We start from the raw sequence: 144179 nt of genomic DNA, 5'->3' as shown, positions 1-144179 counted from the left end.
CCATCAGCAAATGGAGACCCTCTACCAGATAGAGGGCCCAGTGGTTAAACCACAAGAGCAGGTGGACTGGGAGCAAAGGACTGCAATAACAGAACTGACCACCAGGCGGACACAACAGAGCCAGGATACCAGGGGTTAACCTGAGAGCACAGAGTTCAGGGCACCCTACAGCAGCAAGTAACTTGAAGTACTGGCAACATAGCTAAGCATCAACCCCTCTTTATAAGGGAAGCCTGTACCGGATTGGCTGGACGCGAACTGGGACACCTATTGACTTGGATTGGTCTCCAACATGGTGGCTCCCTGCACAGAGGACACATGTGGAACCAGCACACAGCCACTACCTCTGGCCTCAGCCTCCCAGACGCCGCACTCCAGCAACAGGACACTTGGAAACAGACACCTCCGGCTGCCATGCTCCCCTCCCCAGGACACGGACCCCGGCCTCCAGACACCTGGCAGCCGCACCAGAGGACCTCGCTGCTGTAGCTCCTATCCATCGCAGCGACACCAGTCAGCTAAGAGGAAGCTAAGAGTTAGGCCGCAGGGACCAGAACCGGTGGTAAGACTCCGGATGCTGACAGTACCCCCCTTTTTAGGGTGGTCTCCGAACACCTACGCTGCTTAGTGGGATTCTTGGCATGAAAGGCACAACATAGTCTTGGAGCATGAACATCCTCTGCAGCCACCCAAGATCTTTCCTCCGGACCATATCCCCTCCAATCTATGAGATACTGGAGATGACCATACCTCTTGTGGAAGTCAAGAAACATGAACCTCGAATTCCTCATTTTGAGCAGCTTAAACCTTGGGAGGTTAAGGGAAAGCTGCCCAAAAATTATTTAGTACAAGAGGCTTCAGCAGAGAAATGTGAAAGGCATTGGGAATTTTCAAATAGGGAGGCAGTTTCACCTTGTAAGAAACAGGATTCAACACTCTTTTCATAGGATACAGACCGATGAATTTTACTTTCTGGTAGGAACTTTGAGTCTGAGGTTTCTGGTGGATATCCAAACACAATCTCCCACTTTGAGACTAGGAACAGCCCTATGTTTCCGATCAGCGTAGGTCTTTTATTTCTGGGAAGTCTTAAGTAGCGCCTTTTGAATTTGTCTCCAAATCTTAGTGAACTGACGAAAAGCGGATTCAGCAGCAGGAACCTCAAGAGGTGGGAGAGGAAGGAACTCGTGGATGAAAACTATAGTTAATTAAGAAAGGAGTGGAATTGGTAGCAGAATGATATAGGTTATTGTATGCAAACTCAGTGTCACGATCCGGGTATCTGGACGCCATTACTTACCCTTCAGATGCCTCCTAAGGCTGGCTCAGCGTTCCAGGACCGGATCCCATCTGTTATACTGATGTCCACATTCCTGCCTCCTCTCCTGTCACTCTGAGACGCGGTCACCGCAACGCCTGTTACATCCGGAATGGCGTCTCCCGCGGCCTCCGCCGCTGTTCCTGAGTTTCTACATGCAGAATGTCAGAGTGGTGATTACGTCAGCCGCGGCCTCCGCTGTGCCCGCGTGGTTAAATGTGCACTTATCAGTCTGGCGTCTCCTGTCTCCTGTGGCCGGCGCCGCCATTACTGTTTTAATTCCCACATGGATTACAAACCAAACTTCCATCCAAGTGTCTGCATGGGCGCAGCCATCTTGGATTCTGTCATCTGTTCATTTCCACCAATCTGTTGTTTGCAATGTTAATCTGCATAATTGGCTAGCCAATCCCTTCCTTGCTGCAGGTATAAGTAATCTGTGCCTGAGCAAGGAAGGCGTCAGTGCTTTGGTTGTCAAACCTAGTTCCAGTTTGTCTCTCTCCTGTGGTTGTTTTCCAGGTTCCAGCTCCTATCTCCACACTTCCACTAAAGAGACCCGCACCAGCATTCCACCTGCGGTGTAGCCTGACTCTCCTATCCTTTTAGATTCATCTGCTTCCAGCTACAGATCCACCTGCTTACAGCATCCAGCTTCCAGCAGAGGTCAGCTCTTCTTAAAGTGCCGGTACCCTTTTCTGCAGATTATCATTTATCACCGGCATTATAATTTCACTGCTCTCAAGCTCCAAACATCACTTCATATTTCATCGCTCTCAAGCTACATTTATTATTTAACTGGTTCCAGCCGGTATCCACTCCGTGCCAACATCAGTCTGGTTCCAGCCAGTACCCACAGCAACCGTTTTACCTACAGCAGCCCAGCTTTTCCTGGAACACCAGCTGGTACGATCCTGGGCTATCTCCATTGCTACAGTCGGGCCTGGTAAGGACTTTCCAACTAGAAGATTATAAGAACTATCTCACACTACCAGAGCCCTGTGGCCCTTGCCACCCTGTAGTACCCAGGAACTGTATTTATCCTCTGCTGATTTTTATGTTTTTTTTTTACTGCTGCTGTGTTACGGAGTTTGTCATAAATAAACATCATTGACTTTTACCCTGGTTGTCGTGGTCACGCCTTCGGGAAGTTCTTCTACATGTTACTTACTAGGGGTCTGATACAACCTCCCAGGTTCCGTTACATCTCAGCCCCTACAACTGAGGCTGCCTCCCGTCAGCTCAGGCCCTCAGTTGTGACACTCAGCAAATGGGAGGTAATCCATCCAGTCTTCCTGAGCAGGGGACATGAACATCCGTAAGAAAGTTTCCAGATCTTGGTCGACTCTTTCAGTCTGTCCGTCAGTCTGGGGATGGTAGGCTGAAGAGAAGTTCAACTTGATTCCTAGGACAGAGCTGAGAGCTTTCCAGAACTTGGCGACGAATTGAGGACCCTGATCAGAAACTAGTTCCTGTGGAAGGCCATGCAAATGAAAATTGTATAAGAAAAACAATTTGGATAGCTGAGGAGCAAAGGGAAGACCAGTGAGGGGTATGAAGTGAGCCATCTTCGAAAATCATTCCACAATGACCCAAATGGTGTTGTGCCCTCTGGAGACTGGCAAATTGGTTATGAAATCCATAGAGATGTGAGTCCAAGGCTTTTGAGGTGTTGGAAGTGGATGAATAGGACCCGAGGGAGATGTTCGTGGACTTTTATGTTGAACACACTTGGAACAGGCAGCTACAAATTCAAAGACATCCGTTGTAAGATGAGGCCACCAGTAGAATCGCTGAATGAACCTGAGAGTCTTAAGACCACCAGCATGACCCAAGAAAGATGATGGGTGAGCCCACGTAAGCAATTTCATGCAAAATTTTGGTGCTACAAAAGTTCTCCTCGGAGGAGGGAGAGGAACAGTACGAGTTGAAGCAAATGAAGCCGGATTCAGAATAAATTGTTTCTCAGAGGAGAGTGAATCATCCGTTTGAAAAGAACGAGAAAGTGCATCTGTTCTTCGATTCAAGGTTCCTAGGTGGTTAAAGACTTTGAAGGAGAACCGAGAGAAGAAGAGAGCCCACCTGGCTTGCCATGGGTTTAAACAATAGGTTTAAGCCATCATAGAAGGACTTGGAGACGGGATGGGAGAAGATTCTGAATGATCAGGACTGGGGCTCAATGTTAGTTGATTAGGAAGAAGAAAAGGTCTCAAATCAGTTTGAGAGGTTTCCTGTTGAGGACGAGGTTTAGCTTTCTTATGAGTTTATATTCCAGTTCTGCCCATTCTTCAGCATAACATTATGAAGATCAGAGAACAAGGTCAGGAGGCCAGAAGCGACATAGCAGAAGTATTGAAGTGTGGAAATAGGGAGACATCAGTGAGCATAGACCCCCAGTGGCAATCGGTTACAGAAACATTGTGAGGGCAGTTGTTTATGGGTAATAGCAAGAAGATGACATCCTTGAGCGGTAAAGTAATTTATATGAGCCAGCAACTGGAGCCTGCTACTGTCCTGGACACATGGACTGTTACTGTCACGATCCGGGTATCTGGATGCCATTACCTGCCGTTCAGGTGTCTTCTGAGACTGGCCCAGCGTTCCAAGTCCGGATCTCATCTGTGTCAACACTCGGCACATCCCTCCTGTCATTCTGAGAGACTACCACAGCGGCGCCATGTTTGAATCCAACATGGTGTCTCCCGTCCTCCGCCGCCGTTGCTGCAGGTTCTCAGAGTGGTGTATCATGCCTGCCGCGGCCTTTGCTGCCCTCCACGTGTCTCAGCATATAACTGTCATCTGGCGTCTCCTGTCCTCCGCGGCCGGCGCTGCCATTATCACTATATCTGCACATTTCATTTCAAACCAGTTTTCCCTCCAGGTTCCAGCATGGGCGCAGCCATGTTGGATTTGATCACATGCTCCAATTCCTCCAATCCACCGTCTCTGGAATCTGCATAATTGCCCAGCCAATGCCTGCATTGCAGCAGGTATAAGTATCCTGTGTCTGGGCCAGATAGATGTCAGTGCTTTGAATGTCATACCTTGTTCCAGTCTCTCTCTCCTGTGGCTTGTTTCTCCAGGTTCCAGTTCCTGTCTCCAGCATCCACAAAGAGACCCGCACCTGCTCTCCATCCTGCGGTGCAGCCTGACTCTACAGTCCTCCGTGGCTGTCCAGTTTCCAGCTATCTACTATCTGCTTCCAGCAGCCAGCTTTCAACCGATTCCAGTTTCTACAAAACACCAGTGCTGATCCAGCGGATCCTATCTTACCAGCAGTATCCACTACCACCGGTAATCATCTATCAGCTATTCTGTTTCTACGCTCCTTAGCATCTCACATCATCCACTCTGTCTTTCATCACCTGGCTGGTTCCATCCAGCATCCACTCCGTGTCTTACCACCTGGCTGGTTCCATCCAGCTGATACAGCAGCTTACTCAAGTTACAGATTCACCTGTTACAACTACTGGCATGTTCCTCGGCTATCTCCACTACTACAACAAGGCCTGGTAAGGTTTTTCCATCAAAAGACTTTAACATCTGTTCTAACCTACCAGTGCTCTGAGATACCTCCTATGGTTACGTGTTCCAGGAACTGTGTTATTTGCCTCTGTCAATTGCTAAACCTTGAATGCTGTTTGTTGCTTCACGGAGTCTGTTAATAAACTTTTATTTTGAATTTTAACTTGGTTGTCATGGTCACACCTTCGGGTAATCATTCTGCACTTACATGTCCAGGGGTCTGATTAAACCTCCCAAGTTTAATTTCATCTCAGCCCCTACAACTGAGGCTTCCTCCCGTCAGCCTAAACCCTCAGTTGTGACAGTTACGCCATAGCAATACTGATGCCCCAAGAGCTCTTATTGGATCTTGCGGGGATTGAGGGGAGCAGGAGGGAAAAAAACAGCAGCAGTCATACAGTATGGAGGATATAGTCAGCACAGTCTGCCACTAGAAGGAGTTGACAGAGCAGGAGTGGGGAGGCCAGGCAATAATAATAATAATAATAATAATAATAATAAAAGCAGTTCAGGCGACCACTTACTACCAGGGAGGGCCGCAGTGGCAGAAGTCCTTGCAGGAAATCACTGAGGCTGTAGTGAAGGGCACCGATCATGGGCTGGCAGTGTCTGTAGCTCCCAGAGAAGCGGCTGGTTTCAGGAGGGCATGTGGCTATATTGCCAGTTTTCAAGATGGCACTTCTGGCAGGGAAGCCCAGATCAGAAGAAACTGGCCGGCTATGGCGGGTGAACCAGGTCAGTAATAAGGCAGGAGAGGAGAGGGTACTAGGATGCAGTGGCACAGGGTAGCGTATCTGGCTGCACAGGAACCCCACGTGTATGTCCTCTATAATTCACAGCTCTGCCAGATTCCCCCGGAGCACCATGGGTTACGAGGAGAGGGGAGATGCCCGGACACTGCTGGAGTGATGACAGGCAAGTGCTCCATGTTTCCCCGCTGCCACGACTCAGGGCTTCAACGGCTGGACAGTAGGAGAAGGCAGGCTGCGGGCGAGTGAGCTGACTAACCTGACGCGTCCCTGCTGAGACAACCAATCCCCGTAGTATGCGCCCCATCAGATGCCGGGATAGCAACTCCACTCCATGTCTCCAGCAGTGGTCACCGCTGATCCCCAGTCAGACTCTCCACACGACTCCAACAGCACGGCTAGGCACAAGAGTGGACAGGGCGCACAGCCCTTGGTGAGTAGCAGTGTTACCTTGCTGAGGTCCGGTCCGCGGTGGGATCACTGCACAACTTCAGTCCGCGGCTTCAGATCCGGGTGTAGGCCGCAACCTGCAAAAGCCAAATGAATGGATCCCCGGCTCCGCAACCTTCACACCAGGGTGTCAAAACACACACAGGGGCAAGAAAGGGCACGAAAGAGCCTGTAGGACAGCTGTAAAAGGCAGAAAGGACCTATATAAGCAGGAATTCCTTTATCCTGCTTCCTGCTGCCTTTCCAGTCAGGCCACACACCCCGTGACATCATTTATTGATGTTAAAAACAAAAGTAATGTAGATTTTCGCTCCAATCTAAGACCTAAGAATCTACTTTGGGAGTCACCTCCCTTTTTTTTTAAACAGTCCCCAGCTGGACGAGGATAATTGGAATTTCATTTCTTCCTACTGGGCGTAACCCAAAATTTCCATCAGCTGTTTTGGGATGTTTAAACACAGTTGCCTTAGTTTTTAACACAGGCTCTGCTGCCTCTTCTAAGGATAGAATGGCTTACATAGCACTAATTAGCTCAGATGATATGTCCACTGAGCTGAGACCTTCTGAAGTGCAATGAGTCCTCATCCTCCAACGAATCCTCATCTAAAACATGTGTAGACTGTGAAGATGTTGTATCATGTCTATGTGATTTACTTACCACCAACCTTTCAGCCTGCTTTTTTGAGAGGCTGACAACTCCCTAGGTGTATAAACCTCAGAATGAATGTTGCATGTAAAGGTTAATAGGGAAACATATCACTGGTATAGGAGCTGGTATAAACTGCTCAGCTATATTGGATAATGTCTGTGCAAAGTAGCCCAAGAAGGTTCACCAGAACCTGTGCCTGCCTCATTGTACATGTGGGTAAGCGTTGTCGCGACCCGGCGGGGAGTTGTTGGAGCGACTCTAAGGTGCGTATAAGATGCTTTATAGAAAGATCACTCAAAAAAAAAAAATAGTAATACAATAAAATAAAATAAGAAAACTTATGGCTGTTAAAAAAACAGCAGCCCTCTGACCATGGTCCGGCTCCTGCCGCACCAAAGAACTGATTTGCCTGAGTCAGGAGGCGGGGATATATGGACAGGCCCATTGCATGCTGGGAGGCCGAATGCTTTGACCGTTTTTTGCAAATCTGCTGTCACGTCATCATATCCCAATGTTATCCTGTGGATAACCTGTGGACCCTGGCAGAGAAAGATATATATATTTAAGAGGATAGAATTTGATCGGTGTTGTTACACTGTTTTGTTGGCAGGTTACTTGATACTTTTGTCCTCATTGGTTACTATAGGTCACGTGGACGGGGTTCTCACCATGTCCCCGGACGTAGCGTGTGTTAGATGACGTCACTTTGATGCGCTGGAGTGCGCGACGGATGGCGACATGGACGATTCCACCGGATATATTAGGAGAGTGGTTGTATGTCTCTTTTGTTCTGCACCCTGATGAAAATGCCGCGAATAGAGCATTGAAACGTTGGTACACTAAACCTGCCTGGTCTATTTATTCTGAGTGCCGCCTTGTATGGATTCTACATTACGTTGCACCAACTGATGCAGCCTAGTTTGGAGGGCACCAGCTATTGATTCTTTAATATGTTCTTTAGGTTTCTTTTTCAGGTGGAACCATGGGTCCTGCACGTGATGCAACTGCCAAAAGGGAGCCATTGGTTTTGTCCGAGACCGGCATTTGTTTGTTGGTGATCCCTTGTAGACAGTGAGTAGTATCCATCTACAGTGGAAGAAGCATGGACACCAAGAATCTCAGCGGCGGAACAGTGGGTGAAGTAGATCATGACAAATCGGGACCACAGGCATTTAGGTCGCCTAGCAACCACCAATAGTTCCAAACGCATCAGGAACTGCACCAGCAGTACAATGCCAGACCCAGCCAAACAGTCCCACAGTCCCAGATCTGGTGAATTGGAGGGCCACGTGAGATGTGGTGGCAGGTCAGACTGGTGCTCTGAAAACCAATCCAAGCCTTTCAGCCACTGTTCCGCCGCTGAGAGCAAACCTAAAGTTTAACACTAATGCGATAGCTGTTTGTATGGTAATTATTTTGGGCAATAGAATAGGACCTGCAGTATAGTGGGGTCCCTTGTCGGGGGCTGCAGGCTTAAATGCACTGAGCAATACATGAACTAAAACTCCACTGTTTATTATTGTTAGTTAAAATAGTAATGCAAGACACATTTATGTAGTAAGGCTACTGGGAGACCTTAGATTGAGCAATATTGGATCTGACCATTACATTCCCTAAAGTCATAACCTCAGATCTGCACAGAGCAGGAACTATTATTCACAAGTAATTAGGAATGTGTTCATCATGAACAAGTCCAAAATTACAGTCTAAAGGTTACATAATTATTTCAAGTCTACACAATTGATATTTGAGGATAAAGCCTTTAACAGAAAGCACCCCTGAAGAACTCACTATTGATGAAACGCGTTGGTGACATGTAATTTGGATTTAGAGTGAATTGGAGTGGATAAGAACAAGCCCGCCCATGCAAGGGTGACAACAAGTGCAAAACGCTTGTCTTATGATTATACAGATATGTACTTGTGATAAGCTTTTACTTTGTTTTACTTGAAGTTCTAGATTCAAATTTCATTTTATACAAATTGTATTTGGTGAGCTCAGGCCTACTGTATAGCAGGAAATATTTCATACTCCACAAAAACAATACTAATTATATTATATACATACATATATACACATTTATATATAATCACTAATAATAAACTTCTGCTTGTTATTTTTAATAACATTATACTGTTGTGTGTAATAACTCTCTACATGTGATATTTGTCATTGATAGCCTTGTGTTAGAAACACCCAACTGAGAACAGGGCTGATGGCGGAGGAGGGTGTAGGATAAGAGATTGCTGTAGTGACTGAGCAAGGAGAATATGTGACTTCTGTAATAAGTGTTTATTACTCACCTGTGCTGATATCTGTAGGGATCTCCTCCTCCTTACACTGCTGATCACCCCTCACATAAGTCTCTTCTTCTCCCTCTATATCTTCTGCCTTTATATCAGTCACATACGTCTCTTCTTCTCCCTCTGTATCTTCTGCCTTTATATCAGTCACATACGTCTCTTCTTCTCCCTCTATATCTTCTGCCTTTATATCAGTCACATACGTCTCTTCTTCTCCCTCTATATCTTCTGTTTTAATATCAGTCACATACGTCTCTTCTTCTCCCTCTGTATCTTCTGCCTTTATATCAGTCACATACGTCTCTTCTTCTCCCTCTATATCTTCTGTTTTAATATCAGACAGACGTTCTACCTAAAAACAAAAAACACTATAATGACATTTGCATACAGTCAGATTAAACGGAGGTGAAACAGTATAATATAAGTGTATAATACACACAGCTCCTCTTCAGATCATATAGTGACAGTCTCTTTGGTATATTGGGGAGACACTAAATCCCACCTACCTGATCCTCCTGTGGGATCCTGTGATTCTCCTCTGTACAATCCTGGGAATACAGAGGACGGGGACATCTCTCTGGTGTATCTCTGTTACTGGGCCCATCTGTAGGAGACACACAGTGACTGAGTATAGTGTATATATGTGATTATCAGATGATGTGTGTATATAGGGGCCCCCATACCTGCTCTCCCCTGTACAATACATGACAGTCTCCTCTTACCCAGTGATGTGAGGGGCCGGTGATTCTCCATCATCACGTCCTTGTACAGACCCCTGTGTTCCTCTATATACTCCCCTTCCTGCATGGAGACATAGACAGCGACATCCTGACACCTTATAGGAACCTGACACACACAGTGATACAGTCATCACCCAGACACATCCCTCGGTGATACTGAATAATGCCCCATTCCCAGCAGTCACCTCTCCAGTCACCACCCAGACACGTCCCCTGATGTTACTGTATAATGCCCCATTCCCAGCAGTCACCTCTCCAGTAATAACCCAGACACGTCCCCTGGTGTTACTGTATAATGTCCCATTCCCAGCAGTCATCTCTCCAGTCATCACCCAGACACATCCCCTGGTGTTACAGTATAATGCCCCATTCCCAGCAGTCACCTCTCCAGTAATAACCCAGACACGTCCCCTGGTGTTACTGTATAATGTCCCATTCCCAGCAGTCACCTCCCCAGGCATCACCCAGACACATCCCCTGGTGTTACTGTATAATTTCCCATTCCCAGAAGTCCCCGTTCCAGTCATCACCCAGACACGTACCCTGGTGTTACTGTATAATGTCCAATACCCAGCAGTCACCTCTCCAGTCATCACCCAGACACGTCCCCCAGAGTTACTGTATAATGTCTCATTCCCAGCAGTCACCTCTCCAGTCATCACCCAAACACATCCAGTGGGGCTATGTATAATGTCCCATTCCCAGCAGTCACCTCTCCAGTCATCCCCCAAACACATCCCCCGGTGTTACTGAATAATGCCCCATTCCCAGCAGTCACCTCCCCAGTCATCACCCAGATACATCCCCTGGTGTTACTGTATAATGTCCAAATCCCAGCAGTCACCTCTCCAGTCATCAGCCAGACACATCCCTTGGTGTTACTGTATAATGCCCCATTCCCAGCAGTCACCTCTCCAGTCATCACCCAGACACATCCCCTGGCGTTACTGTATAATGTCCCATTCCCGGCAGTCACCTCTCCAGTCATCACCCAGACACGTCTCCTGGTGTTACTGCATAATGTCCCATTCCCGGCAGTCACCTCTCCAGTCATCACCCAGACACATCCCCTGGTGTTACTGTATAATGTCCCATTCCCAGCAGTCACCTCTCCAGTCATCACCCAGACACATCCCCTGGTGTTACTGTATAATGCCCCATTCCCAGCAGTCACCTCTCCAGTCATCACCCAGACACATACTCTGGTGTTACTGTATAATGACCCATTCCCAGCAGTCACCTCTCCAATCATCACACAGACACATCCCCTGGTGTTACTGTATAATGCCCCATTCCCAGCAGTCACCTCTCCAGTCATCACCCAGACACATCCCCTGGTGTTACTGTACAATGTTCCATTCCCAGCAGTCACCTCTCCAGTCAGCAGCTGAATGATCTTGTTGGTGAGTTCCTGGATCTTCTGGTCACTGTGTCTCTCATGTATCAGTGAGTGAGGTGGAGGCACCGTGATGGGGCTCTGGGACCTGCTCAGTCCTCCTGACACACGAGGATGGCTGCTGGGTGTCTCACGCTCACCAGATGTCTTCTTCACACCTCTGTGAAATGGGGGAGACATAAATATCACTGTAAATACGCCCAGATCCCCTCACCTCCAGTGATGTCCCTGTATTATTACTATAGATAATACGATTTTGGTACTTAACAGATAAATCCTTTTCTTTGAATCCACAGGGGGCACTAGCGTACTCTTGGGATATGGACGGTGCGATAGCAGGGATAGGCACATTTAAAAATTTAAATGTGTAACCATCCTTCCTCCTCCATACACCCAAGATGCCTTAGTGCTTTTTTGCTGAGCCAAATAGGAGCGACAAAGAGGATGAACAACGGAGAATTACATATAACATTATAACATAACGGACAACTATAAAGTTGACACATAACATAATGGACAATTAGAAAGGTGACACAACAATAGATAACAATCACCTTAACATTTGAACAAGTCAGTGAAAATGTGTTACCATAAGAACTATTGAACTTACCACCAGCCAGGTGAAACTGCTCTGGGTGGGTGTCCAGTGCCCCCTGTGGGTGCAACGAAAAGGATTTATCTGGTATCAAAATCCTGTTTTCTTTCTAATCCACTAGGGGTCACTGGAGTACTCTTGGGACGTACCAAAGTTTCCCCCTTGGGCGGAAGAGCTGTTTAGCACCAGTAACACTAGACGGCCAAAGCTAGAAGCTGGTGCCGCAGAATTATCAAACTTGTAAAAGCGCACAAACGTGTGCACTGATGGCCATGTAGCTGCACGGCAAGGTTGCGTCATAGAAGCTCTAAGGCCTGCTGCCCATGACGTTCCCATCGACTAGCATGAAAGTGTACCTGAAGAATGGTCAGGTTAATCTATCTGGCCAAGGTCTGTTTGGAAGCTGGCCAACCTATCTTGACTGCATCATACAAAGAACAAAGTATCCGTTATACGTACTGTTGATGTTCGGGCTACATAAACGCGGAGTGCGCGTACCACATCCAATGTAGCTGGAGTACCTGAATCTTCTGAAAAACAGGAACTGTGATTGGTTGATTGATGTGAAAGAAGATACTACCTGTTTTAGAAAAGCGTGATTTGTCCAAAGTTCCGCTCTGTCAGTATGAAATACCAGATAGTGGCTTGCATGACAAGGCACCCAATTGTGCAACACGCCCTGCCGAAGCTAAGGCTAAGAGAAATACTGTTTTCCAAGTTATACTACAGCAGGGGTCGTTCTTTTACCCTGATTTAGCGTGACTGCGGTTTACGGGGTGGCTGTTGAGACCACTTTCAAGACGAGAGGGCATTCCACAGTTGGTTATACCATCCATGTTACGTGTTAGGAAGCCAGTTTCAGCAGCTCATTATCACAGGATTACTGGCAATCAGTGTCCTGGAACTCAGGGCAATTTACAACACTCTGCGTCAGGCAGTTCACTTGCTCGTGTCTCAGTAATAATTGTAGGGATGTAGTCTCTCAATAACTGTATACAATACAGATATAAAATGATAGACTGGTGCTACCCACTGATCCTAAAACATGTACAGGAAGGGTGAAGAAAGGGGATCAGTTTCTCTGGGTGCACTCTCTCCCAGGACCAACAAGAATTCCTGATATTAGGTCTGTGTCTTTATACTTTTTTTATATATATGTATTGACACTTAATTCATAGTACATACCAATACCCATATGGAATGTATCAACTTTATTAGTATCCCATATGAAGTATTAAGACCCTTAAATAGGCCGTAAACAGTGAAATATAAAAACAAGGGCCCTCATTCCGAGTCGTTCGCTCGTTCTTTTTCATCGCATCGCAATGAAAATCCGCTTAGTACGCATGCGCAATATTCGCACTGCGACTGCGCCAAGTAATTTTACAATGGAGATAGTATTTTTACTCATGGCTTTTTCTTCGCTACGGCGATCGTAGTGTGATTGACAGGAAATGGGTGTTACTGGGCGGAAACACAGCGTTTTAGGGGCGTGTGGATGAAAACGCTACCGTTTCCGGAAAAAAACGCAGGAGTGGCCGGAGAAACGGGGGAGTGTCTGTGCGAACGCTGGGAGTGTTTATGACGTCAAACCAGGAACGACAGGCACTGAACTGATCGCACAGGCAGAGTAAGTGTGGAGCTACTCTAAAACTGCTAAGTAGTTTGTGATCGCAATATTGCGAATACTTCGGTCGCAATTTTAAGATGCTAAGATACACTCCCAGTAGGCGTAGGCTTAGCGTGTGTAACTCTGCTAAATTCGCCTTGCGACCGATCAACTCGGAATGAGGGCCAATAGAAGATAATTAGACGTGAATCAGAAAAATGGACAAAAAAAAAGAAAGAATTTATTTTGTCCTGGTACCAAATAATAAAGAAAATTAAAAACAAAGCCGTGTGCCGCCTGTCATTTATTTATATTTTATGTACAGATCGTATTCCACTGCTGTATTCCTCAGAGGAATAAGATTGGGATATATATGTATATTCTTTATGATTGGTATAGCAATCCCTAATTAGTAATATAATTCTTTATGAACCTGTAACAACCTTATTCTGTTAATATTAACAATACTCGCTCCTGATTATATTTGAGCCTTATATTGTTTAGTGGGGACCAAAATTCCCAATATAGACATTACCTCTGTTTCTATCCTGCCAAAAGTCAGTTACTTCTAGGTGATACATTTAATATCATTTGATACACAGCAGAATGTTGTAACCGATACAATTGTTACTTTCTTAAAACAGAGTATCTTGCTGTGTTATAATTGTACCACCATATCAATGGAGGTCTGCAGTAACTCCTTCCAGATGGGATACAGTTGTGAAAGTTTCTTATCATAGGCAGAAAAACACAGTGGAAGTCTTTCCTCTATACAGTCCTTCATATGTATATATACATGCATGTAACGTTATTAATTGTAGTATGCAACCTTTTAAACTAATAGCAAAATTGCATGTTGATCATACATAAACCATTCAGAAAGGGATCAGATCTATTTATTATGTGTTTATGTATTATATGCCCCTCAAAAGAGGTAATGCGTCCGTACTCAGCGGATATCAAATTATATCTGTATTATGCTCATACCAATATTACGTTCCACATCCCTCATGTCTATATAGATTATAGGGCAATTCCAGAGCTATTACATAAGTGTAGTGATAGCATAGGACAATTATATGCTCCTCTGTACTGACAGTACTGGCATTTAGGGTCCTGTAATACACAGCAGGCATGATCCTAGTCTCTGTTACCAGACGCCGCGGACATATGTCAGAAAGCTAGTGCTGTCTGTATTGCGTGCTGCCGCATATCACAGCACCGCACTGCACTGACTGATATCTGTCTCACACTGTTCAGGTTCAGCTGGACAACGCAACAGAAGTCGCATACATCAACAAAAAGGGGATGGACTCAAAGTCGCATGGCCATGCGAGAGGTTGCTCGAATCCTCAATTGGGCCGAACATCACCACATGATATTGTCCTGGAGACAAGCGAACCATCTGATGAATTTGTAGATGAGAGCCGGGTCACTATGCGAGAAGATCCAGTTGAACGGGACGTGAGTGAAATCTTCCGAACTGGAGTGTTTTGAAAGTCGCCCCCATCTGTCTTACCAGTCGAATGCACAAATGCACCGAGACTGTCCGTGGTTTGAGCACTAGCAGTACTAGATGATGAATAGCATGTACTTTCTGTTGTGGCAGGTAAATGCGTTGTTCCACCGTAATCAGAATCATTCCTAAAATTTAATTCTTTGACACGAGACACGACTTGATTTTTTTTTAAAGTTGACAATCCAATTGTACTGAACTAGTACACTGTACAATAGTAAGGCAAGTTTAAGAAGTAGTTGTTGAGACGAAGCCTTGATGAGAAGGTCATCTAAGTACGGAACGATTATCACTCCCAGGGATCTGAGATGAACTATCATCACAGACATCACCTTTGTGAATACCCGAGGCGCTTGTATTATTGCAAACTTAAGTACGCCTGATGTGGTGTCAAATTGGAATGTGTAAGTACGCATCCTTGAGATCCCGCAAAATCATGAATTGCTGCGGTTCCAAACCTGCAATCACTGACTGTAGGGATTCCATCTTGAATGTGTAGTAAGTGACGTACCGATTGAACCCCTTTAGGTTCCATATCTGTGTGACTGAGCCATCCGGATTTGGTACTACAAAAAGATTGGAATAAAACCCTTGACCTTGTTGGTGTACTGGAACCTGAACCAAAACTGCTGAATATACGAGAGACTGAATAGCGGTCTGCAGACCTGCCCACTTGTCTGCTGACACAGTCAGACCTGTCTTGAAAAAACCACATCGGTGGTAGACAGTCAAACTCATTGAAACCTTTTAAAACAAAACTGCGGATCCACCCATCTGTGATGTCTGAAACTACGCGAAGGGAAACTTCTGAAGGTGTGCTCCCACAACTGAAGAGCCGAGATGGGCTGGAAGCCCGTCATGCCATTGGCTTGAGTCCTGACGACGGTTAGTGGTTTGCTGAAAACCACGTCCCTCTGCATGGTTGGCAGGTAAACAGATCCCACCCCCCCTCATTTACTGAGAATTCCATTTCTCCAATTCAGGACCAGATAACATTAGTAGAAGGCAACGCCTCTATTCCTCGTTTTGATTCTGCCTCGGCCTGTCAAGAACACAACCACAGCAGCTGTTGGGCTGCAAGCCGAGAACAAACTTGTCCAACGTCCAACGAAGCCGTACCTAAATACTCAACCAATTCACAAATGTGATCGGTAAGACATATAAGCTGGTCTGAGGAAAAACCCTGTTGTAGGCCTAACCTGAGCTGTTTCACCCATGCAACTACAGCCTTGTTAACCCAAACTCCAACTCAAACAGGTGTAAGCATCACCCCTGTTGCTGTATACATGGACTTTAGCATGGCCTCCAGCTTACTCTCCGAGGGGTCTTTAAGCGTAGCTGCACCTGGGACTGGAATAGTCAATTTTAGTGAAAGTTTAGAAACTGAAGACTCCACCGATGGCGATTTAGTTGTCATAGCCGGTGGAAAAAGATATTTAGACAGAAATCGTGTTGTCCCAGAAAAGTGTTTAACTGGATTTACCCATGCTTCTATTAACTGCTTATTAAGAGATATGAATAAGAAAAACACACAGTCGCCCATAGTCTGCTAGCAATAAAACCTCATATGTTTCAGTACAACCTAGCAGCTGGCATACCACTCTAATGAGATCATCATAGCTCGGGCTATTAGTGACCTCACTATCTGACTTCTGACCCAATGCTGAGATATCAGATGTGGCACTGAATCATCAGAATGTGATTATGAGACAAATGATGACCATTCTTAGAAATTGAACAATACATGGACTTTGTAACCCAGCAAAGTTCTAGAAACATCCTGAGCCCACATTGGCTGCTCACTCGGTATTATCCGTGAATCAGACTTAGCCGCCTCATGGTCTTTTCGTGCAGCGGACAACTCTGACTGCAAATCAGGCATTCTCACAGTTATCACAGACAAGCTGCTGTTTCTCATATTGTCATGCAGACAGACAGACAATAATACAGTGAGACAACATCCACACAACTCAGTGAAAATAACTGTAGTGTCTATAATACCACGTACACCGCATTGTGTTATAGAGGAAATCTATGATGGTCACTGTGCCACCTACTAAGCACCCCTGCCCCCTCCAGTGGCCGTGTGTTGTAGGACGGACATATTGCTGTAGGAAGAAGCAGGAAGTAGGTGTGTCACCTTTGTGTGAAAACGGCGTCCCAGCATGTGTTTTTTTTTTAAACAGATAGACATCTGACTATACCCTAGATGTAAAACCTATGTACCCCAAAAGCACTAATAACCTAGTCTTAATAGCCTGTTCTGTCCCTTATAGCCCTGGCCACCATCCCTTATATTTAGAGGAACCGCTGAACTAGGGACCGCCATGACCTCCCCCAATGATTAAAGCAGTGAGCCGCGCCTAGCTTCTTCCACCCACACCCTCCCGCATTATATACCAAGAACCAGCTCTGAGTGAAGGTGCCCTGCAGCAGCAGCAGATACCCACCGTGGTCTTTGCGCTGGTGGAAGCCGGAGAGCAGGGTAGATGTGTGAAGTGACGGGCGCCCAGCGGCGGCAGTGTGATCTGTCCGCTGCTGGGAGCCGTGCTGCCGGGAGCCGCTTCTCTGGAGCAGCGAGGTGTAGCCTGACAGGTGCCCAATGGCAGCATTATTTGACTGCTGCTGGGAGCCGCTTCCCAGTTGTCTAGAGGGGCAGATTGTAGAGGGCAGCGCTGTTTGGAGCTGTGCTGCCTGGTGCCAGGGAGCAGGCGGGTGTGGAGCGACACAGGCGCCCAGTGGCAGTATGTGTCTGACCGCTGGTAGGAGCCGGGAAGCGGGGGAGTTTGATCCAGTAAAGCTATACCTTAGTAAGCAGCTTGTGGAAAACACGTTCCCCACACATGGAGGGGCGGCAGCAGTTGCTGACTACCCCACTATCACAGCAACAAACAGGCCCAACGGAGCGGCGGCAGCATAAGCTGACTGCCCGCTCCTTACCTCAGTGTAATGGGGAGGCTCTGATGGGGCTTCTCTCTAAGCTCCGTCCAGCTCCTGCAGCCATGGCTGAATCAGCTAACGCTGATGAAGGTCTATGGGAGGCTTCTGTGTCTAAGCACCAACAAGCCTTCGCTGCACAACAGCAGCACACACTCACGGACCCACGCTTCTTAATAAGCTGGGAAGGGAGTGTGATTGATACAAGAAAAAATATTTAGAAAAAGTAAAAGTAAACCCTGGAATGACTCCCGGTTGTGACCTTCCCTGGTGAAGGCAAAAAAAAAACCACTGAGGCATCTTGGAAGTATGGAGGGGGGAAGAGGGTTACACATTTAAATATTTAAATGTGCCTATACCTGCTAACACACCGTCCATATCCCAAGAGTACTACAGTGCCCCCTAGTGGATGAAAAATAAATAAGTGATGTCACTGTGACGCTCCCAGATCCCCTAACCTCCCCAGTCATGTCCCTGTATTACTATAGATATAAGTAATGTCACTGTGACGCTCCCAGATCCTCTCACCTCCCCAGTCATGTCCCTTTATTATTACTATAGATATAAGTGACGTCACTGTGACACTCCCAGATCCCACTCACCCCCCAGTCATGTCCCTGTATTATTACTATAGATATTAGTGATTTCACTGTGACACTACCAGATCCCCTCACTTTCCCAGTCATGTCCCTGTATTATTAATATAGATATGTAATGTAACTGTAACACTCCCAGACCCCCTCACCCCTCAGTCATGTCCCATTATTATTATAGATATAAGTGGTGTCACTGTGACGCTACCAGATCCCCTCTCCTCTCCAGTCACGTCCCTGTATTATTAGTAGAGATATAAGTGATGTCCCTGTGACGCTCCCAGATCCCCCTCACCCCCCAGTTATGTCCCTGTATTATTACTAGAGATATAAGTGATGTCACTGTGACGCTCCCAGATCCCCTCACCTCTCCAGTCACGTCCCTGTATTATTAGTAGAGTTATAAGTGATGTCCCTGTGATGCTCCCAGATCCCCCTCACCCCCAGTTATGTCCCTGTATTATTACTATAGATATGTGTTGTCACTGTGACATTCTCAGATGCCCTCACCTTCCCAGTCATGTCCCTGTATTATTACTATATCTGTAACTGATGTCACTGTCACATTCCCAAACCCCCCTCACCTCCCCAGTCATGTCCCTGTATAAGGTATGTCACTATGATGCTCCCAGATCCCCTAAACTCCCCAGTCAAATCCATATATTATTACTAGAGATATAAATTATGCTACTGTGACACTCTGAGATCCCCTCACCTCCCCAGTCATGTCCCTTAGTGTTCAAGATAGGCTGTTTTAGCTGGGCGCCACGCCCTGCCCAATTTTTTAAGGGCAAAATCCGTCCTGCCCTTTCTGCGGCATCCTGATAAAACAGCTGTCCGCTTCCTGCCTTCTCAGCATGTAAAGATGCCTTGCGCGAGCGCATGGCATCCATTCATGCTAGTGGAGAGAGCTTGGGGAAAGCCCAGCACATCGTAGGTGCTGGGAACGTCTCCAACAGTGACGCTGCCGGCCGCCCACATCCCCTGCAGTAACGTCTGTGGGCTGCACCACCCACTTAAATTATGTTTTATGGCCACGAACCCTATTTTACATGCCAACGAACCTTTTCGGATGCGCGTGTGACTTTGCTGTGCGCGCACACATATGCCACCGCAGTCCAGGGCCCTGCCTAACAATATTTCTGGAGTGAACACTATCCCTGTATTATTACTACAGATAAGTTATGTAACTGTGACTCTCCCAGATCCCCTCACCTCCCCAGTCATGTCCATGTATTACTAATAAAGATATAAGTGATGTCACTGTGACTGTCCCAGATCCTCTCAACTCCCCAGTCATGTCCCTGTATTATTACTATAGATATAAGTGATGCCACTGTGATGCTCCCAGATCCCCTCACCTCCCCTGTCATGTCCCTATATTATTACTATAGATATAAGTGATGCCACTGTGATGCTCCCAGATCCCCTCACCTCTCCTGTCATGTCCCTGTATTATTACTGTAGATATAAGTGAAATCACTGTGTCATTCCAACGTCCCCTCACCTCCCCAGTCATGTCCCTGTATTATTACTATACATATAAGTAATTTCACTGTGACACTCCCAGATTCCCTCACATCCCCAGTCATGTCCCTGTATTATTACTATAGATATAAGTGATGTAAATGTGATGCTCCCAGGCCCCATCATCTCCCCAGTCATGTCCCTGTATTATTACTATAGATATAAGTGATGTCACTGTGATATCACCACCACTCCCAATGTATAATAATAATAATAATAATAATAATAATAATACCAGGACACCACAAGCTGCTTTCCCTGTATAATAATAACCATACACAAAAACCTGCTCCCCCTGTATTATACTAATAACAACAACAGGAAACCCCATTCTACTCTTCCTTTAAAATAATAATAAAATGACACCACAGGCTGCTCCATCTGCAAAAAAATAATAATAATAGGACACAACAGGCCGCTCTCTTCTGTATAATAATAATAATGATGACAAAACACCACAGGCTGCTGCCTCTGTATAATAATAAGTGAACACGACTAGCTACTCCTTCTTTATAATATTAATAATAGGACAACAAAGGCTGCTCCTCCTGTATTATTATTATAATAATAATAATAATAATAACAACAATAACTGCACACCACAGGCTACTCCCCCTGTATAATAATAATAATAATAATAATAATAATAATGCTTCCCCTGTATAATAACAACAGGACACCACAGGCTGCTCCTCCTGTATAATAACAGGACACCACATGCTGCTCTCCCTGTATAATAATAATAGGACACCACAGGCTGCTTCCCCTGTATAATAATAATAATAACTGCACACCACAGGCCGCTCCCTCTGTATAATAATAACAGGATACCACAGGCTGCTCCTCCTGTATAATAATAATAATAACAACAACAGTACACCATAGGCTCCTCCTCCTGTAGAGTAGGATGTCTCACAGGCTGCTCCTCCTGTCTATTATGACAACACAGAATGCTACCCCTGTATATTATTTCAACACAGGCTGCTCCTCCTGTATACTATGACAAGACAAAATGTTATCCCTGTATATTATGACAACACAGGCCGCTACCCCTGTATACTATGACAGCACAGGGGTGGCATTCTGTATGCCGGCGGTCGGGCTCCCGGCGCTCAGTATACCGGCGCCGGGAGCCCGACCGCCGGCATACCGACACTTATTTTCCCTCGTGGGGGTCCACGACCCCCATAGAGGGAGAATAAAATAGTGTGGCGCGCGTAGCGCCACCGTGCCCGTAGCGTGGCGAGCGCAGCGAGCCCGCAAGGGGCTCATTTGCGCTCGCCACACTGTCGGTCAGCCGGCGGTCGGGCTCCCGGCGCCGGTATGCTGGGCGCCGGGAGCCCGACCGCCGGCCAGCCGTAGTGAACCCCAGCACAGGATGCTACCTCTGTATATTATGACAATACAGGCCGCTCCCCCTGTACAGCACAATGCCACAGGACACAACACCTGTAATGTCCCGTATATAGAATTACGGTAACGGTGGGGTCTGTACCACCTGTATTACGGTAATGGCGGGGTCTGAGACAAATATATTACTGAAACGGCGGGGTCTGCGCCACCTGTATTACGGTAACGGCGGGGTCTGCGCCACCTGTGTTACGGTAACAGTGTGGTCTTGTACCACTTGTATTACGGTAGCGACGGGATCTGCGCCACCTGTATTACGGTAACGACGGGGTCTGAGACAAATATATTACTGAAACGGCGGGGTCTGCGCCACCTGTATTACGGTAACGGCGGGGTCTGCGCCACCTGTGTTACGGTAACAGTGTGGTCTTGTACCACTTGTATTACGGTAGCGACGGGATCTGCGCCACCTGTATTACGGTAACGACGGGGTCTGCGCCACTTGTATTACGGTAACGGCTGGGTCTTGCGCCACCTGTATTACGGTAACGACAGGGTCTGCGCCTCCTGTATTACGGTAACGACGGGGTCTGCGCCACCTGTATTACGGAAACGGCGGATTCTGCACCACCTGTATTACGGTACCGGCGGGGTCTGCGCCACCTGTATCACGGTAACGGCACAGTCTGCGCCACCTGTATTACGGCAATGGCACGGTCTGCGCCACCTTCATTACGGGAACGGCGTGGTCTGCGCCACCTGTATTACGGCAGCGGCGGGGTCTGCGCCACCTGTATTACTGTAACGGCGAGCTCTCCGCCACCTGTATTACGGTAACGGCGGGGTCTGCGCCACCTGTATTACAGTAATAGGACACTAGAGTGACAGCCACCTGTACAGGGATAATGCAGCACCAGAGGCTGCTCCAGCTGCACTATAACAAGACACCACAGGCTGCTCCCCCTGTAGTACAGAACCTGACACCAGAGCTGCTCATCCTACACAATAATAATAATAATATCATTATCCTGCTGCCAGACACAGCAATGGCTGCTCTCTGCTCCTGCTGCCTTGTGGGAATGATAGAAGGAAGGCGGAGCTCAGACCAGGGGAAAATGGCCGCCGCTCCTGACGTCACTACACATCCAGGGAACCTATTGCTGCTGCCGGACTGGTCTACAAGAAAATGGCCGCCGGCTCCTGCACTGAGGACATGTATGGTAAGAAGGCTTACAGAGGGCTGGGCTGTGGGTGGTGTGGAGGAGGGGCGGGGCCAGTAACCAGGTAGCAGCCGTTGCCAATCATACACTACTTTCGGCCTGTGCGTTCCACCTTACTTCCGGACTGTGCGGTCCACATAGAGGAAGTGAGTTTTCATCGACTGCTGCAGCCTCCCAGTGTCCGTGGAGATCAGGTAATGGCGTCTTACTATACAGGGGGAGCAGCCTGTGGTGTCCTGTTATTATTATTATTATACAGGGGGAGCAGCCTGTGGTGCCCTGTTATTATTAATATACAGGGGGAGCAGCCTGTGGTGCCCTGTTATTATTAATATACAGGGGGAGCAGCCTGTGGTGTCCTGATATTATTATACAGGGGGTGCAGCCTGTGGTGACCTGTTATTAATATTATACAGGAGGAGCAGCCTGTGGTGTATTGATGTTATTATTATACAGGGGGAGCAGCCTGTGGTGTCATGTTGTTATTATTATTATTATTATTATTATACAGGGGGTGCAGCCTGTGGTGACCTGTTATTAATATTATACAGGAGGAGCAGCCTGTGGTGTATTGATGTTATTATTATGCAGGGTGAGCAGCCTGTGGTGTCATTTTGTTATTATTATTATTATACAGGGGGTGTAGCCTGTGGTTTCATGTTATTTATATTATACAGGAGGAGCAGCCTGTGGTGCCCTGTTATTATTATTATTATAAAGGAGGAGCAGCCTGTGGTGTCCTGTTATTATTATTATTATACAGGGGGAGCAGCCTGTGGTGCCCTGTTATTATTTTACCGGGGCAGCAGCCTGTGGTGTACAGTTGTTGTTGTTATTATACAGGGGGAGCAGCCTGTAGTGTCCAGTTGTTGTTGTTGTTATTATTATAATACAGGGGGAGCAGCCTGCGGTGTCCTGTTGTTATTGTTATACAGGGGGAGTAGCCTGTGGTGTCCTGTTATTATGAAACAACAAAGTATGGTCCTTCAAAGAGAACAAAAGACCAAAAATAAGCAACTATAAGCCTTTTCCTGGGCACACTTGAAAACGTAAATTTTTTTTGGGGAAATGATGAAATTATTAAGACATAACTTTTATTAATGTATACTTTAAGAGAAGACGAGAGCTGGCATCAATAATTAAAGAACATGGGTGTTCACGTGTACTAATGTACCTGTTATGGGCAGAATAATGATTTAAGTGATCGAAAATAAATAAAACCTCATCCACAAAGATAAATCATACAGATCCTCTATGATCGGATTTTTATATGAGTGAGGTCACTACCCTCGCGTCCGATATAATCTGATAAATGCTGTAACCTGTGACCAGGTTAATGCACTGGGCCCCAAAGTGTTTTAACTGCTGGAGAGTAAAATACCTACGGTACCTAGTATTCCCTGGTGGTTCCCCATCCAGGTACTGACCAGGCCCTGCAGTGCTTGGGTTCCAAGATCAGACGAGTTTGGGCATACTCAGTGCGGTCTGACCGTAGTTAAGTCTGTCTCCTAGGCGCACCATTGACCGATTGTATTGGGACCCAGAATGTCCACCACAGAATAAATACCAGGTTATATTTGTACAATAAGTTGATACAATAAATTGCTAGATTTTGCTGAGGGATCTAGTCAGTGGTGATTTGAGGCAGTAATAATGACTGTGGGGTCTTGGGGTTAGGATTCCCAAACTCAAACTCTATTGCAGTTATGCTCTCAAATAGCCTGAGCAATAGGAGGGCTTTGTGGTGCCCACAATAATCAAAACAATAAAAAAAAAAGTGTCTACAGTACAATTCATTCTCTGATATTGGTTTTAGTATAGTAATTACAGTTGCAGCCTCTTTCTCACCCCTTACCCAGTAATCATGCACCAAAAAAGAGATGTTATGCACAAAAAATATAAGAGTCTAAATACATTACATAACAGGAGATAATCAGCTTTCACCTGTTAGCCGGGGAAGCATATGGTGGACCTTATGGGAGAACACGGGGGAGCTGTGGTTTGGGCAAGGAGAACCCGTTTCCTTACCCAACCTGTTCAGGAGACCCTCAGACTGGTGGACAGTGCAGGAATCGAGGAGTGAGGCGGCCGCGGTCTGTGCGACCGGAAGTTCAGGCGCCGGAACCGGAAGTGACGCACGTTTCGCTCCAAGAGCTTGATCACATGATCGCCTGCTCTCGGAGTTCCCCACTGCCAGTATTTATGTAAGGGCGCAGCCTATCACTTAGTGGGAGAGGTAGGGAAAGCATCTAAGTTAGCTACATCACCTGAGGTTGAGAATAGATTTCAACAAGTTAGAACTAATTGATTAAGCAGTATATCATTAAGAGTATAATTAAATTGTTATCCAGCTAAACTGATTAAGTTTGGAGAACAGAAAATGAGGATAGTAAATTCTATATTGAAAATTAATATATATGAAATAAGAATAAAAAATACAACTTAAAAAGGAAAAAATTAATAAAACAAAAAAGGGGGAAATATGAGATAAAAATTTTTTTTTGTATAAAGTGAAAAGTATCAATTACAGGGGATTGCAGGCTATGAATACATGTCAGATTAGGTGTCATTTATTAGGAGCAAGACATGGTTATTTATATTAAATCCGGAGGAATTGTAGGTGTGATGTACCTACAGGGGGGGTTTGGGAAAAAGGGGGTGGGGGGAAAGAAAGGGAAAGGTGGGGGGGGGGGGGGAGAGGGTTGTTAGGGGGGAGAAAAGGAGGAGGGGAAAAAGGAAAAAAGATAGATAATAAAAATTAATTACCAAAATGGATAATTAGGGGATTCTGAAAATGTGTGGGGGGGAAAGAGTTAGATATGTAGGATGGGTAAGAGATAAAGACCTGGATCTACTACAGTGAGCAAACCGGAAATTACAACTTTTTGTACGGAAATTATCATTAACAAAAATTTTTACAGAGAGAACAGGAACATCTGAATCCTCCTCTGACTTGGAAAATCTATCGTCACAAGAAAGGCTAGCTCTGGCCACATTGGAGGAACTTGCTGACCCTAATGAATCAATTCCCACTACACAACAATCGAGACCCTTGCTGAAGAAAAAATCCATCTTTTTTCCCAAGGATTCCTTATGCCCAGAGGGTAAAGTTTTCCCGAACTTGGTAACTCGGGATCTGGACAGATTATATCTGAATAAGAAATACCGTCACCCTGCAGATAATCTGATACCGAATGAACGGAGGACGCTCCAGGAGATCAAAACCTGGACCGACGTAGTTCTGAAACCGTTGGATAAAGGAGGAAATGTGATCTGGCCAACAGAATTATATCTCAAACAAGCCAAGAAACACCTGGACGACCAGTCGTGCTACCAGAAGAGTATTTTTTACCCTACAGAAAGGTACACTAAACTCTATATTAATATCATAAACAGGGCATATCACGAAGGCACTATAACCAAGTCAGAGCAGGACTATCTAACTGTAAATAATCCTCGAGTACCTACATTTTACCTTTTACCAAAGGTCTCCGGGACCCCCCTGGTCGGCCCATAGTCTCAGGAAACGGCGGCCTACTAGAAAGAGCCTGCACATTTTTGGACACACATCTTAGGGACTACGTTTTGGAACTCCCATCATATACCAGTGATACAACTGATGTCCTCAGAAAGATCAGTGATATACATTTGGAAGAAACACATCTCCTCATGAGCCTTGATGTTGAGGCGTTATATACAAGCATCAAACATGACCTTGGCATCCAAGCGGTAGAATACTTTCTGAGAATGTGGGGAATGGATGATTTTCACCAATTTCTGTTACAACTTCTTCAATGTGTATTAAACAAGAACTATTTAACTATCAACAACCTCTTCTACACCCAGGTAAGAGGAACAGCGATGGGGGGAGCTTGTGCCCCGACGTACGCCAACCTCTTCCTGGGCTGGTGGGAGAGGGAGTTTGTATTTTCGTCTGATCTTAGAACCCAAGCACTGCAGGGCCTGGTCAGTACCTGGATGGGGAACCACCAGGGAATACTAGGTACCGTAGGTATTTTATTCTCCAGCAGCTAAAACACTTTGGGACCCAGTGCATTAACCTGGTCACAGGTTACAGCATTTATCAGATTACAGGTACACTACCGATTTTCCGGCATCCTCGGTTCCAGTGCCGTGCCGGATTATCGATTTTGCCGGATTAACAGTGGGAACTAATTTTGCACCTTCAGAACATTTCTAAAGCAATAAATAGTAAAATATATGCTACAGTATATTAATTAATGAATAAACACAATAGTGTATCCAAACTGTTTATAGGCAAAACAGGTATCAGGCTCAGGCTGTGTGTTCGGCCGATGTGGACGCCATAACAGCCCCACTGACACTTGCGCGTATTGCGTGTTACGCCCATGCACAGAAAATGTTCCGGATTAAAGGATGTCCCTAACCCCCTTTAATCCGGACAAATCAAAATTGTCCGGATTAAAAGAGGTTCCGGATCATCGGTTGCCAGAAAATCAGTGGTGTACCTGTATATTGGACTCGAGGTAGTGACCTCACTCATAAAAATCCGATCATAGAGGATCTGTATGATTTATCTTTGTGAATGAGTTTTTTTTTATTTTCGCTCACTTAAATCATTATTCTGGCCATAACAGGTACATTAGTACACGTGAACACCCATGTTCTTTTCTCTGACGTCCTTGTGGATGCTGGGACTCCATCAGGACCATGGGGAATAGCGGCTCCGCAGGAGACTGGGCACAAAAGTAAAAGCTTTAGGACTGCCTGGTGTGCACTGGCTCCTCCCCCTATGACCCTCCTCCAAGCCTCAGTTAAGATACTGTGCCCGGACGAGCGTACACAATAAGGAAGGATTTTTGAATCCCGGGTAAGACTCATACTAGCCACACCAATCACACCATATAACTTGTGATCTAAACCCAGTTAACAGTATGATAACATGAGGAGCCTCCAGAAAAGATGGCTCACTACAACAAAACCCGAATTTTTGGCAACAATAACTATATACAAGTATTGCAGACAATCCGCACTTGGGATGGGCGCCCAGCATCCACTACGGACTACGAGAAATAGAATTATCGGTAAGTAAATTCTTATTTTCTCTGACGTCCTTGTGGATGCTGGGACTCCGTCAGGACCATGGGGATTATACCAAAGCTCCCAAACGGGCGGGAGAGTGCGGATGACTCTGCAGCACCGAATGAGAGAACTCCAGGTCCTCCTTAGCCAGGGTATCAAATTTGTAGAATTTGACAAACGTGTTTTCCCCTGACCACGTAGCTGCTCGGCAAAGTTTTTTTATTTTCAGTGAGTCCTGCTGGCAACAGGCTCACTGCACCGAGGGACTAAGGGGAGAAGAAGCGAACTCACCTGCGTGCAAAGTGGATTGGGCTTATTGGCTACTGGACATTAGCTCCAGAGGGACCGATCACAGGCCCAGCCATGGATGGGTCCCGGAGCCGCGCCGCCGGCCCCCTTACAGAGCCAGAAGACAGAAGAGGTCCGGGAAAGCGGCGGCAGAAGACGTCCTGTCTTCAATAAGGTAGCGCACAGCACCGCAGCTGTGCGCCATTGCTCTCAGCACACTTCACACTGCGGTCACTGAGGGTGCAGGGCGCTGGGGGGGGGGGGCGCCCTAAGACGCAATAAAAATACTTTTAATGGCAAAAAATATATCACATATAGATCCTGGGCTATATGGATGCATTTAACCCCTGCCAGTTTTCCATAAAAAAGCGGGAGAAAGGCCGCCGAGAAGGGGGCGGAGCCTATCTCCTCAGCACACAAGCGCCATTTTCCCTCACAGCTCCGCTGGAAGGATGTCTCCCTGACTCTCCCCTGCAGTCCTGCACTACAGAAACAGGGTAAAACAAGAGAGGGGGGGCACTAATTTGGCAGATAAATCTATACAGCAGCTATATAAGGGAAATACACTTATATAAGGTTATCCCTGTATATATATAGCGCTCTGGTGTGTGCTGGCAAACTCTCCCTCTGTCTTCCCAAAGGTCTAGTGGGGTCCTGTCCTCTATCAGAGCATTCCCTGTATGTGTGCTGTGTGTCAGTACGTTTGTGTCGACATGTATGAGGAGGAAAATGGTATGGAGGCGGAGCAATTGCCTGTAATCGTGATGTCACCCCCTAGGGAGTCGACATCTGACTGGATGGTCTTATGGAAGAAATTACGTGATAGTGTCAGCACTTTACAAAAGACTGTTGACGACATGAGACAGCCGGCAAATCAGCTAGTGCCTGTCCAGGCGTCTCAGACACCGTCAGGGGCTCTAAAGCTCCCGTTACCTCAGGTCGACACAGACCCAGACACGGACACTGACTCTAGTGTCGACGGTGAGGAAACAAACGTGATTTCCAGTAGGGCCACACGTTACATGATCACGGCAATGAAGGAGGTTTTGAACATTTCTGATACTACAAGTACCACAAAAAAGGGTATTATGTGGGATGTGAAAAAACTACCCGTAGTTTTTCCTGAATCAGATGAATTAAATGAAGTGTGTGATGAAGCGTGGGTTTCCCCCGATAAAAAACTGCTAATTTCTAAAAAATTATTGGCATTATACCCTTTCCCGCCAGAGATTAGGGCACGTTGGGAAACACCCCCTAGGGTAGATAAAGCGCTCACACGCTTATCAAAACAAGTGGCGTTACCATCTCCTGAGACGGCCGCCCTCAAGGAGCCAGCTGATAGGAATCTGGAAAATATCCTAAAAAGTATATACACACATACTGGTGTTATACTGCGACCAGCAATCGCCTCAGCCTGGATGTGCAGTGCTGGGGTGGCTTGGTCGGATTCCCTGACTGAAAATATTGATACCCTGGACAGGGACAGTATATTATTGACTATAGAGCATTTAAAGGATGCATTTCTATATATGCGAGATGCACAGAGGGATATTTGCACTCTGGCATCAAGAGTAAGTGCGCTGTCCATTTCTGCCAGAAGAGGGTTATGGACGCGACAGTGGTCAGGTGATGCAGATTCCAAACGGCATATGGAAGTATTGCCGTATAAAGGGGAGGAGTTATTTGGGGTCGGTCTATCGGACCTGTTGGCCACGGCAACGGCTGGAAAATCCACATTTTTACCCCAGGTTACCTCTCAGCAGAAAAAGACACCGTCTTTTCAGGCTCAGTCCTTTCGTCCCCATAAGGGCAAGCGGGCAAAAGGCCACTCATTTCTGCCCCGGGGCAGAGGAAGGGGAAAAAGACTGCAGCAGGCAGCCTCTTCCCAGGAACAGAAGCCCTCCCCCGCTTCTGCCAAGTCCTCAGCATGACGCTGGGGCCTTACAAGCGGACTCAGGTACGGTGGGGGGCCGTCTCAAGAATTTCAGCGCGCAGTGGGCTCACTCGCAAGTGGACCCCTGGATCCTGCAGGTAGTATCTCAGGGGTACAAATTGGAATTCGAGACGTCTCCCCCTCGCCGGTTCCTGAAGTCTGCTTTACCAACGTCTCCCTCCGACAGGGAGGCGGTATTGGAAGCTATTCACAAGCTGTACTCCCAGCAGGTGATAATCAAGGTACCCCTCCTACAACAGGGAAAGGGGTATTATTCCACGCTGTTTGTGGTACCGAAGCCGGACGGCTCGGTGAGACCTATTTTAAATCTGAAATCCTTGAACACTTACATACAAAGGTTCAAATTCAAGATGGAGTCACTCAGAGCAGTGATAGCGAACCTGGAAGAAGGGGACTATATGGTGTCTCTGGACATCAAGGATGCTTACCTCCATGTCCCAATTTGCCCTTCTCACCAAGGGTACCTCAGGTTTGTTGTACAGAACTGTCATTATCAGTTTCAGACGCTGCCGTTTGGATTGTCCACGGCACCCCGGGTCTTTACCAAGGTAATGGCCGAAATGATGATTCTTCTTAGAAGAAAAGGCGTCTTAATTATCCCTTACTTGGACGATCTCCTGATAAGGGCAAGGTCCAGGGAACAGTTAGAGGTCGGAGTAGCACTATCTCAAGTAGTGCTACGACAGCACGGGTGGATTCTAAATATTCCAAAATCGCAGCTGATTCCAACGACACGTCTGCTGTTCCTAGGGATGATTCTGGACACAGTCCAGAAAAAGGTGTTTCTCCCGGAGTAGAAAGCCAGGGAGTTATCCGAGCTAGTCAGGAACCTCCTAAAACCAGGCCAAGTGTCAGTGCATCAATGCACAAGGGTCCTGGGAAAAATGGTGGCTTCTTGCGAAGCAATTCCATTCGACAGATTCCATGCAAGAACTTTTCAGTGGGATCTGCTGGACAAATGGTCCGGATCGCATCTTCAGATGCATCAGCGGATAACCCTGTCTCCGAGGACAAGGGTGTCTCTCCTGTGGTGGTTGCAGAGTGCTCATCTACTAGAGGGCCGCAGATTCGGCATTCAGGACTGGGTCCTGGTGACCACGGATGCCAGCCTGAGAGGCTGGGGAGCAGTCACACAGGGAAGAAATTTCCAGGGCTTGTGGTCAAGCATGGAAACGTCATTTCACAAAAATATCCTGGAACTAAGGGCCATTTACAATGCCCTAAGTCAAGCAAGGCCTCTGCTTCAGGGTCAGCCGGTGTTGATCCAGTCGGACAACATCACGGCACTCGCCCACGTAAACAGATAGGGCGGCACAAGAATCAGGAGAGCGATGGCAGAAGCTGCAAGGATTCTTCGCTGGGCGGAAAATCATGTGATAGCACTGTCAGCAGTGTTCATTCCCGGAGTGGACAACTGGGAAGCAGATTTTCTCAGCAGACACGATCTCCACCCGGGAGAGTGGGGACTTCATCCAGAAGTCTTCCAAGTGATTGTAAACCGTTGGGAAAAACCAAAGGTGGACATGATAGTGTCCCGCCTCAACAAAAAACTAGACAGGTATTGCGCCAGGTCAAGGGACCCTCAGGCAATAGCGGTGGACGCTCTTGTAACACCGTGGGTGTACCAGTCAGTGTATGTGTTCCCTCCTCTGCCTCTCATACCAAAGGTACTGAGGATTATAAGACGGAGAGGAGTAAGAACTATACTCGTGGCTCCGGATTGGCCAAGAAGGACTTGGTACCCGGAACTTCAAGAGATGCTCACGGAGTATCCGTGGCCTCTACCTCTAAGAAGGGACCTGCTTCTGCAAGGACCCTGTCTGTTCCAAGACTTACCGCGGCTGCGTTTGACGGCATGGCGGTTGAACGCCGGATCCTGAAGGAAAAAGGCATTCCAGATGAAGTCATCCCTACCTTGATCAAAGCCAGGAAGGATGTAACTGCACAACATTATCACCGTATTTGGAGGAAATATGTTGCGTGGTGTGAGGCCAGGAAGGCCCCGACAGAGGAATTTCAACTAGGTCGTTTCCTGCATTTCCTGCAAACAGGACTGTCCATGGGCCTAAAATTAGGATCCATTAAGGTTCAAATTTCGGCCTTGTCGATTTTTCTTCCAGAAAGAATTGGCTTCAGTTCCTGAAGTCCAGACTTTTGTAAAGGGGATACTGCATATACAGCCTCCCTTTGTGCCTCCAGTGGCACCCTGGGATCTCAATGTGGTTTTGGGATTCCTAAAATCACATTGGTTCGAACCACTTGCCACAGTGGATTTAAAATATCTCACATGGAAAGTGGTAATGCTGTTGGCCCTGGCTTCAGCCAGGCGCGTTTCAGAATTGGCGGCTTTATCCTGTAAAAGCCCTTACCTGATATTTCATTCGGCTAAGGCGGAATTGAGGACTCCCTAAGGTGGTTTCAGCGTTTCACCTAAACCAACCTATTGTGGTGCCTGCGGCTACTGGGGACTTGGAGGTTTCCAAGTTACTAGATGTAGTCAGGGCCCTGAAAATATATGTTTCCAGGACGGCTGGAGTCAGGAAATCTGACTCGCTGTTTATCCTGTATGCACCCAACAAGCTGGGTGCCCCTGCTTCTAAGCAAACGATTGCTCGTTGGATTTGTAGTACAATTCAGCTTGCACATTCTGTGGCAGGCCTGCCACAACCAAAATCTGTCAATGCCCATTCCACAAGGAAGGTGGGCTTATCTTGGGCGGCTGCCCGAGGGGTATCGGCTTTACAACTTTGCCGAGCAGCTACGTGGTCAGGGGAAAACACGTTTGTCAAATTCTACAAATTTGATACCCTGGCTAAGGAGGACCTGGAGTTCTCTCATTCGGTGCTGCAGAGTCATCCGCACTCTCCCGCCCGTTTGGGAGCTTTGGTATAATCCCCATGGTCCTGACGGAGTCCCAGCATCCACAAGGACGTCAGAGAAAATAAGAATTTACTTACCGATAATTCTATTTCTCGTAGTCCGTAGTGGATGCTGGGCGCCCATCCCAAGTGCGGATTGTCTGCAATACTTGTGTATAGTTATTGTTGCCAAAAATTCGGGTTTTGTTGTAGTGAGCCATCTTTTCTGGAGGCTCCTCATGTTATCATACTGTTAACTGGGTTTAGATCACAAGTTATATGGTGTGATTGGTGTGGCTAGTATGAGTCTTACCCGGGATTCAAAAATCCTTCCTTATTGTGTACGCTCGTCCGGGCACAGTATCTTAACTGAGGCTTGGAGGAGGGTCATAGGGGGAGGAGCCAGTACACACCAGGCAGTCCTAAAGCTTTTACTTTTGTGCCCAGTCTCCTGCGGAGCCGCTATTCCCCATGGTCCTGACGGAGTCCCAGCATCCACTACGGACTACGAGAAATAGAATTATCGGTAAGTAAATTCTTATTTAATTATTGATGCCAGCTCTCATCTTCTCTTAAAGTATACATTAATAAAAGTTATGTCTTAATAATTTCATCATTTCCCACATTTTTTTTCAAGTTTTCAAGTGTGCCCAGGAAACGGCTTATAGTTGCTTTTTTTTGGTCCTTTGTTCTCTTTAAACGACCATATTTTGTTGTTTCATAGTTGTCATAACTATCTTTCGGGAGCACCACCAACCGTTTGCTGAATGTATAATTCTAGTATGCTTTTATGTTGGTTTAACGATAATACTTCTAATTCATTGTAAAATAATTGTTATATTCTGTGCAGATTTATTTCTTTTTGTGTCCTGTTATTAAACAGGGGGAGCAGCCTGTGGTGTCCTGTTATTTTATTATTATTATTATTATTATACAGGAGGAGCAGCCTGTGGTGTCCTGTTATTTTATTATTGTTATTATTATTATTATTATTATTATTATTATAATACAGGAGGAGCATTCTGTAGTGTCCTGATATTATTATTATACAGGAGGAGCAGCCAGTGGTGTCCTGTTATTATTATTATTATTTTTATTATTATTATACAGGGGGAGCAACCTGTGGTCTCCTGTTGTTGTTATTATTATACAGGGGGAGCAGCCTGTAGTGTCCTGTTGTTGTTTTTATTATTCCGGGGGAGTAGCTTTTGGTGTCCTTTTATTATTATTATTATTATTATTATTATTATTATTATTATACAGGGAAACAGCCTATGGTGTCCTATTGTTATTATTATTATTATTATTTTACAGGGGAAGCAGCCTGTGGTGTCTTGTTGTTATTATTATTATACAGGGGAAGCAGCCTGTGGTGTCTTGTTGTTGTTATTTTTATACAGAGGGAGCAGCCTGTGGTGTCTTCTTGTTGTTGTTGTTGTTGTTGTTGTTGTTGTTATTATTATTATTATTATTATTATTATTATTATTACAGGTTGAGTCTCCCTTATCCAAAATGCTTGGGACCAGAGGTATTTTGGATATCGGATTTTTCCGTATTTTGGAATAATTGCATAACATAATGAGATATCATGGCGATGGGACCTAAATCTAAGCACAGAATGCATTTATGTTTCATATACACCTTATACACACAGCCTGAAGGTCATTTTAGCCATTATTTTTAATAACTTTGTGCATTAAACAAAGTGTGTCTACATTCACACAATTCATTAATGTTTCATATACACCTTATACACACAGACTGGAGGTCATTTAATACAATATTTTTAATAACTCGGTCTATTAAACAAAGTTTGTGTACATTGAGCCATCAGAAAACAAAGTTTCACTTTCTCACTCTCCGTCAAAAAATTCTGTATTTCGGAATATTCCATATTTCGGAATATATGGATATGGGATACTCAACCTGTATTATTATTATTATTATTATAATACAGTGGGAACAGTCTCTGGTGTTCTGTTATTATTATTATTATTCAGGGGGAGCAGCCTTTGGTGTCCTGTTATTATTATAATACATGAGTAGCAGCCTTTGGTGTCCTGTTATTATTATAATACATGAGTAGCAGCCTGTGGTGTCCTGTTATTATTATAATACAAGAGGAGCAGCCTGTGGAATCCAGTCATTATTATTATTATACAGGAGGGGCAGCCTGTGGAACCCAGTTATTATTATTATTATTATTATTATTATTATTATTAAACAGAGGGAGCAGCAGCATTTGGTGTCCTGTAATTATTATTATTATTATACAGGAGAAGCAGCTTGTGGTTTCCTGTTATTATTATACAGGGTAAGCAGCCTGTGGTGTCCTGTTATTATTATTATTATTGTACGGGAGGAGCAATCTGTGGTGTCCTGTTAATAAAGACGTTATTATTTTTATACTGGGGTGCAGCCTTTAGTGTCGTTATTATTATTATTATTATTATTATTATTATTATTATTATATGTAATTGTGGGGATTGAAAATATTGCTTCAATTCTAGGATATATTAAAGCAGAGACCATAATATCCCTGGCATGTGAAACAGATGATAATTGGAGCAGTATGAAGCAAATGTATATCACACACCTTGGAATGTCACAGTGATATCACTTATAATAGTAATAATACTGGGAAATGACTGGGGAGGTGAGAGGATCTGGGAGTGTTACAGTGACATCACTTATATCTATATTAATAATACAGGGACTTGACTGGGGAGGTGATGAGATCTGGGAGTGTCACAGTGACATCACTTATATCTATAGTAATAAAACAGGGACATGACTGGGGAGGTGAGAGGGTCTGGGATAGTCACTCTGATGTCATATATATATATATATATATATATATAATACAGGGACATGACTGGGGAGGTGAGGGTATCTGGGAGCGTCACAGTGACATCAATTATATCTATAGTAATACAGGGACATGACTGGGTAGGTGAGGGAGTCTGGTAGTGTCACTTTGATATCACTTTTATCTATAGTATTAATACAGAGACATGACTGGGGAGGCGAGGGGATCTGGGAATGTCACAGTGACATTACTTATATCAATAGTAATAATACAGGGACATGACTAGGAAGGTGAGGGGGACCAGGTAGTGTCACAGTGACATCACTTATACCTATAGAAATAATACAGGGACATGACTGGGGAGGTGAGGGGATCTGGTAGCATAACAGTGACATCACATATCTATAGTAATAATACAGGGACATGACTGGGGAGGTGAGCGGATCTATGAGTGTCACTGTGATATCACCTATATCTATAGTAATAATACAGGGACATGACTGGGGAGGTGAGAGGATCTGGGAGTGTTACAGTGACATCACTTATATCTATATTAATAATACAGGGACTTGACTGGGGAGGTGATGAGATCTGGGAGTGTCACAGTGACATCACTTATATCTATAGTAATAAGACAGGGACATGACTGGGGAGGTGAGAGGGTCTGGGATAGTCACTCTGACGTCATATATATATATATATATATATATATATATATGTAATACAGGGACATGACTGGGGAGGTGAGGGTATCTGGGAGCGTCACAGTGACATCAATTATCTATAGTAATACAGGGACATGACTGGGTAGGTGAGGAAGTCGGTTAGTGTCACTTTGACATCACTTATATCTATAGCAGGCATTCCCAACCACAGTCCTCAAGGCACACCAACCGTGCAGGTTTTAGTGATATCCAGGCTCCAGCACAGGTGACGTAATTAGTAGCTCAGTTATTTTGATTTAACCATCTGTGCGGCAGCCTGGATATCACTAAAACCTGCACTGTTGGTGTGCCTTGAGGACCGTGGTTGGGAATGCCTGATCTATAGTATTAATACAGAGACATGACTGGGGAGGTGAGGGGATCTGGGAATGTCACAGTGACATCACTTATATCAATAGTAATAATACAGGGACATGACTAGGAAGGTGAGGGGGACCAGGTAGTGTCACAGTGACATCACTTATACCTATAGAAATAATACAGGGACATGACTGGGGAGGTGAGGGGATCTGGTAGCATAACAGTGACATCACATATCTATAGTAATAATACAGGGACATGACTGGGGAGGTGAGGGGATCTATGAGTGTCACTGTGATATCACCTATATCTATAGTAATAATACATGGACATGACTGGGGAGGTGAGCTGGTCTAAGAGCATGATAGTGACATCACTTATATCTATAATAATAATATGACATGACTGGGGAGGTGCACGTATCTGGGAGTGTCACAGTGACATCACTTATACCTATAGAAATAATACAGGGACATGACTGGGGAGGTGAGGGGATCTGGTAGCATAACAGTGACATCACATATCTATAGTAATAATACAGGGACATGACTGGGGAGGTGAGGGGATCTATGAGTGTCACTGTGATATCACCTATATCTATAGTAATAATACATGGACATGACTGGGGAGGTGAGCTGGTCTAAGAGCATGATAGTGACATCACTTATATCTATAATAATAATATGACATGACTGGGGAGGTGCACGTATCTGGGAGTGTCACAGTGACGTCACTTATATCTATAGGAATAATACAGGGACATGACCGGGGAGGTGTGGGTATCTGGGAGTTTTTACAGAGATATTGATGTCTTCTCCATTTTGCAGGGTTACACAATAGTGAAGAAGACATCTGGTGAGTGTGAGACACCCAGCAGCCATCCCCGTGTGTCAGGAGGACTAAGCAGGACGTAGAGCCCCATCACAGTGCCTCCACCTCACTCACTGATACATGAGAGACACAATGACTAGAAGATCCTGGAACTCACCAACAAGATCATTCAGCTGCTGACTGGAGAGGGTGACTGCTGGGAATGGGGCATTACACATTAACACCAGGGGATGTGTCTGGGTGATGACTGGAGAGGTGACTGCTGGGAATGGGACATTATACAGTAACACCAGGGGATGTGTCTGGGTGATGACTGGAGAGGTGACTGCTGGGGAATAGGACATTATACAGTAACACCGGGGGACGTGTCTGGGCGATGACTGTATCACTGTGTGTGTCAGGTGCCTATAAGGTGTCAGGATGTCACTGTCTATGTCTCCATGCAGGAGGAGGAGTGTATAGAGGAACACAGGGGTCTGTACAAGGACGTGATGATGGAGAATCACCGGCCCCTCACATCTCTGGGTAAGAGGAGACTGTCATGTATTGTACAGGGGAGAGCAGGTATGGGGGCCCCCTATATACACACATAATATGATAATCACATATATACACTGTACTCAGTCACTGTGTGTCTCCTACAGATGGACCCATTAACAGAGATACCCCAGAGAGATGTCCCCGTCCTCTGTATTCCCAGGATTGTACAGAGGAGAATCACGGGATCCCACAGGAGGATCAGGTAGGTGGGATTTAGGGTCTCCTCAATATACCAAAGTGACCATCACTATATGATCTGTAGAGAAGCTGTGTGTCTTATACACTGATATTATACTGTTTCACCTCAGTCTAGTCTGACTGTATGCAAATGTCATTATAGTGTTTTTTGGTTTTTTTAGGTAGAACGTCTGTCTGATATTAAAATAGAAGATATAGAGGGAGAAGAAGAGACGTATGTGACTGATATAAAGGCAGAAGATATAGAGGGAGAAGAAGAGACATATGTGACTGATATAAAGGCAGAAGATATAGAGGGAAGAGAAGAGACGTATGTGACTGATATAAAGGCAGAAGATATGGAGGGAGAAGAAGAGACGTATGTGACTGATATAAAGGCAGAAGATACAGAGGGAGAAGAAGAGACGTATGTGACTGATATGAAGGCAGAAGATATAGAGGGAGAAGAAGAGACGTATGTGACTGATATAAAGGCAGAAGATATAGAGGGAGAAGAAGATACGTATGTGACTGATATGAAGGCAGAAGATATAAAGGGAGAAGAAGAGACGTATGTGACTGATATAAAGGCAGAAGATATAGAGGGAGAAGAAGAGACGTATGTGACTGATATAAAGGCAGAAGATATAGAGAGAGAAGAAGAGACGTATGTGACTGATATAAAGGCAGAAGATATAGAGGGAGAAGAAGAGACGTTTGTTACTGATATAAAGGCAGAAGATACAGAGGAAGAAGAAGAGACGTATGTGACTGATATAAAGGCAGAAGATATAAAGAGAGAAGAAGAAACGTATGTGACTGATATAAATGCAGAAGATATAGAGGGAGAAGAAGAGACGTATGTGACTGATATGAAGGCAGAAGATACAGAGGGAGAAGAAGAGACGTATGTGTCTGATATAAAGACAGAAGATACAGAGGGAGAAGAAGAGACGTATGTGACTGATATAAAGGCAGAAGATACAGAGGGAGAAGAAGAGACGTATGTGAGGGGTGATCAGCAGTGTAAGGAGGAGGAAATCCCTACAGATATCAGCACAGGTGAGTAATAAACACTAATTACAGAAAAGAGTCACATATTCTCCTTGCTCAGTCACTACAACAATCTCTTATCCTACACCCTCTGTCAGTACAAACTAATGAGGAATATGTATTTTCCCAGTGGGGAAGTCAGAAGCCATCAGCCCCTATTATACTCCTGCTCTCCCCCTCACATCATGTCACTATGTGTTACAAGCCCAGAGATCTGACCAGTCTCCTCCCCATACTCCCTTGTGTATCTCATACATCAGTAGCCATCAGCCCCTATTGTACTCCTGCTCTCCCCCTCACATCATGTCACTGTGTGTTACCAGCCATAGATCTGACCAGTCTCCGGCCCACACTCTCTGGTGTATCTTATACATCAGGAGCCATCAGACCCTATTATACTCCTCCTCTCCTCCTCACATCATGTCACTGTGTGTTACCAGCCCAGAGATCTGACCAGTCTCCTCCCCACACTCTCTGGTGTATCTCATACATCAGGAGTCATCCGCCCCTATTATACTCCTGCTCTCCTCTCACATCATGTCACTGTGTGTTACCAGCCTAGATATCTGACCAGTTTCCTCCCCACACTCTCTGGTGTATCTCATACATCAGGAGCCATCAGCCCCTATTATACTCCTGCTCTCACCCTCACATCATGTCACTGTGTGTTACCAGCCCAGAGATCTGACCAGTCTCCCCCCACACTCTCTGGTGTATCTCATACATCAGGAGACATCAGATCCTATTATACTCCTACTCTCCCCTCACATCCTGCCACTGACCAGCCCAGAGATCTGACCAGTCTCCTCCCCACACTCTCTGGTGTATCCCATACATCAGGAGACATCAACCCCTATTATACTCCTGCTCTTCCCTCACATTATGTCACTGTGTGTTACCAGCCCAAATATCTGACCAATGTCCTCCACACTCTCTGGTGTATCTCATACATCAGGAGCCACCAGCCCCTATTATACTCCTGCTCTCCTCCTCACATCATGTCACTGTGTGTTACCAGCCCAGAGATCTGACCAGTCTCCTCCTCACACTCTCTGGTGTATCTCATACATCAGGAGCCATCAGCCCCTATTATACTCCTGCTCTCCCCTCACATCATGTCACTGTGTGTTACCAGCCCAGAGATCTGACCAGTTTCCTCCCCACACTCTCTGGTGTATCTCATACTTCATAAGCCATCAGCCCCTATTATACTCCTGCTCTCCCCTCACATCATGCCAGTGACCAGCCCAGAGATCTGACCAGTCTCCTCCCCATACTCTCTGGTGTATCTCATACATCAGGAGACATCAGCCCCTATTATACTCCTGCTCTACCCCTCACATCATGTCACTGTGTGTCACCAGCCCAGAGAACTGACCAGTCTCCTCCCCACACTCTCTGGTGTATATCATACATCAGGAGCCATCAGCCCCTATTATACTCCTGCTCTCCCCCTCACATCATGTCACTGTATGTTACCAGCCCAGAGATCTGACCAGTCTCCTCCCCACACTCTCTGGTGTATCTCATACATCAGGAGACATCAGACCCTTTTATACTCCTGCTCTCCTCCTCACATCATGTCACTGTGTTACCAGCCCAGAGATCTGACCAGTCTCCTCCCCACACTCTCTGGTGTATCTCATACATCAGGACCCATCAGCCCCTATTATACTCCTGCTCTCCCCCTCACATCATGTCACTGTGTGTTACCAGCCCAGAGATTTGACCAGTCTCCTCCCATACTCTCTGGTGTATCTCATACATCAGGAGCCATCAGCCCCTATTATACTCCTGCTGTCCTCCTCACATCATGTCACTGTGTTACCAGCCCAGAGATCTGACCAGTCTCCTCCCCACACTCTCTGGTGTATCTAATACATCAGGAGACATCAGCCCCTATTATACTCCTGCTCTCCCCCTCACATCATGTCACTGTGTGTTACCAGCCCAGAGATCTGACCAGTCTCCTCCACACACTCTCTGGTGTATCTCATACATCAGGAGCCATCAGCCCCTATTATACTCCTGCTCTCCCCCTCACATCATGTCACTGTGTGTTACCAGCCCAGAGATCTGACCAGTCTCCTCCCCAAACTCTCTGGTGTATCTCATACATCAGGAGACATCAGACCCTTTTATACTCCTGCTCTCCTCCTCACATCATGTCACTGTGTTACCAGCCCAGAGATCTGACCAGTCTCCTCCCCACAGTCTCTGGTGTATCTCATACATCAGGACCCATCAGCCCCTATTATACTCCTGCTGTCCTCCTCACATCATGTCACTGTGTTACCAGCCCAGAGATCTGACCAGTCTCCTCCCCACACTCTCTGGTGTATCTCATACATCAGGAGACATCAGCCCCTATTATACTCCTGCTCTCCCCCTCACATCATGTCACTGTGTTACCAGCCCAGAGATCTGACCAGTCTCCTCCCCACACACTCTGGTGTATCTCATACATCAGGAGACATCAGCCCCTATTATACTCCTGCTGTCCTCCTCACATCATGTCACTGTGTTACCAGCCCAGAGATCTGACCAGTCTCCTCCCCACACACTCTGGTGTATCTCATACATCAGGAGACATCAGCCCCTATTATACTCCTGCTGTCCTCCTCACATCATGTCACTGTGTTACCAGCCCAGAGATCTGACCAGTCTCCTCCACACACTCTCTGGTGTACCTCATACATCAGGAGCCATCAGCCCCTATTATACTCCTGCTCTCCCCCTCACATCATGTCGCTGTGTTACCAGCCCAGAGATCTGACCAGTCTCCTCCCCACACTCTCTGGTGTATCTCATACATCAGGAGACATCAGCCTCTATTATACTCCTGCTCTCCCCCTCACATCATATCACTGTATGTTACCAGCCCAGAGATCTGACCAGTCTCCTCCCCACACTCTCTGGTGTATCTCATACATCAGGAGACATCAGCCCCTATTATACTCCTGCTCTCCCCCTCACATCATGTCACTGTGTGTTACCAGCCCAGAGATCTGACCAGTCTCCTCCCCACACTCTCTGGTGTATCTCATACATCAGGAGACATCAGACCCTTTTATACTCCTGCTCTCCTCCTCACATCATGTCACTGTGTTACCAGCCCAGAGATCTGACCAGTCTCCTCCCCACACTCTCTGGTGTATCTCATACATCAGGACCCATCAGCCCCTATTATACTCCTGCTCTCCCCCTCACATCATGTCACTGTGTGTTACCAGCCCAGAGATTTGACCAGTCTCCTCCCATACTCTCTGGTGTATCTCATACATCAGGAGCCATCAGCCCCTATTATACTCCTGCTGTCCTCCTCACATCATGTCACTGTGTTACCAGCCCAGAGATCTGACCAGTCTCCTCCCCACACTCTCTGGTGTATCTAATACATCAGGAGACATCAGCCCCTATTATACTCCTGCTCTCCCCCTCACATCATGTCACTGTGTGTTACCAGCCCAGAGATCTGACCAGTCTCCTCCACACACTCTCTGGTGTATCTCATACATCAGGAGCCATCAGCCCCTATTATACTCCTGCTCTCCCCCTCACATCATGTCACTGTGTGTTACCAGCCCAGAGATCTGACCAGTCTCCTCCCCACACTCTCTGGTGTATCTCATACATCAGGAGACATCAGACCCTTTTATACTCCTGCTCTCCTCCTCACATCATGTCACTGTGTTACCAGCCCAGAGATCTGACCAGTCTCCTCCCCACAGTCTCTGGTGTATCTCATACATCAGGACCCATCAGCCCCTATTATACTCCTGCTGTCCTCCTCACATCATGTCACTGTGTTACCAGCCCAGAGATCTGACCAGTCTCCTCCCCACACTCTCTGGTGTATCTCATACATCAGGAGCCATCAGCCCCTATTATACTCCTGCTCTCCCCCTCACATCATGTCACTGTGTTACCAGCCCAGAGATCTGACCAGTCTCCTCCCCACACACTCTGGTGTATCTCATACATCAGGAGACATCAGCCCCTATTATACTCCTGCTGTCCTCCTCACATCATGTCACTGTGTTACCAGCCCAGAGATCTGACCAGTCTCCTCCCCACACACTCTGGTGTATCTCATACATCAGGAGACAGCAGCCCCTATTATACTCCTGCTGTCCTCCTCACATCATGTCACTGTGTTACCAGCCCAGAGATCTGACCAGTCTCCTCCACACACTCTCTGGTGTACCTCATACATCAGGAGCCATCAGCCCCTATTATACTCCTGCTCTCCCCCTCACATCATGTCGCTGTGTTACCAGCCCAGAGATCTGACCAGTCTCCTCCCCACACTCTCTGGTGTATCTCATACATCAGGAGACATCAGCCTCTATTATACTCCTGCTCTCCCCCTCACATCATATCACTGTATGTTACCAGCCCAGAGATCTGACCAGTCTCCTCCCCACACTCTCTGGTGTATCTCATACATCAGGAGCCATCAGCCCCTATTATGCTCCTGCTCTCCCCCTCACATCATGTCACTATGTGCTAGCAGTACCTCTGCCTATGGTATTACATGCCCTGAGAGTGTCACTATTAGCACACGCCGGTCTGTATATAAACTACTTTTCTCTTACGTCCTAGAGGATGCTGGGGTCCATATTAGTACCATGGGGCATAGACGGGCCCACCAGGAGCCACCGGCACCCCAGGAGTACAACAGTGTGGGCTGGCTCCTACCTCCATGACCCCTTCCTCCAGACTCAGGTTATAAAATGTGCCCGGAGGAGCCGGTCACAGCTAGGGGAGATCTACTGAGCTTCTTTAGTAAAATTTTTTTTAGAGTTTGTTTTATTACAGGGAGGCTACTGGCAACAGCCTCCCTGCATCGAGGGACTGAGGGTGGGGGGGGTCAGTGTCCGCCCTGCGGGATCTGACGCACTATCTCCACTGACTGGACACTGAGCTCCAGAGGGGATAGATCGCTCCCAGCCGCAGGGGAACGCTCGCCCCAGCAGCATGCCGCCAACCCCTTGCAGAGCTGAAGAGTCATCGGCCCCTGGCAAGCGTGGAGCCGATGTGAAGATGGCGGCAACAGGGTAGGGAGCGTAGTGGCTCCCTTCAAGATCTCCGGTTCACGACGGTACTCGGAGTACAGTGGGGAGGGGGGGGACGAGTCTTCTCACAGCAGCGCGGCTGCAAAGGGGGGGAGAGAGTATGTTTACATGGAAAGGCAAGGCTGCAGGGGTTGTGGTATAATTACATAGGCTTTTAAGCCTATATTAACGGGGTTGCTTTTTAATCCAGTTGGTTACAGGTTGTAGACTTTAAATGTGTGTTATAACCTGACCTGTGATTATTAGTGTAAGCATGGCATGGGGGCCATTTTAACCATGCTTCCTGTTCAATCCTGTTTCTCTTTCAGTTTGGAAGATCCTGTCCTACAACACTTCTCCACCGGAGGCGCAGGGGTGTTAGTGGGAATTTGGGATCAGATTTCATATAGTACTGGCCACGTGCACTGCACTTGCCCAGATATATATATATATATATATATATATATATAGACACACCTTAGTACTATTTTACTGAGTCGTGCAAGTTGTCTGTCTTTGTATATTGTATTGTCTGCATAATGAGTAAGGCACCAGCAAAAACTAAAAAGTAGTTTCACTGCAATGTCTGTAAGAGTGTGTTACCGGATAGGTCTACCACATGTACTGTATGTTTTGTGATTTCAGCTACGAATACGATTTCCGCTCTGGTTTCAAAGCCGGTTTCATTTCCGAACCCTCCATGGGCTATGCTAACAGATGTCATGGCTGGGTTGCAATCAGAATTGCCCGCCGCTCGACAAGAGCGGGAAGCGGCAAGATCTGAGTCTAGGGTGAGACCGCCAGAACTACCGGAGGGGTCTCAGCCTTGCCAAAGGTCCAAGTCCATTTTGGATAGAAGGGTAAAATGTAATTTGTCTTATGATCTACCAGTTTCTGCTATGTTGCATTCTGATGATTCTATGCCTGACCTCACTGCGCAAGATGACGGTGAGGAGGGCGAGGTGGACCAGCAGTCAGATACTGAAGATTTTGACAGCCCAGACATTGATAATCTCATCAGAGCGGTACGTCAGTCTCTGAAGTTTACAGAAACTGAGGAGCCTCTGACAAATGATGAAGTCGTCTTTACTAAACGACAGAGATCTCCAATGTGTTTTCCTGTTTCAGAATCTCTTAATAAGATGGTTAAACAGGGTTTTCTATACCTCGCAGATTTAAGTCCAGTTACCCGTTTCCAGAGTCTGTGACATCTACATGGGAGAATTCGCCATTGGTGGATTCGTCTGTGTCAAAAGTTACGAAGAAATTAACCATACCAGTACCAACTGCTACTACGCTTAAAGACCCTTCAGACCGGGAAATAGAAGCTATGCTAAAATCCATGTATATAGCAGCAGGAGTGTTGCTTAGACCTGGGTTGGTTGGCATTTGGGTAACTAAGGCGCTAATGGTATGGATAACAGAACTCGAGTTTGCCTTACATGACGATCACCTTATACTTCTCGCTGACCAAATCTGTGAAGCTGCTGAGTATCTATGTACAGCTTCTACTGACGTCTGTCAGCTCACTTCTCGCCTTTCATCGTAGCTAGTTACAGCACGACGAGCACTCTGGCTGCGTTCTTGGCAAGCAGAGGCAGAGGTCAAAAGAAGTATAGTGGTGTTACCTTATGGTGGTGAGAAGTTGTTTGGTCCTGAATTGGACAAATGGATTTCTGAGGCCACTGGAGGAAAGTCTGTTTTCCTACCATTGCCTCCAACGGTACCTAGACGGAAATACTCTGGCCCGGCGTTCAAATCCTTTAGACCTCAGCCCTTTCGAGGCAGAGGTAAAGGAACAGCCACGCCTGGTAGAAGAGCATGTGGTTTCCAACAAACCAACACCAGTCGTCAGGATGCTAAGGTCACCGACAAGCCAGTGCTATGACGGGATCCCAGCCCATCTCAGATCTCCAACTGTGGGAGCACGCCTTCAGACGTTCCATTTGGTGTGGTTCCAGACATCCACAGATGGGTGGATCCGCAATTTAGTGTTAAAGGTTACAAAATAGAGTTCGACTGTCTCCCGCCACTGCGGTTTTTCAAGACAGGACTGCCTCTGTTGGACGACAAGAGGGCGGTTCTGCAAATTGCCATTCAGTCCCTGCTGGATTCAGCAATTTTGATTCCGGTCCCTGTACAACAACAAGGCCAGGGTTATTATTCCAGTCTGTTTGTGGTACCAAAGCCGGATGGCTCCGTCAGGCCAATATTGAACTTAAAGGGTCTCAATCAGTACGTCACTCACTACAGATTCAAGATGGAATCTCTGCGGTCAGTAATTGCAGGTTTAGAGCCACAGGAATTCATGGTTACGCTAGATCTCAAGGATGCGTACTTAAACATTCCGATTTGGCCACCTCATCAGAGGTTCTTGCGTTTCGCAATACGGCAGAACCATAACCAGTTTCAGGCTCTACCGTTTGGCTTCTCGTCAGCTCTTCGGGTATTCACCAAAGTGATGTCTGTGATGATAGCTCATCTCAGATCCCTGGGAGTAATAATAGTTCCGTACTTGGACGATCTGCTCATCAAAGCTCCGTCTTAACAGATGCTCCTCCAACATGTGTTGCTAACGTACAATGTACTAGTTCAGCACGGTTGTATTGTCAACTTCGAGAAATCACATCTAATTCCGTCTCAACGACTCCAATTACTAGGTATGATTCTCGATACGGTAAATCTAAGAATTTACCTACCAGAACAGAAAGTACAGATTATTCGTCATCTGGTACAATTAGTGCTCAAGCCACTCACAGTCTTGGTACATTTGTGCATTCACCTCTTAGGCACAATGGTGGCGCTTCAGTTCGGAAGATTTCACTCACATCCTTTTCAACTGGATGTGCTCGCACAGTGGACATGATCTCTCAGTGTTACCTAAATGTATGCACAGGTGATGTTATATTACTGCACAGCCCATGTCACCTCTAGTAATACCACATGATCTCATTGTTACCTAAATGTATGCACAGGTGATGTTATATTACTGCACAGCCCATGTCACCTCTAGTAATCCCACATGATCTCTCAGTGTTACCTAAATGTATGCACAGGCAATGTTATATTACTGCACAACCCATGTCACCTCTAGTAATCCCACATGATCTCAGTGTTACCTAAATGTATGCACAGGCGATGTTATATTACTGCACAGCCCATGTCACCTCTGGTAATCCCACATGATCTCAGTGTTACCTAAATGTATGCACAGGTGATGTTATATTACTGCACAGCCCATGTCACCTCTAGTAATCCCACATGATCTCAGTGTTACCTAAATGTATGCACAGGTGATGTTATATTACTGCACAGCCCATGTCACCTCTAGTAATCCCACATGATCTCAGTGTTACCTAAATGTATGCACAGGCGATGTTATATTACTGCACAGCCCATGTCACCTCTAGTAATCCCACATGATCTCAGTGTTACCTAAATGTATGCACAGGTGATGTTATATTACTGCACAGCCCATGTCGCCTCTAGTAATCCCACATTATCTCTCAGTGTTACCTAAATGTATGCACAGGTGATGTTATATTACTGCACAGCCCATGTCATCTCTAGTAATCCCACATGATCTCTCAGTGTTACCTAAATGTATGCACAGGTGATGTTATATTACTGCACAGCACATGTCACCTCTAGTAATCCCACATGATCTCAGTGTTACCTAAATGTATGCACAGGTGATGTTATATTACTGCACAGCCCATGTCATCTCTAGTAATCCCACATGATCTTTCAGTGTTACCTAAATGTATGCACAGGAGATGTTATATTACTGCACAGCCCATGTCACCTCTAGTAATCCCACATGATCTCAGTGTTACCTAAATGTATGCACAGGCGATGTTATATTACTGCACAGCCCATGTCACCTCTAGTGATCCCACATGGTCTCAGTGTTATCTAAATGTATGCACAGGCAATGTTATATTACTGCACAGCCCATGTCACCTCTAGTAATCCCACATGATCTCTCAGTGTTACCTAAATGTATGCACAGGCGATGTTATATTACTGCACAGCCCATGTCATCTCTAGTAATCCCACATGATCTCTCAGTGTTACCTAAATGTATGCACAGGTGATGTTATATTACTGCACAGCACATGTCACCTCTAGTAATCCCACATGATCTCAGTGTTACCTAAATGTATGCACAGGTGATGTTATATTACTGCACAGCCCATGTCATCTCTAGTAATCCCACATGATCTTTCAGTGTTACCTAAATGTATGCACAGGAGATGTTATATTACTGCACAGCCCATGTCACCTCTAGTAATCCCACATGATCTCAGTGTTACCTAAATGTATGCACAGGCGATGTTATATTACTGCACAGCCCATGTCACCTCTAGTGATCCCACATGGTCTCAGTGTTATCTAAATGTATGCACAGGCAATGTTATATTACTGCACAGCCCATGTCACCTCTAGTAATCCCACATGATCTCTCAGTGTTACCTAAATGTATGCACAGGCGATGTTATATTACTGCACAGCCCATGTCACCTCTAGTAATCCCACATGATCTCAGTGTTACCTAAATGTATGCACATGTGATGTTATATTACTGCACAGCCCATGTCACCTCTAGTAATCCCACATGATCTCTCAGTGTTACCTAAATGTATGCACAGGCGATGTTATATTACTGCACAGCCCATGTCACCTCTAGTAATCCCACATGATCTCAGTGTTACCTAAATGTATGCACAGGCAATGTTATATTACTGTACAGCCCATGTCACCTCTAGTAATCCCACATGATCTCTCAGTGTTACCTAAATGTATGCACAGGTAATGTTATATTACTGCACAGCCCATGTCATCTCTAGTAATCCCACATGATCTCAGTGTTACCTAAATGTATGCACAGGATATGTTATATTACTGCACAGCCCATGTCACCTCTAGTAATCCCACATGTTCTCTCAGTGTTACCTAAATGTATGCACTGGCGATGTTATATTACTGCACAGCCCATGTCACCTCTAGTAATCCCACATGATCTCTCAGTGTTACCTAAATGTATGCACAGGCGATGTTATATTACTGCACAGCCCATGTCACCTCAAGTAATCCCACATGATCTCTCAGTGTTACCTAAATGTATGCACAGGTGATGTAATATTACTGCACAGCCCATGTCACCTCTAGTAATACCACATGATCTCTCAGTGTTACCTAAATGTATGCACAGGTAATGTTATATTACTGCACAGCCCATGTCATCTCTAGTAATCCCACATGATCTCAGTGTTACCTAAATGTATGCACAGGAGATGTTATATTACTGCACAGCCCATGTCACCTCTAGTAATCCCACATGTTCTCTCAGTGTTACCTAAATGTATGCACAGGCGATGTTATATTACTGCACAGCCCATGTCACCTCTAGTAATCCCACATGATCTCTCAGTTTTACCTAAATGTATGCACAGGTAATGTTATATTACTGCACAGCCCATGTCATCTCTAGTAATCCCACATGATCTCAGTGTTACCTAAATGTATGCAGAGGTGATGTTATATTACTGCACAGCCCATGTCACCTCTAGTAATCCCACATGATCTCTCAGTGTTACCTAAATGTATGCACAGGAGATGTTATATTACTGCACAGCCCATGTCACCTCTAGCAATCCCACATGATCTCAGTGTTACCTAAATGTATGCACAGGAGATGTTATATTACTGCACAGCCCATGTCACCTCTAGTAATCCCACATGTTCTCTCAGTGTTACCTAAATGTATGCACAGGCGATGTTATATTACTGCACAGCCCATGTCACCTCTAGTAATCCCACATGATCTCTCAGTGTTACCTAAATGTATGCACAGGCGATGTTATATTACTGCACAGCCCATGTCGCCTCTAGTAATCCCACATGATCTCAGTGTTACCTAAATGTATGCACAGGTGATGTTATATTACTGCACAGCCCATGTCACCTCTAGTAATCCCATATGATCTCAGTGTTACCTAAATGTATTCACAGGCGATGTTATATTACTGCACACCCCGTGTCACCTCTAGTAATCCCACATGATCTCTCAGTGTTACCTAAATGTATGCACAGGCGATGTTATATTACTGCACAGCCCATGTCACCTCTAGTAATCCCATATGATCTCAGTGTTACCTAAATGTATTCACAGGCGATGTTATATTACTGCACACCCCGTGTCACCTCTAGTAATCCCACATGATCTCTCAGTGTTACCTAAATGTATGCACAGGCGATGTTATATTACTGCACAGCCCATGTCACCTCTAGTAATCCCACATGATCTCAGTGTTACCTAAATGTATGCACAGGCGATGTTATATTACTGCACAGCCCATGTCATCTCTAGTAATCCCACATGATCTCTCAGTGTTACCTAAACGTATGCACAGGCGGTGTTATATTACTGCACAGCCCATGTCACCTCTAGTAATCCTACATGATCTCAGTGTAACCTAAATGTATGCACAGGTGATGTTATATTACTGCACAGCCCATGTCATCTCTAGTAATCCCACATGATCTTTCAGTGTTACCTAAATGTATGCACAGGAGATGTTATATTACTGCACAGCCCATGTCACCTCTAGTAATCCCACATGATCTCAGTGTTACCTAAATGTATGCACAGGTGATGTTATATTACTGCACAGCCCATGTCATCTCTAGTAATCCCACATGATCTCTCAGTGTTACCTAAACGTATGCACAGGCGATGTTATATTACTGCACAGCCCATGTCACCTCTAGTAATCCCACATGATCTCTCAGTGTTACCTAAATGTATGCACAGGCGATGTTATATTACTGCACAGCCCATGTCACCTCTAGTGATCCCACATGGTCTCAGTGTTATCTAAATGTATGCACAGGCAATGTTATATTACTGCACAGCCCATGTCACCTCTAGTAATCCCACATGATCTCTCAGTGTTACCTAAATGTATGCACAGGCGATGTTATATTACTGCACAGCCCATGTCACCTCTAGTAATCCCACATGATCTCAGTGTTACCTAAATGTATGCACATGTGATGTTATATTACTGTACAGCCCATGTCACCTCTAGTAATCCCACATGATCTCTCAGTGTTACCTAAATGTATGCACAGGTAATGTTATATTACTGCACAGCCCATGTCATCTCTAGTAATCCCACATGATCTCAGTGTTACCTAAATGTATGCACAGGAGATGTTATATTACTGCACAGCCCATGTCACCTCTAGTAATCCCACATGTTCTCTCAGTGTTACCTAAATGTATGCACAGGCGATGTTATATTACTGCACAGCCCATGTCACCTCTAGTAATCCCACATGATCTCTCAGTGTTACCTAAATGTATGCACAGGCGATGTTATATTACTGCACAACCCATGTCATCTCTTGTAATCCCACATGATCTCTCAGTGTTACCTAAATGTATGCACAGGTGATGTAATATTACTGCACAGCCCATGTCACCTCTAGTAATCCTACATGATCTCTCAGCGTTACCTAAATGTATGCACAGGCAATGTTATATTACTGCACAGCCCATGTCACCTCTAGTAATCCCACATGATCTCAGTGTTACCTAAATGTATGCACAGGCGATGTTATATTACTGCACAGCCCATGTCACCTCTAGTAATCCCACATGTTCTCTCTGCGTTACCTAAATGTATGCACAGGAGATGTTATATTACTGCACAGCCCATGTCACCTCTAGTAATCCCACATGATCTCAGTGTTACCTAAATGTATGCACAGGCGATGTTATATTACTGCACAGCCCATGTCACCTCTAGTAATACCACATGATCTCTCAGTGTTACCTAAATGTATGCACAGGCGATGTTATATTACTGCACAGCCCATGTCATCTCTAGTAATCCCACATGATCTCTCAGTGTTACCTAAATGTATGCACAGGAGATGTTATATTACTGCACAGCCCATGTCACCTCTAGTAATCCCACATGTTCTCTCAGTGTTACCTAAATGTATGCACAGGCGATGTTATATTACTGCACAGCCCATGTCATCTCTAGTAATCCCACATGATCTCAGTGTTACCTAAATGTATGCACAGGAGATGTTATATTACTGCACAGCCCATGTCACCTCTAGTAATCCCACATGTTCTCTCAGTGTTACCTAAATGTATGCACAGGCGATGTTATATTACTGCACAGCCAATGTCACCTCTAGTAATCCCACATGATCTCTCAGTGTTACCTAAATGTATGCACAGGCGATGTTATATTACTGCACAGCCCATGTCATCTCTTGTAATCCCACATGATCTCTCAGTGTTACCTAAATGTATGCACAGGTGATGTAATATTACTGCACAGCCCATGTCACCTCTAGTAATCCTACATGATCTCTCAGCGTTACCTAAATGTATGCACAGGCAATGTTATATTACTGCACAGCCCATGTCACCTCTAGTAATCCCACATGATCTCAGTGTTACCTAAATGTATGCACAGGCGATGTTATATTACTGCACAGCCCATGTCACCTCTAGTAATCCCACATGTTCTCTCTGCGTTACCTAAATGTATGCACAGGAGATGTTATATTACTGCACAGCCCATGTCACCTCTAGTAATCCCACATGATCTCAGTGTTACCTAAATGTATGCACAGGCGATGTTATATTACTGCACAGCCCATGTCACCTCTAGTAATACCACATGATCTCTCAGTGTTACCTAAATGTATGCACAGGCGATGTTATATTACTGCACAGCCCATGTCATCTCTAGTAATCCCACATGGTCTCTCAGTGTTACCTAAATGTATGCACAGGAGATGTTATATTACTGCACAGCCCATGTCACCTCTAGTAATCCCACATGTTCTCTCAGTGTTACCTAAATGTATGCACAGGCGATGTTATATTACTGCACAGCCCATGTCACCTCTAGTAATCCCACATGATCTCTCAGTGTTACCTAAATGTATGCACAGGTAATGTTATATTACTGCACAGCCCATGTCATCTCTAGTAATCCCACATGATCTCAGTGTTACCTAAATGTATGCACAGGAGATGTTATATTACTGCACAGCCCATGTCACCTCTAGTAATCCCACATGTTCTCTCAGTGTTACCTAAATGTATGCACAGGCGATGTTATATTACTGCACAGCCCATGTCACCTCTAGTAATCTCACATGATCTCTCAGTGTTACCTAAATGTATGCACAGGCGATGTTATATTACTGCACAGCCCATGTCACCTCAAGTAATCCCACATGATCTCTCAGTGTTACCTAAATGTATGCACAGGCGATGTTATATTACTGCACAGCCCATATCACCTCTAGTAATCCCACATGTTCTCTCAGTGTTACCTAAATGTATGCACAGGCGATGTTATATTACTGCACAGCCCATGTCACCTCTAGTAATCCCACATGATCTCTCAGTGTTACCTAAATGTATGCACAGGCAATGGTATATTACTGCACAGCGCATGTCACCTCTAGTAATCCCACATGATCTCTCAGTGTTACCTAAATGTATGCACAGGTGATGTTATATTACTACACAGCCCATGTCACCTCTAGTAATCCCACATGATCTCAGTGTTACCTAAATGTATGCACAGGAAATGTTATATTACTGCACAGCCCATGTCACCTCTAGTAATCCCACATGATCTCTCAGTGTTACCTAAATGTATGCACAGGCGATGTTATATTACTGCACAGCCCATGTCACCTCTAATAATCCCACATGGTCTCAGTGTTACCTAAATGTATGCACAGGTGATGTTATATTACTGCACAGCCCATGTCACCTCTAGTAATCCCACATGTTCTCTCAGTGTTACCTAAATGTATGCACAGGCGATGTTATATTACTGCACAGCCCATGTCACCTCTAGTAATCCCACATGATCTCTCAGTGTTACCTAAATGTATGCACAGGCGGTGTTATATTACTGCACAGCCCATGTCACCTCTAGCAATCCCACATGATCTCAGTGTTACCTAAATGTATGCACAGGTGATGTTATATTACTGCACAGCCCATATCACCTCTAGTAATCCCATATGATCTCTCAGTGTTACCTAAATGTATGCACAGGCGATGTTATATTACTGCACAGCCCGTGTCACCTCTAGTAATCCCATATGATCTCTCAGTGTTACCTAAATGTATGCACAGGCGATGTTATATTACTGCACAGTCCATGTCACCTCTAGTAATCCCACATGATCTCAGTGTTACCAAAATGTATGCACAGGCGATGTTATATTACTACACAGCCCATATCACCTCTAGTAATCCCACATGATCTCTCAGTGTTACCTAAATGTATGCACAGGCAATGTTATATTACTGCACAGCCCATGTCACCTCTAGTAATCCCACATGATCTCTCAGTGTTACCTAAATGTATGCACAGGCAATGTTATATTACTGCACAGCCCATGTCACATCTAGTAATCCCACATGATCTCTCAGTGTTACCTAAATGTATGCACAGGCGATGTTATATTACTGCACAGCCCATGTCACCTCTAATAATCCCACATGGTCTCAGTGTTACCTAAATGTATGCACATGTGATGTTATATTACTGCACAGCCCATGTCACCTCTAGTAATCCCACATGTTCTCTCAGTGTTACCTAAATGTATGCACAGGTGATGTTATATTACTGCACAGCCCATGTCACCTCTAGTAATCCCACATGATCTCTCAGTGTTACCTAAACGTATGCACAGGCGATGTTATATTACTGCACAGCCCATGTCACCTCTAGTAATCCCACATGATCTCTCAGTGTTACCTAAATGTATGCACAGGCGATGTTATATTACTACACAGCCCATGTCACCTCTATTAATCCCACATGATCTCTCAGTGTTACCTAAATGTATGCACAGGCGATGTTATAATACTGCACAGCCCATGTCACCTCTAGTAATCCCACATGTTCTCTCAGTGTTACCTAAATGTATGCACAGGCGATGTTATATTACTGCACAGCCCATGTCACCTCTAGTAATCCCACATGATCTCTCAGTGTTACCTAAATGTATGCACAGGTGATGTTATATTACTGCACAGCCCATGTCACCTCTAGTAATCCCATATGATCTCTCAGTGTTACGTAAATGTATGCACAGGCGATGTTATATTACTGCACAGCCCATGTCACCTCTAGTAATCCCACATGATCTCAGTGTTACCTAAATGTATGCACAGGCGATGTTATATTACTACACAGCCCATATCACCTCTAGTAATCCCACATGATCTCTCAGTATTACCTAAATGTATGCACAGGAGATGTAATATTACTACACAGCCCATGTCACCTCTAGTAATCCCACATGATGTCTCAGTGTTACCTAAATGTATGCACAGGTGATGTTATATTACTGCACAGCCCATGTCACCTCTAGTAATCCCACATTATCTCAGTGTTACCTAAATGTATGCACAGGCGATGTTATATTACTGCACAGCTCATGTCACCTCTAGTTATCCCACATGTTCTCTCAGTGTTACCTAAATGTATGCACAGGCGATGTTATATTACTGCACAGCCCATGTCACCTCTAGTAATCCCACATGATCTCTCAGTGTTACCTAAATGTATGCACAGGCGATGTTATATTACTGCACAGCCCATGTCGCCTCTAGTAATCCCACATGATCTCAGTGTTACCTAAATGTATGCACAGGTGATGTTATATTACTGCACAGCCCATGTCACCTCTAGTAATCCCATATGATCTCAGTGTTACCTAAATGTATTCACAGGCGATGTTATATTACTGCACACCCAGTGTCACCTCTAGTAATCCCACATGATCTCTCAGTGTTACCTAAATGTATGCACAGGCGATGTTATATTACTGCACAGCCCATGTCACCTCTAGTAATCCCACATGATCTCAGTGTTACCTAAATGTATGCACAGGTGATGTTATATTACTGCACAGCCCATGTCACCTCTAGTAATCCCACATGATCTCAGTGTTACCTAAATGTATGCACAGGCGATGTTATATTACTGCACAGCCCATGTCATCTCTAGTAATCCCACATGATCTCTCCGTGTTACCTAAACGTATGCACAGGCGGTGTTATATTACTGCACAGCCCATGTCACCTCTAGTAATCCTACATGATCTCAGTGTAACCTAAATGTATGCACAGGTGATGTTATATTACTGCACAGCCCATGTCATCTCTAGTAATCCCACATGATCTTTCAGTGTTACCTAAATGTATGCACAGGTAATGTTATATTACTGCACAGCCCATGTCACCTCTAGTAATCCCACATGATCTCAGTGTTACCTAAATGTATGCACATGTGATGTTATATTACTGTACAGCCCATGTCACCTCTAGTAATCCCACATGATCTCTCAGTGTTACCTAAATGTATGCACAGGTAATGTTATATTACTGCACAGCCCATGTCATCTCTAGTAATCCCACATGATCTCAGTGTTACCTAAATGTATGCACAGGAGATGTTATATTACTGCACAGCCCATGTCACCTCTAGTAATCCCACATGTTCTCTCAGTGTTACCTAAATGTATGCACAGGCGATGTTATATTACTGCACAGCCCATGTCACCTCTAGTAATCCCACATGATCTCTCAGTGTTACCTAAATGTATGCACAGGCGATGTTATATTACTGCACAACCCATGTCATCTCTTGTAATCCCACATGATCTCTCAGTGTTACCTAAATGTATGCACAGGTGATGTAATATTACTGCACAGCCCATGTCACCTCTAGTAATCCTACATGATCTCTCAGCGTTACCTAAATGTATGCACAGGCAATGTTATATTACTGCACAGCCCATGTCACCTCTAGTAATCCCACATGATCTCAGTGTTACCTAAATGTATGCACAGGCGATGTTATATTACTGCACAGCCCATGTCACCTCTAGTAATCCCACATGTTCTCTCTGCGTTACCTAAATGTATGCACAGGAGATGTTATATTACTGCACAGCCCATGTCACCTCTAGTAATCCCACATGATCTCAGTGTTACCTAAATGTATGCACAGGCGATGTTATATTACTGCACAGCCCATGTCACCTCTAGTAATACCACATGATCTCTCAGTGTTACCTAAATGTATGCACAGGCGATGTTATATTACTGCACAGCCCATGTCATCTCTAGTAATCCCACATGATCTCTCAGTGTTACCTAAATGTATGCACAGGAGATGTTATATTACTGCACAGCCCATGTCACCTCTAGTAATCCCACATGTTCTCTCAGTGTTACCTAAATGTATGCACAGGCGATGTTATATTACTGCACAGCCCATGTCATCTCTAGTAATCCCACATGATCTCAGTGTTACCTAAATGTATGCACAGGAGATGTTATATTACTGCACAGCCCATGTCACCTCTAGTAATCCCACATGTTCTCTCAGTGTTACCTAAATGTATGCACAGGCGATGTTATATTACTGCACAGCCCATGTCACCTCTAGTAATCCCACATGATCTCTCAGTGTTACCTAAATGTATGCACAGGCGATGTTATATTACTGCACAGCCCATGTCATCTCTTGTAATCCCACATGATCTCTCAGTGTTACCTAAATGTATGCACAGGTGATGTAATATTACTGCACAGCCCATGTCACCTCTAGTAATCCCACATGATCTCAGTGTTACCTAAATGTATGCACAGGCGATGTTATATTACTGCACAGCCCATGTCACCTCTAGTAATCCCACATGTTCTCTCTGCGTTACCTAAATGTATGCACAGGAGATGTTATATTACTGCACAGCCCATGTCACCTCTAGTAATCCCACATGATCTCAGTGTTACCTAAATGTATGCACAGGCGATGTTATATTACTGCACAGCCCATGTCACCTCTAGTAATACCACATGATCTCTCAGTGTTACCTAAACGTATGCACAGGCGATGTTATATTACTGCACAACCCATGTCATCTCTAGTAATCCCACATGGTCTCTCAGTGTTACCTAAATGTATGCACAGGAGATGTTATATTACTGCACAGCCCATGTCACCTCTAGTAATCCCACATGTTCTCTCAGTGTTACCTAAATGTATGCACAGGCGATGTTATATTACTGCACAGCCCATGTCACCTCTAGTAATCCCACATGATCTCTCAGTGTTACCTAAATGTATGCACAGGTAATGTTATATTACTGCACAGCCCATGTCATCTCTAGTAATCCCACATGATCTCAGTGTTACCTAAATGTATGCACAGGAGATGTTATATTACTGCACAGCCCATGTCACCTCTAGTAATCCCACATGTTCTCTCAGTGTTACCTAAATGTATGCACAGGCGATGTTATGTTACTGCACAGCCCATGTCACCTCTAGTAATCCCACATGATCTCTCAGTGTTACCTAAATGTATGCACAGGCGATGTTATATTACTGCACAGCCCATGTCACCTCAAGTAATCCCACATGATCTCTCAGTGTTACCTAAATGTATGCACAGGCGATGTTATATTACTGCACAGCCCATATCACCTCTAGTAATCCCACATGTTCTCTCAGTGTTACCTAAATGTATGCACAGGCAATGTTATATTACTGCACAGCGCATGTCACCTCTAGTAATCCCACATGATCTCTCAGTGTTACCTAAATGTATGCACAGGTGATGTTATATTACTACACAGCCCATGTCACCTCTAGTAATCCCACATGATCTCAGTGTTACCTAAATGTATGCACAGGAAATGTTATATTACTGCACAGCCCATGTCACCTCTAGTAATCCCACATGATCTCTCAGTGTTACCTAAATGTATGCACAGGCGATGTTATATTACTGCACAGCCCATGTCATCTCTTGTAATCCCACATGATCTCTCAGTGTTACCTAAATGTATGCACAGGTGATGTAATATTACTGCACAGCCCATGTCACCTCTAGTAATCCTACATGATCTCTCAGCGTTACCTAAATGTATGCACAGGCAATGTTATATTACTGCACAGCCCATGTCACCTCTAGTAATCCCACATGATCTCAGTGTTACCTAAATGTATGCACAGGCGATGTTATATTACTGCACAGCCCATGTCACCTCTAGTAATCCCACATGTTCTCTCTGCGTTACCTAAATGTATGCACAGGAGATGTTATATTACTGCACAGCCCATGTCACCTCTAGTAATCCCACATGATCTCAGTGTTACCTAAATGTATGCACAGGCGATGTTATATTACTGCACAGCCCATGTCACCTCTAGTAATACCACATGATCTCTCAGTGTTACCTAAATGTATGCACAGGCGATGTTATATTACTGCACAGCCCATGTCATCTCTAGTAATCCCACATGGTCTCTCAGTGTTACCTAAATGTATGCACAGGAGATGTTATATTACTGCACAGCCCATGTCACCTCTAGTAATCCCACATGTTCTCTCAGTGTTACCTAAATGTATGCACAGGCGATGTTATATTACTGCACAGCCCATGTCACCTCTAGTAATCCCACATGATCTCTCAGTGTTACCTAAATGTATGCACAGGTAATGTTATATTACTGCACAGCCCATGTCATCTCTAGTAATCCCACATGATCTCAGTGTTACCTAAATGTATGCACAGGAGATGTTATATTACTGCACAGCCCATGTCACCTCTAGTAATCCCACATGTTCTCTCAGTGTTACCTAAATGTATGCACAGGCGATGTTATATTACTGCACAGCCCATGTCACCTCTAGTAATCTCACATGATCTCTCAGTGTTACCTAAATGTATGCACAGGCGATGTTATATTACTGCACAGCCCATGTCACCTCAAGTAATCCCACATGATCTCTCAGTGTTACCTAAATGTATGCACAGGCGATGTTATATTACTGCACAGCCCATATCACCTCTAGTAATCCCACATGTTCTCTCAGTGTTACCTAAATGTATGCACAGGCGATGTTATATTACTGCACAGCCCATGTCACCTCTAGTAATCCCACATGATCTCTCAGTGTTACCTAAATGTATGCACAGGCAATGTTATATTACTGCACAGCGCATGTCACCTCTAGTAATCCCACATGATCTCTCAGTGTTACCTAAATGTATGCACAGGTGATGTTATATTACTACACAGCCCATGTCACCTCTAGTAATCCCACATGATCTCAGTGTTACCTAAATGTATGCACAGGAAATGTTATATTACTGCACAGCCCATGTCACCTCTAGTAATCCCACATGATCTCTCAGTGTTACCTAAATGTATGCACAGGCGATGTTATATTACTGCACAGCCCATGTCACCTCTAATAATCCCACATGGTCTCAGTGTTACCTAAATGTATGCACAGGTGATGTTATATTACTGCACAGCCCATGTCACCTCTAGTAATCCCACATGTTCTCTCAGTGTTACCTAAATGTATGCACAGGCGATGTTATATTACTGCACAGCCCATGTCACCTCTAGTAATCCCACATGATCTCTCAGTGTTACCTAAATGTATGCACAGGCGGTGTTATATTACTGCACAGCCCATGTCACCTCTAGCAATCCCACATGATCTCAGTGTTACCTAAATGTATGCACAGGTGATGTTATATTACTGCACAGCCCATATCACCTCTAGTAATCCCATATGATCTCTCAGTGTTACCTAAATGTATGCACAGGCGATGTTATATTACTGCACAGCCCGTGTCACCTCTAGTAATCCCATATGATCTCTCAGTGTTACCTAAATGTATGCACAGGCGATGTTATATTACTGCACAGTCCATGTCACCTCTAGTAATCCCACATGATCTCAGTGTTACCAAAATGTATGCACAGGCGATGTTATATTACTACACAGCCCATATCACCTCTAGTAATCCCACATGATCTCTCAGTGTTACCTAAATGTATGCACAGGCAATGTTATATTACTGCACAGCCCATGTCACCTCTAGTAATCCCACATGATCTCTCAGTGTTACCTAAATGTATGCACAGGCAATGTTATATTACTGCACAGCCCATGTCACATCTAGTAATCCCACATGATCTCTCAGTGTTACCTAAATGTATGCACAGGCGATGTTATATTACTGCACAGCCCATGTCACCTCTAATAATCCCACATGGTCTCAGTGTTACCTAAATGTATGCACATGTGATGTTATATTACTGCACAGCCCATGTCACCTCTAGTAATCCCACATGTTCTCTCAGTGTTACCTAAATGTATGCACAGGTGATGTTATATTACTGCACAGCCCATGTCACCTCTAGTAATCCCACATGATCTCTCAGTGTTACCTAAACGTATGCACAGGCGATGTTATATTACTGCACAGCCCATGTCACCTCTAGTAATCCCACATGATCTCTCAGTGTTACCTAAATGTATGCACAGGCGATGTTATATTACTACACAGCCCATGTCACCTCTATTAATCCCACATGATCTCTCAGTGTTACCTAAATGTATGCACAGGCGATGTTATAATACTGCACAGCCCATGTCACCTCTAGTAATCCCACATGTTCTCTCAGTGTTACCTAAATGTATGCACAGGCGATGTTATATTACTGCACAGCCCATGTCACCTCTAGTAATCCCACATGATCTCTCAGTGTTACCTAAATGTATGCACAGGTGATGTTATATTACTGCACAGCCCATGTCACCTCTAGTAATCCCATATGATCTCTCAGTGTTACGTAAATGTATGCACAGGCGATGTTATATTACTGCACAGCCCATGTCACCTCTAGTAATCCCACATGATCTCAGTGTTACCTAAATGTATGCACATGTGATGTTATATTACTACACAGCCCATATCACCTCTAGTAATCCCACATGATCTCTCAGTATTACCTAAATGTATGCACAGGAGATGTAATATTACTACACAGCCCATGTCACCTCTAGTAATCCCACATGATGTCTCAGTGTTACCTAAATGTATGCACAGGTGATGTTATATTACTGCACAGCCCATGTCACCTCTAGTAATCCCACATTATCTCAGTGTTACCTAAATGTATGCACAGGCGATGTTATATTACTGCACAGCTCATGTCACCTCTAGTAATCCCACATGTTCTCTCAGTGTTACCTAAATGTATGCACAGGCGATGTTATATTACTGCACAGCCCATGTCACCTCTAGTAATCCCACATGATCTCTCAGTGTTACCTAAATGTATGCACAGGCGATGTTATATTACTGCACAGCCCATGTCGCCTCTAGTAATCCCACATGATCTCAGTGTTACCTAAATGTATGCACAGGTGATGTTATATTACTGCACAGCCCATGTCACCTCTAGTAATCCCATATGATCTCAGTGTTACCTAAATGTATTCACAGGCGATGTTATATTACTGCACACCCCGTGTCACCTCTAGTAATCCCACATGATCTCTCAGTGTTACCTAAATGTATGCACAGGCGATGTTATATTACTGCACAGCCCATGTCACCTCTAGTAATCCCACATGATCTCAGTGTTACCTAAATGTATGCACAGGTGATGTTATATTACTGCACAGCCCATGTCACCTCTAGTAATCCCACATGATCTCAGTGTTACCTAAATGTATGCACAGGCGATGTTATATTACTGCACAGCCCATGTCATCTCTAGTAATCCCACATGATCTCTCCGTGTTACCTAAACGTATGCACAGGCGGTGTTATATTACTGCACAGCCCATGTCACCTCTAGTAATCCTACATGATCTCAGTGTAACCTAAATGTATGCACAGGTGATGTTATATTACTGCACAGCCCATGTCATCTCTAGTAATCCCACATGATCTTTCAGTGTTACCTAAATGTATGCACAGGAGATGTTATATTACTGCACAGCCCATGTCACCTCTAGTAATCCCACATGATCTCAGTGTTATGTAAATGTATGCACAGGCGATGTTATATTACTGCACAGCCCATGTCACCTCTAGTGATCCCACATGGTCTCATTGTTATCTAAATGTATGCACAGGCAATGTTATATTACTGCACAGCCCATGTCACCTCTAGTAATCCCACATGATCTCTCAGTGTTACCTAAATGTATGCACAGGCGATGTTATATTACTGCACAGCCCATGTCACCTCTAGTAATCCCACATGATCTCAGTGTTACCTAAATGTATGCACATGTGATGTTATATTACTGTACAGCCCATGTCACCTCTAGTAATCCCACATGATCTCTCAGTGTTACCTAAATGTATGCACAGGTAATGTTATATTACTGCACAGCCCATGTCATCTCTAGTAATCCCACATGATCTCAGTGTTACCTAAATGTATGCACAGGAGATGTTATATTACTGCACAGCCCATGTCACCTCTAGTAATCCCACATGTTCTCTCAGTGTTACCTAAATGTATGCACAGGCGATGTTATATTACTGCACAGCCCATGTCACCTCTAGTAATCCCACATGATCTCTCAGTGTTACCTAAATGTATGCACAGGCGATGTTATATTACTGCACAACCCATGTCATCTCTTGTAATCCCACATGATCTCTCAGTGTTACCTAAATGTATGCACAGGTGATGTAATATTACTGCACAGCCCATGTCACCTCTAGTAATCCTACATGATCTCTCAGCGTTACCTAAATGTATGCACAGGCGATGTTATATTACTGCACAGCCCATGTCATCTCTTGTAATCCCACATGATCTCTCAGTGTTACCTAAATGTATGCACAGGTGATGTAATATTACTGCACAGCCCATGTCACCTCTAGTAATCCCACATGTTCTCTCTGCGTTACCTAAATGTATGCACAGGAGATGTTATATTACTGCACAGCCCATGTCACCTCTAGTAATCCCACATGATCTCAGTGTTACCTAAATGTATGCACAGGCGATGTTATATTACTGCACAGCCCATGTCACCTCTAGTAATCCCACATGTTCTCTCTGCGTTACCTAAATGTATGCACAGGAGATGTTATATTACTGCACAGCCCATGTCACCTCTAGTAATCCCACATGATCTCAGTGTTACCTAAATGTATGCACAGGCGATGTTATATTACTGCACAGCCCATGTCACCTCTAGTAATACCACATGATCTCTCAGTGTTACCTAAATGTATGCACAGGCGATGTTATATTACTGCACAGCCCATGTCATCTCTAGTAATCCCACATGATCTCTCAGTGTTACCTAAATGTATGCACAGGAGATGTTATATTACTGCACAGCCCATGTCACCTCTAGTAATCCCACATGTTCTCTCAGTGTTACCTAAATGTATGCACAGGCGATGTTATATTACTGCACAGCCCATGTCATCTCTAGTAATCCCACATGATCTCAGTGTTACCTAAATGTATGCACAGGAGATGTTATATTACTGCACAGCCCATGTCACCTCTAGTAATCCCACATGTTCTCTCAGTGTTACCTAAATGTATGCACAGGCGATGTTATATTACTGCACAGCCCATGTCACCTCTAGTAATCCCACATGATCTCTCAGTGTTACCTAAATGTATGCACAGGCGATGTTATATTACTGCACAGCCCATGTCATCTCTTGTAATCCCACATGATCTCTCAGTGTTACCTAAATGTATGCACAGGTGATGTAATATTACTGCACAGCCCATGTCACCTCTAGTAATCCCACATGATCTCAGTGTTACCTAAATGTATGCACAGGCGATGTTATATTACTGCACAGCCCATGTCACCTCTAGTAATCCCACATGTTCTCTCTGCGTTACCTAAATGTATGCACAGGAGATGTTATATTACTGCACAGCCCATGTCACCTCTAGTAATCCCACATGATCTCAGTGTTACCTAAATGTATGCACAGGCGATGTTATATTACTGCACAGCCCATGTCACCTCTAGTAATACCACATGATCTCTCAGTGTTACCTAAATGTATGCACAGGCGATGTTATATTACTGCACAACCCATGTCATCTCTAGTAATCCCACATGGTCTCTCAGTGTTACCTAAATGTATGCACAGGAGATGTTATATTACTGCACAGCCCATGTCACCTCTAGTAATCCCACATGTTCTCTCAGTGTTACCTAAATGTATGCACAGGCGATGTTATATTACTGCACAGCCCATGTCACCTCTAGTAATCCCACATGATCTCTCAGTGTTACCTAAATGTATGCACAGGTAATGTTATATTACTGCACAGCCCATGTCATCTCTAGTAATCCCACATGATCTCAGTGTTACCTAAATGTATGCACAGGAGATGTTATATTACTGCACAGCCCATGTCACCTCTAGTAATCCCACATGTTCTCTCAGTGTTACCTAAATGTATGCACAGGCGATGTTATGTTACTGCACAGCCCATGTCACCTCTAGTAATCCCACATGATCTCTCAGTGTTACCTAAATGTATGCACAGGCGATGTTATATTACTGCACAGCCCATGTCACCTCAAGTAATCCCACATGATCTCTCAGTGTTACCTAAATGTATGCACAGGCGATGTTATATTACTGCACAGCCCATATCACCTCTAGTAATCCCACATGTTCTCTCAGTGTTACCTAAATGTATGCACAGGCAATGTTATATTACTGCACAGCGCATGTCACCTCTAGTAATCCCACATGATCTCTCAGTGTTACCTAAATGTATGCACAGGTGATGTTATATTACTACACAGCCCATGTCACCTCTAGTAATCCCACATGATCTCAGTGTTACCTAAATGTATGCACAGGAAATGTTATATTACTGCACAGCCCATGTCACCTCTAGTAATCCCACATGATCTCTCAGTGTTACCTAAATGTATGCACAGGCGATGTTATATTACTGCACAGCCCATGTCACCTCTAATAATCCCACATGGTCTCAGTGTTACCTAAATGTATGCACAGGTGATGTTATATTACTGCACAGCCCATGTCACCTCTAGTAATCCCACATGTTCTCTCAGTGTTACCTAAATGTATGCACAGGCGATGTTATATTACTGCACAGCCCATGTCACCTCTAGTAATCCCACATGATCTCTCAGTGTTACCTAAATGTATGCACAGGCGGTGTTATATTACTGCACAGCCCATGTCACCTCTAGCAATCCCACATGATCTCAGTGTTACCTAAATGTATGCACAGGTGATGTTATATTACTGCACAGCCCATATCACCTCTAGTAATCCCATATGATCTCTCAGTGTTACGTAAATGTATGCACAGGCGATGTTATATTACTGCACAGCCCGTGTCACCTCTAGTAATCCCATATGATCTCTCAGTGTTACCTAAATGTATGCACAGGCGATGTTATATTACTGCACAGTCCATGTCACCTCTAGTAATCCCACATGATCTCAGTGTTACCAAAATGTATGCACAGGCGATGTTATATTACTACACAGCCCATATCACCTCTAGTAATCCCACATGATCTCTCAGTGTTACCTAAATGTATGCACAGGCAATGTTATATTACTGCACAGCCCATGTCACCTCTAGTAATCCCACATGATCTCTCAGTGTTACCTAAATGTATGCACAGGCAATGTTATATTACTGCACAGCCCATGTCACATCTAGTAATCCCACATGATCTCTCAGTGTTACCTAAATGTATGCACAGGCGATGTTATATTACTGCACAGCCCATGTCACCTCTAATAATCCCACATGGTCTCAGTGTTACCTAAATGTATGCACATGTGATGTTATATTACTGCACAGCCCATGTCACCTCTAGTAATCCCACATGTTCTCTCAGTGTTACCTAAATGTATGCACAGGTGATGTTATATTACTGCACAGCCCATGTCACCTCTAGTAATCCCACATGATCTCTCAGTGTTACCTAAACGTATGCACAGGCGATGTTATATTACTGCACAGCCCATGTCACCTCTAGTAATCCCACATGATCTCTCAGTGTTACCTAAATGTATGCACAGGCGATGTTATATTACTACACAGCCCATGTCACCTCTATTAATCCCACATGATCTCTCAGTGTTACCTAAATGTATGCACAGGCGATGTTATAATACTGCACAGCCCATGTCACCTCTAGTAATCCCACATGTTCTCTCAGTGTTACCTAAATGTATGCACAGGCGATGTTATATTACTGCACAGCCCATGTCACCTCTAGTAATCCCACATGATCTCTCAGTGTTACCTAAATGTATGCACAGGTGATGTTATATTACTGCACAGCCCATGTCACCTCTAGTAATCCCATATGATCTCTCAGTGTTACGTAAATGTATGCACAGGCGATGTTATATTACTGCACAGCCCATGTCACCTCTAGTAATCCCACATGATCTCAGTGTTACCTAAATGTATGCACAGGCGATGTTATATTACTACACAGCCCATATCACCTCTAGTAATCCCACATGATCTCTCAGTATTACCTAAATGTATGCACAGGAGATGTAATATTACTACACAGCCCATGTCACCTCTAGTAATCCCACATGATGTCTCAGTGTTACCTAAATGTATGCACAGGTGATGTTATATTACTGCACAGCCCATGTCACCTCTAGTAATCCCACATTATCTCAGTGTTACCTAAATGTATGCACAGGCGATGTTATATTACTGCACAGCTCATGTCACCTCTAGTAATCCCACATGATCTCTCAGTGTTACCTAAATGTATGCACAGGCGATGTTATATTACTGCACAGCCCATGTCATCTCTAGTAATCCCACATGATCTTTCAGTGTTACCTAAATGTATGCACAGGCGATGTTATATTACTGCACGGCCCATGTCACCTCTAGTAATCCCACATGATCTCAGTGTTACCTAAATGTATGCACAGGCGATGTTATATTACTGCACAGCCCATGTCACCTCTAGTAATCCCACATGATCTCTCAGTGTTACCTAAATATATGCACAGGCGATGTTATATTACTGCACAGCCCATGTCACCTCTAGTAATCCCACATGATCTCTCAGTGTTACCTAAATGTATGCACAGGCGATGTTATATTACTGCACAGCCCATGTCACCTCTAGTAATCCCACATGATCTCTCAGTGTTACCTAAATGTATGCACAGGTGATGTTATATTACTGCACAGCCCATGTCACCTCTAGTAATCCCACATGATCTCAGTGTTACCTAAATGTATGCACAGGTGATGTTATATTACTGCACAGCCCATGTCACCTCTAGTAATCCCACATGATCTCAGTGTTACCTAAATGTATGCACAGGTGATGTTATATTACTGCACAGCCCATGTCATCTCTAGTAATCCCACATGATCTCAGTGTTACCTAAATGTATGCACAGGTGATGTTATATTACTGCACAGCCCATGTCACCTCTAGTAATCCCACATGATCTCTCAGTGTTACCTAAATATATGCACAGGAGATGTTATATTACTGCACAGCCCATGTCACCTATAGTAATCCCACATGATCTCAGTGTTACCTAAATGTATGCACAGGCGATGTTATATTACTGCACAGCCCATGTCACCTCTAGTAATACCACATGATCTCTCAGTGTTACCTAAATGTATGCACAGGCGATGTTATATTACTGCACAGCCCATGTCATCTCTAGTAATCCCACATGATCTCTCAGTGTTACCTAAATGTATGCACAGGAGATGTTATATTACTGCACAGCCCATGTCACCTCTAGTAATACCACATGTTCTCTCAGTGTTACCTAAATGTATGCACAGGCGATGTTATATTACTGCACAGCCCATGTCATCTCTAGTAATCCCACATGATCTCTCAGTGTTACCTAAATGTATGCACAGGAGATGTTATATTACTGCACAGCCCATGTCACCTCTAGTAATCCCACATGTTCTCTCAGTGTTACCTAAATGTATGCACAGGCGATGTTATATTACTGCACAGCCCATGTCATCTCTAGTAATCCCACATGATCTCAGTGTTACCTAAATGTATGCACAGGAGATGTTATATTACTGCACAGCCCATGTCACCTCTAGTAATCCCACATGATCTCAGTGTTACCTAAATGTATGCACAGGAGATGTTATATTACTGCACAGCCCATGTCACCTCTAGTAATCCCACATGTTCTCTCAGTGTTACCTAAATGTATGCACAGGCGATGTTATATTACTGCACAGCCCATGTCACCTCTAGTAATCCCACATGATCTCAGTGTTACCTAAATGTATGCACAGGAGATGTTATATTACTGCACAGCCCATGTCACCTCTAGTAATCCCACATGTTCTCTCAGTGTTACCTAAATGTATGCACAGGCGATGTTATATTACTGCACAGCCCATGTCACCTCTAGTAATCCCACATGATCTCTCAGTGTTACCTAAATGTATGCACAGGCGATGTTATATTACTGCACAGCCCATGTCACCTCAAGTAATCCCACATGATCTCTCAGTGTTACCTAAATGTATGCACAGGCGATGTTATATTACTGCACAGCCCATATCACCTCTAGTAATCCCACATGTTCTCTCAGTGTTACCTAAATGTATGCACAGGCGATGTTATATTACTGCACAGCCCATGTCACCTCTAGTAATCCCACATGATCTCTCAGTGTTACCTAAATGTATGCACAGGCAATGTTATATTACTGCACAGCGCATGTCACCTCTAGTAATCCCACATGATCTCTCAGTGTTACCTAAATGTATGCACAGGTGATGTTATATTACTACACAGCCCATGTCACCTCTAGTAATCCCACATGATCTCTCAGTGTTACCTAAATGTATGCACAGGAAATGTTATATTACTGCACAGCCCATGTCACCTCTAGTAATCCCACATGATCTCTCAGTGTTACCTAAATGTATGCACAGGCGATGTTATATTACTGCACAGCCCATGTCACCTCTAATAATCCCACATGGTCTCAGTGTTACCTAAATGTATGCACAGGTGATGTTATATTACTGCACAGCCCATGTCACCTCTAGTAATCCCACATGTTCTCTCAGTGTTACCTAAATGTATGCACAGGCGATGTTATATTACTGCACAGCCCATGTCACCTCTAGTAATCCCACATGATCTCTCAGTGTTACCTAAATGTATGCACAGGCGGTGTTATATTACTGCACAGCCCATGTCACCTCTAGCAATCCCACATGATCTCAGTATTACCTAAATGTATGCACAGGTGATGTTATATTACTGCACAGCCCATATAACCTCTAGTAATCCCATATGATCTCTCAGTGTTACCTAAATGTATGCACAGGCGATGTTATATTACTGCACAGCCCGTGTCACCTCTTGTAATCCCATATGATCTCTCAGTGTTACCTAAATGTATGCACAGGCGATGTTATATTACTGCACAGTCCATGTCACCTCTAGTAATCCCACATGATCTTAGTGTTACCAAAATGTATGCACAGGCGATGTTATATTACTACACAGCCCATATCACCTCTAGTAATCCCACATGATCTCTCAGTGTTACCTAAATGTATGCACAGGCAATGTTATATTACTGCACAGCCCATGTCACATCTAGTAATCCCACATGATCTCTCAGTGTTACCTAAATGTATGCACAGGCGATGTTATATTACTGCACAGCCCATGTCACCTCTAATAATCCCACATGGTCTCAGTGTTACCTAAATGTATGCACATGTGATGTTATATTACTGCACAGCCCATGTCACCTCTAGTAATCCCACATGTTCTCTCAGTGTTACCTAAATGTATGCACAGGTGATGTTATATTACTGCACAGCCCATGTCACCTCTAGTAATCCCACATGATCTCTCAGTGTTACCTAAACGTATGCACAGGCGATGTTATATTACTGCACAGCCCATGTCACCTCTAGTAATCCCACATGATCTCTCAGTGTTACCTAAATGTATGCACAGGCAATGTTATATTACTACACAGCCCATGTCACCTCTATTAATCCCACATGATCTCTCAGTGTTACCTAAATGTATGCACAGGCGATGTTATAATACTGCACAGCCCATGTCACCTCTAGTAATCCCACATGTTCTCTCAGTGTTACCTAAATGTATGCACAGGCGATGTTATATTACTGCACAGCCCATGTCACCTCTAGTAATCCCACATGATCTCAGTGTTACCTAAATGTATGCACAGGAGATGTTATATTACTGCACAGCCCATGTCACCTCAAGTAATCCCACATGATCTCTCAGTGTTACCTAAATGTATGCACAGGCGATGTTATATTACTGCACAGCCCATGTCACCTCTAGTAATCCCACATGATCTCTCAGTGTTACCTAAATGTATGCACAGGTAATGTTATATTACTGCACAGCCCATGTCATCTCTAGTAATCCCACATGGTCTCTCAGTGTTACCTAAATGTATGCACAGGAGATGTTATATTACTGCACAGCCCATGTCACCTCTAGTAATCCCACATGTTCTCTCAGTGTTACCTAAATGTATGCACAGGCGATGTTATATTACTGCACAGCCCATGTCACCTCTAGTAATCCCACATGATCTCTCAGTGTTACCTAAATGTATGCACAGGTAATGTTATATTACTGCACAGCCCATGTCATCTCTAGTAATCCCACATGATCTCAGTGTTACCTAAATGTATGCACAGGAGATGTTATATTACTGCACAGCCCATGTCACCTCTAGTAATCCCACATGTTCTCTCAGTGTTACCTAAATGTATGCACAGGCGATGTTATATTACTGCACAGCCCATGTCACCTCTAGTAATCCCACATGATCTCTCAGTGTTACCTAAATGTATGCACAGGCGATGTTATATTACTGCACAGCCCATGTCACCTCAAGTAATCCCACATGATCTCTCAGTGTTACCTAAATGTATGCACAGGCGATGTTATATTACTGCACAGCCCATATCACCTCTAGTAATCCCACATGTTCTCTCAGTGTTACCTAAATGTATGCACAGGCGATGTTATATTACTGCACAGCCCATGTCACCTCTAGTAATCCCACATGATCTCTCAGTGTTACCTAAATGTATGCACAGGCAATGTTATATTACTGCACAGCGCATGTCACCTCTAGTAATCCCACATGATCTCTCAGTGTTACCTAAATGTATGCACAGGTGATGTTATATTACTACACAGCCCATGTCACCTCTAGTAATCCCACATGATCTCAGTGTTACCTAAATGTATGCACAGGAAATGTTACATTACTGCACAGCCCATGTCACCTCTAGTAATCCCACATGATCTCTCAGTGTTACCTAAATGTATGCACAGGCGATGTTTTATTACTGCACAGCCCATGTCACCTCTAATAATCCCACATGGTCTCAGTGTTACCTAAATGTATGCACAGGTGATGTTATATTACTGCACAGCCCATGTCACCTCTAGTAATCCCACATGTTCTCTCAGTGTTACCTAAATGTATGCACAGGCGATGTTATATTACTGCACAGCCCATGTCACCTCTAGTAATCCCACATGATCTCTCAGTGTTACCTAAATGTATGCACAGGCGGTGTTATATTACTGCACAGCCCATGTCACCTCTAGCAATCCCACATGATCTCAGTGTTACCTAAATGTATGCACAGGTGATGTTATATTACTGCACAGCCCATATCACCTCTAGTAATCCCATATGATCTCTCAGTGTTACCTAAATGTATGCACAGGCGATGTTATATTACTGCACAGCCCGTGTCACCTCTAGTAATCCCATATGATCTCTCAGTGTTACCTAAATGTATGCACAGGCGATGTTATATTACTGCACAGTCCATGTCACCTCTAGTAATCCCACATGATCTCAGTGTTACCAAAATGTATGCACAGGCGATGTTATATTACTACACAGCCCATATCACCTCTAGTAATCCCACATGATCTCTCAGTGTTACCTAAATGTATGCACAGGCAATGTTATATTACTGCACAGCCCATGTCACCTCTAGTAATCCCACATGATCTCTCAGTGTTACCTAAATGTATGCACAGGCAATGTTATATTACTGCACAGCCCATGTCACATCTAGTAATCCCACATGATCTCTCAGTGTTACCTAAATGTATGCACAGGCGATGTTATATTACTGCACAGCCCATGTCACCTCTAATAATCCCACATGGTCTCAGTGTTACCTAAATGTATGCACATGTGATGTTATATTACTGCACAGCCCATGTCACCTCTAGTAATCCCACATGTTCTCTCAGTGTTACCTAAATGTATGCACAGGTGATGTTATATTACTGCACAGCCCATGTCACCTCTAGTAATCCCACATGATCTCTCAGTGTTACCTAAACGTATGCACAGGCGATGTTATATTACTGCACAGCCCATGTCACCTCTAGTAATCCCACATGATCTCTCAGTGTTACCTAAATGTATGCACAGGCGATGTTATATTACTACACAGCCCATGTCACCTCTATTAATCCCACATGATCTCTCAGTGTTACCTAAATGTATGCACAGGCGATGTTATAATACTGCACAGCCCATGTCACCTCTAGTAATCCCACATGTTCTCTCAGTGTTACCTAAATGTATGCACAGGCGATGTTATATTACTGCACAGCCCATGTCACCTCTAGTAATCCCACATGATCTCTCAGTGTTACCTAAATGTATGCACAGGTGATGTTATATTACTGCACAGCCCATGTCACCTCTAGTAATCCCACATGATCTCAGTGTTACCTAAATGTATGCACAGGCGATGTTATATTACTACACAGCCCATATCACCTCTAGTAATCCCACATGATCTCTCAGTATTACCTAAATGTATGCACAGGAGATGTAATATTACTACACAGCCCATGTCACCTCTAGTAATCCCACATGATGTCTCAGTGTTACCTAAATGTATGCACAGGTGATGTTATATTACTGCACAGCCCATGTCACCTCTAGTAATCCCACATTATCTCAGTGTTACCTAAATGTATGCACAGGCGATGTTATATTACTGCACAGCTCATGTCACCTCTAGTAATCCCACATGATCTCTCAGTGTTACCTAAATGTATGCACAGGCGATGTTATATTACTGCACAGCCCATGTCACCTCTAGTAATCCCACATGATCTCAGTGTTACCTAAATGTATGCACAGGCGATGTTATATTACTGCACAGCCGATGTCACCTCTAGTAATCCCACATGATCTCTCAGTGTTACCTAAATATATGCACAGGCGATGTTATATTACTGCACAGCCCATGTCACCTCTAGTAATCCCACATGATCTCTCAGTGTTACCTAAATGTATGCACAGGCGATGTTATATTACTGCACAGCCCATGTCACCTCTAGTAATCCCACATGATCTCTCAGTGTTACCTAAATGTATGCACAGGTGATGTTATATTACTGCACAGCCCATGTCACCTCTAGTAATCCCACATGATCTCAGTGTTACCTAAATGTATGCACAGGTGATGTTATATTACTGCACAGCCCATGTCACCTCTAGTAATCCCACATGATCTCAGTGTTACCTAAATGTATGCACAGGTGATGTTATATTACTGCACAGCCCATGTCATCTCTAGTAATCCCACATGATCTCAGTGTTACCTAAATGTATGCACAGGTGATGTTATATTACTGCACAGCCCATGTCACCTCTAGTAATCCCACATGATCTCTCAGTGTTACCTAAATATATGCACAGGAGATGTTATATTACTGCACAGCCCATGTCACCTCTAGTAATCCCACATGATCTCAGTGTTACCTAAATGTATGCACAGGCGATGTTATATTACTGCACAGCCCATGTCACCTCTAGTAATACCACATGATCTCAGTGTTACCTAAATGTATGCACAGGCGATGTTATATTACTGCACAGCCCATGTCACCTCTAGTAATCCCACATGATCTCTCAGTGTTACCTAAATGTATGCACAGGAGATGTTATATTACTGCACAGCCCATGTCACCTCTAGTAATACCACATGTTCTCTCAGTGTTACCTAAATGTATGCACAGGCGATGTTATATTACTGCACAGCCCATGTCATCTCTAGTAATCCCACATGATCTCTCAGTGTTACCTAAATGTATGCACAGGAGATGTTATATTACTGCACAGCCCATGTCACCTCTAGTAATCCCACATGTTCTCTCAGTGTTACCTAAATGTATGCACAGGCGATGTTATATTACTGCACAGCCCATGTCATCTCTAGTAATCCCACATGATCTCAGTGTTACCTAAATGTATGCACAGGAGATGTTATATTACTGCACAGCCCATGTCACCTCTAGTAATCCCACATGATCTCAGTGTTACCTAAATGTATGCACAGGAGATGTTATATTACTGCACAGCCCATGTCACCTCTAGTAATCCCACATGTTCTCTCAGTGTTACCTAAATGTATGCACAGGCGATGTTATATTACTGCACAGCCCATGTCACCTCAAGTAATCCCACATGATCTCTCAGTGTTACCTAAATGTATGCACAGGCGATGTTATATTACTGCACAGCCCATATCACCTCTAGTAATCCCACATGTTCTCTCAGTGTTACCTAAATGTATGCACAGGCGATGTTATATTACTGCACAGCCCATGTCACCTCTAGTAATCCCACATGATCTCTCAGTGTTACCTAAATGTATGCACAGGCAATGTTATATTACTGCACAGCGCATGTCACCTCTAGTAATCCCACATGATCTCTCAGTGTTACCTAAATGTATGCACAGGTGATGTTATATTACTACACAGCCCATGTCACCTCTAGTAATCCCACATGATCTCTCAGTGTTACCTAAATGTATGCACAGGAAATGTTATATTACTGCACAGCCCATGTCACCTCTAGTAATCCCACATGATCTCTCAGTGTTACCTAAATGTATGCACAGGCGATGTTATATTACTGCACAGCCTATGTCACCTCTAATAATCCCACATGGTCTCAGTGTTACCTAAATGTATGCACAGGTGATGTTATATTACTGCACAGCCCATGTCACCTCTAGTAATCCCACATGTTCTCTCAGTGTTACCTAAATGTATGCACAGGCGATGTTATATTACTGCACAGCCCATGTCACCTCTAGTAATCCCACATGATCTCTCAGTGTTACCTAAATGTATGCACAGGCGGTGTTATATTACTGCACAGCCCATGTCACCTCTAGCAATCCCACATGATCTCAGTATTACCTAAATGTATGCACAGGTGATGTTATATTACTGCACAGCCCATATAACCTCTAGTAATCCCATATGATCTCTCAGTGTTACCTAAATGTATGCACAGGCGATGTTATATTACCGCACAGCCCGTGTCACCTCTAGTAATCCCATATGATCTCTCAGTGTTACCTAAATGTATGCACAGGCGATGTTATATTACTGCACAGTCCATGTCACCTCTAGTAATCCCACATGATCTCAGTGTTACCAAAATGTATGCACAGGCGATGTTATATTACTACACAGCCCATATCACCTCTAGTAATCCCACATGATCTCTCAGTGTTACCTAAATGTATGCACAGGCAATGTTATATTACTGCACAGCCCATGTCACATCTAGTAATCCCACATGATCTCTCAGTGTTACCTAAATGTATGCACAGGCGATGTTATATTACTGCACAGCCCATGTCACCTCTAATAATCCCACATGGTCTCAGTGTTACCTAAATGTATGCACATGTGATGTTATATTACTGCACAGCCCATGTCACCTCTAGTAATCCCACATGTTCTCTCAGTGTTACCTAAATGTATGCACAGGTGATGTTATATTACTGCACAGCCCATGTCACCTCTAGTAATCCCACATGATCTCTCAGTGTTACCTAAACGTATGCACAGGCGATGTTATATTACTGCACAGCCCATGTCACCTCTAGTAATCCCACATGATCTCTCAGTGTTACCTAAATGTATGCACAGGCAATGTTATATTACTACACAGCCCATGTCACCTCTAGTAATCCCACATGATCTCTCAGTGTTACCTAAATGTATGCACAGGCGATGTTATAATACTGCACAGCCCATGTCACCTCTAGTAATCCCACATGTTCTCTCAGTGTTACCTAAATGTATGCACAGGCGATGTTATATTACTGCACAGCCCATGTCACCTCTAGTAATCCCACATGATCTCTCAGTGTTACCTAAATGTATGCACAGGTGATGTTATATTACTGCACAGCCCATGTCACCTCTAGTAATCCCATATGATCTCTCAGTGTTACGTAAATGTATGCACAGGCGATGTTATATTACTGCACAGCCCATGTCACCTCTAGTAATCCCACATGATCTCAGTGTTACCTAAATGTATGCACAGGCGATGTTATATTACTACACAGCCCATATCACCTCTAGTAATCCCACATGATCTCTCAGTATTACCTAAATGTATGCACAGGAGATGTAATATTACTACACAGCCCATGTCACCTCTAGTAATCCCACATGATGTCTCAGTGTTACCTAAATGTATGCACAGGTGATGTTATATTACTGCACAGCCCATGTCACCTCTAGTAATCCCACATTATCTCAGTGTTACCTAAATGTATGCACAGGCGATGTTATATTACTGCACAGCTCATGTCACCTCTAGTAATCCCACATGATCTCTCAGTGTTACCTAAATGTATGCACAGGCGATGTTATATTACTGCACAGCCCATGTCATCTCTAGTAATCCCACATGATCTCAGTGTTACCTAAATGTATGCACAGGCGATGTTATATTACTGCACGGCCCATGTCACCTCTAGTAATCCCACATGATCTCAGTGTTACCTAAATGTATGCACAGGCGATGTTATATTACTGCACAGCCCATGTCACCTCTAGTAATCCCACATGATCTCTCAGTGTTACCTAAATATATGCACAGGCGATGTTATATTACTGCACAGCCTATGTCACCTCTAGTAATCCCACATGATCTCTCAGTGTTACCTAAATGTATGCACAGGCGATGTTATATTACTGCACAGCCCATGTCACCTCTAGTAATCCCACATGATCTCTCAGTGTTACCTAAATGTATGCACAGGTGATGTTATATTACTGCACAGCCCATGTCACCTCTAGTAATCCCACATGATCTCAGTGTTACCTAAATGTATGCACAGGTGATGTTATATTACTGCACAGCCCATGTCACCTCTAGTAATCCCACATGATCTCAGTGTTACCTAAATGTATGCACAGGTGATGTTATATTACTGCACAGCCCATGTCATCTCTAGTAATCCCACATGATCTCAGTGTTACCTAAATGTATGCACAGGTGATGTTATATTACTGCACAGCCCATGTCACCTCTAGTAATCCCACATGATCTCTCAGTGTTACCTAAATATATGCACAGGAGATGTTATATTACTGCACAGCCCATGTCACCTCTAGTAATCCCACATGATCTCAGTGTTACCTAAATGTATGCACAGGCGATGTTATATTACTGCACAGCCCATGTCACCTCTAGTAATCCCACATGATCTCTCAGTGTTACCTAAATGTATGCACAGGCAATGTTATATTACTGCACAGCCCATGTCACCTCTAGTAATCCCACATGATCTCAGTGTTACCTAAATGTATGCACAGGCGATGTTATATTACTGCACAGCCCATGTCACCTCTAGTAATCTCACATGATCTCAGTGTTACCTAAATGTATGCACAGGAGATGTTATATTACTGCACAGCCCATGTCACCTCTAGTAATCCCACATGTTCTCTCAGTGTTACCTAAATGTATGCACAGGCGATGTTATATTACTGCACAGCCCATGTCACCTCTAGTAATCCCACATGATCTCTCAGTGTTACCTAAATGTATGCACAGGAGATGTTATATTACTGCACAGCCCATGTCACCTCTAGTAATCCCATATGATCTCAGTGTTACCTAAACGTATGCACAGGCGATGTTATATTACTGCACAGCCCATGTCACCTCTAGTAATCCCACATGATCTCAGTGTTACCTAAATGTATGCACAGGAGATGTTATATTACTGCACAGCCCATGTCACCTCTAGTAATCCCACGTGTTCTCTCAGTGTTACCTAAATGTATGCACAGGCGATGTTATATTACTGCACAGCCCATGTCACCTCTAGTAATCCCACATGTTCTCTCAGTGTTACCTAAATGTATGCACAGGTGATGTTATATTACTGCACAGTCCATGTCACCTCTAGTAATACCACATGTTCTCTCAGTGTTACCTAAATGTATGCACAGGCGATGTTATATTACTGCACAGCCCATGTCATCTCTAGTAATCCCACATGATCTCTCAGTGTTACCTAAATGTATGCACAGGAGATGTTATATTACTGCACAGCCCATGTCACCTCTAGTAATCCCACATGTTCTCTCAGTGTTACCTAAATGTATGCACAGGCGATGTTATATTACTGCACAGCCCATGTCATCTCTAGTAATCCCACATGATCTCAGTGTTACCTAAATGTATGCACAGGAGATGTTATATTACTGCACAGCCCATGTCACCTCTAGTAATCCCACATGATCTCAGTGTTACCTAAATGTATGCACAGGAGATGTTATATTACTGCACAGCCCATGTCACCTCTAGTAATCCCACATGTTCTCTCAGTGTTACCTAAATGTATGCACAGGCGATGTTATATTACTGCACAGCCCATGTCACCTCTAGTAATCCCACATGATCTCAGTGTTACCTAAATGTATGCACAGGAGATGTTATATTACTGCACAGCCCATGTCACCTCTAGTAATCCCACATGTTCTCTCAGTGTTACCTAAATGTATGCACAGGCGATGTTATATTACTGCACAGCCCATGTCACCTCTAGTAATCCCACATGATCTCTCAGTGTTACCTAAATGTATGCACAGGCGATGTTATATTACTGCACAGCCCATGTCACCTCAAGTAATCCCACATGATCTCTCAGTGTTACCTAAATGTATGCACAGGCGATGTTATATTACTGCACAGCCCATATCACCTCTAGTAATCCCACATGTTCTCTCAGTGTTACCTAAATGTATGCACAGGCGATGTTATATTACTGCACAGCCCATGTCACCTCTAGTAATCCCACATGATCTCTCAGTGTTACCTAAATGTATGCACAGGCAATGTTATATTACTGCACAGCGCATGTCACCTCTAGTAATCCCACATGATCTCTCAGTGTTACCTAAATGTATGCACAGGTGATGTTATATTACTACACAGCCCATGTCACCTCTAGTAATCCCACATGATCTCTCAGTGTTACCTAAATGTATGCACAGGAAATGTTATATTACTGCACAGCCCATGTCACCTCTAGTAATCCCACATGATCTCTCAGTGTTACCTAAATGTATGCACAGGCGATGTTATATTACTGCACAGCCCATGTCATCTCTAGTAATCCCACATGATCTCAGTGTTACCTAAATGTATGCACAGGCGATGTTATATTACTGCACGGCCCATGTCACCTCTAGTAATCCCACATGATCTCAGTGTTACCTAAATGTATGCACAGGCGATGTTATATTACTGCACAGCCCATGTCACCTCTAGTAATCCCACATGATCTCTCAGTGTTACCTAAATATATGCACAGGCGATGTTATATTACTGCACAGCCTATGTCACCTCTAGTAATCCCACATGATCTCTCAGTGTTACCTAAATGTATGCACAGGCGATGTTATATTACTGCACAGCCCATGTCACCTCTAGTAATCCCACATGATCTCTCAGTGTTACCTAAATGTATGCACAGGTGATGTTATATTACTGCACAGCCCATGTCACCTCTAGTAATCCCACATGATCTCAGTGTTACCTAAATGTATGCACAGGTGATGTTATATTACTGCACAGCCCATGTCACCTCTAGTAATCCCACATGATCTCAGTGTTACCTAAATGTATGCACAGGTGATGTTATATTACTGCACAGCCCATGTCATCTCTAGTAATCCCACATGATCTCAGTGTTACCTAAATGTATGCACAGGTGATGTTATATTACTGCACAGCCCATGTCACCTCTAGTAATCCCACATGATCTCTCAGTGTTACCTAAATATATGCACAGGAGATGTTATATTACTGCACAGCCCATGTCACCTCTAGTAATCCCACATGATCTCAGTGTTACCTAAATGTATGCACAGGCGATGTTATATTACTGCACAGCCCATGTCACCTCTAGTAATCCCACATGATCTCTCAGTGTTACCTAAATGTATGCACAGGCAATGTTATATTACTGCACAGCCCATGTCACCTCTAGTAATCCCACATGATCTCAGTGTTACCTAAATGTATGCACAGGCGATGTTATATTACTGCACAGCCCATGTCACCTCTAGTAATCCCACATGTTCTCTCTGCGTTACCTAAATGTATGCACAGGAGATGTTATATTACTGCACAGCCCATGTCACCTCTAGTAATCCCACATGATCTCAGTGTTACCTAAATGTATGCACAGGCGATGTTATATTACTGCACAGCCCATGTCACCTCTAATAATCTCACATGATCTCAGTGTTACCTAAATGTATGCACAGGAGATGTTATATTACTGCACAGCCCATGTCACCTCTAGTAATCCCACATGTTCTCTCAGTGTTACCTAAATGTATGCACAGGCGATGTTATATTACTGCACAGCCCATGTCACCTCTAGTAATCCCACATGATCTCTCAGTGTTACCTAAATGTATGCACAGGAGATGTTATATTACTGCACAGCCCATGTCACCTCTAGTAATCCCATATGATCTCAGTGTTACCTAAACGTATGCACAGGCGATGTTATATTACTGCACAGCCCATGTCACCTCTAGTAATCCCACATGATCTCAGTGTTACCTAAATGTATGCACAGGCGATGTTATATTACTGCACAGCCCATGTCACCTCTAGTAATCCCACATGTTCTCTCAGTGTTACCTAAATGTATGCACAGGTGATGTTATATTACTGCACAGTCCATGTCACCTCTAGTAATACCACATGTTCTCTCAGTGTTACCTAAATGTATGCACAGGCGATGTTATATTACTGCACAGCCCATGTCATCTCTAGTAATCCCACATGATCTCTCAGTGTTACCTAAATGTATGCACAGGAGATGTTATATTACTGCACAGCCCATGTCACCTCTAGTAATCCCACATGTTCTCTCAGTGTTACCTAAATGTATGCACAGGCGATGTTATATTACTGCACAGCCCATGTCATCTCTAGTAATCCCACATGATCTCAGTGTTACCTAAATGTATGCACAGGAGATGTTATATTACTGCACAGCCCATGTCACCTCTAGTAATCCCACATGATCTCAGTGTTACCTAAATGTATGCACAGGAGATGTTATATTACTGCACAGCCCATGTCACCTCTAGTAATCCCACATGTTCTCTCAGTGTTACCTAAATGTATGCACAGGCGATGTTATATTACTGCACAGCCCATGTCACCTCTAGTAATCCCACATGATCTCAGTGTTACCTAAATGTATGCACAGGAGATGTTATATTACTGCACAGCCCATGTCACCTCTAGTAATCCCACATGTTCTCTCAGTGTTACCTAAATGTATGCACAGGCGATGTTATATTACTGCACAGCCCATGTCACCTCTAGTAATCCCACATGATCTCTCAGTGTTACCTAAATGTATGCACAGGCGATGTTATATTACTGCACAGCCCATGTCACCTCAAGTAATCCCACATGATCTCTCAGTGTTACCTAAATGTATGCACAGGCGATGTTATATTACTGCACAGCCCATATCACCTCTAGTAATCCCACATGTTCTCTCAGTGTTACCTAAATGTATGCACAGGCGATGTTATATTACTGCACAGCCCATGTCACCTCTAGTAATCCCACATGATCTCTCAGTGTTACCTAAATGTATGCACAGGCAATGTTATATTACTGCACAGCGCATGTCACCTCTAGTAATCCCACATGATCTCTCAGTGTTACCTAAATGTATGCACAGGTGATGTTATATTACTACACAGCCCATGTCACCTCTAGTAATCCCACATGATCTCTCAGTGTTACCTAAATGTATGCACAGGAAATGTTATATTACTGCACAGCCCATGTCACCTCTAGTAATCCCACATGATCTCTCAGTGTTACCTAAATGTATGCACAGGCGATGTTATATTACTGCACAGCCCATGTCACCTCTAATAATCCCACATGGTCTCAGTGTTACCTAAATGTATGCACAGGTGATGTTATATTACTGCACAGCCCATGTCACCTCTAGTAATCCCACATGTTCTCTCAGTGTTACCTAAATGTATGCACAGGCGATGTTATATTACTGCAGAGCCCATGTCACCTCTAGTAATCCCACATGATCTCTCAGTGTTACCTAAATGTATGCACAGGCGGTGTTATATTACTGCACAGCCCATGTCACCTCTAGCAATCCCACATGATCTCAGTGTTACCTAAATGTATGCACAGGTGATGTTATATTACTGCACAGCCCATATCACCTCTAGTAATCCCATATGATCTCTCAGTGTTACCTAAATGTATGCACAGGCGATGTTATATTACTGCACAGCCCGTGTCACCTCTAGTAATCCCATATGATCTCTCAGTGTTACCTAAATGTATGCACAGGCGATGTTATATTACTGCACAGTCCATGTCACCTCTAGTAATCCCACATGATCTCAGTGTTACCAAAATGTATGCACAGGCGATGTTATATTACTACACAGCCCATATCACCTCTAGTAATCCCACATGATCTCTCAGTGTTACCTAAATGTATGCACAGGAAATGTTATATTACTGCACAGCCCATGTCACCTCTAGTAATCCCACATGATCTCTCAGTGTTACCTAAATGTATGCACAGGTGATGTTATATTACTGCACAGCCCATGTCACCTCTAGTAATCCCACATGATCTCAGTGTTACCTAAATGTATGCACAGGTGATGTTATATTACTGCACAGCCCATGTCATCTCTAGTAATCCCACATGATCTCAGTGTTACCTAAATGTATGCACAGGTGATGTTATATTACTGCACAGCCCATGTCACCTCTAGTAATCCCACATGATCTCTCAGTGTTACCTAAATATATGCACAGGAGATGTTATATTACTGCACAGCCCATGTCACCTCTAGTAATCCCACATGATCTCAGTGTTACCTAAATGTATGCACAGGCGATGTTATATTACTGCACAGCCCATGTCACCTCTAGTAATCCCACATGATCTCTCAGTGTTACCTAAATGTATGCACAGGCAATGTTATATTACTGCACAGCCCATGTCACCTCTAGTAATCCCACATGATCTCAGTGTTACCTAAATGTATGCACAGGCGATGTTATATTACTGCACAGCCCATGTCACCTCTAGTAATCTCACATGATCTCAGTGTTACCTAAATGTATGCACAGGAGATGTTATATTACTGCACAGCCCATGTCACCTCTAGTAATCCCACATGTTCTCTCAGTGTTACCTAAATGTATGCACAGGCGATGTTATATTACTGCACAGCCCATGTCACCTCTAGTAATCCCACATGATCTCTCAGTGTTACCTAAATGTATGCACAGGAGATGTTATATTACTGCACAGCCCATGTCACCTCTAGTAATCCCATATGATCTCAGTGTTACCTAAACGTATGCACAGGCGATGTTATATTACTGCACAGCCCATGTCACCTCTAGTAATCCCACATGATCTCAGTGTTACCTAAATGTATGCACAGGAGATGTTATATTACTGCACAGCCCATGTCACCTCTAGTAATCCCACGTGTTCTCTCAGTGTTACCTAAATGTATGCACAGGCGATGTTATATTACTGCACAGCCCATGTCACCTCTAGTAATCCCACATGTTCTCTCAGTGTTACCTAAATGTATGCACAGGTGATGTTATATTACTGCACAGTCCATGTCACCTCTAGTAATACCACATGTTCTCTCAGTGTTACCTAAATGTATGCACAGGCGATGTTATATTACTGCACAGCCCATGTCATCTCTAGTAATCCCACATGATCTCTCAGTGTTACCTAAATGTATGCACAGGAGATGTTATATTACTGCACAGCCCATGTCACCTCTAGTAATCCCACATGTTCTCTCAGTGTTACCTAAATGTATGCACAGGCGATGTTATATTACTGCACAGCCCATGTCATCTCTAGTAATCCCACATGATCTCAGTGTTACCTAAATGTATGCACAGGAGATGTTATATTACTGCACAGCCCATGTCACCTCTAGTAATCCCACATGATCTCAGTGTTACCTAAATGTATGCACAGGAGATGTTATATTACTGCACAGCCCATGTCACCTCTAGTAATCCCACATGTTCTCTCAGTGTTACCTAAATGTATGCACAGGCGATGTTATATTACTGCACAGCCCATGTCACCTCTAGTAATCCCACATGATCTCAGTGTTACCTAAATGTATGCACAGGAGATGTTATATTACTGCACAGCCCATGTCACCTCTAGTAATCCCACATGTTCTCTCAGTGTTACCTAAATGTATGCACAGGCGATGTTATATTACTGCACAGCCCATGTCACCTCTAGTAATCCCACATGATCTCTCAGTGTTACCTAAATGTATGCACAGGCGATGTTATATTACTGCACAGCCCATGTCACCTCAAGTAATCCCACATGATCTCTCAGTGTTACCTAAATGTATGCACAGGCGATGTTATATTACTGCACAGCCCATATCACCTCTAGTAATCCCACATGTTCTCTCAGTGTTACCTAAATGTATGCACAGGCGATGTTATATTACTGCACAGCCCATGTCACCTCTAGTAATCCCACATGATCTCTCAGTGTTACCTAAATGTATGCACAGGCAATGTTATATTACTGCACAGCGCATGTCACCTCTAGTAATCCCACATGATCTCTCAGTGTTACCTAAATGTATGCACAGGTGATGTTATATTACTACACAGCCCATGTCACCTCTAGTAATCCCACATGATCTCTCAGTGTTACCTAAATGTATGCACAGGAAATGTTATATTACTGCACAGCCCATGTCACCTCTAGTAATCCCACATGATCTCTCAGTGTTACCTAAATGTATGCACAGGCGATGTTATATTACTGCACAGCCCATGTCATCTCTAGTAATCCCACATGATCTCAGTGTTACCTAAATGTATGCACAGGCGATGTTATATTACTGCACGGCCCATGTCACCTCTAGTAATCCCACATGATCTCAGTGTTACCTAAATGTATGCACAGGCGATGTTATATTACTGCACAGCCCATGTCACCTCTAGTAATCCCACATGATCTCTCAGTGTTACCTAAATATATGCACAGGCGATGTTATATTACTGCACAGCCTATGTCACCTCTAGTAATCCCACATGATCTCTCAGTGTTACCTAAATGTATGCACAGGCGATGTTATATTACTGCACAGCCCATGTCACCTCTAGTAATCCCACATGATCTCTCAGTGTTACCTAAATGTATGCACAGGTGATGTTATATTACTGCACAGCCCATGTCACCTCTAGTAATCCCACATGATCTCAGTGTTACCTAAATGTATGCACAGGTGATGTTATATTACTGCACAGCCCATGTCACCTCTAGTAATCCCACATGATCTCAGTGTTACCTAAATGTATGCACAGGTGATGTTATATTACTGCACAGCCCATGTCATCTCTAGTAATCCCACATGATCTCAGTGTTACCTAAATGTATGCACAGGTGATGTTATATTACTGCACAGCCCATGTCACCTCTAGTAATCCCACATGATCTCTCAGTGTTACCTAAATATATGCACAGGAGATGTTATATTACTGCACAGCCCATGTCACCTCTAGTAATCCCACATGATCTCAGTGTTACCTAAATGTATGCACAGGCGATGTTATATTACTGCACAGCCCATGTCACCTCTAGTAATCCCACATGATCTCTCAGTGTTACCTAAATGTATGCACAGGCAATGTTATATTACTGCACAGCCCATGTCACCTCTAGTAATCCCACATGATCTCAGTGTTACCTAAATGTATGCACAGGCGATGTTATATTACTGCACAGCCCATGTCACCTCTAGTAATCCCACATGTTCTCTCTGCGTTACCTAAATGTATGCACAGGAGATGTTATATTACTGCACAGCCCATGTCACCTCTAGTAATCCCACATGATCTCAGTGTTACCTAAATGTATGCACAGGCGATGTTATATTACTGCACAGCCCATGTCACCTCTAATAATCTCACATGATCTCAGTGTTACCTAAATGTATGCACAGGAGATGTTATATTACTGCACAGCCCATGTCACCTCTAGTAATCCCACATGTTCTCTCAGTGTTACCTAAATGTATGCACAGGCGATGTTATATTACTGCACAGCCCATGTCACCTCTAGTAATCCCACATGATCTCTCAGTGTTACCTAAATGTATGCACAGGAGATGTTATATTACTGCACAGCCCATGTCACCTCTAGTAATCCCATATGATCTCAGTGTTACCTAAACGTATGCACAGGCGATGTTATATTACTGCACAGCCCATGTCACCTCTAGTAATCCCACATGATCTCAGTGTTACCTAAATGTATGCACAGGCGATGTTATATTACTGCACAGCCCATGTCACCTCTAGTAATCCCACATGTTCTCTCAGTGTTACCTAAATGTATGCACAGGTGATGTTATATTACTGCACAGTCCATGTCACCTCTAGTAATACCACATGTTCTCTCAGTGTTACCTAAATGTATGCACAGGCGATGTTATATTACTGCACAGCCCATGTCATCTCTAGTAATCCCACATGATCTCTCAGTGTTACCTAAATGTATGCACAGGAGATGTTATATTACTGCACAGCCCATGTCACCTCTAGTAATCCCACATGTTCTCTCAGTGTTACCTAAATGTATGCACAGGCGATGTTATATTACTGCACAGCCCATGTCATCTCTAGTAATCCCACATGATCTCAGTGTTACCTAAATGTATGCACAGGAGATGTTATATTACTGCACAGCCCATGTCACCTCTAGTAATCCCACATGATCTCAGTGTTACCTAAATGTATGCACAGGAGATGTTATATTACTGCACAGCCCATGTCACCTCTAGTAATCCCACATGTTCTCTCAGTGTTACCTAAATGTATGCACAGGCGATGTTATATTACTGCACAGCCCATGTCACCTCTAGTAATCCCACATGATCTCAGTGTTACCTAAATGTATGCACAGGAGATGTTATATTACTGCACAGCCCATGTCACCTCTAGTAATCCCACATGTTCTCTCAGTGTTACCTAAATGTATGCACAGGCGATGTTATATTACTGCACAGCCCATGTCACCTCTAGTAATCCCACATGATCTCTCAGTGTTACCTAAATGTATGCACAGGCGATGTTATATTACTGCACAGCCCATGTCACCTCAAGTAATCCCACATGATCTCTCAGTGTTACCTAAATGTATGCACAGGCGATGTTATATTACTGCACAGCCCATATCACCTCTAGTAATCCCACATGTTCTCTCAGTGTTACCTAAATGTATGCACAGGCGATGTTATATTACTGCACAGCCCATGTCACCTCTAGTAATCCCACATGATCTCTCAGTGTTACCTAAATGTATGCACAGGCAATGTTATATTACTGCACAGCGCATGTCACCTCTAGTAATCCCACATGATCTCTCAGTGTTACCTAAATGTATGCACAGGTGATGTTATATTACTACACAGCCCATGTCACCTCTAGTAATCCCACATGATCTCTCAGTGTTACCTAAATGTATGCACAGGAAATGTTATATTACTGCACAGCCCATGTCACCTCTAGTAATCCCACATGATCTCTCAGTGTTACCTAAATGTATGCACAGGCGATGTTATATTACTGCACAGCCCATGTCACCTCTAATAATCCCACATGGTCTCAGTGTTACCTAAATGTATGCACAGGTGATGTTATATTACTGCACAGCCCATGTCACCTCTAGTAATCCCACATGTTCTCTCAGTGTTACCTAAATGTATGCACAGGCGATGTTATATTACTGCACAGCCCATGTCACCTCTAGTAATCCCACATGATCTCTCAGTGTTACCTAAATGTATGCACAGGCGGTGTTATATTACTGCACAGCCCATGTCACCTCTAGCAATCCCACATGATCTCAGTGTTACCTAAATGTATGCACAGGTGATGTTATATTACTGCACAGCCCATATCACCTCTAGTAATCCCATATGATCTCTCAGTGTTACCTAAATGTATGCACAGGCGATGTTATATTACTGCACAGCCCGTGTCACCTCTAGTAATCCCATATGATCTCTCAGTGTTACCTAAATGTATGCACAGGCGATGTTATATTACTGCACAGTCCATGTCACCTCTAGTAATCCCACATGATCTCAGTGTTACCAAAATGTATGCACAGGCGATGTTATATTACTACACAGCCCATATCACCTCTAGTAATCCCACATGATCTCTCAGTGTTACCTAAATGTATGCACAGGCAATGTTATATTACTGCACAGCCCATGTCACCTCTAGTAATCCCACATGATCTCTCAGTGTTACCTAAATGTATGCACAGGCAATGTTATATTACTGCACAGCCCATGTCACATCTAGTAATCCCACATGATCTCTCAGTGTTACCTAAATGTATGCACAGGCGATGTTATATTACTGCACAGCCCATGTCACCTCTAATAATCCCACATGGTCTCAGTGTTACCTAAATGTATGCACATGTGATGTTATATTACTGCACAGCCCATGTCACCTCTAGTAATCCCACATGTTCTCTCAGTGTTACCTAAATGTATGCACAGGTGATGTTATATTACTGCACAGCCCATGTCACCTCTAGTAATCCCACATGATCTCTCAGTGTTACCTAAACGTATGCACAGGCGATGTTATATTACTGCACAGCCCATGTCACCTCTAGTAATCCCACATGATCTCTCAGTGTTACCTAAATGTATGCACAGGCGATGTTATATTACTACACAGCCCATGTCACCTCTAGTAATCCCACATGATCTCTCAGTGTTACCTAAATGTATGCACAGGCGATGTTATAATACTGCACAGCCCATGTCACCTCTAGTAATCCCACATGTTCTCTCAGTGTTACCTAAATGTATGCACAGGCGATGTTATATTACTGCACAGCCCATGTCACCTCTAGTAATCCCACATGATCTCTCAGTGTTACCTAAATGTATGCACAGGTGATGTTATATTACTGCACAGCCCATGTCACCTCTAGTAATCCCATATGATCTCTCAGTGTTACGTAAATGTATGCACAGGCGATGTTATATTACTGCACAGCCCATGTCACCTCTAGTAATCCCACATGATCTCAGTGTTACCTAAATGTATGCACAGGCGATGTTATATTACTACACAGCCCATATCACCTCTAGTAATCCCACATGATCTCTCAGTATTACCTAAATGTATGCACAGGAGATGTAATATTACTACACAGCCCATGTCACCTTTAGTAATCCCACATGATGTCTCAGTGTTACCTAAATGTATGCACAGGTGATGTTATATTACTGCACAGCCCATGTCACCTCTAGTAATCCCACATTTTCTCAGTGTTACCTAAATGTATGCACAGGCGATGTTATATTACTGCACAGCTCATGTCACCTCTAGTAATCCCACATGATCTCTCAGTGTTACCTAAATGTATGCACAGGCGATGTTATATTACTGCACAGCCCATGTCATCTCTAGTAATCCCACATGATCTCAGTGTTACCTAAATGTATGCACAGGCGATGTTATATTACTGCACGGCCCATGTCACCTCTAGTAATCCCACATGATCTCAGTGTTACCTAAATGTATGCACAGGCGATGTTATATTACTGCACAGCCCATGTCACCTCTAGTAATCCCACATGATCTCTCAGTGTTACCTAAATATATGCACAGGCGATGTTATATTACTGCACAGCCCATGTCACCTCTAGTAATCCCACATGATCTCTCAGTGTTACCTAAATGTATGCACAGGCGATGTTATATTACTGCACAGCCCATGTCACCTCTAGTAAGCCCACATGATCTCTCAGTGTTACCTAAATGTATGCACAGGTGATGTTATATTACTGCACAGCCCATGTCACCTCTAGTAATCCCACATGATCTCAGTGTTACCTAAATGTATGCACAGGTGATGTTATATTACTGCACAGCCCATGTCACCTCTAGTAATCCCACATGATCTCAGTGTTACCTAAATGTATGCACAGGTGATGTTATATTACTGCACAGCCCATGTCATCTCTAGTAATCCCACATGATCTCAGTGTTACCTAAATGTATGCACAGGTGATGTTATATTACTGCACAGCCCATGTCACCTCTAGTAATCCCACATGATCTCTCAGTGTTACCTAAATATATGCACAGGCGATGTTATATTACTGCACAGCCCATGTCACCTCTAGTAATCCCACATGATCTCTCAGTGTTACCTAATTGTATGCACAGGCGATGTTATATTACTGCACAGCCCATGTCACCTCTAGTAATCCCACATGATCTCTCAGTGTTACCTAATTGTATGCACAGGAGATGTTATATTACTGCACAGCCCGTGTCACCTCTAGTAATCCCACATGATCTCAGTGTTACCTAAATGTATGCACAGGCAATGTTATATTACTGCACAGCCCATGTCACCTCTAGTAATCCCACATGATCTCAGTGTTACCTAAATGTATGTACATGTGATGTTATATTACTGCACAGCCCATGTCACCTCTAGTAATCCCACATGATCTCAGTGTTACCTAAATGTATGCACAGGTGATGTTATATTACTGCACAGCCCATGTCACCTCTAGTAATCCCACATGTTCTCTCAGTGTTACCTAAATGTATGAGCAGGCGATGTTATATTACTGCACAGCCCATGTCACCTCTAGTAATTCCACATTATCCCAGTGTTACCTAAATGTATGCACAGGCGATGTTATATTACTGCACAGCCCATGTCACCTCTAGTAATCCCACATGATCTCAGTGTTACCTAAATGTATGCACAGGTGATGTTATATTACTGCACAACCCATGTCACCTCTAGTAATACCACATGATCTCTCAGTGTTACCTAAATGTATGCACAGGCAATGTTATATTACTGCACAACCCATGTCACCTCTAGTAATCCCACATGTTCTCTCAGTGTTAGTAACACTCCTGTCCAAGCTTCCTTGTATTATTTTAAAGATAAACATAAATGCAATGCCAGAGATACAGTACTGAATACAGTGTCTGTTACAGGATTATATATTGTACCATGTAACACCCTGGGTCTTATCTACTCATTTTATAGTAATTTTCCAGTTTTGATCATAAGCTTTACCAGATATTAATTGTTTTATGAAAATTCACATTTCCATAATGTATTTTATTTCCAGCAGATGGACACACAAGCAGGAATATCTCAGAAGGACATCTAATTTTATCCCCGGATTGTGACATAAAAGATAATGACAGTAGACAGGATTCTCCAGGAGATAACCCTATTACCCCAATTGTATATCCAGCTCTATCAGCTGATCCCTCTGATCCTGGGAAATGTTCTCCTGATCACACTGATATTGGTGCATCTGTTACAGCACTGACAGTAGATACAGTGTTTCCCTGTTCTATAGATGCCAAATGTTTTACACAAAACACAAAGCCTATTACCCATCAGACAGGTAAGGCAGGTGAGAGGCCATTTCCATGTTCTAAGTGTGGGAAATGTTTTGCTCAGAAATTATCTCTTGTTATACATGAGAGAAGTCACACAGGTGAGAAGCCATTTTCATGTTCTGAGTGTGGGAAATGTTTTACATCCAAATCATATTTTGTTATACATCAGAAAACTCACATAGGTGAGAGTCCATTTACATGTTCTGAGTGTGGGAAATGTTTTACACGTAAATCACATCTTGTTCAACATGAGAGAAGTCACACCGGTGAGAAGCCATTTTCATGTTCTGAGTGTGGGAAATGTTTTACACGGAAATCACATCTTGTTCAACATGAGAGAAGTCACACCGGAGAGAAGCCATTTTCATGTTCTGAATGTGGAAAACGTTTTTCACACAAGTCTTGTCTTGTTATACATGAGAGAAATCACACCGGAGAGGGGCCAATTTCATGTTCTGAGTGTGGGAAATGTTTTGCACAGAAATCAACTCTTGTTAGACATGAGAGAAGTCACACCGGAGAGAAGCCATTTACATGTTCTGAGTGTGGGAAATGTTTTTCACTAAAATCAAATCTTGTTCAACATGAAAGAAGTCACACTGGAGAGAAGCCATTTTCTTGTTCTGAGTGTGGAAAAGGTTTTTCACACAAGTCATATCTTGTTATACATGAGAGAAGTCACACCGGAGAGAAGCCATTTTCATGTTCTGAGTGTGGAAAAGGTTTTTCACACAAGTCATATCTTGTTATACATGAGAGAAGTCACACAGGTGAGAAGCCATTTGCATGTTCTGAGTGTGGAAAAGGTTTTTCACACAAGTCCTATCTTGTTAGACATGAAAGAAGTCACACAAGTGAGAAGCCATTTTCATGTTCTGAGTGTGGCAAATGTTTTATACGGAAATCACATCTTGTTAGACATGAGAGAAGTCACACAGGTGAGAAGCCATTTTCATGTACTGAGTGTGGGAAAGGGTTTATACAGAAATCACATCTTGTTAGACATGAGAGAAGTCACACTGGAGAGAAGCCATTTTCATGTTCTGAGTGTGGGAAAGGTTTTATACGGAAATCACATCTTGTTCAACATGAGAGAACTCACACAGGTGTGAAGCCATTTGCATGCTCTGAGTGATTAATAAATCAGCTCTTGTTGGACAGAGTAGACATCACACAGGTGGTGAACCATTTTAATCTTCTGGATATACTCATCTTCACCATTTCCCTGCAATGTTCCTTCAGGTTTTATCTTATGTCCTGTGTTTTTTTTACAATATACATGCTGCTACTGGGTGAAATAATAAGACGTCATGTCCTCCTTTACCTCTGCTATGCAGATAACCTGTCTTTGCTCCGGGTACTGAAAACAATACCAATACTAAATGTCTAGCTGAGCTCCAGATGTGGGTGATGCAAGTTGGCCATGACTCAGTCCTAGTGAAACAGGTCCATATGCTAATGCATGCCGACTCGCCTGTCTTCTGATTACTTCCACTCCTATCCAAGATTTTTCACGTGCTGCTCCCTTTCTCTGGAATTCCCTACCTCTCCCCATCAGACTCTCCACCTCTCTACAAAACTTCAAACGGGCTCTTAAGACCCATTTCTTTACCAAACCCAGCCAACTGTCATCCTAACCCTCTGTTCCACGCTCTCTATGTACCCCATCTGTGTCACCCCTGTCTGTCTATCCCTCCCCTTAGAATGTAAGCTCTCACAAGCAGGGCCCTCTTCCCCCATGTGCTTATCCTTTTCTTACTTTAATAATCCTCAACTGCCCAAATCCTGCAGTTTTTTGGCCATCCTGGAACTTATCTCTATGTCATTTACTGGTGTAGTTATGCTTAGTTACCCTGTACTTGTCCTATATTGTCTTCAACTGTAAGTCACTGTTTTCCTGTTTTGATTATGTGCACATGTACTCTGTAATTGGGTGCTGCGGAACCCTTGTGATGCCATATAAATAAAGGATAATAATAATAATGTAGAAGCTCAGCAACAAATGGTAAGACTGCTGCTTTGACGACCAGACCTACACTTAGGGGTTCAGAGTTTGTATGGAACCTTTGTGTCCTGGATGGTGGAATGACACTTAGACATCCGGTATCAGCCAAAGATCCTCATCTGAGAACCATAGCCAGACTCCAGTACTTAAGTCCCTCAGAAGATCTACCTACAGTCATACATGCACTTGTATCATCACACATAGACTACTGCAATGTCCTCTACCTGGGTCTCCCAGCAATAGAATTGCACCGCTTGTAGCTTGTACAGAATGCAGCAGCCAGGCTGTTACCTAACCAGCCCGTTCCTGCCACATAACATCCATTCTCTGCTCCCTTCACCGGCTGCCTGTAAGATGGTGACTATTACATAATCTTACTGACTCTCCCAGGCCTACATGACCAGGGTCAAAGGTACCAGAAGCAGCTTCTGCCTCCTTACTGCCCTGGTTACTTCCATCTGCAGATGGACTGTTACCAGCAGCACCAAGAATCTGCCGTAATTCATTTGTGGATGATCTGTTAGCATTGTAGCCCTGACCATGGAACCTGCTGGCTCACACAGTCCAAGAGACCTCCACTCTGGAGACCACAAACAGACTGATGACTGTTACATTAATGTTCCTTCACTTCCTAAATAATACATCCCACATGCTGAGTCCTTTATTCTGTTCTACTTATTGTGTATCTTGTGCTCTGTGTAAATGTGAATGTAAAGTTCTGTGAGTGCTATTGGGAGGAAAGTGCTGTATAAGTAACATTATTACTGGTGAGAATGACAGGAGTCAGATCTAGTTACACCATACGTTACATATACAGAAGGGGAAATGTATAAGTAACATTATTACTCGTGAGAATGACAGGAGTCAGATCTAGTTAGAACATACGTTACATATACAGAAGGGGAAATGTATAAGTAACATTATTACTGGTGAGAATGACAGGAGTCAGATCTAGTTACACCACACGTTCCATATACAGAAGGGGAAATGTATAAGTAACATTAATACCGGTGAGAATGACAGGAGTCAGATCTAGTTACACCATACGTTCCATATACAGAAGGGGAAATGTATAAGTAACATTATTACTGGTGAGAGTGACAGAAGTCGGATCTAGTTACACCATACGTCACATACACAGAAGGGGAAATGTATAAGTAACATTATTACTGGTGAGAATGACAGGAGTCAGATCTAGTTACACCATACGTTACATATACAGAAGGGGAAATGTATAAGTAACATCATTACTGGTGAGAGTGACAGGAGTCAGATCTAGTTACACCATACTTTACATATACAGAAGGGGAAATGTATAAGTAACATTATTACTGGTGAGAATGACAGGAGTCAGATCTAGTTACACCATACGTTGCATATACAGAAGGGGAAATGTATAAGTAACATTATTACTGGTGAGAATGACAGGAGTCAGATCTAGTTACACCATACGTTACACATACAGAAGAGGAAATGTATAAGTAACATTATTACTGGTGAGAATGACAGGAGTCAGATCTAGTTACACCATGCGTTCCATATACAGAAGGGGAAATATATAAGTAACATTATTACCGTTGAGAATGACAGAAGTCTGATCTAGTTACACCATACGTTACATATACAGAAGGGGAAATGTATAAGTAACATTAGTACTGGTGAGAATGACAGGAGTAAGATCTAGTTACACCATACGTTACATATACAGAAGGGGAAATGTATAAGTTTCATTATTACTGGTGAGAATGACAGGAGTCAGATCTAGTTACACCATACGTTACATATACAGAAGGGGAAATGTATAAGTAACATTATTACTGGTGAGAATGACAGGAGTCAGATCTAGTTACACCATACGTTACATATACAGAAGGGGAAATGTATAAGTAACATTATTACTGGTGAGAATGACAGGAGTCAGATCTAGTTACACCATACGTTACATATACAGAAGGGGAAATGTATAAGTAACATTATTACCGGTGAGAATGACAGGAGTCAGATCTAGTTACACCATACGTTACATATACAGACAGGGAAATGTATAAGTAACATTATTACTGGTGAGAATGAGAGGAGTCAGATCTAGTTACACAATACGTTACATATACAGAAGGGGAAATGTATAAGTTTCATTATTACTGGTGAGAATGACAGGAGTCAGATCTAGTTACACCATACGTTACATATACAGAAGGGGAAATGTATAAGTAACATTATTACTGGTGAGAATGACAGGAGTCAGATCTAGTTACACCATACGTTACATATACAGAATGGGAAATATATAAGTAACATTATTACTGGTGAGAGTTACAGGAGTCAGATCTAGTTACACCATACGTTACATATACAGAAGGGGAAATGTATAAGTAACATTATTACTGGTGAGAGTTACAGGAGTCAGATCTAGTTACACCATACGTCACATATACAGAAGGGGAAATGTATAAGTAACATTATTACTGGTGAAAATGACAGGAGTCAGATCTAGTTACACCATACGTTACATATACAGAAGGGGAAATGTATAAGTAACATTATTACTGGTGAGAATGACAGGAGTCAGATCTAGTTACACCATACGTTACATATACAGACAGGGAAATGTATAAGTAACATTATTACTGGTGAGAATGAGAGGAGTCAGATCTAGTTACACAATACGTTACATATACAGAAGGGGAAATGTATAAGTAACATTATTACTGGTGAGAATGACAGGAGTCAGATCTAGTTACACCATACGTTACATATACAGAAGGGGAAATGTATAAGTAACATTATTACTGGTGAGAATGACAGGAGTCAGATCTAGTTACACCATACGTTACATATACAGAATGGGAAATATATAAGTAACATTATTACTGGTGAGAGTTACAGGAGTCAGATCTAGTTACACCATACGTTACATATACAGAAGGGGAAATGTATAAGTAACATTATTACTGGTGAGAGTTACAGGAGTCAGATCTAGTTACACCATACGTCACATATACAGAAGGGGAAATGTATAAGTAACATTATTACTGGTGAAAATGACAGGAGTCAGATCTAGTTACACCATACGTTACATATACAGAAGGGGAAATGTATAAGTAACATTATTACTGGTGAGAATGACAGGAGTCAGATCTAGTTACACCATACGTTACATATACAGAAGGGGAAATGTATAAGTAACATTATTACTGGTGAGAATGACAGGCGTCAGATCTAGTTACACCATACGTTACATATACAGAAGGGGAAATGTATAAGTAACATTATTACTGGTGAGAATGACAGGAGTCAGATCTAGTTACACCATACGTTACATATACAGAAGGGGAAATGTATAAGTAACATTATTACCGGTGAGAATGACAGAAGTCTGATCTAGTTACACCATACGTTACATATACAGAAGGGAAAATGTATAAGTAACATTATTACTGGTGAGAATGACAGAAGTCTGATCTAGTTACACCATATGTTCCATATACAGAAGGGGAAATGTTATATCACCTGACAGAGACTTTGTATCTAACAATAGAGACCCTTGTATTTAGATATCCAGAACTTAATGACATTTTATGAGGGTTTTATGTCAGGAGAAAGAGGACATGATAATGAATATCTGATGGACCTTTGCTTTGGACAAACAATATGCCATTATGAACAAGAATGACCTTTATGCTGAGAAGGCCTATTGAGAAGCCCAATTGATGTGACTAGGAGATCCAAGACTCATGGAGCCAGTCTGCCATTTTCAGGAGAAGATCGGCCGTGCAATTAGCTCAGCTGACCATATTTGGCACTTCAGGTTATTCACCATCAATCAATCCATGTTCCCCGTGATATCTAGATGTATGCCCAATTGATTAATCAGTTAGGAATTATTGTATAATCATGTACTATATATATGTAAGCCTGAAATGCCCTGAAGGCACAGGTATCATTGATGAAGTCTGTCTTGGGTCACGTTTCTCTGCACAGAATTATAGGCGTGGCCTCTTATTTGATAATAAATTCTATGTGCTGAATATCATCGCAATGAAGACTTCCCAATTCTTTTTATGATAAATCGACATTATCATTTGGGGGCAACGTTCAATTAACTTCGACCCGCTTCTACGGCAGACCACCTTTCCCAGGTGTAACAGACAAAGGGGACATCAGCCGGCTGCTCCCAGAGCTACCTATACCTTTTATATATATATAATACCTGTACCCTTGCTCTGCTGCCTCTGGTCAAAGTATTCTGTGGCTGCTGGGACGCTGGTTATGCTGAACTCGGAACAGTCGGTCAGTTCTTGCGATCCATATTCATGCATAAGTAACACATTACGATACTGTTATGTCTTTTACATGATTTTATTCTCTCGTCTCTCTGCACTGTTTATCAAGGCACTGATAGTACTGCATAGTATGCGTATACCATTGAGATAAAGGGAAATTGCCTCATCCTAACTGATGCCGCTGTATTGTGTTATTTGATAGTCTAAAGTACATAGATAAGATATTGTAGGATTTATGCCGGCTTGAATAGAAAAGTGAGTTTAGTTTTGGATTTTGATGTTGTTTTAGTTCCGGAATAGTATTCCCTGTGAAGGAATAAGGGAATAGAGAAGTGAGTCACTTGTTGATATAACGTATAGTTTGGCATCACAAATTTCTGAAAGACGCTCACGCGCTGTCTATTTGAGACTCTTTGTGGCCACAGAGAGCAGTCCAGGCGACAAATTGGGAGGAATAATATACTGTGTTGTTGAAAAATGGGAAGTGACTCTTCAGACAGTAATGACAGTACTGCTGCTAATTGTATGTTCAGCCTTTATGGAGAACCGTGTGTCCAGTATGTTTCTAAGTGGAATGACATCACACAGGATGAGACTGTACCATTTCCTAACACGGGCAGTTTTGACCCCGTAGTACTTCAATGCCTTGAGAAACGGGTAAAGTCAGTTATAAAACCTAATGAGCGCATTAAACATTTGCAGGTTTTAGATTTATGGAAAAAGGAAATGTGTAACTGGACTGCAGATAACGTTAAGATTAACCTCTGTATTGACACATGTACTGACACCAAACCCTCACAGTAATCCTCCACCATACAACAATATCACAGCATCACCAGCATCTCTATATCCAGTAAGAGAATTAGTCACTACAAAATACACCTAATGACATATCCAGCCTAGAGGATGACGCAGCATTCATCCAGTTTCCAGCTTTTCACAGTGCAGTTCCTCCTGCTGTACAGCCTTCGTACATACCTCCACCAGCACAGGACGCCCAGGGCTCTGCCCTCCTGTAATATCCACAAGTACACAACACATAGTCCACCTACGGCACATGGCTCTGACCAAAGAAGCCCACACCAAGAACAAGATGGTGACACAGAACATGACATTGACATATTACAGGAAAATCTTACACCTTGTCTATAATCTCTGATGACTCTTCTGCTTCTTCTGTCTCCCATCCATCTGCTAACTCCCCTGATTTCTATCAGCTTCTGCTACCTAAGCTTTCCTTTGCTACTCCACCAGTGACCTCTCCCGTATATATAAGTGGTAATCAAGCATGTCTCAATGTCACCAGTATACCTGCACATATTGCACAGTCCATAAGAACACTCAGAGATGGACCCAGGTTTAATTACAGAATACTAAATAACACAGGACAGCGTGTATTCCACCGCATAGGGACAAGAGAAATCATTGAGGCAGTCAGACAAGATCAGCTTGCAGCGTACACCATACAAGTGCCTACAGACCAAGCCATCATAGATACTGACAGTGAGACCATAGCACTGAATACTATGCACACAATGAAATTACCGGGTAGGGCAGAAGTGAAAGGTGAAGGAGATACTGCTGTAAGCCCGGCTGTACCAGCTTCCTCAGTTGAGGTCAGTTACCCACTATCAAAAACTGATCTGTTAAGTGTAAAAGCTGGATTCCCAGACCCGAGGAAAAACTCTAATGCCACTTGTAGGTACCTCTCACAGGTGTATTATGTACATAAGTTTACTTGCAGAGATCTAAAACAGATATTATATACTTTACCTGAGGATTTAGCAGAATCCCTCACAACCAGTATTGATCTCTCTGCAAATGATTATGGTGACCCAACTAAAGGAAAGATAGATGCACTTAATGCTAAGCTGCGTGACCTATACCCACCAGTCCCATAATGGGACATTTTGTTCACAATCAAACTGTTATGACCCACGGCAGTGGTTATGTATTTTATCAGAAAAAGAATCCCTCCACATGGAATAGCGCACACACAAAAATACTTATTGATTTTGATGAATCTCTCAGAGTCTCATGTGACCTCAAAAAACAAAAAAGAATACATATAGTGTTATATCTTTCTGGTATTTCTAATAAGTCTTTACGGGAAAACTCGTACCCTTAATTTTGTCTATCAGATTAATGATAGATAAAAATGGCGTTTGAAACTCCAAATGATCCCACAGGGTCTTTCCTCTTGAAGGATCCTCCTTCCAAAATTTTCAACCGTACCTCCTCAGGATATTACATGTAAAGACAGAGATACGCTCCCATAGTGTAAAACCACATTTTATTTTTACAAACAAAGATAAAAATTAGCCTCCCACCATTAAAGGTGGTCTACCAATCGACAAGTAGACAAAACAGTTTTTTAAAACAGCCAAATAATGACATCTGCAAATATCGGACTCCTACCAGATGGAATGGTCTATTCTAAAAAATAGACTTTTTCGCAGGATTACTGAAGAGACCTCAGGCGTCCCTGGAAACAGTCCTTCGTCCTGGATAGTAGTCCTCCGCTTGCAGAGCCCCTCCTCACCAACGCGTTTCAATACACAAAGGTATCTTCCTCAAGATGTATGGAGGACAAACATCCCAGGGTTTTTATACCCATCACCTAAAACCTATTAATATCCCTAAAACTAGACATGGATCACCTATAATTTCCCTATCTCTATACATCTAATAGAGCAATCCCTCTCCATTCAGTCCGTTATTGGTTTTGTGAGTGTTCGATTTTCCCGCTTTCTATCCTCCGGTGATGTGTAGACGCCGCGTCACTGACCGGAAGTGACGTTCCGCAACTCCCGCAGCGTCATGTCCTTAACCGGAAGTGAATCATGCATCTCCGGAGAATGCTCCCCGTCTCTCTCTGCTCATTCTTCACAGTTCCACATTGAAGATGAGTCTTTTAACTCAGTACGGGGAACGATTTCCGTATCGGACGGAGTCCAGTGTTTTATTTCAGAACCAGAATGGTTAGGTGTTCCTTAAATGTATAAAGACACTGGTTATAAACAGGATCTTTTCGGGTTTACATTAAACACCTTTATAAACAGTACTTTAGTTTATCCACATAAATATAAATAAATAAATAAAAATGGTATACATAAACGATTGGAAGGAAAAGGAAAAGGAACAGAAGAATGGTCAAAGACACCCTTGGCTCCCTCATAGGAACCATTTCAATTCGAAATCCTTGTTGATTCCTTTTGGTACTAGGGTTTCGAATTGATGTATCATCTGCATCTCATTTTTTGCTAATTTCTTACTAATATCACTATTCCTTGGATCACAGGTGATTTTTCGTAGACCAAAAAAATTCTTTATATGATTGACATCACTATTATGTTTCTCTTTAAAATGGCTGGAAAGAGCATGGGTCTCTACTCCCTTTCTGATGTTCCGTAGGTGTTCTCCTACTCTTATCTTTAATTGCCTGCTGGTTCTACCAATGTAAAAAAGGCTACACGAACATTCTATACCATAGATTACATTGGTAGAATTACATGTTATAAATTCCCTGATGTTACATTCTTTTCCATTAATATTCACCTTCTCTATTTTATTTCCAAAAATGTTTTTTACATTTTTGCAACCTATACAGTTTGCACATCTGTAAAAACCTTTTGATAAAATTGTGGATGTTTTTGGAGAGCTAGGATGGAGACTTTTTACTAACTCTGTTTTCAAATTGGGTGCCCTCCGAAATATACACACAGGCAAATCTGGGAGGTCATTGCCTATTACCGGGTCTTTCTTCAATAGATGCCAGTGCTTTTTTAAGATCTTTTCTACCTTTTTGTGTTGTGTTGTATACCGGGTAGTAGCCACAAGTTGTTAGAAGAAGAACGTACCCTCCTAGAAAAGGGTTTGAAGTTCGCGCCCTCTACAAAAGTTGAACCTTTTGAAATTTTCATTGATACTCAAAAATTTATTAGAAAGCTGACTCTAAAAAATTTTTATAAGAACAAATCCAATGATGAGGTAAATATTGGAGACACTATAGAATCACAATTCAAACCCAAGTCTATTTTTTACCCCTCCTATCTAAAAGGGAATTTTTTGGAAACATTTAATGTATTAGTCAACGAGGATCTGGGAAAATTGCAAAATTCATATATTCCACATAATCTAACCTTTAAGGAGAGAAAGGCTTTAAAAACCTTGAGGGGGAATACCGAATTAATTATTAAACCCACAGATAAAGGGGGAGGGATAGTCTTGTTGGATAAAAAGAAATATGAAGAGGAGATCTATAGGCAACTAGGGGACGAAACTACATATAAAAAAATGAGAGGGAACCCCACAAAGAAAATTTCACTTCAAATAAAGGAACTTATAGAGAAATATAATAAAAAGGGAGTGCTTACTGAGGCTGAGGCAAAATTTCTGTTTATTGAGGATCCAGTTGTTCCAACAATATATGTATTGCCAAAAATACATAAGAGCCTAACCAACCCTCCCGGACGACCTATAGTGTCCGGGATTGGCTCAGCCACTGCCAACCTGTCCCAATGGATTGATTTCCACTTACAGGGTTTTGTATTGCTTAATCCCTCTCATCTCAAGGATACTAGGGATACTATAGAATTTTTAGAAGCTATATCTTGGAAAGAAAACTATTGGTTGGTAACTGCAGACGTCAGCTCACTTTACACCATTATTTCTCATCAGCAAGGTATCTTGGCTGTAAAAAAGGTTCTTAATAGGTCCTCCTTGGAGAAATCATTACAAAATTTGATAATAGATGGTGTTGAGTTTATTTTGAATAATAACTATTTTTTGTTTAAAGACGAATATTTCATCCAAAGAAAGGGTACCGCGATGGGCACCAGGTTCGCCCCGAGTTACGCAAATATATTTATGGGCGTATGGGAGGAAGAAAAAGTATGGTCAAACAACCCATTCGGGGCGAACCTGGTGTCATGGCGAAGGTACATAGACGATATTATCTTCGTCTGGAAAGGAGAGAGATCTCTCCTGGATGATTTCTGCACGTATCTTAATTCCAATGAACAAAATATTTCCCTTAGTTTCAATGTTAGTGCTCAGGAGGTCAATTTTCTTGATCTGAGCATTTACATCAAAAAGGGATATATAAAAACAAGAAATTATATAAAAGATACAGACTCCAGGTCATATATACACAAAAACAGCTGTCACCACCAAAATTGGTTGAATGGCATACCACCAGGACAGTTCAAAAGGCTTAGACGTAATTGTACTGATGATGATGTCTTTCTTGAACAAGCCAGTGAAATGAAAAGTAATTTTTTGAGATGTGGTTATGAAGAAGAGAAGGTTTCACATTCTCTGGAGACTGTGGTCGGATTTAGTAGAAGTACTCTACTTGAAAAAAGAGGACCAAAAGAGAGAAATGATGACAAATTTAAATGGGCATTTATTACCCGGTATACAACACAACACAAAAAGGTAGAAAAGATCTTAAAAAAGCACTGGCATCTATTGAAGAAAGACCCGGTAATAGGCAATGACCTCCCAGATTTGCCTGTGTGTATATTTCGGAGGGCACCCAATTTGAAAACAGAGTTAGTAAAAAGTCTCCATCCTAGCTCTCCAAAAACATCCACAATTTTATCAAAAGGTTTTTACAGATGTGCAAACTGTATAGGTTGCAAAAATGTAAAAAACAATTTTGGAAATAAAATAGAGAAGGTGAATATTAATGGAAAAGAATGTAACATCAGGGAATTTATAACATGTAATTCTACCAATGTAATCTATGGTATAGAATGTTCGTGTAGCCTTTTTTACATTGGTAGAACAAGCAGGCAATTAAAGATAAGAGTAGGAGAACACCTACGGAACATCAGAAAGGGAGTAGAGACCCATGCTCTTTCCAGCCATTTTAAAGAGAAACATAATAGTGATGTCAATCATATAAAGAATTTTTTTGGTCTACGAAAAATCACCTGTGATCCAAGGAATAGTGATATTAGTAAGAAATTAGCAAAAAATGAGATGCAGATGATACATCAATTCGAAACCCTAGTACCAAAAGGAATCAACAAGGATTTCGAATTGAAATGGTTCCTATGAGGGAGCCAAGGGTGTCTTTGACCATTCTTCTGTTCCTTTTCCTTTTCCTTCCAATCGTTTATGTATACCATTTTTATTTATTTATTTATATTTATGTGGATAAACTAAAGTACTGTTTATAAAGGTGTTTAATGTAAACCCGAAAAGATCCTGTTTATAACCAGTGTCTTTATACATTTAAGGAACACCTAACCATTCTGGTTCTGAAATAAAACACTGGACTCCGTCCGATACGGAAATCGTTCCCCGTACTGAGTTAAAAGACTCATCTTCAATGTGGAACTGTGAAGAATGAGCAGAGAGAGACGGGGAGCATTCTCCGGAGATGCATGATTCACTTCCGGTTAAGGACATGACGCTGTGGGAGTTGCGGAACGTCACTTCCGGTCAGTGACGCGGCGTCTACACATCACCGGAGGATAGAAAGCGGGAAAATCGAACACTCACAAAACCAATAACGGACTGAATGGAGAGGGATTGCTCTATTAGATGTATAGAGATAGGGAAATTATAGGTGATCCATGTCTAGTTTTAGGGATATTAATAGGTTTTAGGTGATGGGTATAAAAACCCTGGGATGTTTGTCCTCCATACACCTTGAGGAAGATACCTTTGTGTATTGAAACGCGTTGGTGAGGAGGGGCTCTGCAAGCGGAGGACTACTATCCAGGACGAAGGACTGTTTCCAGGGACGCCTGAGGTCTCTTCAGTAATCCTGCGAAAAAGTCTATTTTTTAGAATAGACCATTCCATCTGGTAGGAGTCCGATATTTGCAGATGTCATTATTTGGCTGTTTTAAAAAACTGTTTTGTCTACTTGTCGATTGGTAGACCACCTTTAATGGTGGGAGGCTAATTTTTATCTTTGTTTGTAAAAATAAAATGTGGTTTTACACTATGGGAGCGTATCTCTGTCTTTACATGTAATATCCTGAGGAGGTACGGTTGAAAATTTTGGAAGGAGGATCCTTCAAGAGGAAAGACCCTGTGGGATCATTTGGAGTTTCAAACGCCATTTTTGTCTATCATTAATCTGATAGACAAAATTAAGGGTACGAGTTTTCCCGTAAAGACTTATTAGAAATACCAGAAAGATATAACACTATATGTATTCTTTTTTGTTTTTTGAGGTCACATGAGACTCTGAGAGATTCATCAAAATCAATAAGTATTTTTGTGTGTGCGCTATTCCATGTGGAGGGATTCTTTTTCTGTTCATTTGTATTCTTGAAGTGTGGTGGAACTTCATTCCCTCTGTTAAGATAAGCAGCCACGTGTGCGCAATTGTGACTGTCTATCTACTTTCTGTTATGTATTTTATGTTGTACTCCTGTTTCTGTTCCCCTTGGCTTATATGGAGTGTCCGGAGTCCACCCTTCAGGAGAGGGTACTGTTATGACCCACGGCAGTGGTTGTGTATTTTATGTTGTACTCCTGTTTCTGTTCCCCTTGGCTTATATGGAGTGTCCAGAGTCCACCCTTCAGGAGAGGGTACTGTTATGACCCACGTCAGTGGTTATGTATTTTATGTTGTACTCCTGTTTCTGTTCCCCTTGGCTTATATGGAGTGCCCAGAGTCCACCCTTCAGGAGAGGGTACTGTTATGACCCACGGCAGTGGTTATGTATTTTATGTTGTACTCCTGTTTCTGTTCCCCTTGGCTTATATGGAGTGTCCGGAGTCCACTCTTCAGGAGAGGGTACTGTTATGACCCACGGCAGTGGTTATGTATTTTATGTTGTACTCCTGTTTCTGTTCCCCTTGGCTTATATGGAGAGTCCGGAGTCCACCCTTCAGGAGAGGGTACTGTTATGACCCACAGCAGTGGTTATGTATTTTATGTTGTACTCCTGTTTCTATTCCCCTTGGCATATATGGAGTGTCCGGAGTCCATCCTTCAGGAGAGGGTACTGTTATGACCCACAGCAGTGGTTATGTATTTTATGTTGTACTCCTGTTTCTATTCCCCTTGGCTTATATGGAGTGTCCAGAGTCCACCGTTCAGGAGAGGGTACTGTTATGACCCACGGCAGTGGTTATGTATTTTATGTTGTACTCCTGTTTCTATTCCCCTTGGCTTATATGGAGAGTCCGGAGTCCACCCTTCAGGAGAGGGTACTGTTATGACCCACAGCAGTGGTTATGTATTTTATGTTGTACTCCTGTTTCTATTCCCCTTGGCTTATATGGAGTGTCCGGAGTCCATCCTTCAGGAGAGGGTACTGTTATGACCCACAGCAGTGGTTATGTGTTTTATGTTGTACTCCTGTTTCTGTTCCCCTTGGCTTATATGGAGAGTCCGGAGTCCATCCTTCAGGAGAGGGTACTGTTATGACCCACAGCAGTGGTTATGTATTTTATGTTGTACTCCTGTTTCTGTTCCCCTTGGCTTATATGGAGTGCCCGGAGTCCACCCTTCAGGAGAGGGTACTGTTATGACCCACAGCAGTGGTTATGTATTTTATGTTGTACTCCTGTTTCTGTTCCCCTTGGCTTATATGGAGAGTCCGGAGTCCACCCTTCAGGAGAGGGTACTGTTATGACCCACGACAGTGGTTATGTATTTTATGTTGTACTCCTGTTTCTGTTCCCCTTGGCTTATATGGAGAGTCCGGAGTCCACCCTTCAGGAGAGGGTACTGTTATGACCCACGGCAGTGGTTATGTATTTTATGTTGTACTCCTGTTTCTGTTCCCCTTGGCTTATATGGAGAGTCCGGAGTCCACCCTTCAGGAGAGGGTACTGTTATGACCCACGGCAGTGGTTATGTATTTTATGTTGTACTCCTGTTTCTGTTCCCCTTGGCTTATATGGAGTGTCCGGAGTCCACCCTTCAGGAGAGGGTACTGTTATGACCCACGGCAGTGGTTGTGTATTTTATGTTGTACTCCTGTTTCTGTTCCCCTTGGCTTATATGGAGTGTCCAGAGTCCACCCTTCAGGAGAGGGTACTGTTATGACCCACGTCAGTGGTTATGTATTTTATGTTGTACTCCTGTTTCTGTTCCCCTTGGCTTATATGGAGTGCCCGGAGTCCACCCTTCAGGAGAGGGTACTGTTATGACCCACGGCAGTGGTTATGTATTTTATGTTGTACTCCTGTTTCTGTTCCCCTTGGCTTATATGGAGTGTCCGGAGTCCACCCTTCAGGAGAGGGTACTGTTATGACCCACGGCAGTGGTTATGTATTTTATGTTGTACTCCTGTTTCTGTTCCCCTTGGCTTATATGGAGTGTCCGGAGTCCACCCTTCAGGAGAGGGTACTGTTATGACCCACGTCAGTGGTTATGTATTTTATGTTGTACTCCTGTTTCTGTTCCCCTTGGCTTATATGGAGTGTCCAGAGTCCACCGTTCAGGAGAGGGTACTGTTATGACCCACAAGCAGTGGTTATGTATTTTATGTTGTACTCCTGTTTCTATTCCCCTTGGCTTATATGGAGTGTCCGGAGTCCATCCTTCAGGAGAGGGTACTGTTATGACCCACAAGCAGTGGTTATGTATTTTATGTTGTACTCCTGTTTCTATTCCCCTTGGCTTATATGGAGTGCCCGGAGTCCACCCTTCAGGAGAGGGTACTGTTATGAGCCACGGCAGTGGTTATGTATTTTATGTTGTACTCCTGTTTCTGTTCCCCTTGGCTTATATGGAGAGTCCGGAGTCCACCCTTCAGGAGAGGGTACTGTTATGACCCACAGCAGTGGTTATGTATTTTATGTTGTACTCCTGTTTCTATTCCCCTTGGCTTATATGGAGTGTCCGGAGTCCATCCTTCAGGAGAGGGTACTGTTATGACCCACAGCAGTGGTTATGTGTTTTATGTTGTACTCCTGTTTCTGTTCCCCTTGGCTTATATGGAGAGTCCGGAGTCCATCCTTCAGGAGAGGGTACTGTTATGACCCACAGCAGTGGTTATGTATTTTATGTTGTACTCCTGTTTCTGTTCCCCTTGGCTTATATGGAGAGTCCGGAGTCCACCCTTCAGGAGAGGGTACTGTTATGACCCACGGCAGTGGTTATGTATTTTATGTTGTACTCCTGTTTCTGTTCCCCTTGGCTTATATGGAGAGTCCGGAGTCCACCCTTCAGGAGAGGGTACTGTTATGACCCACGGTAGTGGTTATGTATTTTATGTTGTACTCATGTTTCTGTTCCCCTTGGCTTATATGGAGAGTCCGGAGTCCACCCTTCAGGAGAGGGTACTGTTATGACCCACGGCAGTGGTTATGTATTTTATGTTGTACTCCTGTTTCTGTTCCCCTTGGCTTATATGGAGTGTCCAGAGTCCACCCTTCAGGAGAGGGTACTGTTATGACCTACAAGCAGTGGTTATGTATTTTATGTTGTACTCCTGTTTCTATTCCCCTTGGCTTATATGGAGTGTCCGGAGTCCACCCTTCAGGAGAGGGTACTGTTATGAGCCACAAGCAGTGGTTATGTATTTTATGTTGTACTCCTGTTTCTGTTCCCTTGGCTTATATGGAGTGTCCGGAGTCCACCCTTCAGGAGAGGGTACTGTTATGACCCACGGCAGTGGTTATGTATTTTATGTTGTACTCCTGTTTCTGTTCCCCTTGGCTTATATGGAGAGTCCGGAGTCCACCCTTCAGGAGAGGGTACTGTTATGACCCACAAGCAGTGGTTATGTATTTTATGTTGTACTCCTGTTTCTGTTCCCCTTGGCTTATATGGAGTGTCCGGAGTCCACCCTTCAGGAGAGGGTACTGTTATGACCCACGGCAGTGGTTATGTATTTTATGTTGTACTCCTGTTTCTGTTCCCCTTGGCTTATATGGAGAGTCCGGAGTCCACCCTTCAGGAGAGGGTACTGTTATGACCCACAGCAGTGGTTATGTATTTTATGTTATATTCCTGTTTCTGTTCCCCTTGGCTTATATGGAGAGTCCGGAGTCCACCCTTCAGGAGAGGGTACTGTTATGAGCCACGGCAGTGGTTATGTATTTTATGTTGTACTCCTGTTTCTGTTCCCCTTGGCTTATATGGAGAGTCCGGAGTCCACCCTTCAGGAGAGGGTACTGTTTTGACCCACAGCAGTGGTTATGTATTGCACCAGCAGAGATAAAGGAGAGATATGGTGACTAAATCAGAGAAAAAATAAGATTTTACTCACCGGTAAATCTATTTCTCGTAGTCCGTAGTGGATGCTGGGGACTCCGTAAGGACCATGGGGAATAGACGGGCTCCGCAGGACACTGGGCACTCTAAAGAAAGATTTAGGACTATCTGGTGTTCACTGGCTCCTCCCCCTATGACCCTCCTCCAAGCCTCAGTTAGGAACTGTGCCCGGAAGAGCTGACACAATAAGGAAGGATTTTGAATCCCGAGTAAGACTCATACCAGCCACACCAATCACACCATATAACACGTGATGGGAACCCCGGTTAACAGTATGATAACAATGGAGCCTCTGAATAGATGGCTCGCAATAACAACCCGAGTTTTGTAACAATAACTATGTACAAGTATTGCAGACAATCCGCACTTGGGATGGGCGCCCAGCATCCACTACGGACTACGAGAAATAGAATTACCGGTGAGTAAATTCTTATTTTCTCTGACGTCCTAGTGGATGCTGGGGACTCCGTAAGGACCATGGGGGTTATACCAAAGCTCCCAAACGGGCGGGAGAGTGCGGATGACTCTGCAGCACCGAATGAGAGAACTCCAGGTCCTCCTCAGCCAGGGTATCAAATTTGTATAATTTTGAAAACGTGTTTGCCCCTGACCAAGTAGCTACTCTGCAAAGTTGTAAAGCCGAGACCCCTCGGGCAGCCGCCCAAGATGAGCCCACCTTCCTTGTGGAATGGGCTTTTATTGATTTAGGCTGCAGTAATCCCACCGCAGAATGCGCCAGCTGAATAGTGCTACAAATCCAGTGCGCAATAGACTGCTTAGAAGCAGGAGCACCCAGCTTGTTGGGTGCATACAGGATAAACAGCAAGTCAGTTATTCTGACTCCAGCCATCCTGGAAACATATATTTTCAGGGCCCTGACTACGTCCAGCAACTTGGAATCCTCCAAGTCCCTAGTAGCCGCAGGCACCACAATAGGTTGGTTCAAGTGAAAAACTGAGACCACCTTCGGGAGAAACTGAGGACGAGTCCTCAATTCTGCCCTATCCATATGGAAAATCAGATAAGGGCTTTTACAAGACAAAGCCGCCAATTCTGAAACCCGCCTGGCCGAAGCCAGGGCCAACAGCATGACCACTTTCCACGTGAGATATTTTAAATCCACAGTCTTAAGTGGTTCGAACCAATGTGATTTCAGGAATTCCAAAACCACATTGAGATCCCAAGGTGCCACTGGGGGCACAAAAGGAGGCTGAATATGCAGAACTCCTTTGACAAAGATCTGAACTTCAGGCAATGAAGCCAGTTCTTTCTGGAAGAAAATCGACAGAGCCGAGATCTGTACCTTAATGGACCCCAATTTGAGGCCCAACGTCACTCCTGCTTGCAGGAAGTGCAGGAATCGACCCAGTTGAAATTCCTCCGTCGGGGCCTTCATGGCCACACACCAAGCAACATATTTCCGCCAAATGCGGTGATAATGTCTTGCGGTGACATCCTTCCTGGCTTTGATCAGGGTAGGGATGACTTCCTCCGGAATACCCTTCTCCTTTAGGATCCGGTGTTCAACCGCCATGCCGTCAAACGTAGCCGCGGTAAGTCTTGGAACAGACAGGGTCCCTGCTGCAGCAGGTCTTGTCTGAGCGGCAGAGGCCAAGGGTCCTCTGCAAGCATCTCTTGAAGTTCCGGGTACCAAGCTCTTCTTGGCCAATCTGGAACTACGAGTATAGTTTTCACTCCTCGCCTTCTTCTTATTCTCAGTACCTTGGGTATGAGCGGTAGAGGAGGAAACACATAAACCGACTGGTACACCCACGGTGTCACTAGAGCATCAACAGCTATCGCCTGAGGGTCCCTTGACCTGGCGCAATATCTTTTTAGCTTTTTGTTGAGGCGGGACGCCATCATGTCCACCTTTGGTCTTTCCCAACAGTTTACCAGCATTTGGAAGACTTCTGGATGAAGTCCCCATTCTCCCGGGTGGAGGTCGTGCCTGCTGAGGAAGTCAGCTTCCCAGTTGTCCACTCCCGGAATGAACACTGCTGTCAGTGCTAACACATGATTCTCTGCCCATTGGAGAATCCTTGTGGCTTCTGCCATCGCCATCCTGCTTCTTGTGCCGCCCTGTCTGTTTACATGGGCGACCGCCGTGATGTTGTCTGATTGGATCAGTACCGGCTGGTTCTGAAGCAGGGGCCTTGCCTGGCTTAGGGCATTGTAAATGGCCCTTAGCTCCAAGATATTTATGTGAAGAGAAATCTCCTGATCTGACCACAGTCCTTGGAAATTTCTTCCCTTTGTGACTGCACCCCAGCCCCGAAGGCTGGCATCCGTGGTCACCAGGACCCAGAACTGTATTCCGAATCTGCGGCCCTCTAGTAGATGAGCCCTCTGCAGCCACCACAGCAGCGACACCCTGGTTCTTGACGATAGGGTTATCCGCTGTTGCATCTGGAGATGGGACCCGGACCATTTGTCCAACAGGTCCCACTGGAACGTCCTTGCGTGGAACCTTCCGAATGGAATTGCTTCGTATGAAGCTACCATTTTCCCCAGGACTCGTGTGCATTGATGTACCGACACTTTTCCTGGTTTTAGGATGTCTCTGACTAAAGATGACAACTCCTCTGCTTTTTCCACTGGAAGAAACACTCTTTTCTGGTCTGTGTCCAGAATCATTCCCAGGAACAGAAGACGTGTCGTCGGGACCAGCTGTGACTTTGGAATATTGAGAATCCAGCCGTGCTGTTGTAGCACTTCCCGAGAAAGTGCTACCCCCACTACCAACTGTTCTTTGTCAGGAGATCGTCCGAGTACGGGATAATTAAAACTCCCTTCTTGTGAAGGAGTATCATCATTTCGGCCATTACCTTGGTAAAGACCCTTGGTGCCGTGGATAACCCAAACGGCAGCGTCTGGAACTGATAGTGACAGTCCTGTACTAGGTACTCCTGGTGCGGAGGGTAAATGGGGACATGCAGGTACACATCCTTGATGTCCAGGGAGACCATGTAATCCCCCTCCTCCAGGCTCGCAATAACCGCCCTGAGCGATTCCATCTTGAACTTGAACCTTCTGAGATAAGTGTTCAAGGATTTTATTTAAGATGGGTCTCACCGAACCGTCCGGTTTCGGTACCACAAACATTGTGGAATAGTAACCTTGTCCTTGTTGAAGGAGGGGTACTTTGACAATCACTTGCTGTGAATATAGTTTCTGAATAGCCACCAACACCGCCTCCCTGGCAGAGGGAGTTGCCGGTAGGGGAGATTTTAGGAAACTACTTGAAGGACCCAGGAATCCACCTGTGAGAGAGCCCCCTGTGCGCTGAAATTCCTGAGACGGGCCCCCACCGTTCCCGGTTCCACCTGAGCAGCCCCAGCGTCATGCTGTGGACTTACCGGACGCAGGGGAGGACTTCTGCTCTTGGGAACTAGCTGTGTGCTGCAGCTTTTTCCCCCTTCCTCTGCCCCTCGGCAGAAAGGATGAGCCTCTAACCCTCTTATTTTTCTGGGGCCGAAAGGACTGTACCTGATAATACGGTACTTTCTTTTGCTGTAGGGTAGCCTGTGGCAAAAAGGTCGATTTCCCAGCAGTAGCTGTGGAAACGAGGTCTGAAAGGCCCTCCCCAAAAAGTTCCACCCCTTTATAGGGTAAAACTTCCATGTGCCGCTTTGAGTCTGCATCACCTGACCATTGCCTAGTCCATAACCCCCTTCTGGTCGGCAATGGACATAGCGCTTATTTTTGATGCCAGCCGGCAAATATCCCTCTGTGCATCACGCATTTATAAGACGGCGTCTTTTATATGCTCAATCGTCAGCAAAATATTGTCCCTATCCATGGTATCAATATTATCCGACAGGGAATCTGACCATGCAGCAGCAGCACTGCACATCCATGCTGATGCAATAGCTGGTCTCAATATAATGCCCGTGTGTGTGTAAATAGCTTTTAGGGTAGCTTCCTGCTTCCTATCAGCAGGTTCCTTCAGGGTGGCCGTATCCGGAGACGGTAGTGCCACCTTCTTTGATAAGCGTGTCAGCGCCTTATCTACCCTAGGGGGTGTTTTCCAACGTGACGTTTTGAAATTATACATTTCTTATCTGGGGAAGTCCACGCTTCCTCACACACCTCATTTAATTCCTCAGATGCAGGAAAAACTACAGATAGTTTTTTCTCACCAAACATAATACCCTTTTTTGTGGTACCTGGGGTATTATCAGAAATGTGCAAAACATTTTTCATTGCCTCAATCATGTAACGGGTGGACCTATTGGAGGGTACACTAGTCTCATCATCGTCGACACTGGAGTTGGTATCCGTGTCGACGTCTGTATCTGTCACCTGAGGTAGCGGGCGTTTTAAAGCCCCTGATGACATTTGAGACGCTGGAACAGGCACAAGCTGTGTAGCCGGCTGTCCTATGTCGTCAAACCTTTTGTGTAAGGAGTTGACACTTTCACGCAATTCCTTCCATAAGTCCAACCACACAGGTGTCGACCCCGCAGGGGGTGACATCACATTAACAGGCATTTGCTCCGCCTCCACATCATTTTCCTCCTCATACATGTCGACACAGCAGTACCGACACACAGCAGACACACAGGGAATGCTCTTACAGAGGACAGGACCCCACAAAGCCCTTTGGGGAGACAGAGGGAGAGTATGCCAGCACACACCATAGCGCTATATATCACAGGGATATCACCTATAAAAACGTGTTTTCCCCTTATAGCTGCATAATATATTTATACTGCGCCTAATTTGTGCCCCCCCCTCTCTTTTTTACCCTTTTCTGTAGTGCAGGACCGCAGGGGAGAGCCAGGGAGCTTCCTTGCAGCGGAGCTGTGAGTGAAAAATGGCGCCAGTGTGCTGAGGGAGATGGCTCCGCCCCTTTTTCGGCGGGCTTTCTCCAGCTATTGTAAAAGTTCTGGCAGGGGTTAATAAACACCTGTATAGCCGCTGGGGCTATATATGGTGCCATTTCGCCAGCCAAGGTGTTAATATTGTGCTCAGGGCGACCCCCCCCAGCGCCCTGCACCCATCAGTGACCGCAGTGTGTGGTGTGCATGAGGAGCAATGGCGCACAGCTGCAGTACCTTAGAGAAGACAGAAGTCTTCAGCCGCCGATTTTCCGGACCTTCTTGCTTCTGGCTCTGTAAGGGGGACGACGGCACGGCTCCGGGAACGGACGACGAGGTCGGGTCCTGTGTTCGATCCCTCTGGAGCTACTTCGCTTCTTCTCCCCTTAGTCCCTCGATGCAGTGAGCTTGTTGCCAGGTCTCACTGAAAATAAAAAACCTAACATATACTTTCTTCCTAGGAGCTCAGGAGAGCCCCTAGTGTGCATCCAGCTCGGCCGGGCACAGAAATCTAACTGAGACTTGGAGGAGGGTCATAGGGGGAGGAGCCAGTGCACACCAGGTAGTCCTAAATCTTTCTTTAGAGTGCCCAGTCTCTTGCGGAGCCTGTCTATTCCCCATGGTCCTTACGGAGTCCCCAGCATCCACTAGGATGTCAGAGAAATAAGCTTTATTAACAATGAAACAGACATACAGTGATATATATTAACTAATGTGAATCAAAAACACAAGTTAAGAAATGCCATATAACAGTGATTATGGGTCCAGAGTTATATATGTGAACTTCCCTCATATTAATGTGTCTTTTGGTAATCTATGTGTGTTAGCTAACATTGTTCTCAAAACTCCAATGTTAAATTATGGAATGAATCATATAGGGAGCTGGCTCTAAAGAAAGCATTGTAACCCTAAATTTCATTTAACCCCCTAGGGGAAATAGTTCCCAGGGTATAAATCCATCTGGATTCTTTTTGTAACAGCATCCTGTCCCTGTTACCGCCCCTGAGGGATTTAGGTACATGGTCTATTAGAATCGCCCTAATTGAGGCAACTCCATGTTTGCCCTCTAAGCAGTGCCTTGCAAATGGTTGATCACTTTGGTTCTTTTCATGGGCCTTTTTAATGGCACTGCGATGAAGGACCATCCTCTCCCTAAATTGACGAATAGTCTTGCCCACATAGGCAAGACCACAGGGACAAGTTAAAAGGTATATTACATGTGTAGTTGTGCAGGTAAGTCTGTGCCGGATTTTAATTTTTTGACCACTATGTGGGTGGTTAAATGTTGCTCCTGTAATAAGAGTATTACAGGTAGCACACCCTAGACATTTAAAACATCCCTGTTTTTGTCACAGAAAATAGGACTGACTAATCTTAGTAAGGTTAGAAACATCAAGTTTCATAACATAATCCCCTAGATGAGACGAGTTTCTGCTAATGTGGACAATACCTGATCAGTCTGTATGATTGGCCACATTTGTTTTGCTTTCTTAACCACCCGTTTACTTGCTGTCGTATATTTATTGACCCAGGTTAGTTTTTTAACCCCCGAAACCCTATTTCTAATTTTGGGTGTGAGAGCCTGCTCCCGTGGCATATTAAGAACCCTTGTCTTTGACGCCTGTAATGCTTTCATTGGATATCCACGCTCTGCAAATTTACTCAACATGTTATCCAATGCCACTATGGTTTCTGCCGGGTCTGAGGTAATTCTTCTAACCCGCAGAAATTGCGAGTAGGGGAGTCCTGTCTTGAGAGCCAAAGGATGAAACATTTGATGACTAAGTAATGTATTCCGATCAGTGGGTTTGATGTAAATGGAGGTAGATTCCCCTTTGTCACTACGGGTGATGGATACGTCTAAAAAATGTATTGTAAACTCGTCCAATGTTGTGGTGAACTTCACTACATGTTCTGTTTGATTATGTTTTTCCCATAGTTGGACCAGATCTTCCCTAGAGCCTTGCCAAAACACCAGGTCATCAATATAGCATTTGTAATAAACTACCTGCGACATAACAGTTGTGTTAAGATAAAACATTTGTTTTTCAACATAGTGCATGAAGGCGCAGGCGTTCGATGGGGCCACTGCCGACCCCATCGCACAGCATGCTATTTGTAAAAAGAATCCTCCATTAAAGACAAAGTAATTCCGACTCAAAACCAAATGTAACAACTTCAAAAAAACTCCTAGGTCGGGGCCCGTATATAAACGGTTCTCATTTAGTAGTAGACGCACCGCCTCTACACCTGCATCGTGTGGGATGCAGGTGTAGAGGCTAGTGACATCAGCACTACACATCAACATGTGCTCAGGTAAGTCACCCAATTCTTGCATTTGTATCAAGAGAGTAGTTGTGTCTTTTAAATAAGACGGTGTAGCTTGGATGCATGGATTTAAAAATGCATCCAAAAATATTGATACTGGATGATATAAAGAGCCCCTGGCCGACACTATAGGTCGGCCAGGTGGGTCTACGAGTGACTTATGTATCTTAGGCACAGTGTAAAATAAGGGGCACTTTCGGATATTCTACACACAATGCTTTCTTAACTTCAGAAGAAATAAGGCCCTGTTCACAAACATCCTGTAAATACTGGTCCAATTCTGTTTTAAACTCTCGAGTTGGGTCCCTAGTCAGTCTCCTATAAGTGGATGTGTCGTTGAGCTGACGATCACATTCACGTATATAAGACACACGGTATATATATGTATATAGGTATTGTTCCATTAAATATTAAGGACACCGTGTATGGGATGAAATTGTTCAGGGCCACATAAGTAATAATTCGGTGGTTGCGAGGATATTGTCACATATTACGGCGAACAAGTTATTAGCAATACCGGATTCATGTATATTACTGTATGATACTGTGGTCGGTTTGAACTGGTCTTTAGGTGGGAGCCCAGAAGTAACCTGTAATCACATCACAAGATTAGGTGTCGCTCAGTGTTCCAGCTGACCAATGACCCACGGTGTACTGAATATGTACCGCCCCTGGACCAATGGAAGATCTTACATTCCCCATTGTACTGTTATTGGAACATTGTATAAAAGGACGCACCTGGCCCAGGTTTCAGTCACCTTTCTCAGAGGTCATCTTGTAAGACGACTGAGGCCTGGAATCTGGTGGCGCAGCGTATGTATGAAGGTAACTGTTACTATTGTATTGGTATAGTTGTATTGCTAATTGTACTCGCATTTAATTCCCGTCTGTTGTATATTATTGTACGTATTACTGTATCCTTGAATTGTATTGTGTTGCTACAGTGCAGCATTGTTATCCCTTTGTGTCCACTAGGGACTAATATATATGGTTATTGGGTTGGACCTTTGATCCAAATTTACCCATCTGTCTCGTCTGTTATTTTGTTAATCTGGCGAAGCGTCAGGGACACTTCCGACACTCTACTAAGGTCTAAGTGTGTTATATTGCTGTAGCCATATATATTCACCAAAGTATTATGAGTGCATCAACGCTCAAAAGGTACGCTAAGTGGTGCTACGCATAGGTACGCCCGTAGCTAGGAATAAAGTGTAAACAGCGCAACACTGCGGAAACTGCGCAACTGACTTATTGTCCATCAGTTTACTTTAAAAACAGTTTATCAGAGTAAAAAAAAAAACAGAACAGTTGAACAGACATAATTTAATTAAAACCAACAAATGATAAAACTATTTAATTACAGAGTCCCCCCCCCTTTCCCCCCGTAATATCATCCCACTATTCAAATGCGCTGTCAAAATCGGACATAGCCAAAATTGCACCAGAAATATTTTGCTTTTAAACGACTTTATTTCATATCTTTAATACACATATTTTTGTCTGTATTTTAAACTTAAAAAATACTTTACTCTGCACAACAGCCTAGGGGGTCATTCAGACCCATCCGCAATAGTGGCCCGCAGCAGTTTACCCGGTGGTGGCAAAATGCACATGCACAGCGGCCGTGCAGACACAGACATTGTGGTCGCATCCCTGAGGGGTGAACGCGGGTGGGCCGGGACCATTTTCCAGAAGGGGGGGGGGGGGGGGGGCTGCGTGATGTCACATCTGCGTTCATCTCTGATTAACCCCCTATAAGCTACCAGAATGCACCTCATATCTCATCTTTTCCAAGTTACTACAAATGATATGAGATCGGTAGCAGCACTACTTTCAGGATTATTACACAGAACACACATAAAGGCTGACACAGCAAATAACAGTAACACATACAAGGGATTAATTAGAAATAAAGAAGCATAATCATCATTAAGTCTAATTATCAACTGATTCTGTGTGGAACACATACACCTCTTTACTGTCTCCAGCAGCCCCTGGTACTGCACTGTGACCACCCGCCCCATCTCCCCCCACTATTGCCATCCACCCCGTGTCTCCCCCACTACTGCCACGCACCCTGTCTCCCCTCCCCACTACTGACACCCACCCTGTCTCCCCCACTACTGCCACTGCCCTGTCTCCCCCCACTACTGCCATCTACCCGTCTCCCCTACTACTGCCACCTGCCCTGTCTCCCCTACTACTGCCGCCCGTCCCATCTCCCCCCACTATTGCCATCCACCCGTGTCTACCTTACTACTGCCACCTGCCCTGTCTCCCCGCTGACACCTCAGCCCTGCTTGCAGATGTTTACCCACATAGACATTGCCTCCAGCAGCTCCCACTACTGCCACCCACCCTGTCTCCCTCCTCAGCCCTGCTTGGGGACGTTTACCCACATACACATTGCCTCCAACAGCTCCTACTACTGCCCGCTGCCCTGTCTCCCTCCTCAGCCCTGCTTGGGGACGTTTACCCACATAGACATTGCCTCCAGCAGCTCCCACTACTGCCACCCACCCTGTCTCCCTCCTCAGCCATGCTTGGGGACGTTTAACCTCATAGACATTGCCTCCAGCAGCTTCTACTACTGCCCCCTGCCCTGTCTCCCTCCTCTGCACTGCTTGGGGACAATATTACCCACATAGACATTGCCTCCAGTAGCCCCCCGCTACTGCCACCCACCCTGTTTCCCCTGACATCTTAGCACTGCTTGGGAATTTATGGTACTGCTAACAGTCCATCAACAGATGGAAGAAACCCAGGCAGTACGGAGGCAGCAGCTGCATCTGGTATCATGGTCATGCAAGGCTGGGAGTCAGTAAGATTACTTAATAGAGGGTCTAAATTCAGTAAGGATAGCAGATGCTGCTAATTAGCAATCCTTTTCCTAGCGTGCTAGGGGCCGCCCATCGCAAGGCCACCTTGCATGCTGACCACCGCCTACCCCCTTGATGAAGCAGAAATTGCGATTGCCTCACAATTTCTGCTTTATCGTAGAAATTAGTGAAGCCTCCTGCTGCCGCTGCTTGCGCAGGAGGCCCGCTGCATTTTTCTTGATCATGGCGGCTGCATGTGAAGTCACACAGCCGTGATCATGCCCATCTCTGTCCTCCGTTCGCGCCACACTGCCCCCGCACCGATCCGTCTCCTCCCTAGAAATGGAGCATTGCCCGCCCATCCCCGTGACTGCCTCTGCCTAACAGGCAATCACATTTTCTGCGTCCTCTGCAGAAAATGCAGGTGCATGCACGGGATGGGTGCAGTGGATGCGCCCGCAACTTTTTTTCAATAATTCCGTTTGGACCACACACTGCGATCAAACCTGAATTAGGCTCCGAGTCATCATCTTACAGGCAGCCAGTGAAGGGAGCAGAGAATGGGTGTTATGTGGCAGAAACGGGCTGGTTAGGTAACAGCCTGGCTGCTGCATTCTGTACAAGCTACAAGCTCTGTAATTCTTTTGCTGGGAGACCCAGGTAGAGGACATTGCAGTAGTCTGTGCGTGATGATACAAGTACATGTATGACTGTAGGTAGATCTTCTGAGGGAAATAAGTACTGGAGTCTGGCTATGTTCCTCAGATGAGGATCTGATTGTGGCTGATACCTGATGTCTAAGTGTCACTCCACAATCCAGGACACCAAGATTCTGCACAGGATCAGCATTTTGTAACTCTGAAACCTCCAAGTGTAAGTCTGGTTGGTTTGCAAAGCTGAGCTGTAGCCCTGTCCTTTGTTGGTGAGCTTCTACCATATGGACCTGTTTCACCAGGACTGAGTCACAGCCAACTGGCATCACCCACACCTGGAGCTCATCTAGACAACCATTTCGGATTGGGACTGGGTTCTCAGTATCTGGAGCAAAAGACAGATCATCTGCATAGCAGTGGTAGATGAGGGCATGACATCTGATTATTTCACCATGCAGTAGCATGTATATTACAAAAAGCATAGGAGATACGATAAGAACCTTGAAGAACAACGCATGGCAATGATGAGTATACTCCAGAAGATTAAAATGGCTTCTCACCTGTGTGTCTTCTCTGGTGTGTAACAAATTGTGATTTGTGTGTAAAACATTTCCCACACTCAGAACATGGAAATGGCTTCTCACCTGTGTGACTTCTGTGATGTACAACAAGAGCTGATTTGAGTGCAAAACATTTCCCACACTTAGAGCATGGAAATGGATTCTCACCTGTGTGACTTTGCTGATGTGTAACAAGATGTGATTTCTGTGTAAAACATTTCCCACACTCAGAGCAAGAAAATGGCTTCTCACCTGTGTGACTTTTCTCATGTTTAAAAAGATCTCTTTTGTGTGCAAAACATTTCCCACACTCAGGACATGGAAATGGCTTCTCACCTGTGTGATTTCTCTGATGTGTAACAAGTTCTGATTTCTGAGTATAACTTTTCGTGCACTCAGAGCAAGAAAAAGGCTTCTCACCTGTGTGATTTCTCTGATGAATAACAAGATGTGATTTGTGTGCAAAACATTTTCCACAGTCAGAACATGGAAATGGCCTCGCACCTGTGTGACTTCGCTGATGTCTAACAATATCTGATTTCCGGGCAAAACATTTCCCACACTCAGAGCAAGAAAATGGCTTCTCACCTGTGTGACTTCTGTGATGTATAACAAGTTGTGATTTCCGGGCAAAACATTTCCCACACTCAGAGCAGGAAATTGGATTCTCACCTGTGTGACTTCTGTTATGACTAACAAGATCTGAATTTTGTGCAAAACATTTACCACACTCAGTACATGGAAATGGCTTCTCACCTGTGTGACTTCTCTGATGTTTAACAAGTTGTGATTTCCAGGCAAAACATTTCCCACACTCAGAGCAAGAAATTGGATTCTCGCCTGTGTGACTTCTGTTATGACTAACAAGATCTGAATTTTGTGCAAAACATTTACCACACTCAGGACATGGAAATGGCTTCTCACCTGTGTGACTTCTCTGATGTCTAGCAAGTTGTGATTTCTGTGCAAAATATTTCCCACACTCAGAACATGGAAATGGTGATGTACCTGTGTGACTTCTCTTATGTGCATCAAGAGTTGATTTGTATGTAAAACAGTTCCCACACTCAGAACAGGAATATGGTTTCTCACCTGTATGTATTCTCTTATGTATTACAAGATGTGATTTATATGTAAAACATTTCCCACACTCAGAACATGGAAATGGATTTTCACCTGTGTGACTTCGCAGATGTGTAACAAGTTGTGATTTCCAAGTAAAACATTTCCCACACTCAGAACATGAAAATGGCTTCTCACCTGTGTGACTTCTGTTATGACTAACAAGATCTGATTTCTGTGCAAAACATTTCCCACACTCAGGACATGGAAATGGCCTGTCACCTGTGTGACTTCGCTGATGTGTAATAAGTTGTGATTTCTGGGTAAAACATTTCCCACACTCAGAACAGGAATATGGTTTCTCACCTGTATGTATTCTCTCATGTGTAACAAGACCTGATTTATATGTAAAACATTTTCCACACTCAGAACAATGAAATTGCTTCTCATTTGCCTTAGCAGGCTGATGGGTAATAAGCTTTGTGTTCTGTGTAAAACATTTGGCATCTATAGAACACAGAAACACTGTATCTACTGTCAGAGCTGTAACAGATGCACCAATATCAGAGTGATCAGGAGAACATTTCCCAGGATCAGAGGGATCAGCTGATAGAGCTGGATGTATAATTGGGGTAATGGGAGTAGCTCCTGGAGAATCCTGTCTACTGTCATCTTTTATGTCACAATCCGGGGATAACATTAGATGTCCTTCTGAGATATTCCTGCTTGTGTGTCCATCTGCTGGAAATAAAACACATTATGGAAATGTGAAATTTTCTGTAACAATATTAATCTTGTAAACAATAGGAGAAGACGACTTTCTGGGACACTTAATAGTAAATGTGTGTATTAAAACATAACTTTTAATGAAGGCTTTATAATAATGTCTCCTAACATTACTCCTGGAAGCATTGGTAAGGCAGCATTCCTTTATGTGTGTGCTCATATGCTGGTAAGCCTGTACATGTGTTACTCACCCTTATATAAGGTATATTGCTACAGCAGAGTAGGTGTGGAACAAGGTATTTTACATGCAATACACCATATAATACCCTGTAATCATCATCATCTACTAGGTTATAATCCACTGTAACACCCCCATCTTCAGTGTCTTACCTCTATTCTCTCACTAGTAATAAGGATGATGTGTGTACGGTAAGTATGATACATAGAATTACATATCAGGATCTATACAGCAGCCACCATACTTCTGCATCTCATACGTGTGCTACTGGCAGCAGTGAACATCTGAGTGAGAGTGCCGGGAAGACAGCAGAGTCTGATGAGAAAGAGATTGGATCTGCCTTTGCAGGGATGTACCACACTTGTTAGTATATAAAATAATAAATAAGAGGGGCCTGAGTCCATCCAGACGTGCTTTCTGGAGTTCTCCTCACTAAGTGGCTTATCTACCCTCCTTGATAGCTCTCAGCCACCGGCTGGGACCAAGACACAATCTATTAAGTACCCCACTCCTCCTGCCCTAAAGCCGCTCACTCCGCTCAGTCCGGGCACCGTTCACTGCTGCAGCCTAGTGACACAGCTGAAGCCATGGGCTGTATTCTGGGGCTAAGTGCGCCCAGTCTTTCTTGCACGCTCCGCGCTTTTGCCTCAGGTGGGAGCACTGGCTCTTGCTACTGCAGGGGGCAGAATGGGCTGCGCACAGTCACCGGAGCCCCTTGGAAAGTGAGGTGATGATCAAGCACTCTTGCTCCATTGCCCTTTCTCCGAATTCCACTAGACGATCTGCTTAGATATCCGTGTCGCCCCCCCCCAGGGACGTTGGACCTTCGGCCCTGCTAGGTATGAAACATGGCTGCTGCTAGTAGAGAGGGTGGGGCTTGTGGGTCTCACCGGTTCTGTACAAAGGTCCACTGGTAGGCCGCCCTCTTTGATGCCAACGCCCTTAGCACTCTCTACCTCCACCAAGCTCATGAGTGCCGCCCTCATGATGCTTCTGGACATGTTGAAAAGGATATCCACACTCTTCTCCTGATACACGATCTCCAGATCATCCTTAGACATTCCGCTGAAGTCCGCCATCTTGTGCGTTCTCCTGCGCTGCAGTTACTCCTCTCCTAACTCGGCTTCTCCAATCAGGTGACTGAAAAGCCACCTAAGATTATCCCACCGCTATGCCAGCAATTTCTGTGACCGGACGGTTCTGTATGAAAGCCCTCGCATCCCGCCCCAGTCACGGAATGGATGTTTAGGTCACACGGGATCTGGCCACTTAGTGGATTCCCACTTACCGTCAGTAACCACCTATTACTGACTCCACCCACTGCGCAGTGGGTGGGTACTACGCTGCCACCAGACTCTTTGTTGCCATGGAGTCTGGAACCATGGTACTGCTCTGTATGCGTGGACACGCTGTCTTACCACACCTGCGTGGTGTTGATAAATCACCACTAGTCACTGGACTAGGCCTCCACACGGTAGCTGGTGGGAGGCGGATCTTGGAGATGCTGAGTGGACCCTGGACAGCCGTAAAACTGAACTATGTTTGGCATAGCACTGCAGGTCACAAGATGAAGCGGTTGTCTTGAGGCAGATGTTTATTCACTCAAACAGTCTTAAAAAAGACTCTTCCCTATTGCTAGGGGCAACAGCAATACAGCAAGATGTTTACAGCAGAGTGAAAATGGTAAAATACCTCTGGAGGCTCACAGGCCTCCTCTTTTTTTCTTACTCCAATACACATACCACAAGGGGTAAGTCCACCGTGCTGTTCTCAACCAATCATTGTTTACCCATGTGATGTGCATGCCTTGGCCACATGCACAGCTAACATTGTCCTCTGTGGACGGTGGGGAGTAGTCACTCTCCTTTGACCGTCCCATCCTGGAGGGTTGTTATCCGCCCTGGTGACGTTCAGTCTAGGCAGGGGGAAGCTTTCTCATGTAAACTACTTCCATGAATCTGCCCGGGTACCCAGCTCACCATCTCCAGCCTAAACTTGGGCTCCAGAGATGGGAGGCCTAGATCCCCGGTTAGGGTTTCCTGCCCACCGACGGTGATCCCTATGGAGCTCCAGAAAACCATTCAGCTTGTTTTAAAGCTGAGCTGCTCCTCTCTCTCCCCATGATACTTCCATGTGGGAGGCTAGAGAGGAAGGCATTCCATTTTTGGGGAAAAGTACTGGAGGAATCCATCTGCCGGCACAGTAATGGATTCCCCCCCTCCTGGACACACAACCAAGTAAGTTCATTTCACTTTAAATACAATTCAAGTACACTATACACATTGTTGCTTAAATATACACTGAGCCAGTGCCCTGCACAGGCTCCAAATACCCAGGCACTGCAGTGCCTCACCATACTATTATATATATATATATATATATATACATACATACACACATATATATACACATACATATATACACACATATATATACACATACATATATACACACACACAGTGTTCGCAAATGTATTTTACCCAGATCAGAGGACGGGGACTCACTTTTCTAAAACGTGTGGGTCCCCGAAGGACGCGCTGCACTGCTGCCAATTCCTGGCTCTCAATTGACTGCGCTTCCTGCCTGTAAAGGAGGAGGTGGAGCCTTACCACTACCAGTCCTCTGGTGGTACCTTCCCCTCCTGGTCACATGCAGCCGCGGATTCACACGGGGGCCGGGCAGAGAGTGAAGACGGCTCTACGGCTGCTCTACGCTGTGGGAGGTGAGCGCCGGTGACAGCGTAAGTGCTGTGGGGTAGGGTAAGTAGCCTAGGAGCGGGTGGCTGAACTTGGGTGGCTGCTTTCCTTGCATGCCTTGTGTGTCTTCTGGGAGTGTCATGGGATTGTAGCCCGACCTCAGTGGTTGTTTCAGACGTCCACTATAGTAAGTTTCCCTGATATTCCCAGCGCCATTCACAACTAGACCAAGCTAAGGATCTATGAGAATATAACATGAATCTACTGTGCAGGCACTGCTGGTACCTGTGGTGCACCCGCTACTTCTGGGATCATCCTGTCAAGCTGCCTAAAACGTCTGCTTCCGTCAAAAGCATTTATACAAGTGATCTGAGCCAGGGCTACATCATATAAGGCTAGAAATGAGAAACCACACCGGCACCCCAATCGCAGCACTGCCGACACCTAACCCTCCCACTCACAGCCTAACCCTAACCTCCCCCCAGCACTGCCGACACCTAACCCCCCCACACACAGCCTAACCTCCCCCCAGCAGTGCCTAAACCTAACCCCCTTACCCACAGCCTAACCCTAACCTCCCCCCAGCAGTGCCTAAACCTAACCCCCCTTACCCACAGCCTAACCCCCTTACCCACAGCCTAACCCTAACCTCCCCCCAGCAGTGCCTAAACCTAACCCCCCTTACCCACAGCCTAACCCTAACCTCCCCCCAGCAGTGCCAAAACCTGAACCCCCTTACCCACAGCCTAACCCTAACCTCCCCCCAGCAGTGCTTAAACCTAACCCCCCTTACCCACACATCCTAACCCTAACCTCCCCCCAGCAGTGCCTAAACCTAACCCCCCCTTACCCACAGCCTAACCCTAACCTCCGCCCAGGAGTGCCTAAACCTACCCCCCCTTACCCACAGCCTAAACCTAACCCACCCTCCTTAGTGCCTAACCCTAACCTCCCCCCAGCAGTGCCTAAACCTAACCCCCTTACCCACAGCCTAACCCTAACCTCCCCCAGCAGTGCCTAAACCTAACCTCCCCCCAGCAGTGCCTAAACCTAAACCCCCTTACCAACAGCCTAAAACTAACCTCCCCCCAGCAGTGCCTAAACCTAACCCCCCTTACCCACAGCCTAACCCTAACCTCCCCCCAGCAGTGCCTAAACCTAACCTCCCCCCAGCAGTGCCTAAACCTAAACCCCCTTACCCACAGCCTAACCCTAACCTCCCCCCAACAGTGCCTAAACCTAACCCCCCTTACCCACAGCCTAAAACTAACCTCCCCCCCAGCAGTGCCTAAACCTAACTCCCCTTACCCACAGCCTAACCCTAACCTCCCCCCAGCAGTGCCTAAACCTAACCTCCCCCCAGCAGTGCCTAAACCTAAACCCCTTACCCACAGCCTAACCCTAACCTCCCCCCAACAGTGCCTAAACCTAACCCCCCTTACCCACTGCCTAAAACTAACCTCCCCCCAGCAGTGCCTAAACCTAACCCCCCTTACCCACAGCCTAACCCTAACCTCCCCCCAACAGTGCCTAAACCTAACCCCCCTTACCCACAGCCTAAATCTAACCCGCCCCCTTAGTGCCTAAACCTATCCCCCCTCCCGCACGCTAAACCTGTGGCGGCGGGATCCTGATCTCCTCGGGATGCCGGCATCGGTATTCTGGCGGCTGTCGGGATTCCGGTGTCGGTATTACGGCTGCCGGGATCCTGAATGCATACCTCCGGTACGATAACAGCCCTGCAGCAATGTCACCCCCTCGCTTCCCCTGTAACACTTTTGTAGCGTCTAAGGCCCTCATTCCAGGTTGATCGCACGCTAGCTATTTTTTTGCAGCGCAGCGATCAGATAGTCGCCGCCTATAGGGGAGTGTATATTCGCTTTGTAAGTGTGCGATCGCTTGTGCGAGGGAGCGTTGCAAAAACATTTTGTGCAGTTTCTAAGTAGCTCTGGACTTACTCAGCCACTGCGATCATTTCTGTCTTTTTGGAGCCGGAATTGACGTCAGACACCCGCCCTGCAAATGCCGGGACACGCCTGCGTTTTTTCAAACACACCCAGAAAACGGTCAGTTGCCACCCACAAACGCCCTCTTCCTGTCAATCACCTTGAAAAAAAACCATTAGATAATAAGAATTTACTTACCAATAATTCTATTTCTCGTAGTCCGTAGTGGATGCTGGGAACTCCGTAAGGACCATGGGGAATAGCGGCTCCGCAGGAGACTGGGCACAACTAAAGAAAGCTTTAGGACTACCTGGTGTGCACTGGCTCCTCCCCCTATGACCCTCCTCCAAGCCTCAGTTAGGATACTGTGCCCGGACGAGCGTACACAATAAGGAAGGATTCATGAATCCTGGGTAAGACTCATACCAGCCACACCAATCACACCGTACAACTTGTGATCTGAACCCAGTTAACAGCATGATAACAGAGGAGCCTCTGAATAGATGGCTCACTACAACAATAACCCGTTTTACTTAACAATAACTATGTACAAGTATTGCAGACAATCCGCACTTGGGATGGGCGCCCAGCATCCACTACGGACAACGAGAAATAGAATTATCGGTAAGTAAATTCTTATTTTCTCTGACGTCCTAGTGGATGCTGGGAACTCCATAAGGACCATGGGGATTATACCAAAGCTCCCAAACGGGCGGGAGAGTGCGGATGACTCTGCAGCACCGAATGAGAGAACTCCAGGTCCTCCTCAGCCAAGGTATCAAATTTGTAGAATTTAGCAAACATGTTTGCCCCTGACCAACCAGCAGCTCGGCAAAGTTGTAAAGCCGAGACCCCTCGGGCAGCCGCCCAAGAGGAGCCCACCTTCCTCGTGGGATGGGCTTTAACAGATTTAAACTGTGGTAATCCCACCGCAGAATGCGCCAGCTGAATAGTGCTACACATCCAGCGCGCAATAGACTGCTTAGAAGCAGGAGCACCCAGCTTGTTGGGTGCATACAGGATAAACAGCGAGTCAGACTTCCTGAATCCAGCCGTCCTGGAAACGTAAATTTTCAGGGCCCTGACTACGTCCAGCAACTTGGAATCCTCCAAGTCCCTAGTAGCCGCAGGCACCACAATAGGTTGGTTCAAGTGAAAAACGGAGACCACCTTCGGGAGAAACTGAGGACGAGTCCTCAATTCTGCCCTATCCATATGGAAAATCAGATAAGGGCTTTTACAAGACAAAGCCGCCAATTCTGAAACTCGCCTGGCCGAAGCCAGGGCCAACAGCATGACCACTTTCCACGTGAGATATTTTAAATCCACAGTCTTAAGTGGTTCGAACCAATGTGATTTCAGGAATTCCAAAACCACATTGAGATCCCAAGGTGCCACTGGGGCACAAAAGGAGGCTGAATATGCAGAACTCCTTTGACAAAAGTCTGAACTACAGGCAGTGAAGCCCGTTCTTTCTGGAAGAAAATCGACAGAGCCGAAATCTGGACCTTGATGGACCCCAATTTGAGGCCCAACGTCACTCTTGCTTGCAGGAATTGTAGGAATCGACCCAGCATTCCTCCGTCAGGGCCTTCTTGGCCTCACACCACGCAACATATTTTCGCCCAATGCGGAGATAACGTTTTGCGGTGACATCCTTCCTGGCTTTGAGCAGGGTAGGGATGACTTCCTCCGGAATGCCCATTAGGATCCGGTGTTCAACCGCCATGCCGTTCAACGTAGCCACGGTAAGTCTTGGAACAGACAGGATCCCTGCTGCAGCAGGTCTTGTCTGAGCGGCAGAGGCCAAGGGTCCTCTGCAAGCATCTCTTAAAGTTCCGGGTACCAAGCTCTTCGTGGTCAATCCGGAACCACGAGTATAGTTTCCACTCCTCGCTTTCATATGATTCTCAGTACCTTTGGAATGAGAGGCAGAGGAGGAAACACATAAACCGACTGGTACACCCACGGTGTCACTAGAGCGTCCACAGCGATCGCCTGAGGGTCCCTTGACCTGGCGCAATATCTGTTCAACTTTTTGTTGAGGCGGGACGCCATCATGTCCACCCGTGGTCATACCCAACGGTTTTCCCGCATTTGGAAAACTTCTGGATGAAGACCCCATTCTCCCGGGTGTAGGTCGCCCATCGGAGAATCCTTGTGGCTTCTGCCATCGCCATCCTGCTTCTTGTGCCGCCCTGTCTGTTTACATGGGCGACCGCCGTGATGTTGTCTGATTGGATCAGTACCGGCTGGTTCTGAAGCAGGGGCCTTGCTTGACTTAGGGCATTGTAAAAGGCCCTTAGCTCCAGAATATTAATGTGAAGTGAAATTTCCTTGGAAATTTCTTCCCTGTGTGACTGCACCCCAGCCCCGAAGGCTGGCATCCGTGGTCACCAGGACCCAGTCCTGTATTCCGAATCTGCGGCCCTCTAGTAGATGAGCCCTCTGCAGCCACCACAGCAGCGACACCCTGTATCTTGCTGACAGGGTTATCCGCTGTTGTATCTGTAGATGGGACCCGGACCATTTGTCCCACAGGTCCCACTAGAACGTCCTTGCGTGGAACCTTCCGAATGGAATTATGCTTCGTACGAAGCTACCATTTTTCCCAGGACTCGTGTGCATTGATGTGCCGACACCTGTCCTGGTTTTAGGATGTCTCTGACTAGAGATGACAACTCCTCGGCTTTTTCCACTGGAAGAAACACTCTTTTCTGGTCTGTGTCCAGAATCATTCCCAGGAACAGAAGACGTGTCGTCGGGACCAGCTGTGACTTTGGAATATTGAGAATCCAGCCGTGCTGTTGTAGCACTTCCCGAGAGAGTGCTACCCCCACTACCAACTGTTCTTTGGACCTCGCCTTTATCAGGAGATCTTCCAAGTACGGGATAATAAAAACTTCCTTCTTGCGAAGGAGTATCATCATTTCGGTCATTACCTTGGTAAAGACCTTCTGTGCCGTGGACAACTCCAACGGCAGCGTCTGGAACTGATAGTGACAGTCCTGTACCACACATCTGAGGTACTCCTGGTGAGGAGGGTAATTGGGGACATGCAGGTACGCATCTTTGATGTCCAGGGAGACCCTGTAATCCCCCTCGTCCAGGCTCGTAATAACCGCCCTGAGCGATTCCATCTTGAACTTGAATCTTCTGATATAAAAAATTCAAGCATTTTAATTTTAAGATGGGTCTCACCGAACCATTCTGTTTAGGTACCCTGACCATTGTGGTATAGTAACCCCTTCCTTGCTGAAGGAGGGGCACCTTGACAATCACTTGTTGTGATTATAGTGTTGAATAGCCACCAACACCGCCTCCCTGGCAGAGGGAGGTGCCGGTAAGGCCGATTTTATGAAACGGCGGGGGGGGCGAACATCTCGAACTCCAGCCTGTACCTCTGAGAAACTACTTGAAGGACCCAGGGATCCATGTGAGAGAGCCCACTGGGCGCTGAAATTTCTGAGACGGGCCCCCACCGTACCCGGGTCCGCCTAAGCAGCCCCAGCGTCATGCTGTGGGCTTACCGGACGCAGGGAGGACTTCTGCTCTTGGGAACTAGCTGTGTGCTGTAGCTTTTTCCTCTACCTTTGCCTCACGGCAGAAAGGATGAGCCTCTAGCCCTCTTGCTTTTCTGGGGCCAAAAGGACTGTACTTGATGATACGGTGCTTTCTTTTGTTGTGGGGTAACCTGTGGCAAAAAAGTCGATTTCCCAGCAGTAGCTGTGGAAACGAGGTCTGACAGACCATCCCCAAACAGTTTTACCCCCTTATAAGGCAAACTTCCATGTGGCGATTCGAGTCGGCATCGCCTGACCATTGCAGAGTCCATAACCCCCGTCTGGCGGCAATGGACCTAGCGCTTATTTTTGATGCCAGCCGGCAAATATCCCTCTGTGCATCACGCATGTATAAGACCACGTCTTTTATATGCTCTATTGTCAGCAAAATATTGTCCCTATCCATAGTTATTTTCCGACAGGGAATCTGACCACGCAGCGGGAGCATTGCACATCCATGCCGAAGCAACGGCTGGTCGCAATATAATGCCCTAGTGTGTGACTATATCTTATAGGGTAACCTCCTGCTTTCTATCAGCAGGTTCCTTCAGGACGGCCGTATCCGGAGACGGTAGTGCCACCTTTTCTGATAAGCGTGTCAACGCTGTATCTACCCTATGGGGTGTTTCACCACGTGATCTATCCTCTGGCGGGAAAGGGTACGCTGCCAATAACCGTTTAGAAATTATCAATTTCTTACCGGGGGAAGGCCACGCTTCCTCACACACTCATTTAATTTCTCAGATGCAGGAAAAACTACTGATAGTTTTCTCTCACCAAACACAATACCCTTTTATGTGGTACCTGGGGTATAATCATAAAATAAGATTTTACTTACCGATAAATCTATTTCTCGTAGTCCGTAGTGGATGCTGGGACTCCGTAAGGACCATGGGGAATAGCGGCTCCGCAGGAGACAGGGCACAAGAATAAAAGCTTAGGATCAGGTGGTGTGCACTGGCTCCTCCCCCTATGACCCTCCTCCAAGCCTCAGTTAGGATACTGTGCCCGGACGAGCGTGCATAATAAGGAAGGATATTGAATCCCGGGTAAGACTCATACCAGCCACACCAATCACACCGTACAACTCATGATCTGAACCCAGTTAACAGTATGATAACAACGAAGGAGCCTCTGAAAAGATGGCTCACAACAAGAATAACCCGATTTTGTAACAATAACTATGTACAAGTATTGCAGACAATCCGCACTTGGGATGGGCGCCCAGCATCCACTACGGACTACGAGAAATAGATTTATTGGTAAGTAAAATCTTATTTTCTCTGACGTCCTAGTGGATGCTGGGACTCCGTAAGGACCATGGGGATTATACCAAAGCTCCCAAACGGGCGGGAGAGTGCGGATGACTCTGCAGCACCGAATGAGAGAACTCCAGGTCCTCCTCAGCCAGGGTATCAAATTTGTAGAATTTTGCAAACGTGTTTGCCCCTGACCAAGTAGCTGCTCGGCAAAGTTGTAAAGCCGAGACCCCTCGGGCAGCCGCCCAAGATGAGCCCACTTTCCTTGTGGAATGGGCTTTTACAGATTTTTGCTGTGGCAGGCCTGCCACAGAATCTGCAAGCTGAATTGTACTACAAATCCAACGAGCAATAGTCTGCTTAGAAGCAGGAGCACCCAGCTTGTTGGGTGCATACAGGATAAACAGCGAGTCAGACTTCCTGACTCCAGCCGTCCTGGAAACGTATATTTTCAGGGCCCTGACTACGTCAAGCAACTTGGAGTCCTCCAAGTCCCTAGTAGCCGCAGGTACCACAATAGGTTGGTTCATGTGAAACGCAGAAACCACCTTAGGGAGAAATTGAGGACGAGTCCTCAATTCTGCCCTGTCAGAATGAAAAATTAAGTAAGGGCTTTTATATGATAAAGCCGCCAATTCTGACACACGCCTGGCTGAAGCCAGGGCTAACAGCATCGTCACCTTCCATGTGAGATATTTTAAGTCCACAGTTGTGAGTGGTTCAAACCAATGTGACTTTAGGAAACTCAAAACAACATTGAGATCCCAAGGTGCCACTGGAGGCACAAAAGGAGGTTGTATATGCAGTACCCCTTTTACAAATGTCTGAACTTCAGGCACTGAAGCCAGTTCTTTCTGGAAGAAAATCGACAGGGCCGAAATTTGAACCTTAATGGACCCTAATTTTAGGCCCATAGACAGTCCTGTTTGCAGGAAATGGAGGAAACGACCCAGTTGAAATTCCTCTGTAGGGGCCTTTTTGGCCTCACACCACGCAACATATTTTCGCCAAATACGGTGATAATGCTTTGCGGTTACATCCTTCCTGGCGTTGATCAGGGTAGGGATGACTTCATCTGGAATGCCTTTTTCCTTTAGGATCCGGCGTTCAACCGCCATGCCGTCAAACGCAGCCGCGGTAAGTCTTGGAACAGACAAGGCCCCTGCTGGAGCAGGTCCTTTCTTAGAGGTAGAGGCCACGGGTCTTCCGTGAGCATCTGTTGCAGTTCCGGGTACCAAGTCCTTCTTGGCCAATCCGGAACCACGAGAATAGTTCTTATTCCTCTCCTTCTTATGATTCTCAGTACTTTTGGTATGAGAGGCAGAGGAGGGAACACATACACTGACTGGTACACCCACGGTGTTACCAGAGCGTCCACCGCTATTGCCTGAGGGTCCCTTGACCTGGCGCAATATCTGTCTAGTTTTTTGTTTAGACGGGACGCCATCATGTCCGCCTTTGGTTTTTCCCAACGGTTTACAATCAGGTGGAAGACTTCTGGATGAAGTCCCCACTCTCCCGGGTGAAGGTCGTGTCTGCTGAGGAAGTCTGCTTCCCAGTTGTCCACTCCCGGAATGAACACTGCTGACAGTGCTATCACATGATTTTCCGCCCAGCGAAGAATCCTTGCAGCTTCTGCCATTGCCCTCCTGCTTCTCGTGCCGCCCTGTCTGTTTACGTGGGCGACTGACGTGATGTTGTCTGATTGGATCAATACCGCCTGACCCTGAAGCAGGGGTTTTGCTTGACTTAGGGCATTGTAAATGGCCCTTAGTTCCAGAATGTTTATATGAAGAGATATTTCCATGCTTGACCACAAGCCCTGGAAATTTTTTCCCTGTGTGACTGCTCCCCAGCCTCTCAGGCTGGCATCCGTGGTCACCAGGATCCAATCCTGAATGCCAAATCTGCGGCCCTCTAGTAGATGAGCACTCTGCAGCCACCACAGAAGAGACACCCTTGTCCTTGGCGACAGGGTTATCCGCTGATGCATCTGAAGATGCGATCCGGACCATTTGTCCAGCAGATCCCACTGAAACGTTCTTGCATGGAATCTTCCGAATGGAATCGCTTCGTAAGAAGCCACCATTTTCCCCAGGACCCTCGTGCACTGATGCACTGACACCTGGCCTGGTTTTAGGAGGTTCCTGACTAGCTCGGATAACTCCCTGGCCTTCTCCTCTGGGAAAAACACCTTTTTCTGGACTGTGTCCAGAATCATTCCTAGGAACAGTAGACGTGTCGTTGGAATCAGCTGCGATTTTGGGATATTTAGGATCCACCCGTGCTGACGTAACACTACCTGAGATAGTGCTACTCCGACTTCTAACTGTTCCCTGGACCTTGCCCTTATCAGGAGATCGTCCAAGTAAGGGATAATTAAGATGCCTTTTCTTCGAAGAAGAATCATCATTTCGGCCATTACCTTGGTAAAGACTCGAGGTGCCGTGGACAACCCAAACGGCAGCGTCTGAAACTGATAATGACAGTTTTGTACTACAAACCTGAGGTACCCTTGGTGAGAAGGGTAGATTGGGACGTGGAGATAAGCATCCTTGATGTCCAGAGACACCATATAGTCCCCTTCTTCCAGGTTCGCTATCACTGCTCTGAGTGACTCCATCTTGAATTTGAACCTTTTTATGTAAGTGTTCAAGGATTTCAGATTTAAAATTGGTCTCACCGAGCCGTCCGGCTTCGGTACCACAAACAGTGTGGAATAATACCCCTTTCCCTGTTGTAGGAGGGGTACCTTGATTATCACCTGCTGGGAATACAGCTTGTGAATGGCTTCCAAAACTGCCTCCCTGTCGGAGGGAGACTTTGGTAGAGCAGACTTCAGGAACCGGCGAGGGGGAAATGCCTCGAATTCCAGTTTGTACCCCTGCGATACTACCTGTAGAATCCAGGGGTCCACTTGTGAGTGAGCCCACTGTGCTGAGAGTTGACCTGGGGTAAAAAGGTGGACTTTCCAGCCGTTGCCGTGGCCACCAGGTCCGAAAGACCAGCCCCAAATAACTCCTCCCCTTTATATGGCAATACTTCCATATGTCGTTTGGAATCCGCATCCCCTGACCACTGTCGCGTCCATAATGCTCTTCTGGCAGAAATGGACATAGCACTTACTCTTGATGCCAGGGTGCAAATATCCCTCTGCGCATCCCGCATATATAGTAACGCATCCTTCAAATGCTCTATAGTTAACAATATATTGTCACTGTCCAGGGTATCAATATTTTCAGTCAGGGAATCCGACCACGCTACTCCAGCACTGCACATCCATGCTGAAGCGATTGCTGGTCGCAGTATAACACCAGTATGTGTGTATATACTTTTTAGTATATTTTCCAGCCTTCTATCAGCTGGTTCTTTGAGGGTGGCCGTATCAGGAGACGGTAACGCTACTTGTTTAGATAAACGCGTGAGCGCCTTATCTACCCTAGGGGGTGTTTCCCAACGCGCCCTAACCTCTGGCGGGAAAGGATATAGTGCCAATAATTTCTTAGAAATTAGCAGTTTTTTGTTGGGGGAAACCCACGCTTTATCACACACCTCGTTTAATTCTTCTGACTCAGGAAAAACTATTGGTAGTTTTTTCACCCCCCACATTATACCCATCTTTGTGGTACTTGTAGTGTCAGAAATGTTCAATGCCTCCTTCATTGCCGTGATCATGTAACGTGTGGCCCTACTGGACATTACGTTTGTCTCCTCACCGTCGACACTAGATTCAGTATCTGTGTCTGGGTCTGTGTCGACCCACTGAGGTAACGGGCGTTTTAGGGCCCCTGACGGTGTCTGAGACGCCTGGACAGGCACTAATTGATTTGCCGGCTGTCTCATGTCATCAACAGTTTTTTGTAAGTTGCTGACATTGTCACGTAATTCTTCAAATACGATCATCCAGTCAGGTGTCGACTCCCTAGGGGGTGACATCACTGACACAGGCAATTGCTCCGCCTCCACATCATTTTCCTCCTCATACATGTCGACACACACGTACCGACACACAGCACACACACAGGGAATGCTCTGATAAAGGACAGGACCCCACTAGCCCTTTGGAGAGACAGAGGGAGAGTCTGCCAGCACACACCAAAAGCGCTATATATATATACAGGGATAACCTTTATCAGTGTTATTCCCTTTATAGCTGCTTTTTATATTATTATTTGCTGCCAATAGTGCCCCCCCTTCTCTTTTTTACCCTGATTCTGCAGCAGGTCTGCAGGGGAGATTCAGGGAGCCGTCCTTCCAGCGGGGCTGTGAGGGAAAATGGCGCTTGTGTGCTGAGGAGATAGGCTCCGCTCTTTCACGACGTCCTTATCTCCCGCTTTTTTCTGTAAAAAAATGGCAGGGGTTAAATACATCCATATAGCCCAGGAGCTATATGTGATGTATTTCTTTTGCCAACCTAAGGTATCTGTTATATTGCGTCTCAGGGCGCTCCCCCCCCAGCGCCCTGCACCCTCAGTGACCGGAGTGTGAAGTGTGCTGAGAGCAATGGCGCACAGCTGCGGTGCTGTGCGCCTACCTTATCTGAAGACAGGAACGTCTTCTGCCGCCGCTTTCTCCGGACCTCTTCACTCTTCTGGCTCTGTAAGGGGGGCGGCGGCGCGGCTCCGGTGACCCATCCAGGCTGAACCTGTGATCGTCCCTCTGGAGCTAATGTCCAGTAGCCTAAGAAGCCCAATCCACTCTGCACGCAGGTGAGTTCGCTTCTTCTCCCCTTAGTCCCTCGATGCAGTGAGCCTGTTGCCAGCAGGACTCACTGAAAATAAAAAACCTAAAATACACTTTTATTCTAAGCAGCTCAGGAGAGCCACCTAGCCTGCACCCTTCTCGTTCGGGCACAAAAATCTAACTGAGGCTTGGAGGAGGGTCATAGGGGGAGGAGCCAGTGCACACCACCTGATCCTAAGCTTTTATTCTTGTGCCCTGTCTCCTGCGGAGCCGCTATTCCCCATGGTCCTTACGGAGTCCCAGCATCCACTAGGACGTCAGAGAAATGTGTAATACATTTTTCATTGCCTCAATCATGTAACGGGTGGACCTATTTGGATGGTACACTAGTCTCATCGTCGTCGACACTGGAGTCGGTATACGTGTCGACATCTGTGTCTGCTATCTGAGGTAGCGGGCGTTTTTAGAGCCCCCCATGACATTTGAGACGCTGGAACAGGCACAAGCTGAGTAGCCGGCTGTTCTGTGTCGTCGACCTTTTATGTAAGGAGTTGACACTTTCAAGTAATCATTCCATAAGTTCAGCCACACCGGTGTCGACCCCGCAGGGGGTGACAACATATTTACAGGCATTCGCTCCGCCTCCACCTCATTATCCTCCACATACATGTCGACACAGCCGTACCGACACACAGCCCACACACAGGGAATGCTCTGATAGAGGACAGGACCCCACAAAGCCCTTTGGGGAGACAGAGGGAGAGTATGCCAGCACACACCAGAGCGCTATATATCACAGGGATAGCACCTATAAAAAAGTGTTTTCCCTTATAGCTGCATATATATTGTATACTGCGCCTAATTTGTGCCCCCCCCTCTCTTTTTTAACCCTTTCTGTAGTGTAGTAACTGTAGGGGAGAGCCAGGGAGCTTCCCTCCAACGGAGCTGTGAGGGAAAAATGGCGCCAGTGTGCTGAGGGAGATAGCTCCGCCCCTTTTTCGCTGACTTTTCTCCGGCATTTTTATGGATTCTGGCAGGGGTTAATGTACATCCATATAGCCCTGGGGGTTTTATGTGATGTATTTTTGCCAGCCAAGGTGTTAATATTGCTGCTCAGGGCGCCCCCCCCAGCGCCCTGCACCCATCAGTGACCGCAGTGTGAGGTGTGCATGAGGAGCAATGGCGCACAGCTGCAGTGCTGTGCGCTACCTTGGTGAAGACAGGATGTCTTCTTCCGCCGATTTTCCGGACCTCTTCTTGCTTCTGGCTCTGTAAGGGGGCTGGCGGCGCGGCTCTGGGACCGGACTCCGAGGCTGGGCCTGTGTCCGATCCCTCTGGAGCTAATGGTGTCCAGTAGCCAAGAAGCCCAAGCTGGCTGCAAGCAGGTAGGTTCGCTTCTTCTCCCCTTAGTCCCTCGTAGCAGTGAGCCTGTTGCCAGCAGGTCTCACTGAAAATAAAAAAACCTAAACTATTACTTTCTTTCTAGAAGCTCAGGAGAGCCCCCTAGATTGCACCCATCTCGGCCGGGCACAAAAATCTAACTGAGGCTTGGAGGAGGGTCATAGGGGGAGGAGCCAGTGCACACCAGGTAGTCCTAAAGCTTTCTTTAGTTGTGCCCAGTCTCCTGCGGAGCCGCTATTCCCCATGGTCCTTACGGAGTTCCCAGCATCCACTAGGACGTCAGAGGAATATAAAATGTATTACAGGTTGAGTCTCCCTTATCCAAAATGCTTGGGACCAGAGGTATTTTGGATATCGGATTTTTCTGTATTTTGGAATAATTGCATACCCATAATGAGATATTATGGTGATGGGACCTAAATCTAAGCACAGAATGCATTTATGTCTCATATGCACCTTATACACACACAGCCTGAAGGTCATTTTAGCCAATATTTTTAATAACTTTGTGTATTAAACAAAGTTTGTGTACATTGAGCCATCAAAAAACAAATGTTTCACTATCTCACTCTCAGTCAAAAAAGTCTGTATTTCGGAATATTTGGATATGGGATACTCAACCTGTATTTACTAATGTGTTTAGAATCATTTATTGTCCTTTTTTTTAATCATATAAATGTTCTGCCTGCTGCAATGTGTATAATGTGCTCTACCTGGTGCAATGTGTATAACGTGCTCTACCTGCTGCAATGTGTATAACGTGCTCTACCTGCTGCAATGTGTATAACGTCCTCTACCTGCTGCAATGTGTATAACGTGCTCTACCTGGTGCAATGTGTATAACGTGCTCTACCTGGTGCAATGTGTATAACGTGCTCTACCTGCTGCAATGTGTATAACGTACTCTACCTGCTGCAATGTGTATAACGTGCTCTACCTGGTGCAATGTGTATAACGTGCTCTACCTGGTGCAATGTGTGTAACGTGCTCTACCTGCTGCAATGTGTATAACGTCCTCTACCTGCTGCAATGTGTATAACGTGCTCTACCTGCTGCAATGTGTATAACGTGCTCTACCAGCTGCAATGTGTATGACGTGCTCTACCTGCTGCAATGTGTATAACGTGCTCTACCTGGTGCAATGTGTATAATGTGCTCTACCTGCTGCAATGTGTATAACGTCCTCTACCTGCTGCAATGTGTATAACGTGCTCTACCTGCTGCAATGTGTATAACGTGTTCTACCTGGTGCAATGTGTATAACGTGCTCTACCAGCTGCAATGTGTATAACGTGCTCTACCTGCTGCAATGTGTATAACGTGCTCTACCTGCTGCAATGTGTATAACGTGCTCTACCTGCTGCAATGTGTATAACGTGCTCTACCTGGTGCAATGTGTATAACACGCTCTACCTGCTGCAATGTGTATAACGTACTCTACCTGGTGCAATGTGTATAACGTGCTCTACCTGGTGCAATGTGTATAACGTGCTCTACCTGGTGCAATGTGTGTAACGTGCTCTACCTGCTGCAATGTGTATAACGTGCTCTACCTGCTGCAATGTGTATAACGTGCTCTACCTGCTGCAATGTGTATAACGTGCTCTACCTGGTGCAATGTGTATAACGTGTTCTACCTGCTGCAATGTGTATAACGCGCTCTACCTGCTGCAATGTGTATAACGCGCTCTACCTGCTGCAATGTGTATAACGCGCTCTACCTGCTGCAATGTGTATAACGTGCTCTACCTGCTGCAATGTGTATAACGTGCTCTACCTGCTGCAATGTGTATAACGTGCTCTACCTGCTGCAATGTGTATAACGTGCTCTACCTGCTGCAATGTGTATAACGTGCTCTGCCTGCTGCAATGTGTATAACGTGCTCTACCTGGTGCAATATGTATAACGTGCTCTACCTGGTACAATGTGTATAACGTGCTCTACCTGCTGCAATGTGTATAACGTGCTCTACCTGCTGCAATGTGTATAACGTGCTCTACCTGCTGCAATGTGTATAACGTGCTCTACCTGCTGCAATGTGTATAACGTGCTCTACCCGGTGCAATGTGTATAACGTGCTCTACCCGGTGCAATGTGTATAACGTGCTCTACCTGCTGCAATGTGTATAACGTGCTCTACCTGCTGCAATATGTATAACGCGCTCTACCTGGCGCAATGTGTATAAGGTGCTCTACCTGCTGCAATGTGTATAACGTGCTCTACCTGCTGCAATGTGTATAACGTGCTCTACCTGCTGCAATGTGTATAACGTGCTCTACCTGCTGCAATGTGTATAACGTGCTCTACCTGCTGCAATGTGTATAACGTGCTCTACCTGCTGCAATGTGTATAACGTGCTCTACCTGCTGCAATGTGTATAACGTGCTCTACCTGCTGCAATGTGTATAACGTGCTCTACCTGGTGCAATGTGTATAACGTGCTCTACCTGCTGCAATGTGTATAACGTGCTCTACCTGCTGCAATGTGTATAACGTGCTCTACCTGCTGCAATGTGTATAACGTGCTCTGCCTGCTGCAATGTGTATAACGTGCTCTACCTGGTGCAATGTGTATAACGTGCTCTACCTGCTGCAATGTGTATAACGTGCTCTACCTGCTGCAATGTGTATAACGTGCTCTACCTGCTGCAATGTGTATAAAGTGCTCTACCTGCTGCAATGTGTATAACGTGCTCTACCTGGCGCAATGTGTATAACGTGCTCTACCTGCTGCAATGTGTATAACGTGCTCTACCTGCTGCAATGTGTATAACGTGCTCTACCTGCTGCAATGTGTATAACGTGCTCTACCTGGTGCAATGTGTATAACGTGCTCTACCTGCTGTAATGTGTATAACGTGCTCTACCTGGTGCAATGTGTATAAGCAGCACTACTGAGTGGTGCAATGTGAATTGGTACTATGATGTGGCCACGCCCCTTCTCCACAAACTCATGCTCCTAAATTTTTGCATTACACTATGGGAGGGGGAGCACCAATTCACTTTCTGACAAAATGTCTAGTTACATTTCTGGTGCAGAGTGTCCAGTATAGCTACACAGCCCAGCAGCACTGTCACCCCCTCCCTCCCCCTTGCAGCACTGTCACCCGCTCCCTCTCCCTTGCAGCACTGTCACCCCCTCCCTCCCCCTTGCAGCACTGTCACCCGCTCCCTCTCCCTTGCAGTACTGTCACCCCCTCCCTCCCCCTTGCATCACTGTCACCCGCTCCCTCTCCCTTGCAGCACTGTCACCCCCTCCCTCCCCCTTGCAGTACTGTCACCCCCTCCCTCCCCCTTGCAGCACTGTCACCCTCCCTCCCCCTTGCAGCACTTTTGTAGTGTCCAAATCAAGTCTGAGTTTTTATATTTAAATCATTAATAATAACCTTAATTCCAATGGAACCCAGAAGAGGACAGGTAGGACCCCAATTTTGAAAAGTGAGGGGTCCCTGGGACCCACTTTATTGGGATCATTGCGATCACTCCCTGGAGCGCTGAGGTGCCGGGAGTATAGCTCCTGGACCCCAGCGCCCTACTACTACCTGCCGCATAGGACTACCTGCCGCATAGGGAGGGGGGGTTTCCCTCACTGCCGCGGTCGCCGGAAAGGTCCATACATTTTAAAGATGGCACCTAGCGCCAGTATACACCACCGTTCAAAAGTTTGGGGTCATCCAATTTTGTGTTTTCCATGAAAACTCACTTATTTATCAAATGAGTTGCACAATGAATAGAACATATAGTCAGGACATTGCCATGGTTAGAAATAATTATTTTTATTTGAAATAATAATTTTCTCCTTCAGACTTTGCGTTCGTCATAGAATGCTCCCTCTGCAGCAATTACAGCATTGCAGACCTTTGTCATTCTAGCTGTTCATTTGTTGAGGTATCTGAAGAAATTTCACCCCACGCTTCCTGAAGCTCCTCCCACAAGTTGGATTGGCTTGATGGGCACTTCTTGCGTATCATATGGTCAAGCTGCTCCCACAACAGCTCAGTGGGGTTGAGATCAGGTGACTGCGCTGGCCACTCCATTACAGGCAGAATACCAGCTGCCGGCTTCTTCCATAAATAGGTCTTGTATAATTTGGAGGTGTGCTTTGAGTCATTGTCCTGTTGTAGGAGGAAATTGGCTCCAGTCAAGCGCTGTCCACAGGGTATGGCATGGCGTTGCAATATGGAGTAATAGCCTTCCTTATTCACAATCCCTTTTACCTTGTACAAATCTCCCACTTTACCAGCTCCAAAGCAGCTCCAGACCATCACATTACCTCCACCATGCTTGACAGATGGCGTCAGGCACTCTTCCAGCATCTTTTCACTTGTTCTGAGTCTCACAAATGTTTTTCTGTGTGATCCAAACACCTCAAACTTCAATTCATCTGTCCATAACACTTTTCTCCAATCATCCTCTGTCCAATGTCTGTGTTCTTTTGCCCATATTAATCTTTTCCTTTTATTGGCGTTTTCTTTGCCACTCTGCCTAGAAGGCCAGCATCCCAGAGCCGCCTCTTCACTGTAGACGTTGACAATGGCGTTTTGTGGGTACCATTTAATGAAGCTGCCAGCTAGGACCTGTGAGGCATCTGCTGCCAGTTAGGACCTGTGAGGCATCTATTTCTCAAACTAGAGACTCTAATGTTCTTGTCTTCTTGCTCAGTTGTGCACCAGGGCCTCCAACTTCTCTTTCTAATCTGGTTAGAGCCTGTTTGTGCTGTTCTATGAAGGGAGTAGTACACACCGTTGTAGGAAATGTTCAGTTTCTCAGCAAGTTCTCGCATGGAATAGCCTTCATTTCTAAGAACAAGAAAAGACTGTCGAGTTTAACATGAAAGGTCTCTTTTTCTTGCCACTTTCAGAGTATAATCGAACCCACAAATGTGATGCTCCAGACACTCAACTAACTCAAAGGAAGGCCAGTGTTATAGCTTCTCTAACAAGCAAAC

General features: G+C 44.7%; 2 protein-coding genes and 1 pseudogene across 4 annotated transcripts; 1 reads left to right on the top strand and 2 right to left on the bottom strand.

Moving 5' to 3' along the window:
* Positions 1–23852: 23852 nt before the first annotated feature.
* LOC134984800 (5S ribosomal RNA) lies at positions 23853–23971 on the bottom strand (annotated as a pseudogene).
* A 13326-nt stretch (positions 23972–37297) lies between these two features.
* LOC134984799 (zinc finger protein ZFP2-like) lies at positions 37298–94972 on the top strand. 3 transcript variants are annotated; one of them, XM_063950282.1, is made up of 5 exons: positions 37298–37328; positions 37751–37829; positions 37949–38050; positions 38208–39083; positions 92705–94972. In XM_063950282.1, exons 2-5 carry the CDS (start codon positions 37796–37798, stop codon positions 94117–94119), a joined length of 2427 nt encoding a protein of 808 aa, XP_063806352.1. In that variant the 5' UTR covers positions 37298–37328; positions 37751–37795; the 3' UTR covers positions 94120–94972. The 3 variants fall into 3 exon arrangements, with proteins under 3 accessions (XP_063806352.1, XP_063806353.1, XP_063806351.1); XM_063950283.1 differs by having other exon boundaries at positions 37304–37493; positions 92708–94972; XM_063950281.1 differs by having other exon boundaries at positions 37304–37493.
* A 24883-nt stretch (positions 94973–119855) lies between these two features.
* On the bottom strand, positions 119856–123455 carry LOC134984797 (gastrula zinc finger protein XlCGF26.1-like). Its single transcript, XM_063950279.1, has one exon. The coding sequence runs from the start codon at positions 123415–123417 to the stop codon at positions 121639–121641; it is 1779 nt and encodes a 592-aa protein (XP_063806349.1). The 5' UTR covers positions 123418–123455; the 3' UTR covers positions 119856–121638.
* Between the last annotated feature and the right edge of the window lie 20724 nt (positions 123456–144179).

The sequence above is a fragment of the Pseudophryne corroboree genome (assembly GCF_028390025.1).
Source record: "Pseudophryne corroboree isolate aPseCor3 chromosome 3 unlocalized genomic scaffold, aPseCor3.hap2 SUPER_3_unloc_80, whole genome shotgun sequence".
Taxonomy (NCBI): domain Eukaryota; kingdom Metazoa; phylum Chordata; class Amphibia; order Anura; family Myobatrachidae; genus Pseudophryne; species Pseudophryne corroboree.
The sequence above is the reverse complement of the archived record's forward strand: the minus strand, read 5'-3'. Positions and strand labels throughout refer to the sequence as shown.

Coding starts and splice junctions, on each gene's coding strand:
- LOC134984799 (XM_063950282.1), top strand. CDS start 37,796: ATGATGGAGAATCACCGGCCCCTCACATCTCTGG. Junction 38,051..38,207: donor CCCACAGGAGGATCAGGTAG/GTGGGATTTAGG, acceptor TTTTTTAGGTAG/AACGTCTGTCTGATATTAAA. Junction 39,084..92,704: donor CCCTACAGATATCAGCACAG/GTGAGTAATAAA, acceptor TTTTATTTCCAG/CAGATGGACACACAAGCAGG.
- LOC134984797 (XM_063950279.1), bottom strand. CDS start 123,417: ATGTTATCCCCGGATTGTGACATAAAAGATGACAGTAGACAGGATTCT.